This window comes from Ahaetulla prasina, chromosome 8 (genome assembly GCF_028640845.1).
Source record: "Ahaetulla prasina isolate Xishuangbanna chromosome 8, ASM2864084v1, whole genome shotgun sequence".
NCBI classification, from domain to species: domain Eukaryota; kingdom Metazoa; phylum Chordata; class Lepidosauria; order Squamata; family Colubridae; genus Ahaetulla; species Ahaetulla prasina.
In genome coordinates, this window is record NC_080546.1 from 633,621 (window position 1) to 771,610 (window position 137,990).

At 53.4% G+C, this 137,990-nt stretch overlaps 4 protein-coding genes and 1 long non-coding RNA gene across 18 annotated transcripts in view; 3 read left to right on the forward strand and 2 right to left on the reverse strand.

Moving 5' to 3' along the window:
• Window positions 1-15,445: 15,445 nt before the first annotated feature.
• RAB11FIP5 (RAB11 family interacting protein 5) lies at window positions 15,446-44,776 on the forward strand. 3 transcript variants are annotated; one of them, XM_058193833.1, is made up of 7 exons: window positions 24,698-25,153; window positions 26,561-26,768; window positions 26,868-27,307; window positions 27,648-28,266; window positions 33,241-35,337; window positions 41,478-41,664; window positions 43,011-44,776. In XM_058193833.1, exons 1-7 carry the CDS (start codon window positions 24,988-24,990, stop codon window positions 43,209-43,211), a joined length of 3,918 nt encoding a protein of 1,305 aa, XP_058049816.1. In that variant the 5' UTR covers window positions 24,698-24,987; the 3' UTR covers window positions 43,212-44,776. The 3 variants fall into 3 exon arrangements, with proteins under 3 accessions (XP_058049815.1, XP_058049817.1, XP_058049816.1); XM_058193832.1 differs by lacking the exons at window positions 24,698-25,153; window positions 26,561-26,768 and adding an exon at window positions 15,446-15,965; XM_058193834.1 differs by lacking the exons at window positions 24,698-25,153; window positions 26,561-26,768; window positions 41,478-41,664; window positions 43,011-44,776 and adding exons at window positions 15,446-15,965; window positions 35,752-41,471.
• A 2,730-nt stretch (window positions 44,777-47,506) lies between these two features.
• On the forward strand, window positions 47,507-92,597 carry SFXN5 (sideroflexin 5). Of its 10 annotated transcripts, none has more exons than XM_058193862.1 (14): window positions 47,507-47,641; window positions 51,975-52,043; window positions 62,553-62,630; window positions 64,958-64,984; window positions 65,666-65,720; window positions 66,510-66,535; window positions 69,292-69,345; window positions 70,320-70,376; window positions 71,382-71,447; window positions 72,674-72,764; window positions 73,450-73,565; window positions 75,012-75,097; window positions 79,090-79,207; window positions 92,458-92,597. In XM_058193862.1, exons 1-14 carry the CDS (start codon window positions 47,585-47,587, stop codon window positions 92,533-92,535), a joined length of 978 nt encoding a protein of 325 aa, XP_058049845.1. In that variant the 5' UTR covers window positions 47,507-47,584; the 3' UTR covers window positions 92,536-92,597. The 10 variants fall into 10 exon arrangements, with proteins under 10 accessions (XP_058049845.1, XP_058049852.1, XP_058049851.1 ...); XM_058193861.1 differs by lacking the exon at window positions 47,507-47,641 and adding an exon at window positions 48,975-50,082; XM_058193866.1 differs by lacking the exon at window positions 47,507-47,641 and adding an exon at window positions 48,975-49,994.
• Window positions 92,598-95,494: 2,897 nt separating this feature from the next.
• EMX1 (empty spiracles homeobox 1) lies at window positions 95,495-113,086 on the reverse strand. Of its 2 annotated transcripts, XM_058193870.1 has the most exons (3): window positions 112,696-113,086; window positions 109,099-109,283; window positions 95,495-100,247 (listed from the first exon to the last, which is right to left on the reverse strand). In XM_058193870.1, exons 1-3 carry the CDS (start codon window positions 113,084-113,086, stop codon window positions 100,080-100,082), a joined length of 744 nt encoding a protein of 247 aa, XP_058049853.1. In that variant the 3' UTR covers window positions 95,495-100,079. The 2 variants fall into 2 exon arrangements, with proteins under 2 accessions (XP_058049853.1, XP_058049854.1); XM_058193871.1 differs by lacking the exon at window positions 109,099-109,283.
• A 569-nt stretch (window positions 113,087-113,655) lies between these two features.
• LOC131203539 (uncharacterized) lies at window positions 113,656-119,792 on the forward strand. 2 transcript variants are annotated; one of them, XR_009156411.1, is made up of 3 exons: window positions 113,656-114,221; window positions 117,553-117,697; window positions 119,691-119,792. It is a non-coding gene; the product is annotated as an uncharacterized LOC131203539 (long non-coding RNA). The 2 variants fall into 2 exon arrangements; XR_009156412.1 differs by lacking the exon at window positions 119,691-119,792 and adding an exon at window positions 117,929-118,089.
• Window positions 119,793-135,732: 15,940 nt separating this feature from the next.
• The window catches only part of SPR (sepiapterin reductase), a 2,722-nt gene continuing 464 nt past the window's right edge, over window positions 135,733-137,990 (reverse strand). Inside the window, exons 1-3 of the mRNA XM_058193872.1 lie at window positions 137,803-137,990; window positions 136,236-136,526; window positions 135,733-136,144 (exon numbers count right to left, since the gene is read on the reverse strand). The exon at window positions 137,803-137,990 is cut by the window's right edge and continues 464 nt beyond it. Of these exons, the coding sequence (XP_058049855.1) occupies window positions 135,954-136,144; window positions 136,236-136,526; window positions 137,803-137,990 (670 nt within the window). The 3' untranslated portion in view covers window positions 135,733-135,953. The remainder of the gene's footprint in view (window positions 136,145-136,235; window positions 136,527-137,802) is intronic.

A 137,990-nucleotide genomic window follows, 5' to 3' on the forward strand; every position in this document is an offset into this window, starting at 1 on the left:
GCCGCAGGAGAAGTTCTGCTCTTGGTCTGAGCGGCTTCTTCAGGACCCTCTTTGGGGCTTGTGCTGTGTGGTGGGTTTGTCCTGGGGGCTGCAGGGGCTCCTGGAAGCCCCCCTCCCCAGTCTGGGAACTGGCAGGGAAGGCCTTTCCAGAGGTTGGGCCAGGAGGGGGCAGCCGCAGCCTCTCGGGGGCTTAGTGTGGGTGGGAGACTCCTGCAGTCCCAGAGCTGGGAGGGGTGGCTTAAAGAGGACTCTGCCTTGTGTGTGGCTGGGGAAGGGAATGGGGGTGGGCGGGCGGGGGGGGGATGGCGGAACTGGCCCAGCAAGGAACCTCTCCCTCTCCCCCTCCCTTCTAGCTAATTGTGGGCTCCCAAGTGGAACGGACCCGCTGCTCTGTGCCTGGCAGGCGCAGGAAAAGGCAACAGGGAACATTAGGCCAAAACGGCCCCTGGCTGCGTGGCAGAGATGGGGCAGATAGGGCAGGCTTCTGGGGCTGAGCAGAGGAAATGAGCCCTGCCTGCCTTATCTGCCTCCCATCAGAGCCCGGCACCATTTTCCATGGAGCAGAGATCCACAGATAAGGGGGTGGGGGGCAGAATGTACCTGGCCATATCAGCCAGAGGGGGCCCTTTGCTGAGCGGGGTGGGTGGGGGTGGGTGGGTGGAATGCCGGGATGGCTAAGGCTGGTTTCTCAGTGACCTTGTCACGTGGCCTCCTCTCCAGGACTGAAGTTCTGGGGGGGGGGGGCGCTGTTCACATTCCTTATTGGGCCTTTCTCAGGTGCTGCCAATGGGCGTTGGACATATCCAGGGATGGTGGCTCAGAAATGGAATGGGATCTTGGAGACCCCTGGAAGCTGTGCCAGCAGCACCCCTCCCCCCATAGGGCACCTACCTGAGAAAGGAGCGGGTGGCATGCAGGGTCTCTGGGCCAGGCCAGGCCAGGCTGGTGCCGCAGGAGGAACCACAGAAGGGCAATCCTGGGCCTCTGCCCTCTCTTGCGGGGCTTCATCCTGCCCTGGCATGCCTGCAAAGAAGGGGAGGGGCAGGCCAGGCAGAGCCAGCGGGCTGAAGGAATGGCCCATCCCGGCTCCTCTGGCCCAGACGGACACAGGGCCTCATCTCCTTTCGACCTCCCATACCTGGATGTTTCCTTCCCTTCCGATGGTTTGTGGCCAGAGCCAAGCAGGTCCCCCCCCTTCTGGCCTCTCTGGGTTTTGGCAGGACAGGGAAACTTTTGGGGTCTCTCTGGAAAGGGTCCTACAGGGATGCCAAGGAAGAGCGCTTCTCGTGGGGTGGCCTTTTGAGGCTTCACACCTGCAGTAACTCCTGATTGGCCTCTGCAGCCACGGGGGGGGGGGACACGGGCAAACCCCCCCCACCCGTTGTCCCTTGCCATGGAGTCCCCAGTGAGGATGGTATCAACCTTCCAGAAAACCCCTCCTGCAGAAAGGAGAATGGTGGCAGCGTATGGAAGCCTTCGGCCTAGTATGGCTTCCAAAGCTGACAGATGGAACCAGCAGTTGAGGTCTGAGGAAGATCCAAGTGGCTTTAGCAGTTATTATAAGAAAAGACCCTGGAAATGGGGGGCCATTATGGCTCCTGGACACCTTCCTTCCCGGTTTCTTTTAGGTCCCCATAGGCTGAGTGGAGCAGGCTGGCTCTGAGACCAGGAACCAAAATGACCTCTAAAAATAGAACAATATCTGTGTCGTGTCCCACTCCTCCGCTGACGGCCGGGTCAGGGAAATCCGAATCAGGCTTGCCTCGCAGCTCTGCCGAAAGTCCTAGCAAAGTCCTCAGAGCAGGCAGGAGACCAGTAAGTGACTTCAGCAAGATAAGTTCGACTTTTGCCTGACTCAGAGACTGCCAGAAAGCAGATCCTTTATATAGGCCATGGGGTGTGGCTCCATGACTCAGCACTCATTAAGGCCTGCCCCTCCCTTCCCTCTGTTGCCTCCGCCTCTCCAATCTTCTGATGCGAGGATTACTCCAATCAGCTGTTGGGAATAAACCCTCCTCAGGCTCACATGCTGTGGAGGAGGGGGAGGGGTCTAGCTGCTCCGTTTGCCTGGGCATGGAGTCAGGGCTGGGGCCGGGAGGCATACATTCCTCCGTGTTCGGGAGCAGGTAAGAAGGCCCCGGCTGCTCTGAGGGCGGGCAAGACACAACAATCTGAACCATTTAAAATAAAAACGCCTGGAAAGAAGAATGCAGATTAATAACTGCTCAGTGACTGCAATTACCAGTAGCTTTATTTGAGTGGCTCTTAACTGGAAGAGAGCCTCTGCATTCATCAGTCAAGCCATGAAGAGGCTGGCTGGGTGGGTGGGGGTATTCTTAACCAGAGGTTAACAAGGGGCAGGGAGGAGGGTTCTCTGTGCCCCCCAGTCCTTTTCTCTTCCCTCTCTGAGAGCCCTGAACTGGGTAGCGGGTACCCAAACGACCTGCAGCCGAGTGGGGTGGAGTGGGGCAGGGGGACACATTTGGGCTAGCAGAGCCTCCCCACCACAGAAGGACTCTGAAGCAGAGTCAGCCTCAGGCGTGGAAGAGCCATTGAACAGCTGCCTTCATTCCTGCCAAGAGCAAGCAGTCTCCAGATCTTCTGTGCCCTGGGCTCAGCAGCAGTGGGGGCTGCAACTAAGCCCCCCAGCTTTCCCCTCCTCTGGGGATGTGGCCCCCACCCCAGACACACACACACACACAGGCAGCTTGAATTGGAAGGGGGAGGTCTCTCCCTTCCCATGGTCTACCACTAGGGGGCCCTGGCGCTCCTTGCTTGGAGAAGCGGGAGCCTGGCTGGGGAAACGAGGCAGCTGTCTGCAGGGCAGAGACGCAGCATCTCTGAATCTTCCTCGCGGGGCGGGGGGGGGCTCTCCTGTGGCTCTGGCAGACGGCCCTGCGTCCCTTTCCCTCAGACTGGACTTCTGGGGTTGGAAGAGGACATGAGCTCATTCAGTCCAGTTCTGGCTCAGAGAAGGATCCTGAAGGAATCTGATTTAGGATCAGGCAAAAGACAGAAATGTCTAGCAAGCCACAGTTGACTAAACCTGGACTGGGCCCGTGTCCGGCCACCCACCCGTCTTCCCTCAAGCAGCCTCCCATGGAAACTGTCACTGAAGGCAGGGCGAAATCATGGCGATATCCATAATTCTACCCTTGTAATCTGATATTGTGTGAAGGCACAAGGTGTGCAGTGTCCTTCCACCCCAGTGCCAGCCTAATGGCTGAGCGCCCTCATGGCACGACCTTGGCAGCCCTTCTGCAGACCGCAGTGGTGGGCACCAACAAGCAGCTGTCCGGGGTAAGCGGGCAGCTGCTTGAACCCTTGGCTGCCTCTGGTCCTTCAAATGCCAGTTGGCCTGGGGTTGTAGGTGGGTTGTGAGTGGGCCTCTGGAAGGCCTGGCCTGACAATCTCCAGGGAACGGATGCTCAGACGTCCTTCCCTGGAAAGAGGTCCCCTCCCCCTCCCGGCTGGGGTTTGTGCCACTGTTTGGGCTGCAGGCAGATTGCAAGCAATCGGGTGAGCAGAAGGCTAACGAAGCCCTTGTCCCCCTCATCATGGGTGGTTCCAGGTCAGCACATTCCACCGAGAAGGGGCAGAAGCCCCTTAATGCGGGTCCCCCCACCCCACTGCCCTTTGGTGAGAAATCAGGGGTCCCCCACCACTGGGCGCCCTGGGAGCAGCCTGGCTTACTTCATGCACTGGCTCTCCTGTGCTAGCCTCCAGGGCAGCCCCCAATCTGCCAGCAGGACTGCAAGGAGGGTGGGCATAATACCCTCCTTTTTCTGGACAACAAACTGGCGGAGCGAATGGAGATCTGGCTCTTTTCCAGGGCAAAGATTCTGCTGCCCCTGAGGACCGTGGGCACCCTGGGTGCTTCAGGAGCCCCTTGGCAGGCGAGCCTGAGAAGCTGCCCTGGCACCAGGGAGGGGCAAGGCAGGGCCCATCCTAGTCCTGCCCCTGGACCAAGATGTAGGGGTTAGGAGAAAAAACGGTCCTGAAAGCATCACACAAGCTTCTTCAGGCATGTTCAAAGGAAGAGAAAGGCTGACCTGCACCACCCACATCCTGGGTTCATTTTCCTCCAATAAGGAAACAGGGGCCACAAAGGTAACTTACACCCAGGACTGCAGAATCCTAAAAAGCAGCTCTTGGGACTGCAAGTAACTCGCTGGGACAGACCCAGCAGGCCCCTCAGCTTGGGATGGTGAAACCTTCCTCAAGCCAAGAGAAAAGGACAGACAAGGCTGGACTTCCTTTGTCCTTTGGTGACTCCTTGGCGACTTCTTCTTTCGTGGTCAGTTTTACACTCCTTTGCAGGGGGTCCAACCTTGGCAACTTTAAGCCTGATGGACGTCAACTCCCAGAATTCCCCAGCCAGCTTGCCCAGCTGCTCCCAAGGAGATGGGCAGCCAGCTCCATCACCTACGGAGATTCTCCATCCGCCAGGCAAGTGGACAGTTGGCTTACTTTATTGTCATTGCACATACTACAACAAAATTAAATGCCATCTTCAGTGTACATTATAACTATAAAAATAAAAACACATACATCCTTTACATTCTATATAATTGAAATTGAAAACCCGGTATTGCACTACGCTGTAGAATTCAATATGGTTATTGCTCTGGGATAGCTGTTTTTCAGCCTATTTGTCCTTGCATTTAATTATTCTGTACCGTCTGCCAGATGGTGATAGTTCCAAAAAAAAAAAAAAAAGGTGCCCAGGATGAGATAGATCTTTAAGAATGTTTTGAACTTTCTTAAGGCAGCAGGAGCTATCAAGCTCTTCCAAAGAGGGGAGAGGGCAACCAACGATCCTCTGGGCAATGAGGTCGATCCTCTGGAGCGTTGTCCTATCTGCCCCTGTGCAATTGGCAAACCAGACACGGATGTAGTAAGTTAAAATACTCTCTGTGGTGCAGTGGTAGAAGGCCACCAGCAGTTTTTCATTCAGTTGTTGTTTCCTGAGAAGTCTCAGGTAGTATAATCTCTGCTGGGCCCTTTTGACCAGGGCTGCAATGTGGAAGAAGCCCCAGCTCAGGTCCTTTTATGGTAACACTCAGAAACTTAAAACTGGGAGTGGTAGACCTCCCCAGGGGCTTTGTTTTTTATTAAACAGAGCCCTGAGGGTCGAGTCCCACAAATCATCCTGCCATAAGCTCCGACTTCAGTGCGCTCCTGCAAAAGCAGGAAAAGAAGAAAGTGTCCATCTCTGCTAATTGTCTTATCTTTATGGATCTCTATAAGCAGACGGAATGAGCACGAGTGAACAACTATTGGATTGCAAGTATTTTTGATTTCCTGACTTCTACCCTTTTAAAAAGAGAAACTTTTTTTTTCTTTGTTTCAACTGACTCTTTAAGATGGCGCCTGAAAGGGAGTGAAAGTAAAGAATGGAATTTTAAACAGCCTGTGTAACTAAGAAGATAAGAAACGTTATCTGTGGATTCTAATGAAGTGAAGTGAGCTCTCCTATACTTAAAGGGGAAAAGAGAAGTTTCTAGACTTATATTTTGTGACTCTTAAAAACTGAAATGGCTACTAAACCACCTAAGACTGGGGGTAGAAGGGGTTCTGAACCAGCTTTAGAAGATTTGATTAAAGAGCAAGGGAAAGTGTTTGAAGAAAGGTTTAAGGAGATTATGGATAATAATGAGAAAATAAGAGAAGAAATAAAAGAGAATAATAAAAAAATAAGAGAAGATATTTTGATGGCTTTTCAAGGTTTGGCAAAAAGACTGGAGGTGGTGGAGGAGGAGGTGCAAGAAATTGCTCAGTCAAATCAGCAAATAGAAAATAGAATGGGGGGAATGCAAATCAAATTGGACAAAATAAAGATCAAGTGGTGGTGATGCAGTATAGAATGATGGAAGGAGCTCTGAGAATTAGGGGCTTGAATGAGGAGAAAGGGGAAGATTTAAAAATTTTTTTATCAGAAGCTCTGGCTGAACTTATTGAACTTGATCCACAAGAGGTTGCTTATCAAATTGACAAAATTTATAGAGTTAATTCCTGGATTGCTAGGCAGAAGAAACTTCCTAGAGACATTGTGGTTTATTTTTTGAAAAGAACAGTGAGGAATCAAATTTTGCAAGTTGCTTTTCAGAAAAACTTGAAAATAGGAGAACAGGAGCTGAAGGTTTTGAAAGAGATTCCTCCCAAGATGTTAAGGGATAGAAAGGACTTTACATTTTTTACACAAGAACTTAAGAAATACCAGATTCAATTTAGATGGGAGGTTCCAGTTGGTTTGACAATGTATTATCAAGGAAGGAGATATCGTATTGATACAGTGCTTAAGGCCAAAGATTTTCTTTCTACCGTGCTGAAACTTGAAGTAGAAATAATAGAAAAAAGAATTCAAGAGACTCAAATGGGTGTGGAAGCTGAGGTGATTCCAGTGATGTTACCATCTGAGGAACAACCACAAGAACAAAGACTGACGAGGGGAGCCCTTAAGCGTAAAGAAAAGGAGCAACAAACTCAAAGTAAAGTTCAGGATTCTGCTACAGAAGCGGTGGGAGGAGCACGGCCGAAGATACGGGAGGACGATCTTCAGCTGATCGCTCAAAAGCTTCAGCAGGCCAGTAATGGCAAATAAAATCTTTTTTTTTTTTTCGTGGACTTCGATGGTCTTTTTTTTTTTTTATTCAAAAAGTTTTACAAAATTTTTTCCCCCTTTCCCCCCCTCCTCTCCCCTCCCTTCACAACCCCCCTCCCCCCCCCGACTTCCCAGAACGGGCACAAGGTATAGTTAAAAATAAAACAAACATATGCTAAAAAAATTTCATCCCAACTTAATTATACCCCTACAATCAATTCCTAACTTCCCCCAAAAACAATCAAGAATAATACATCATAATCATTCAAAAACACTCTGATAACTCTTAGTCTGATATCTACGTTGAATATAGTCAATCCATTTTTTCCATTCCTTTAAGTATCTTTCTTGCGTATTGTCTTTCAAAAAGGCTGATATCTTCGCCATCTCAGCCAAATTGGCAACTTTCAATATCCACTCTTCTATTGTAGATACTTCTTTTTTCTTCCAGTATTGTCCTATTAGTAATCTTGCTGCTGTTATTAGGTTTAAAATCAAATAAAATCTTGAATTGGAATGTCAATGGTTTGAATTCAGCTCAGAAGAGAAGAAAAATATTTCATTATTTGAAACAATTTAGAAATGATGTAATTTGCTTACAAGAAACGCATATTAAACTATCAGATCAAAAGTACTTAATAAACTCAAAGTTAGGTAAACATTTTGTTGCTTCAGCTTTGGAGAAAAAACATGGCATAGTGGTTTATTTGAGAAAAGATATACCAGCCAAGTTAATAGAGGCAGATATTCACGGAAGATATATTGCTATTGAACTTACAATAGAAACAAAAAGGACCCTCTTGTTTGGTATATATGCACCCAATCAGCAACAAGAAAATTTTTATAGAATGTTGTATGATAAGTTGATTCTATGGAATTATAAATTGTGTATTATATTGGGAGATTGGAATGGAGTAATAGATACACGAAAGGACAAGAGAATTTTTTCTAAGAAGATACCTGCACATGCAAAACTGCCTAAATCCTTTTTCGACATGATAGAAGATTTCGAGTTGAGAGATGTATGGAGACTGCGGAATTTGGAGGAAAGAGACTATACTTTTTTCTCTGATAGGCATCAATCCTTCTCACGTATTGATTTTATTTTAATTTCTAATTATTTGCTTTTTAGGGTGAAGAAAACTAAGATATTTCCAAGATGTTTGTCTGATCATAGACCTGTTTGGATGGAATTGCAATATGGAAAAGAAGGTAGAAGAACTTGGAGATTAAATGAAAATTTGTTTAGATATCAGGATAATGTAATTCAATGTAAAAAGCAGATGAAAGAATTTTTTGATTATAATTTGAATAACGAAACATCGATAGAAATGATTTGGGACGCTAGTAAAGCTTTTATGAGAGGTGTATTAATATATATTAATAATAGACAGAGAAATAAGCAACAAAGACAGCGTAGGTATCTAGAAGAGGAAATTTACAAGAAACAACAATTATTAATACATAACCCGCATGATCAAAAACTTAAAGATGCAATAAAGTTATTACAGAATCAATTTAATATGATAATGGCTGATCAGGTGGCAACAAATATACAATATGCCAAACATAATACTTTTTGTAATGCAAATAGACCTGGTAGGTGGTTAGCATACACCTTAAGGAAAAGACAAAAACAACGTACTATAGAAAAAATAGAATATAAAGGCAAAGAGAGATCAACAGGATAAAATTAAAAAAGCTTTTTTAGAATATTATACAAATTTATATCTTAAAGATAATATATTGAACAGGGATATTGATAACTATTTGAAGGAATATAAGGTTAAAAATTTAACTTTAGAACAAACGGATGAACTGAATCAGCCTATAACCTCTGAAGAAATTATTTTGGTAATTAAACAATTAAAAATGGGGAAAACTCCTGGTACGGATGGGCTCACAGTTAGTTATTATAGGAATTTACAGGATGAGATGTTAGGTCCACTTAAGGAATTATTTAATCAGATACAATTAGGAGGGGGAATTCCCCCCTCATGGAGAACCTCTTTTATTTCATTGATACCAAAAGAGGAACAGGATTGTTCTAAACCTGGGAATTATAGGCCAATCTCACTTTTAAATAATGATTATAAGATTTTTGTTAAAATAATAGCTAATAGATTAATGTTGATTTTGCAGCGAAGAATTCATAATGATCAATCTGGATTTATAAAAGGGAGACAGATGAGGAATAATGTTAGGCAGATTGTTAATTTACTGGAGTATTTAGAAAAGAAAATTTTTTTCCAGCAGCATTTATCTTTCTTGATGCAGAGAAAGCTTTTGATCGATTGCATTGGGATTTTTTATTTAAATTAATAGAAAAGATGCAATTTGGAGATGGTTTTACAAGAATAATTAGGGCAATTTATGGAGAGCAAACAGCACAGATTATAATCAATGGTAGCTTAACAGAAACTTTTATGATTGCGAAAGGAACAAGACAGGGATGTCCTTTATCACCATTATTGTTTATTTTAACTCTAGAACCATTATTGGATAAAATACGAGAAGTAAAGGAGATAGAGGGAATTAGAGTTAGGCAACATGAATATAAACTAAGAGCTTTTGCAGATGACCTGGTGATTACTTTAACAAACCCTATAAATTCTAGTAAATCTTTGTTGGAAATAATTGATCAATATGGGAAGGTTTCAGGGTTTAAGGTAAATCAGAAAAAGACAAAAGTGATAATAAAAATATGGCCAGACAACAGAAAGAAAAACTAGAGGAAATAACAGGATTTGAAATTGTAAAGAAGGTTAAATACTTAGGGTTTATATTACATCGTCAAATGTGAAATTGTATAAGAATAACTATGAGGTTTTATGGCAAAAGTTCAGAAGGAGTTGATTGTTTGGAAAAATTGCAATTATCTTTGCTGGGAGAATTGCTGCTATTAAAATGAATGTTTTACCTAGATTTTTATTCCTCTTTCAGATGATACCAATAATTAAGAAAGATAAGAATCTTGAGGAATGGCAGAAGGGAATTAACAAATTTATATGGGAAGGTAAAAAAGCTAGGGTTAAAATGAAAATAATTCAAGATTCTCGGGAAAGGGGAGGTTTAAAAATGCCCAATTTTAAATTATACTATGAAGCAGCTGCTCTCTCTGCAATAAGTGATTGGTTTAATTTAACGGAGGAGAGAATTTTGAATATAGAAGGTTATGACTTGCTATATGGATGGCATGCATATTTAATTTATGACAAAAAAGTGGATAAGGCCTTTAAAAATCATGTGCTAAGAACTGCTCTTCATGTGTTTGGAAAAATACTCTTATAAACTAAATTATAAGGTTCCTATATGGGCAAGTCCTAGACATACAATAGAGAATATAAATATAGAACAGAATCAGGAAATGATTACATATAAAGATCTTTTGTATACTGAAAGAGGTAATTTGCAATTAAAATCTCTGCAAGTATTAAAGAGGAAGGGAAAAATTATACTTGGTTTCAATATGAGCAACTACGTGCTAGATGGAAGGAAGATCAGAAAATTGGTATAGAGCAGAACGAGGGAAATTTGGTAAAGCAAATTAGAAATCAGTCTCAGGAGCATATAAAGAGATTGTATAATGTGTTACTTGAAATAGATTCTGAAAGGGACTTGGTAAAGGACTGTATGATAAAGTGGGCACAAAATTTTCAGGAGCCAATATTATTGGAAACTTGGGAAAAATTTGGGTTAGAAATGTTAAATTCATCCAGGCACAGAATTTGAGGGAAAATTTTTATAAAATGTTTTATAGATGGCATTTAGATCCTAAAAAATTATCGTGTATGTATCCAGATATGCAAGCAAAATGTTGGAGATGTAATTGTGATGACGCTACATATTTTCACATTTGGTGGACTTGTAAGGATATAAAGGCCTTTTGGATAAAAATTTGGTGGATCTTACAAAATGTTTTGAAAAAGAAGATAAAGTTCCTGCCGCAATTTTTTTTGTTGGGAATTATTACGGATTGTACAGTAATTGAGACTAAATTGATTTTAAATCTAATAACAGCAGCAAGATTACTAATAGGACAATACTGGAAGAAAAAAGAAGTACCTACAATAGAAGAATGGATATTGAAGGTTGCCAATTTGGCTGAGATGGCGAAGATATCAGCCTTTTTGAAAGACAATACGCAAGAAAGATACTTAAAGGAATGGAAAAAATGGATTGACTATATTCAACGTAGATATCAGACTAAGAGTTATCAGACTGTTTTTGAATGATTATGATGTATTATTTTTGATTGTTTTCGGGGGAAGTTAGGAATTGATGATTGTAGGGGTATAATTAAGTTGGGATGAAAATTTTTTAGCATATGTTTGTTTTATTTTTAACTATACCTTGTGTTCGTTCGGGGAAGTCGGGGGGGGGAGGGGGGGAAGGGGAAAAAATTTTTTGTAAAACTTTTTGAATAAAAAAAAAAAAAAGAAACTTAAATCTGGCCACTTGCTCCACTCGGTCTCCATTGATAAGCAAGAGCTGGATGTCTGATCTATTCCACTATAACAACCTTGGTCTTATTGGCGTTAAGGACCAAATTATTGTCTCCAACTACGGAAGTAACCGTTCTACCTCATCTCGATAGGCAGACTCATCCCACCCACCCCAGTTCAGTCCCACCACTGTTATATCATCTGCAAATTTAACAATAGTATTACTAGCGTGAGTCGAAATGGCAGTCATGCACATAAAGAGTATAGAGTAAGGGACTCAACATGAAACCCTGTGGTGTACCAGTGTTAAGAATAAGGGCTGAAGAGATATGATTACCTAATCTGATCCTCTGAGAGCGGCCAGACAGGAAATCCATAATCCATAGGCAGATTGAATAAGAAAGCCCAAGATCCGTAAGTTTAGACACAAGTCTATGTGAAAGTATTGTGTTAAATGCAGAGCTAAAATCTACAAAAAGCATCCTCACATACCCTCCCCCTCCCCCACTATTCCAAATGAGTCAGAGCAGTGTGAAGAGTGATGGCTGTAGCATCCTCTGTAGATCTATTTCTTCTGAATGCAAATGGGTGTTTATCAAATGTGTGTGGAAGACCAGGAATGATGTGCCGGCAGACCAATTTCTCAAAGCACTTCAGGATGATAGGAGTGAGTGCCACCGGTCTGTAATCGTTGAGATTATTGATAGGGAACTTCTTTGGCGGAAGCCTTCAAAAAAGATGGAACAGTGGATTAGGATAGTAGACTTTCTTGGCTTTTGGAGAACTGAAGAAGCTTCTTAGATGAGAAGTGAAACATTTTCAAGGGAAAAAACCCAAGAAAGTCCAGTTGTCTTTCGAAAAGCATCTTTGGGGTGTCAGCTCAATCGACACCCACTTTTCAAAAGCAGACCGCTCGCATCTGGACCGCACTTGCCTCTTGTCAGCTGCAAAGCACTTCTATGTGCTCATCGTGAATCTCCAAAAACTCTTCCTTCTTGACGACAAGAGACCGATGGCTCGCCAGACTTGCTGATTTTAATAAAATAACAGTTGGATAATCCAATTGTTGGAGTGTTTTTAGTTGAATTTTTAATATCCCATTACCATCACATTCCCTACGGTGCTCCACCAGGCAATTGTGAAGACGGAGCAGGATTTAATCTTGAGAGTAATAGAAATATAAGGATTACTTGCAAGGAATTTAAATCTGCAGGGCCAGATGACCCACCCATGAGGGTTCTCGAGGAATTAATGGGTGGTCTGGCCAAATTGGTATGCGTTGTCCTGTGCTCTGTAAACACAGGAAAACTGAGAAAAGCTGAATTCTTTCAACTGCAGTGGTGGAGAAAATTATTAATAATTCTTTGGGCCTAACTAATAATTCAGTGTCAACCTTGAGCCCTGTCAGGATCGAACTCCAGGCTGTGGACAGAGTTTGCCTGCAATCCAGCACTGTAACCACTGTGCCACCAGGGTTCCTTCATCTCTTATTCCACTGAGAGCCACCTTTCCATGTTCAAAGATTGGCCAGAGCTACAGCAGCGGACAGATGACCAGAAGGTTCCCAAAGGACATTGGGGAAACCTTGGTCGGCTCCGGGAGACACCTTGGTTGGACCATTTCCCCCAGTTCTCCACTCTGGAGCTTCAGAGCCATCTCAAACCGATCATGACTGCTCACAAAGCTACCCAGGAAAGTCCTCCTTTTTCAAAGCTGTCTGCCTGGGGCCAGATGTGAAGAGGGGCAGGGCAATGGCCAGAGTGGCAGACCCGACATTTTTAGCTACTTGAGAAGCAGCTTAGGACATTGCGGTCACACCACTGAGTGATCCGTCTAGCTCAGAAAGGAAGATGATTGTTCAGCTGGTGGTCAGTCCAGAGCAATGTTGCTCAACCTTGAGTAGATTTCAACTTCCAGAATTCCCAGATGACCTGTTGGCCAAGGAATTCTGGGAGTTGAAGTCCACACATCTTTTAAGTTGCCAAGGTTGAGAAATATTGGTTTCTTAGAGCATCTTTGCAGTATTTTTTTTTTTTGCATTTATATCCCGCCCTTCTCCGAAGACTCAGGGCGGCTTACACTATTGCAAGCAATAGTCTTCATCCATTTGTATATTATATACAAAGTCAACTTATTGCCCCCAACAATCTGGGTCCTCATTTTACCTACCTTATAAAGGATGGAAGGCTGAGCCAACCTTGGGCCTGGTGGGGCTTGAACCTGCAGTAATTGCGGGCAGCTGCTGTTAATAACAGACTGTTGCTGAGCTTCTGGTCCATGAGTGGCAGTTCCTCCGGACTGTGGCCGTATCACCTCCTCACCTGCAGCTACAACCAAAAGCAACTTCCCTCTCCTCTTTTAGCTCTGTCAATGTAATGCATGCTCTGTCAGTGCTTTGACCCAGGACTAAACCCTGGATAATGAATGTCTGGCTAGGCATGAAATAGCAGAATTGCATTGGAGGCCCACCATTACTGTCACTAAGGTTTCCTTGGCTGGATTGCAACCTGAAAGAAATGGAGACCCCAAATGTTTCCCTTCCTTTCCCAGCAAAGGCTGGTTGCAGCCTCTCCTGCACTTGCAATAATCTAGATGACCATTAGATGGCAGCAAAGACAAAGAGCAAAGAAAAATTTGCCCCCATAATCTGCCAGCCTTGCAAGGTAGTCCAAATGCAAAGCACATTCAGGAATATTAGCGCTGTATTTATTATTATTATTATTATTTTTTAATTGAAAGAGTTTTAAAAAACAAAAACATTTTTCCCCCTTTTTTCCCCCTCCCTCCCAAAAAAACAACAACAAAAAAAAACCCTTCTCCCCCCCCCCGCCTTCCCGGGTCAATCACAAGGTATTGTTATACATAAACCAAGCATAGAATAAAATTTTCCCTTCCAATCCAAATAACCACATCCAAAGCTTTTCATCTCCCAACCCCCTCCCTATTACATAAAATAACTTTCTAATTATTCAAAGGCAATCTGATATTTCTTAATCTGATATCTGTTTTGTAGATAATCAATCCGTTTTTTCCATTCAATTAAATATTTTTCCTGCGTATTGTCTTTTAAAAACGCTGAGATTTTAGCCATCTCAGCCAAATTAATGACTTTCAGTATCCATTCTTCTATTGTAGGTACCTCTTCTTTCTTCCAGTATTGTCCAATCAACAGTCTTGCTGCTGTTATTTATTGTAAAGCTATGTTAATAGAATCTTGCAAGTGAAGGTACATGGCTCCACCCCCTTCACCCTTATGGTCCAAGACACTCGGGAGGATTCCCTTCTGAGACATTTGCCATTCCTTCTGTGGGCTCAGGTGCCTCTGATCTGACCACGGCCTAGTCGGCGGCTCTTCCTCCTGTTTCCCAACAGAAGGGTACCATTCCCACATACCATTACAAACAGATCTGATTCTTCTGGTCTCGCTAGTCCCTTATTTAAGTTATTTAAGTCCTTTGCTGAAGACCCGGTTGTCCTTCCAGGTCTTGGGGGAGGGGTCAGTGACTTTTGCGGTTTGCTTTGACTTTTTGTACTTTGCTTTTCTGGTCTCTTGTATTTTTCTTTTAGTAAGCTGGGTTTTAGTTGTAAGCTAACCTGAGACACAGGGGAGTCCAGTGGTCTATAAAATTCAGTTTTCCCACTTGGATAAATACTCGGCCCTTCCAGGGTCCCTAACCCCAGGGCCTCCCTGGACCTGACCCTCTTCTCCTGCTCAGCACGTGCTCTGCTCTGCGCATGCTCGCGCTCTAGACCCCCCCCCCTTGTTCTGGAGTGCCGAGCCTGCCGCTTCCCCCCCCCCCGGGGCTGGTCCTGCAGTTACCCCAAGGCCCCCTCCCCGGTGGGAGCTGTCCGAAAGCGGGGGGGGGACCCTGGTTAACCCGGGCTTCGCGGCCTCTGCGGGGCCCCTCCAGGCTTCCACCAGCGGGGCGCCCCCGAGTTGGCGGTGGGCAGCTGCTCCGTTTCTGGCAGAGCTCTCGGCTGACGGCCGATGCGCGGGGCCGGGGTGGTAGAAGCCGGCTGGGACGCTGGGAGCGGAGTGCCCGACGGGGCGGCCGGAGGAGGGCCGGGCCGAGGGGCGGCCGCGGGCGCTGCAAAGTCTCGGAGCGCGGAGGGGGAGCAGCCGGGGCTGCCCGAGGGGCGCGACAGGCTCCCTCCGCACTGGAGCCGAGCACCCGGCGGGCCAGGCTGGGCTCTCCCTAGCGGGGCCTCCCCGGCAACCGTCCGGCCCAGCCTCCCCCGAAGTTGGGGTGCGCAAAGCGGCCCGGAGGCTCCTGGCGTCCGGGAAGCGCTGCGCGGGACGCCCCCCCGGCCGGCCGGCCGGCCGGACGCGGGGCGGAGCCAGCTGGCAAGGGCGGGGTCCTCGCGCGGGGGCGCTGGGCCGGGCGGGGCGGGGCCAGCCGACTGCAGCTGCAGCACCGCCGCGCCTGCCTGCCGCTCCTCCGCCCGCTTCGCTCGCCGCCGCCCGCGGGAGCCGGAGAAACTTTGCCGCAGGAGCTTCCCCCCCCCACCCCCGCCGGGATGAGCCTGCCTTGGGCGGACGAGGGGCCTCCGGCGGCGCCGCCGCCGTCCTGGCTGCCCAGCCACGTGCAGGTGACGGTGGGGCAGGCGCGGGGGCTGCGGGCCAAGGGGGGCCCGGGCGACGCCGCCTTCGTGGCGCTGCAGCTGGGCCGGCAGAAGCACCGCACCGCCGTGGCCGCGCAGAAGGGCGGCTGTCCGCGCTGGGCCGAGCAGTGCGCGCTGGAGCTGCCCCCGCCGCCGCCGCCCGGCCCGCGCCCGGCCCCGCCGCCGGAGCCCGACCCGCAGCTGCTGCAGCTGGTGGTCTGGCAACGAGCGCTGGTGGGCCCGGACCGCTTCCTGGGCCGCGCCGCCCTCCCGCTGGCCGCGCTGCTGCAGGACGGCCGCTCCCACCCAGACCGGTGAGTGCGCGCGGGGCTCCGGGGCTCGTACAGAGCGCGGCTCCCCCTTCATTCTGGCGCTGCGCTCCCGAAACGCCGAGTCACTCCCGGGACGCGGGCGGGGTAAACGACCGACCGACGCAGGGCGGGGGTGCTGGGCGGGGGAAGAAAAGCATTGAGCGGGGGCACCCCTGATCTTCCTGCTTCCCGAGCCCCCCCCCCAGAGGCACTTTGTCCATTCTGTGCAGGAGGGCAGAGAAGGCCTCTCTCGACCCCTGGGGGGGCACTGCTGGATTTCTGGTCTGGACATTTGGGGGGGGTGGAGGTGCAGAAGGCAAACCAGCCCCCCCCCAACAACAACCAGGGCAACCTTGACCCCAAGTCCATTTTCCCAGATGTTGGGCACACCTGAGGCAACACTTGCAGGTTGTCTTGTCCCATCTGGTGGGCTTCCCACTCAGGCCTGTCCCATGGCCGCTGGTGCCCCAAGAGGCCCAGGGGCAGCTGGTTTGCAAAGGAGACCCCTCTCTGTGGGGCCTGTGATCTCCTGCATTGGAGGCAGGGACTGCTGGTGGCACTGGGGCCAGTGTGCTTGGGGGTCCCTTAGCAGAATCTTTGGCTAGCCCCATTGTGGAATGGGGAATCGGAGGGCCTGGCGCTCTGAGGGATGGTGCCCTTCTGTGGCGGGTGACTAGCACTGTCTGCCCTGAGAGAGTGTGTGCTCATGTAGGTCTGTGGGGGCCCTGGAGCAGCCAGGTTCCCCGGCTGGCTGGCTGGCTTGGCCTCCCCCTTAACCCTGGCTCCTGGCAGGTTTCAGGCGGGAGGTGGTGGTGGTTAGAAACTGGTGTGGCTGTAAAGGACCAGGGCTGCTGCATGGCTGCCTGGTCTCCTCAGCCTTCTGGGCGGTCATTGCAGGAGCCGCTCCCAGATCCTTCTGCAACTCCCCCCCTCCCCCGGCAGAGATGGTGGTGAGTGGATTCTGTCCCATCCGGTCCATTTGGTGAAGCTGCACAGATTGTTCCTCACTTCCCCCTTCCTGGTGACCCCAGACAGGCTGGACTTCAACTCCCATAGTCCCCAGGCAGCATCGCCCAAGTTGGAATCCAAGGGCGGTTGTGGAAAGATGACTTTCAGCAGCCGGTACTAAAACCCACCTAGCTTGGCGGTTGGTTCTGTCACATAAGTCCGGTTTCCATTACACTCGGCAGGTGTCCAGTTGGGGCCTCTTGGGAGGGGGCTTTGCAGCTTGGGATGCCAGTGTGGGAGAGCCGTCTTGTGGGGTGCCTCCTCCCGGCCAGATTCCAGGGGAGGGGTCGGGGAATTGACCAGTCCCTGCTGGAGGGCACTGGGCGCTCTCTGGGAGAACCTGCCTTTCCGTCCATGCCCAGCAGCATTGTTGATCTGACCTTGCTGAAGGCCCCTGTTGTTACAGCCAGAGAGCCCACCAGCTGCACCCAGGGTGTGTCGTGTGCTGACTTTGGCCCAGGTTGTGTTTTTGTTCTGTGTTTTTGAATAGCTAAACTGTTTGGTCACTTGTTGCCTTCAATATTTCACATTGAGTGGAAAGGAAGTGCAATATTGGCCAGAAGGGAACCGTGTGCGGGCCTGCAGGGAGGGCTGAGTGGGTGGCTGGGCTGCTGCTGCTGCTGCTGGCACTGCCAGGGCATTCTTCCTGCCTGGGTGCAGAGCATCAATTAGGGTGACACCCTGACTTGTCCCATAGGAAACTCCCTGGCCCCCCTCTCCTTCGTCTTCTTGGGTGCTCCCTGGCCCAGAAGCTCCTTCTGCTCCCTGCTTCAGGGCAGGCTAGTTTCATCACAGGCAATTGCTCCAAATGCTACACAATTGTGTGAACTCGGGGCTGTTCGCTTGAGATAAGGCTGACTGTTTGTTCTCCGGCTACCTCTGGGCCTCCCCTGGCAAAGTCCGTCTGTGGTCATGACCACCTCCACAATAGGCCTGTGCCTGCAGGAGCGGCAGAAGCAGCACCTCCTGCTTGCCTGTGTGCTCCCCTCTGGTCCTGCATTTTCAGGCATTGTGAGATGAATCTACCAGAAATTGCATTGGAAGAAGGACGGGGTTGTTTCTCCGGGATAATAAGAAAATAATTTCAAGGAGCTAAATTTAGCTTAGCACTAGGACTAACCTCCGAAGAGGAGTGTTGGGGTGGAAGAAGCCATTTCTGCAACCTCTTACAAAGTCTCCAAAAAAAATAGGGCAGATCCCAAAAAAAAACGGATGCTCCTTGCTGCCGGTTGGTGCATCTCACCTGATGGACCTCTGGACATCGCAATTCACTGGCATCAAGACTGAAATGAAAGGGGGCTGCGAGGGGAGGGGCTCGGTGCCAAGAGGAAGGAGGGCAAGCAATGGGCCTGGGCAAGGAAAGGCTCCTCCTGTAGAAAGTGTGGGCTTCAGCCATGGAGTCACGAAACAGGCAGAGAAGACTTGGTCCCGATGGAAGCAAACGTGGCTCTTGACGCTGGGCGTTCTTCCCTTGTATTTCGGGACCTGAAGAGCCTTGCTGGAAGCGAGAGTATCTGTAGCTCAGAGCTGGAATGAAGGGCTCAGCCAAGCTCAGCATCCAGGACCCTCCCAAACTTCAGAGCTTTTGGAATCCTGATGGTGACCCGCCCTTTGAGCAGAATGTGCCACCGGAATCCAGAGAAGCCACACGCTCCTTTCGGGGTGTGGAAGGAGGCCATCTGACAGCCAGGGTTCCTTCCTCTGGTCGCTTTCAGGGCCGGCGTTGCTTCCGAGCGAGATGGTGCAATTTCCCCTTCTCTCACCAGCTGCTGCCCAGCGCGGGACTGAGCCCGGTGCAAAGGGCTGTGGGTAGTTGCAAGTCTGCATGAGCTGCGGGTGGAAGGTTTCCTGGCTGTGTTGAAATCTTAACACTAATTATGGCTCTTGGCTGGCTCAGGAATGGCCACTGTCCACAATGCAGAAGAGCCTCTGCCTTCAGCGGACAACAGCCTTCCCTTCCATTAGTTGGGAGTGTTGGAAATCCCATGTCACCTTTTCGGGAGAACCCTGGAAAAATAAAAGTAAGGTTCTCAGAGTGGCCTAAGCCAGAATTCCTGTATAGCTGCCGTACTGCCTGGGAATGCCAGGAATTGGTCTGAAACCAGAATAGGAGAGCTCTTTAATTATAGGGATAACCTGGGCAGCAAAGATAAAAATGCAGAACAATTTACAAGCCACCGTGACATCTCCTTCACATCCTAAAAGCCACAGCCTTCCAGAATGTCCAGGGGAGTCAAAGCTAATAGAGTGGAGGCTGTTCCCCAGGGTAGGTGCCATGACAGAAGGCAACACAACGTCCTGGGTCTCTCCAGGCCCCACTGCTTCACCTAGAGCAGCGGTTCTCAACCTTTATAGTGCTGTGACCCCTTTAATACAATTCCCCACGATGTGGCGACCCCAACCATAAAATTATTTTCATTTTGAATTTATCGCGCCTGAAGCCGTCTTGGCTAGCGATCTGAACTGCTTGTGATTGCCTTGAGGACGGAGGCATTAAAGCGGAGACTCCTCCCCTATTAAGTTTATGGCGCCTGAAGCCAGATTAGGCTCGCGATTGGGAGTGATTGCAGCTGGCTTGAGAGGGAGACATCAGAGCAAAGATTTCTCTCTTTTTTAATTCATCGCGCCTGAAGCCGAATTCGGCTAGTGATTTGAAGAGCCTGCAGCTGGCTTGTGGAGTCAACCATTGGAGCGCAATTCTTCGACTCGCAAGTATACTTCCCATATTTCCGATGGTCTTAGGCGACCCCTGGCAAATCGTCATTTGACCCCCAATGGGGTCCCAACCCACAGGTTGAGAACCGCTGACCTAGAGGATATCTGGGGCAGCCTGCCCTGCCGGATCTGGAATGCAGCCCTCGTTGGCTTACAAGTCCAAACATCAAGGTCCTTTCTTTGCACTTTATGGCTGAGCAGAGCCTGAAGGATGAAAAGCTGGAGGTCTTAGGCCTTTTCCCTCTCCCTGAAGCCTTCAGGCCCGCCCCCCTTGTCTTGGTGGTGCCCACTACCCTCCTTCGCTTCCCATAACCTGGCAGCATTGCAATCTGCCTTGATTCCTTTTGAGTGGCTCTGGCAATCTGTGAGAGTGAAGGACACCCTCTGTCTGCTTTTGGGGTGAGCCAGGTGAGGAAACAGGTGCTGCCCCCGATTCCAGGAATGCATGTTTATTGTTGTGGAGAATCTTGAAAGTCTCTCTCTCCCTCCCTCCTTCCTTCCTCCATTCCTTCATCAGGGTGATCTCCACACCCAGCAGAGGAAATGGCAGTTTTGTGCAGCCACTGTGTAAAATATTTTGGACTTAAAGCTGAGAACCATTGGGGTTTAGTGACTTCATACGGAAAGGTGGCCATAAGCTGCCCAGGTGATTGAGTGATTCACTATCAAAACATTCAGCATCTCAAAATTCATGCATTTCCTGAAAAACACACCCGTTGTTCTTAGGACTCAGAGTTGGAAAGGACCTAAGAGGTCATCAAGCGTCACCTCTTGCGTCCAGCAGCATTCACTACGCCAACCCTGCTTGTTGGCTGTCCAGCCTCTGCAGGATAACTTTCAGTAAAGGAGAAGAAGCCATGCCAGGCATTAATTGGGTTTCTCTTCCTGACCAGGAGTTCTTCCTTAGGTGTCTTCCTTCCTTCCTTCCTTCCTTCCTTCCTTCCTTCCTTCCTTCCTTCCTTCCTTCCTTCCTTCCTTCCTGTGACTTCAGGTCTTCCCCTCTGGAGTGAGGGAGAATTCTGTATGTCCAAACTCTCTACAATGTCACGGCCCTTTGGGTGTCTGAAGACAGCTCTCAGCCTCTTCCCCCCCCTCCTGCAAATTCTCTTCATCCCCCCCTCTAAATTGAACACCTACCTATCAGTTGCCTTCTCCACGCCTTGGTGGGTGTGGGCCCCTGGATGAAAGGAGGGTTGTGTCATCACGATGATCTGCAGCCTTCTACTCCCCAAGTTGGTTGGATTGTGGCTTCTGAGGATGCCGGTTGGGGAAGGATGGCCTTGGTTTGGGCTGGGGGAGAGGACAGGAGGAGAACCCTAATCAGTGGGAGCCAGGCTTCCCAATAGGCCTGCAATTATGCATGGACTTTCTGTGCAAGCAAGAGGGGCAGGAATGTCAAGGGGTCGGCCTGTTTTCCAAAGCACCTGAAGGCAGGAGAAGCAGCAGCGGATGGAAACTCATCAAGGAGAGGAGCAACCTGGAACTAAGGAGGAATTTCCTGACAGAATAATTAAACAGTGGAACGGATTGCCTCCAGAATTTCTGGGTGCTCCAACACTGGAGACTTTCAAGAAGAGACTGGACAGCCTTTTGTCTGAAATGTTACAGGGTTTCCTGCTTGAGCAGGGGGTTGGACTAGATAGAAGATCTCTAAGGTCCCTTCCAACTCTGTCTTGTCTGCTCTCGTGCTGGCCTCGCTGCCATAGGGCCTGGTGAAACAGCCTGTGAGTTAATGCCCTTTTAACTTTAAAAGTGAGCTATTGTTTGATTAGGAACAATCCCTGTGGCAGATGAGCACAGCTGGTTTATAGATGTGCTTTGCTTTCAAGAAACTGAGTGTAAACATTCACCTAGTTGTGTTCCTTTCATAAGAATCACTCTCCTCTGATTATCAGACTTTATGCCCTAATCCTGGGGCACTTATTTTCCTTCCTCCGTTTTTTGCCTTTTGTCCCATTTCCTATTTCCAAGGAATTGCTCCAGAGGTAGATCCACCCGGTTTCTCTGGTTTTGCCCTTCTTTGATTTTAATGTGGTAAGATGCCCAGAGTTACTGTGTGGCAAGGTGGGTGGCTAATAAAAATTACAAATAAATAAACAAATTGTCTGGAAGATCACTTGATCTGCTCAAGGGGCCTTCCTCAGCATTGCTAGCAGATGGGTGGTGGTGGAAATATTTCAGGCACCCCACACCCCACTGGAAACTGTCCTGAGCGGATCTGTTTCTGGGGAAAGATTGAGACCTGAGGAGTTTTATTCATTATTTATCTAATTTATATAGCCAGCTATGTCACAAAGAGCTATTTTGGGCAGAGAGCTAAAATAGTGAGCAGATATATAAAATTATCATAAATTATAACACAAACATAAACTAAAAAAAACAGAGCCAGCAAACAATAGGTGAAGGGGTGCTCATAATTTTATTGCTCAGTTTGTCTCCTGCCCCCTTCCCTGAAAGGGGCATCTCTGGCGGGTGGCAGGCGGAAAAGAGACCCGGCTGCAGCCAGGACTGGCCCCCATTTGGCTTTTCCAGCCGTCCATCCTTCAGAAAAGCTCTACTGAAGGGGGAGGGGTTTTATATGTTGTGGCTCGAGACTTTGGAACCATCAGTCACAATGATGTGGTCAGAGTCTGGAAGGCCATTTGGGGTGGGGGGCAGCCTGGTTGCCCTTTGGACCTCCTGCCATCTTTCTGCTGAGAGAGCGCAGCCATCACTGTAGAGGTTGGGGCCTAACTCCAGAGCTTGGCTGCCAGGGCTGGGTGGCACACAAGCCACGCATCAAATGTGTCTCAGAGGCCTCCGCTCTGGGGAAGCAGTTGCTGGTGACTGAAGTGGCTGAAGGAATCCGCTGGCTGAGTGGAAGATCTGGAGTGGGACCACCTGCGGGAAGTCATAGGAGGTGCTTCTTTCTGCTGGCGCTCTTGCGGGCTCTGCTGCTAACTCGGGACGGGAGGCTGTTTCCTCTGAAGGTGCAGGGATCATGGCCAGGAGACCATGGGCTCACGGGAACTGCCCAAGGAGCAGGTGGGAAACAGAACCGGGGGGATTTCAACCTGCAGATCTTGCCAGAAGCAAGATCCCCACCAGCCATCAGCATCCAGATGAGCAGAGATTAACTCCAAGATCAACATCAGGCCAACAGTCAAGTAAGCAATAATCCAATCAAAGAACTGCCAAACCATCGGAGAGCAAGTAGCCCAACCAAAGAACCTCTGAGACCTCCCTCAGCAACACTCAGAGCAACCCCAACTCCTTACTAGCACTGATGATGTTACCTAGTTGGGTCATGAAATATCTGCAAGAAACAACCAAACTCGGAGAGCACAAGGACCCTTCACCCTGACCTTTGTTAGTGTTAGAGTAGACTACTGCCATGCATTTTGTATGGGGCTTCCTTCGAAGAGTTCCTGTTGCTTCAGCAGCCCCTCCTGTGGTGGGGGGAACCGCCGCACACACACAACACTGGTGATGCCAGCTGGGTTTTTGGGAAGGTTCTGAGCTGCTCATTTTGCCCTAAAAGATAGAAACTCCTGCATGGCTTGGCACTCGGTGCCCTCCCTTTACCCATCCCTCCTAAATACAGCCCCCCTCCCCCTCCTGTTCTGGGCAGAGCCCCCAAACTGGTGCTTTTCATTCAGGGCCCTTTCCCCAGAAAAGCACTTGGGGGCTTTCTCGTCTGATGTTTGGGAAATAAAGCAGCACTTTCAGAATTGCTTTGTGGAGTTTTTAGTCTTTCACGGGGACTCCAAGGAATGTATTTATAGACTTGGGTTTTGCTGCTGTTTTGCTGAAATTTGTGTTTTATTTATTGACTTTGGTTTTAATAGGAATATTGTAAGTCACTGGGAGACAAATTGGACCATGGCAGTCAGTACATACTGGGAATGGGGGCAGGGTGCTGGTTTATTCTGTGGCAGCTGAGGAGTAACAAAGAAGAGGGCTAGCTCAAACTAAACCTTGGGGCAGGGAGGGAGGGAGTGTCTGGGAACCCCAGAATAACTCATGTCCAGATTTTGTGATGCAGAGGTGTTGCCCTCTGAGAATAGAACGGTTGGCTTTTGCTTGCTTTAATGCATATGGCAACAATTGTGTGCCCGGCTGGTAGCCCACTGGCAAGAAGAAAAAAGTCTGAGCTGGGAGGGAACCCTCTGCTGCCACTTCTCCTGGGCGCCTCTGGGCAAAGCCTCCAAGGCAGGCAGCCCACTTGGGATGCCAGGGAGAAGAGTAGCAACCAGAAGGAGGGAAGGTTGGAACCTCAGAGGGAAGGGGGTCTTTCCTGTTGCTGGGGCAGGGCTCCCCACTGCTGCTTTGCTCATCTGCCGGCACTCATCCGCTTTGCACAGTAGCCTATTGGGGAAGTGATTTGCAGACCTGTGAAAAGCTGTGGGGAGGGTTGTGGGCCCTCGGCAGCCTCGGCCGGAGCATCTTCAGCTGAGCCCCTTCTGGACTGTCGGGGGTGAGTGGGTTTGCTTTTCAGCGGCTGAGCCAGCAGGCCCATTCCTGAAAGGAATGGAGCACAGAAGCTGGAGATGGCAGACAGATTCTTTGCCAGGTAGGGAGGGCCGTTGGAGACCCTGATCTGTGGGCGCCCTTGACTTGTCCCCTTTTTCCCGGGCCCTTTGCACAGGGCGAGCAGAGTCCCAAAGCCGGCTGCCTGTCCTAGTGAAGTCGGCCAGCCAGGTGTTCTAGCAAATAGAGGAGCAGCGAAATCCGTGCCATTGCGGCTCTCCCTGGGCTTCGGAGAAAGGCCTCTCCGGAGTGTTTCCAACCAACCCCAGGCTGGATTGCTGTGGATCGGTTTCCTCCTTCGCTGTGGGCCGGGTATTTTGGAAAGAGTGCGATGATGCTGACGGGCCTCCACTGAGTCATGTGCTCCAAAGTGCTTCCCCGAAGCTTCTCCAAATAAACATTTCTCTGGAAATGGGCTGGCAGGGAAGAGCTGAGGAAACGGATAGGCGGCCTGCAGGCTGCCTGGGAGGAAAAGCTCCTTGGCCTTGGAGCCGGGAAAGGGATGGGGCCTCCCTCCCTCCCTCCCTTCTCGGCCTGCAGTCTCTCAGCTCAACCTTTTAGAGAACTTCTCCCATCTCTGCTGCCTCAGAAAACATGAGGCAGAAGAGCAAGCAACGATTTATGCAAATATAAAAGTCTACGGAAGCAAATTTCAAGGGCGACCTACCTGGGGCTGCTGCCCTTGAAGAGCATCCGGGAGCTTCAGCTCGGTGGTGGTTCACGGCGCCTGTTTTCAACGCGTGGGACACTCCGCCAGCGGCATTGGTTCCGAGTCTGCTTCCAGCTGGTGGTCATGATTTGTGACTGGATTCTCTGCCCGGTCCTTTCTGCCCATGGTACCCGGTCTGGCAGGATGGGCACGCTCGGGTCCCGTCAGCCAGGGATTGCTGGTTGCTGGGCCTGGGAGACGGGCCTTTTCTGCCCTAGCGCCCGTCCTCTGGCATGGCCTCCTCCTGGAGGTTAGGATGGCCCCAACCCTCCTGCTGGCCTTTCGTAATGCCCTGGGCCTGGGGCACTGAATGTGGGGAGGGAGGGGCCTGGCTCCTGCCTGGGGGAGTGACTGCTTTGCATTTTGGTTCTTGTAGTTATGATCGTAATGGCGTTTACTCTTCTCATGTGACGGTTCACCAGGTCGAGATGGGCGACTATATAAATTGACCAAATCAAACCCCCCCCCCCCAAAGTGGGCTCAGCTTCCTTGGGGCTGAGTAGCAGAGTCAGGATTCCCTCCCTCGGTTCCTGGAAGCCCCAATACATCGGGGGGGGGGGTGTGGGGGGAGATCGAGGGCGGCTGCCGTTGTGCCCTGCTTTGTTTGAAGGGTGGGGTCAAGATCTCATTAAGGACCAGGTGGGCCGTTCCAGCTCTGCCTTCTGTGGTTCTGTGAGCTTCTCTGCCAACCTTCTTGCCCGGCGAAGGCTGGGCTGGCACTTTGCATGAGGAAGAAGAGCAGAGGGGGAGGCCGAGTTTGCCTCCTTCGCCAGGGTAGCCTGGCTGCCCCCTTACACCCTGCCTTTGCTAACCTGGGGGTGTGGGGGGGTCACTTAGGGACTAGTATATATTTTCTCTTGTGGAAAGAATGGCTTGCTCAGCAATTTTTCTGGCTTGGATTCTGGGAGCTGAAGTCCATGGGTTACAAAGGGGCCATGGCCCCCATAGGGTGTAGGGAGAAAGGAGACATCCAGGAACCATTACAGCCACTCAGCCCTGGGCAGGAATCTGGGCACAGTAGAGACCCTCCCTAGTTTGGGGGCTGTGAAGGGGAGGGGGAGAAGAAATGGACTTTCAGACTTCAGCCTTACAAGCTGCTTTATTGTAAGATTATATTTACAGGGTCTTACAAGCCTGAAAGTCCATTTCTCTCCCCCTCCCCAGTCCTCTTTACCGCTGGAGAAACAGGGGAGGGTCTTTCCTGATCCTCTGGTCCTTCCCATCTTCCTGCTGTTGCCCATATGGCCATTCTGGGATACGATTGCATCCAGTTCGTTGGCATCTGTTTCACTGGCACAGAGGGGCCATTTTATGACAATTGGCATGCGGGCAAAGTTGGGACCCAGCAGGGTCTCTGCGGTCTCATAGGGGAAGGTGCAAGGGTGGGGGGCACAGAGCTTAGCTAGAGCGGACCCTTTGCACATTGTCATTGGGGGGAGCGTGGTAGGTTGCAGCCAGGCAGGTGCGGTCATCCAGGTGTGTGGATGAGGCAGCTGCTGGCTTTTCTTGGTGGAAAGGGGGAAGACCCCGCTCTGGAGGGAGCTCTGCTGAGACGGGGCAGAGGCTTTCCAGGGCAGCTCAGAAGGAATTGGCCTGGCTGTTTACAGGGTTTTTTGTTTTTGTTTTGTTTACATTTATACCCCGCCCTTCTCCGAAGACTCAGGGCGGCTTACAATGTGGGGTGGGGTGTGCCGGAGCGGAGCAGAGGACCCTCCATGCGAATCCTGCTCAGGGCAAGTGCCAAGAAGAGGAGCCTGGGAGAGGGTGGCAGAGAGCAGGGCATCTCTAGGCACTCCCCAACCTGGTGCCCCGGAATTGCAGCTTCCAGATATTCCTGCCAAGGGACTGGACAGCACTGGAGCCAGGTGGCTGCTTTGGGGAAGGGTAGCTGGGAGTGGGGTGTCGTGAGGACGTCGGGGGGGAGTGTCTCTGGGTTGATGCCTCCCTCCCTCCTGTCCCCCCAGGTGGTACAAGCTCCACTCCAAGCCGGGCAAGAAGGAGAAGGAGCGAGGTGAGATCCAGCTGAGCCTGCAGTTCATGCGCCACAGCCTGACGGCAAGCATGTTTGACCTGTCGGTCAAGGAGAAGCCGCGCTCGCCCTTCCGGCGGCTGAGGGACAAGATGAAGGGGAAGCACAGCTACGACCTGGACTCCTCCTCCGCCATCGTGCCCAGCAGCAGCGGGGCCCTGGATGACAACTTCCGCTCGGGGGCCCCCAAGGACAAGGTCCGGGCGGGCTTCTTCTTCAAGGGCCAGCTGCGCCGCTCCTCCCTCACTCGTTCCAGCACCTCCCTGGGATCCGCCAGCACCCTCTCCTCCGCCAGCAGCCTGGGAGCCCTGGGCAGCGCCGAGGGGGGGGCACCTTCGCCCAGCCGGCACAGCAGCATCTCAACTGACCCTGCCGGTAAGTAAGGACAGCCAGGGATGGGACTATGCCTGGTGACCTTAGGAAAGACCCCCCCAAGCCCTAGGATTCTAGGATGACCCCCCCCCAGGCCTCCTGGGCCCCTCCCCGCAGATGCTGCTGCTCCTTTTGCTCCCCTGAGTCAGAAAACTGAGTTCCTGCTCTTGTTCCCCCCCCTCCAGGGAAGAAACAAATGGCTGCCCAATTGCAGCAGCCTCTGGCAGGTGGCCCCCTCTGGGTCTCAGGGGAAGAGGGGGCTTTGCCTCTAGGGGCTTTTTGGGAGGCCTGGGCATAACTCCTTCCTTCCTTCCCCCCTTCCCTTCCCTGGCCTCCCTCCCAGGAAGAGACTGTCTGCCCTCCCCCCAGCTGACCCACAAGAGGGCCTTCAGCGATGAGGTGAGCCAGATCAACCTGCTGCCAGAAGCCGTGCAGGGCCTGAAGACCTCAAAGGACCCCTCCTCCGGCTCCTCGCTCTGCATCAACGGGAGCCACATTTACTGCGAGGAGCCCACCCCCAAGCCCTCTTTCCTCTCGCTGGCCCCCTTTCCTGTCGCCCAGATCGATCCCAGCAAGCAGGAGAGGGGCTCGGGGGCCGGACTGCCTGCTGTTGAACCGGACCTGCCGCCCTGGCCTGCCAGCGGTTCCCAGAAAGGACCCCCGAAAGACCTCCCCCGGTTCATCCCCTCGCCCCCCATTTTGGCGGCGCAGGAAGAAGACAAGCTCTCTGTGAAGACCATCGCTCTGAACAAGCAGCGAGCCCGAGCCAGAAGGGAGGAGGGCCTGCAGGCCAAGAGCAAACCCGTTCCCATGGCCGCCCCCGTGGCTTTCCCCCCGGAGGATGAGAGGGACCATCACGGGAGCCTCGGGGGCCACGGCCAGAGCCCCGAGGTGCCTTGGAGTTGCAGTGGCAGCAGCCGAATCAGTCTGAGGGACCCCGGAGAGCCGGTTCGAAAGCCCAGGTGAGCCTCAGTCTGTGGGACTGAGCCAATGGGATGTGGGGGGGGTTGACTGTTTGCCCAAGAAAAGGCCACGGTGCCAGGGAGGGCTGGGTGGGAGCATGGGAGTTTAAAGTGGCGCTTCTGGGCTCCAGAGTCCCTGCTCTTGGGCCATTGGGACAGCCAGCCCTGTTGCTCAGCCTTTGCACCTGGGGTAGAGGCTGGCGCACCTGGGGTGGCTGTCTGAGTTTGGAGGGGGGGTTCCCAACCTTCCCAGTGCCGGGGCTGTCATGGAAATGCCCGATTGGCATAAATCCAGCTGCTGGGCAGGATGGGAGCTGCAGAAAGGAAGGCCAAGGTGGGAGATGAACCAGGGCGGCACCTGGAGCAACGCTGCGAAGCTGCTTCCGCGGCCCCTGTCCGAGGGGGAGCTGGACCCACGAGGACATTGCCTCAGCCCAGCCTGAATTGGGCTGTCTGTGCTTGGCCAGTTCCTGATTGTAACAGGGTCTGCTCTGTCATTAGGGCAGCTGGACATTTGAGTCAGGGGCTCTTTAGAATTTGAACAAGGAGCTGTAAAAGTGGGGAGATCTGTGCTGTCTGAAAGGAAATGCTGGAAGAAGGAGGGAGGGTGTTTTCCTGGGATCCAACCTGCTGAGCACTGGGGGGGGGGCATGTGGGGGGGGGAAGGGGACACAGATGAAAAGCACCTGAAGTCCATTTTTTGCTGCACCAGTCAGGCTCACGAGGAACAGAACAGAGCCCCAGTTCAGCAGTCCCTCTGGATTGTCCCCTGCACAGCTGTAATGGCTTTCAAGTAGGAAACACAGCACCGCTGGGGTTCCCCTCCTCCCTCGCCTGCTTCCTGGCCCCCCATGTACTCTCCAGGAGCCCCCTCTGCCATGAAAAATCCATTTTGTGGCAGCACCGAAAGACCATTTCCACCTCTCTCTCTCTGAAAATGGCGGCCACTGAAATTGGACTGTGGTAATTTCCGGGGCCCTCAGGAGCCCCTGGAGCGGCTCCCAAATGTCACTTTGGGAAAACATGATTAAAATGGTGGAATTGGCGTCTCAGCGTCTAAGCAGCCTCTGTAGCTCTGGGCCCCTCTTTGGGGTTTTGCAGGGTCTGATCTGGGGCTTCCTTGGAGTGTTACTCGGGGCAGTGAAAGGGCCCCTGAGCAGCTTTGGGGGAGGGGAGGGCCCACCTCCCAGAGGGGTCCCTCCTTCCAACACCATCCTTGCTGCGTTGCATAGATTGTGGTGGAGGCTAACAACAATCCACTGGAAATGGTTCCCACAGCTTGAGCAAGGACACCAGTATCATGTCAACGTGATACTGGACGGTGATGACCCCAAGCGCTGGTCAGGCGGCCCCCAAGAAGCTCCTGGAGAAAAGCTGAGGTCCAGTGGGTTAGGAGGAGCAGCAGCAACTTTGGGGCTTCCAAGGTGCCTGGGTTGAGGTGGGGACGTTTCCCAGTTACTGAAGTGCCCAGAGGCAAAAGGACGAAACGCATCTAAGGACGAGATGGAAGAGGGAGGGGGATGATGGCGGGAGGGGTCCAGAACAGACATGGTCAGACCAGAGGCTGATGTTCTGGGAATCTGGTATGGGCGACATCATATTACAGCTGAAGAACAACCAATCCTCCCGTGCGGTCAAGAAAAGAAGACGAAACGGAGTAGCCATCATTAAAAAATGGGGTTAAAGCAATGACCTCGATTCAGAGCCCATCCTACCGTACAGGTAGTCCTTGAGCTACAACTGTATTGGAGCCTCCCCATTATGGCCATAAGTTGTGAGGGTCATAAAACAGGTCACTCACGTGTCTGACCTGATTTTACAAATTTTTTTGCAGTGGTCATTAAGCAAACACCATGGTCATTAAGTGAACCAGTTGTTCACTGTGATCTGTTTTTGCTGAAAATGCCGTAAAACGCAGTCAGGTGGCCATGGGACAATGCAGATAGTCGTAAATGCGGATCAGTTTCTGAGTGCCCCAAATTTGGTCATGTGACCACAGGGGTGGGACCTTTGGAGCTGGGTTCACATTGGCATCCCCAGTGTGATCTTTTCTAACTTTGAATGGTTGCCTGGTTCCTGTGTAGATCCGAGTCTCTAGATTGAACCACCAAAGTGGAAGGGAGTAAACGGGTCTGAGCAATTTTCATCAAATAGGAGACTGGAGCACTACAGTTGGAAGTGAACAAACATCTGGAATAAGAAGATGATGACTTGGCTTCCGGGCTCCAAAAGGAGGAGAGAAAAAGAATCCAGCTTGACAGCAGGCCCAGCCTCAGAGCCTCCCCAGGACACCCTCCCTGGAGACGGTGCAGGGAAGGTCAGAAGTTCTGCCCGGCCAGCAGAAAGCAGGAGATGCAAACTACAGGAAGCCAAAAGATCAGGCCCACGAGGTGTGACCTCAGCCGTATTCCGTATCATCACGCGATAGAGCTAAAAATAGATGTAATGGGTTAGACTTGATGAGTAACTGGAATGATGTCATGGAGCAAAAATACTCTAAAATGCTGCTAAGCAAATAAGGTGGAAAGTCGGTCGGCCGACAGGTTAAAAAACAGAAGCTGAAGGAAGCAAAAGAGACCGAGAGGAAAAATTGCCAGGCTAAACTCTGTGCTACACAGACAGGAAGAAGAAGGCAGGAATTGCAGCTCCATAAGAACCTCAAGGACAAGATTTTTATTTAGGAAGATCTCAGAAGTCAAGAGAACCTTTTCTGCAAAGATGGACGTGGTGAAAGACCAGACAGAAGCAGGAGGGGAAGACCTTGGGCCATAAGAACTTTGTATGTGTGTGTGTGGCGGGGGAAGGGTGGAATCCCAAATTAAAGATGTGTATGAAGATTTATTTATTTATTAAATGTCTTTGCCGCCTGTCTCACTAATTCAGCAACAGGTTTATCCGCTGAATTGTAGCCAGAGTCACCTTAAGTGGGTTTAGAAAATATTTCTTAAAAATTCCGCTGCAGCCATTGTTGAAACATCAGCTGGGCTGTTTTTAAATCTCTTTGCAAGGTGATGCAGTTGAAATTCTGCTTGCAGTTTGGAATCAGGTATCGAAATGCGGCAATGGCCCAGAAAGATGCCACCTGCGTTTTCCTTCATGTGCTCACAGTTGCTCCAGATGTGCCTTTGGAGGAGACAAACCAGCCCCCCCTCCCCACTTACTCACTTTATCCATCTCTGGGGGGAGGGGGGAGTACTAGAAAAAGGAAAAGGGTCCCATGGTTCTGTGATTACACAAAGCCTTTTAACTGTAGATCACAACTAATGGGTAGTTGTTAAAAAGGGTGCATTAGAGGGTAGCTCAAACAGCGTGCCCATTGAAGAACGTTTATTATGGCCAGAAAAGCAGCCATTTGCTTGAAAGATGGCACAAGTAAACAGCTCAGAATTGTGGGAGGATTAAGGCCAAGACTGTAGGAGAAGGACTGGCAGAGCCAGGGGGAGGAGTGAAAAGGGGAACCAGCCTAGAATTGGTACGTAGCCACAAATGAAATAACTCCAACCTCCCTTAAATTGACCCTTATCTGACTCCAAGCGGGTGCTGCTGACCATTGCTGGAGAAGATTCCTGTGGCCAGGCTTTTAGCACATAACTCGGTTAAATTGGACCGTCCTGTGTAGACCAGGTTTCTTGCGCCTGACCAGGATCAAGATAGGCTGATTTCCGCAGCTTCCTGTTCCTCTGGCTCTTTATGGAAGAGTCCAAAGTGAGTTTGTGGAGAAGCTGAAGCATTCACAAGGTGTGAGATGGGGCATCCCAGGGCATCCAGCCTTCATCTCAGGCTGTTTTAGTGGAGAAGGAGGCCCGGACTGCCCTACCCTGGCTCCAGGAACAAGGAAAGGGCCAAGGTCGGGCTTTGACCTGAACCCTCTGGCTTCTTGGGCAGCTGGGCAGCTGAGGGCAAAGGGCCGGCTGCTGTCCGGGCACCAGATGCTGTTGAAGGGAGGGAGAAATCTGCTCATCTGGCAGAAGGGCCGGTCCAAGGCCCCAGGGGATGGGGGGATGGGGGCGGGAGGGTTCTTCGCTGTCAGAGGGGCTCATTCCCTGGAAGGGCAGAAAGTCTCTGCAAGGGGCTGGCACTGTCCAGGTGACTTTTCCGACTTCCTGGGCTTGTCGGAATGACTTTGGCAGAGCCCAATTCCCCAAACCTGTATTAGGAATAAAATAAAAACTTGAAACTGTAAAATGAAAACTGGAGGACGGGGGAGGGAACGGGACGAGGGGAGGAGTCGGGCTTCAAGGGAGAGTAGAGGCAACCTCCTGAATCCCCACATAGCCCCCCATCCCCAATAAAGAGGGCAGCATTATTACTTTTGAGAGAGGAAAAGAAGGACTCTCTGGAGGGGGGAGGGAATTCAAAGCCATCCTGGGGGAGAGGGGGAGTCCCAGGGGAGTGGGCAAGGTCAAAGAGGCTGGGGGCAAGTCCCCAATGGAAAGACCGTTGGGGGGCAGTCTGGGAGGGGCTCCGACAACTGTGCCCTTGGAGTAGGCCAAACCCTAGGGGTTGTGTGGGGCTGGAATGTGGGGTGGCCCAGCCTGCCCCCCTCAACCGTGAAGGGAGGGCCCGCTTCTTTTCCATCTCTGCTGCTTTGTGCTACTTTTAAATTATCCATTTTTGTGGCTTCTGCAAAGACTGGTTGGTTGCTGTGGTTCCATGAAGGCACCAGTGTGTGTGTGTGTGTGTGTGTGTGTGTGTGTGTGTGTGTGTGTGTGTGTGGCTGTTGGTGGACCTGTATCATTTGTGGCACTGAATTGGGACCAGTGCAAGGGGTCAGAGTCACCTGGGGTGACTTCCAGGGTCACCTGGGAAGCTGCCTCTGCTCAGCCCCCCAAGCAGCCCCTTTTCCTTTCTGCCCCTCTTGGAGGGCCCCTCTTACAAGACCCCCCAGGCCCTGCCCCAGACCAAACTTTCCTTGAGGACTAGCTCCTCGTCGACCAGATACTAAACTTGCTTCCCTGCTCGCTTTCTCCCTAGTTCCCAGCCTGGCCTGCCTGCAACTCCAGAGCTCGCCAAGGACCCCGGGGTGGTCTCTGAGGATCAGGGCCTCCCTCCCTCCATCCAGGCCGGAGAAACGCAGCCCGAGCCCCGAGCCCCACCTGCCAGCCACCTTCAGCCATCGCTGCCCGCTGCTGCCGCCGCCGCTGCTCCTGCACACCCACCCGTGGAAGGGGACGATGGCTTTGACGCCTTTGCTGCCAGCCGCCTCCAGCCAGCAGCTCCGGAGCCCGAACCCCCTCCCACCACGGAGCCCCCAGGGGGGGCGGCTGGTCTCCTCCCACAGCAGGAGGAAGGGCCCCCCAGCCCTGGCAGGGTCTGGCAGGAGAGTCCGGACTGGCCGAGCTTCGCCTTTGGGGACAGAGGCCGGGCCTGGAGTGGGTCTGGGGGGGTCCTGCTAGCGAGTGGGACATTTGGGGAGGGAGCGAACTCTGTCCCCAGTACAAGCAGCCTCCGAGAGGAGCAGGCCCAGAATGTGGGGCAGCCGGGTTCCTCCGTACCTGTTGCCCCAGATGTGCCCGAAGAAGCGCTCAGCTGGACACCAGAGAGCTGCCCACGTAAGCGGACCATCCCTTCCTTAGCCGACCCCTCCTCGGAGCAGCTGGACTGGGGCCGAGAGCAGCAGACATTGCCCCAAAGCCAGCCGGCCCCCCAAGCTGAAAGCAGCAAGCCCTCTTGGCTTCCGTGGGACCCTGAGAGGGAAGAGGACGTGGGTGTCGAGGAGGCCACTCCGACCAGCGGAGGCCCTGCCCAGGAGGAGCAAAGGGTGCCAGCAGAGACTGAGGTGCCGAGGGGGGCAGGGACCCCTCCTCCAAAGCCGGCAAGGAGGATCCCCCCTCTCCAGCTCACCGAAGAAGCCAATGGGGCTGGTTGGGGCACGCTGGAGAGCACGTGGCCTAGGGGGGCAGACCCAGAGCCTCCTCAGCACCTCCTTCCTTTGGGGGCAGCTGATTCCCCTCCAGCGGCTGCCGTCTCTTTGGTGCCAGCAGTGATAATTGGGGCAGGCGTCTCTGGGCCCCCCAAGGGCCTCCCACTGGCCGCTGCAGAGGACGAGGCTGTGCAAGATGACAAGCCGGGGGGCCAGGAGGAGTCTTCAGGGGCAACCATCTTGGCAACAAACGATGGGCCCAGTGCGGAGGCCCTGCCATTCTCCACCTGCCCTTCCCAGCTGTCCTTGGGCGGATTAGGCCTCTCAGGGGTCCCCGAGAGTCCCAGGCAGGATGGGGAGACTGGCTTTGCCCCCTGGGGGCTTGAGGGTGCCTGGCCGACAGGGCTGCCCGGCTCGGCCTCGTTATGGAGCTCAGAGAAATTCCCCCGGCCCCCTGAGGCCTCCCAGGGCCCCCCTGAGCCACGGGTGGAGCCCAGCCCATCTCTGCTGTTCTGGACTGCCTTGGAAGAGCACCGGGGGCTGCTTGAAGGGGGCACCAGCTTGGAAAGCCCATGTGGCCTAGGACAGAACGATGTGGCCGCTGGGCTGGCCCCCTTGCACCCAGGGCATGAGCTGGAGCTCCCGTCAGGAGGGCCCAATGACCAAGCGATGGACTTCCGGAAGGCTTCTTTCTGGCAGGAGGGCAGTGGGGAGCCAAAGAGCAAGCAGGATGATCCCGCGCTGACCCCAGGCAACCCTTTCGCCCCCTGGCCTGCCCCCTCTCCACAGAAGAACCCCTTTGTGGACCTGCCTGCTGCAGAGGTGCCCTGGGCCCAGGCTGCCGTCCTTCCGGTCCCCCCCACTGTTGATGCCCACAGCCTGGGAGAGTTTCCTGTAGCCACCGGCCCTCGCAGGCAACTCCGTTCTCACAGCTTCTCAGTGGAGCTCCTGGCAGCCCCCAGCTGGCCTTGCCCCCAGCCCTTGGCCTTCTCCACCCCTTCCTTCCAGCCAAACGCAAGCCCCACTGACTGCCACCTCCCTTCTGCCCTGGGGCCCCCGGCCACTAGTGCAGGGGCTGCAGCAGACAGCCAGACCAGCCCTCCCGCATTCCCCTTGCTCTCTCCCCCCAGCACAGATGCCTCGGCCCTTTTGGTCCTGCCCATGGAGAGGCTGCCGGCTCAAGATGCCCCACGCCAGCAGACAGCCAGGTGAGCAGCGGGGGTGGGGGGCAGGTGTGTGTGTGTGTCCGGGTGTCTGTGCCTTTGTGTGCAACTTTGCAAGAGAGTGCCGTTGCCTCCCATCTCTCTGCTTGGCCCCCCTGCCAATTCCTTTGGCTCAGCCAGGCTGCTCTCTATGTTGGGGTCCCTCTGGGGGGGGGTGTTTCTGGCCTCCCCTTTTCTAGCTTGAGTTGGCTTCCTGGGTCCCAGCTGAACTCGGCCATCTTCCTCTCTGGCGGGCGAGGGGGCTTTCATGTGCCAAAGCCAGTTCTCTCCCTCCCTCCGCCCCCGATAGTAAATGCCACCACTTCTCGGAGGTCAGGCAGGGGAGAGGTGGGAAATCTTGGGGTCCCTGTCTCCTTAAAGGCTTGTGAGGGGAGCTGAAATAACCAGCATTTTTGGCAGGAATGGTGCCTGAGGCCAGGACAGCTGTGGGCCTGGAGTGCCAGCTGAAGTGGCCCCTTGTTGTGTCCCACTCCTCCGCTGACGACCGGGTCAGGGAAATCCGAATCAGGCTTGCCTCTGCAGCTCTGCCCAAAGTCCTAGCAAAGTCCTCAGGGCAGGCAGGAGACCAGAAAGTGACTTCAGCAAGATAAGTTCGACTTTGCCTGACTCAGAGACTGCCAGAAAGCAGATCCTTTATATAGGCCATGGGGTGTGGCTCCATGACTCAGCACTTATCCAGGCCTGCCCTTCCCTTCCTTCTGTTGCCTCCGCCTAGCCAGTCTTCTGATGCGAGGATCACTCCAATCGGCAGCTGTTGGAAATAAACTTTCCTCAGGCTCACATGCTGTGGAGGAGGGGGAGGGGTCTAGCTGCTCCGTTTGCCTGGGCATGGAGCCAGGGCTGGGGCCGGGGGGGTGCTCCTTCCTCTGCAGCCTGCTTGGGCATGGAGCCAGGGCTGGGGCCGGGAGATGCCCCCTCCTCAGCCTGTCTGGGCATGGAGCCAGGGCTGGGGCCGGGAGGACCTTCTTCAGCATTCGGAAGCAGATAAGCAGACCCCGGCTGCGGTGAGAGCGGGCAAGACACAACACCCCTGCAGCATTTGGCTTGAGGCAGGAGCCCCCACTGAACAGGGCCTCCCCCTTCCAGGAGGCCTGCAGTGCTCCGAATTCTCAGCCCGGGAGGCTAGCTGCTCTGCAGACTGGGGATCCTGGGGATTGTAGTCCCAGTGCCTTCAGAGGGTGACCTGGGTGCAGCTGTATTGTTCTAGTGGCTGAAGGGCTTTTGAGTGGGTGCAGAGTGTTTCCCCTGCCCCCGGCACAGCCTCTGTGGCCGCAAACGCCTCCCAGCCAGGCAAAGGGAGGGGACTTGGCGTTCTCACATCCATCCCGGGTTGTGAGAGCAGCTGCTACTATTCTTAACAGAATAACAGGGTTGGAAGGGACCTTGGAGGTCTTCAACCTCCTACTCAAGCAGGAGACCCTATACCATTTGAGGCAAATGGCTGTCCAGTCTCCTCTTAAAAGCTTCCAGTGATGGAGCAACCACAACTTCTGGAGGAAAGTCGTTCCACTGGTTCATTGTTCTCACCGTCAGGAAATTCCTCCTTGGTTCTAGTCTGGATTTCTCCTGGATTAGTTTTGCACAGTGTGTCCAAGGGAGTCTTTAGTTGGGGCCGGAGTGCCCTGCTCCCTCTGGAGGGATGGCAGCAGTTCCCTTGGGATGCTAGGTGGTGACAGCTCCTGGGCCTGGAGCCCACTGTCCTGCTTCCCAGTAGCTGCGGTTCAAAGCCTCTTCCCTGCACGGCCGTAAAGTGTGGGGGGCTAGGAATTCAGGCCCCTCCTCCTGGTGGTGGTGGTTAGCCTTAAATTCTTGCATGCGTCCTGCCTAAGTCACTTTCCCTAACGCTTGACCAGTGACTCTGGGTGGCTGGGAGGACTTAAAATACCCAACACAGGAAAAAGAAAGACAATAATATGGACGGAAGCTAGACAGGATCCTGCTCCCAGCTCTTCTTTAAGGGTAGCCAGTGGGGAAGCAGTAAAGCTGTGGAGGTCAAAGGTGAGAAAGAAAAAGGAGAGTGTGGCGGGTCCAGTCTGGGAGGAGAGGAGAGGCAGGCGAAGGAGGGAGGGAAGGTGGGCAGCTAGCTGGGCAGGTGGAAGAGGTCTCCTTCTTGGCCAGTTCACTTGGGTCCTCCTGGCAGGCATTCCATCGCTCTCGGGCGCCCACCACCTGACCTCTGACCCCTTCTCTTCCTGGAGGCCAGATTCAGGCCACTGACCTTTGCAGGCATTGGGGCTCAAAGGGCCCATTCCTCAGTTTCACCCTTGGTTAGAGCCAACCTTCCTCCCAAAGTTGCTCTGAAACTGCTCCTCCAGGGGTGAACGTGGGGTGGAGCCTTTCTGTGCCCCCTTAAGAACTTGGCTGGGTGTCCAGGGTCAGAAAGCCCTCAAAGAGGTTCCATCTGACCAATGTCTGTGGAGATTCTCAATCCTTCAGGACACGGTTGTCCCAAAGGTGCTTTTTTCAAAAGGAAACTGGACTTCCTTGGGTTTTTCTTTGAAAACATTTTGCTTCTCATCCAGGAAGCTTCTTCGTTCTTCGCACAACAGTACAGGGGAACTGTACTGAAGCACTGAAATGAAAGCATTTGCAGCTGAGCAAAATATCCTGACTTCTCCAGCTTCTGCTGGAGGGCAACTCTTGAGGCTGAGTTGGCGCAGGTCTTCTAGGCTGCTATGGACAGTTCGGCATATCTCTGCCAAGGTGGATAGTCTTGAGGGCCTGATGAAGCTACCTATCTAGACCCGTTCCAGTCCGGCTTCCGGTCCAGATATAGTACGGAGACGGCTTTGGTCGCGTTGGTGGATGACCTCTGGAGGGCCAGGGATAGGGGTTGTTCCTCTGCCCTGGTCCTATTAGATCTCTCAGCGGCTTTTGATACCATCGACCATGGTATCCTGCCGCACCGGTTGGAGAGTTTGGGAGTGGGAGGCACCGTTTATCGGTGGTTCTCCTCCTATCTCTCTGACCGGACGCAGACGGTGTTGACAGGGGGGCAGAGATCGACTGCGAGGCGCTTTACTTGTGGGGTGCCTCAGGGGTCGATTCTCTCGCCTCTCCTGTTCAACATCTATATGAAGCCGTTGGGCGAGGTCATCAGTGATTTTGGGGTGAGTTACCAGCTGTACGCTGACGATACGCAGCTGTACTTTTTCACCCTGGGCCACCCCAACGAAGCTGTCGAAGTGCTATCCCGATGCCTGGAAGCCATACGGGTCTGGATGGGGAGAAACAGACTCAAGCTCAATCCCTCCAAGATGGAGTGGCTGTGGATGCCGGCGCCCCGGTATAGTCAGCTGCAGAACCAGAAAGGGTGCGCAACTTGGGCGTTCTCCTGGATGGACGGCTGTCGTTTGAAGACCATTTGGTGGCCGTCTCCAGGAGAGCTTTTTACCAGGTCCGCCTGGTTCGCCAGTTGCGCCCCTTCCTTGACCGGGATGTCTTATGCACGGTCACTCACGCTCTTGTCACTTCTCGTCTGGATTATTGCAATGCTCTCTACATGGGGCTACCCCTGAAGTGCACTCGGAGGCTTCAGTTAGTTCAGAATGCAGCTGCGCGGGTGATGGAGGGAGCCACACGTTGCTCCCGTGTAACACCGCTCCTGCGCAGTCTGCACTGGCTAACTGTGGTCTTTCGGGTGCGCTTCAAGGTGTTGGTTACCACCTTTAAAGCGCTCCATGGCTTAGCGCCCGGGTACTTACGGGACCGCCTGCTGTTACCTTATGCCTCCCACCGACCCGTACGCTCACACAGGGTCTTCTCAGGGTGCCGTCCGCCAAGCAATGTCGGCTGGCGGCCCCCAGGGGAAGGGCCTTCTCTGTTGGAGCACCTACCCTCTGGAACGAACTTCCCCCTGGTTTGCGTCAATTACCTGACCTTCGGACCTTTCGCCGTGAATTGAAAACGCACTTGTTTATCCAAGCGGGACTGGCTTAATTTTTTAAACTTTTGAATTTTAATAATTTTAATTGGGGTATTTTATGAATTTTATGGGTCAAATTTGACGGTTTTAAATTTTCGGCCATTTATAGAATATGTTATTTTAATTTTTGTTTTAATTTGTATATTGTACTGTTTTTTAATCTGGCTGTACACCGCCCTGAGTCCTTCGGGAGAAGGGCGATATAAAAATCTAAATAATAAATAAATAAATAAATAAAATTTTTGATTGGAGCTACCAAATACGCTGTTGCAAAAATTTTGATGATCACCAGATGGCAGCAGAGAGATTTAGGCATCCCTTTGCACACCTGGATATTTGCAGTTGGGACCTTGCTCTTTTTTCCTCTTTAAAACAATATAGTTTTCCTAATATAAATAAAAAGAAAAATAGCAATCTCAAAATCTTAAAAAACCCACAAAGTTTAAAACAAAAATGGATTGGAAAAAAGATTTGTTGAAATAGATATAAAATAAGCTCAGTTCTATAGAAAGCTAGTTTTAAGAAATGTATAAGAAATGAACGGATTTCTTCTATCCAGGATTTTAAATCAAGTGTGATAGAATGTTTTCATGGGAAAAAAACTGTTTTAGCTGCAGTCCTAGCATACTAAACCCTGAATTCTTCATGTTTAATAGATTTTGAGAATATCATTCAATCCTTCCACCTTTAATCTTGAGTATCAAACCAAAATCACAATGCTACAAACTAAAACCTCATTCTTCATTCCAGTCAGTGTCACTCCTAAAATATTACACCTGCAATTTGTAAAGATTTCACACTGTCCTTCCTACATATCTGCTGGAGTGTTCCATATAAATGAGAAATAAAATCATTTAATGGTGTTAATTGCACCTTAAGACCATAAGATACTAATTCAACATTTAAAAATCTCTGCCATTTAAACAGGATAGTCCAATTCTCGGTCAAGTTATTGCAGACTTGCCATATACAGCTGAATAGATTCTTAAGTTTTACTTATAAATTAACTGGTGATTCGTGAACCTCCAAAATCATTTCCCACCAACATCGATATTTTAAGCGTTCCAAATGCTGATTTCAGCCCAAGTTGTAAAGTCAAAAGATGTTTTAAATTAATATCCATGTTCTAAGTATAATTTCTGAACAGTTTTCAAAACATTCTTGGATTTGTGCTGTAATTAATGTGTTAATCTTTTAAGATGACCCTAGACTGTTTTGAGATTTGCTGCAACGGATTTAGCACACCTGTCTGGAGGGAGCTAAAAATTCCTTCTCTGTTTAGAATTACCTCCACAAAGAGGTTGCGCAACTGCCAGCAGGTGGCGCTGGTGCTGCACAAAAACCTCTCTGCCTGCATTAAATGGGGATGGGGGGCTCATCTGTGGGCTGCCAAGTCAGAAATTGTAGGAATGATTGCGCAACCCTGGAACTCTCCGCCTAAAGAGGAGGCTCTCGGATGCCCTTTTCAGTTGCCCACTTGGGCACTCCCCGGAGCCCCGTTGGGGCTGGGCTGACGTGGGCCAGGGAGGATGCTCTGGGGTCTGGCTCAGCTCCTCAGGGGCTGCAACGTGTGCCCAGGAGTCAGGCCGAGATTGATGGGGCCTGCAGGGTATGAGGATTGGGAGTTCACCCCACCCTCCAAACAGACAGCCATTTAATAGGTATGGCGCTTCTGGAGGGGGCTGAGGAATTCCAAGAATGCCCTTTGTTTTCTTTAAGAGAAAAGTAACAGGGCATTCTGGGAAATTTACTTTGGTGGTCAGAGATGAAGGAGGAAGGTTGAGGAAGAAAGGAGATTCCCAGCCCTCCTCATTTGCTTGCTTGAGGTGGAGGATTGAGACTGCAGAGGGGGAGTTGGCCTGAGGAACGACAGTGAAGGAGGGAGCCCGTTCCAAGGGGGGGGGGCAGGCCAGAGGCAGAAGGAGGAAGGTGCAAGAGAGACACTTCCTATAGTCTCCCAGAGTATATTCATTAGGGTGAGAGAAGGATAGGTTTAGTCTGGCAAGATTCTGTCTACATAGCTTGAGCAAATAAAGAAGTGGCCTTTGGCTGGGCTTTTGTTCTTGGGCCTGGCACTTGGAGCTTTCCATGGCTTCCAGGCCCTGGCGGGGGTTTCTCTGCAGCTTTGAGCAGGGTCAGCGTTTCTCTCTCAGCCCTCCATCCAAGAGAGGAGCCTAATGATGCCTCTGGTTTCTTGCAGTCCGCACCCAGTCAAGCCCATGAGAAGCACGCCTGCCCCAGAGTCCCCACACAAGGAGAAGGCCCGCCAGGCGTCCAGTCTGAGCCCTGGCCAGAACACTGACCAGGAGCAGCTCACCCCCAAGTCCGCCATCAGTGGGAGCTTTGCAGCCTCAGTGGTGCAGTTGGAGAAGACAGAGTCCAAACAGGTGAGGAGGTGGCTGAGCCGCCGAGGACAGACGTGCTCCTGAATGGCAGGAGTGTGTCGTCTTTGCTGAACCTTTGGAGTGTCAGTTGTCAGTTGTTCTCCTACCCGTTATGCCCAGGCTAGAAGGGGGCCATCCTGCACCCGCTCTGGGTTTGTTGGCCAGGTGCAGCTGCTCATTATTCAAACTCTGGGCTCTGATTCCCACCCCACTGCCTCATTGCCAGGAGGCCTGGCCTGGTTTCCTGCTGCAGATTTTCAGTGGCCCCCAGAATCTTTTGAGCTCCTGGGTCAGCCCTGGGCTCGGCTCCCTTGGCACCTTTCACAAGGTCTGCAAGCTTCTCGGGGGCATCTCTGCCTGGTCTCTGGGCTTTGGCAAAGCCCTGAGGTTCTGGGCCCCGGACATGACGGAAATGCTGTGCAGGGAGAGGGTGGAGTCAGGAGGGTCAAAGGAGGACTGCCCTTGAGTGGCAGCCAGGAAGAGGAAGGTCCGTCTCCCTGCCCAGCAGCCTTCTGGGGTGGGAATTCTGGGGGACAAAGACAAGTCCAAACTGGGAGGGGAGCTCTATCAGGCAACCAGATTATTCACAAATGAATAATCAAGGCCGTTAACCTTATTGTCTACTGCCTACGTTACAAGAATCAGGCTGCTTTCCTCCTCCTGGGAAGGTTCAGATGAGGCTCCTTGATCTTGGAGGTCAAGCTTCTGTCTCAGCTTGGTCAGCCACAGTTGTGTCAGATGCCGTGAGAAGAAACAAGCCAACTTGGTTTTCTTTTCCACCCGTGACTTCGTTTATTGGGTCTGCTACAAACCGGGTCTCAGTAATAGTCGAGGTCTTTCTGTATAAAGTCAGCGCTGAGAGCTTCTGCCTCTCAGCCCCTTTTAAACATCCCACGCTGCTCATGCCCCGCTCCATGGCTGAACTGCTCCATTGGTTGGACGCCCAGCCACTCTCTCCCTCCTCGTCTGACAGCCTCACGTCATCTGCCAAATCCCAGAACTAAAGCAGCTCTTCATGATGTCCAGCCCTCATCTCCCTCTATCCCAGTGTGATGATCTCCTTCCCATATGCAGATCCCTGCATCCCTCAAACAAGTCCTCGATAATTCATCCCTTTGGATTTTTAATTAGGGGCTGCTCCCATGATCCACATCCCAGTAGCGTCATGTGTTGAGCTGGAGCTGGGCTTGACATTCTGCCTCTCGCGGCTGCGCAAGGACTCCAAACTAGGCCCTCGCTTGACACCTCCTCCCAGCCCATTGGGCAGTTTCCCAGCAAGCTCACCCTCTGGCCCCAAGAGGCTCTGCTCTTCAGCCCCCATCTGTCTCCCCCCCATTGTGTCTCTGCAGAGCCCCCCCACCAAGTACCACCACCTGACACGGGAAGAGCTGCTCCAACTTCTGCTGCGACGGGAGGCCGAGCTGGGCAAGAAGGAGGAGCAGGTGCGGGAGCTGGAGGGCTACATCGACCGGCTGCTGGTGCGCATCATGGAGAAGTCGCCCACCCTGCTGCAGATCCCTCTCGAGGGGGGGGCCAAGGCCACCCAGTAGCCCCCTACCAGGAATCTATCGCCCCTCCCTTCCTGCCTGGGTTTGGTCTGCCGAATGTTCCCCTCCTTTGGTGCAGACAGCACCCCTACCCCAGGATACCCTGCTCCCGCAGCCCCAGCCCGGGATCTCTAGACCTCCAAATGTCTTGTCATTACAGAGTCTTCTTGGCACAGTGGGGTGTGCCCCAGGCTGCGGGGTGGTCCTGCAAACTTCCTGGCCGGTTCTTTTGCATACTTTGTCACCTCTACCACGCTGCAGATAGGCAGTCTTTGCCGCCCTCTTATGCCCCCCCTTCCCCGTGGCTGAAATGGGAGGTTTGCATTGGGGGCAGTCGAAGGGAAAGGCACTGGTGGCTGACCCAAGAAAAGCCGCCTGACTGGACAGAGCTCATGGGACCTATGCTTTGCCTTGTTCCATGAGGACTAGTGTCTTCCTCTGATTTGTTCAGTGTTCTTCAAGGTGGTGCCAGCACGCAGCACCTCAGAACCAGCCTGATCTTTCCGTGCCATCTCAGAGTGGGGAATGCTCTGCTTGCCACAGAGAAGTACCAAGGGCTGGCTGTGCATGCCAAAACCATTCTCCTCTGCCCTGTTTCTCCATCTTCTACTTGGCCTAGAACGTCACACGAATGAAAGGAGGGGCGCATCTGCCTGAAGTAGTAGTAAGACAAGATGTGCCTTTTTGACACCCACCCCCAAACTAAACCTGGCCTCCATGTAAGGATGGGCACTCCCTCGCCTTATTTACTGACCCCAGGAAACTCACAGCAAGTAAGGCAGGCACAGAGGAATGCCTTAGCTCCTGGGGGGGCAGCCCCCGTCCCCCTTGGCTGCCTAGAAGCTTTGTGCCATGGGCCTTCCTGGTAGCTTAACTCTTCTGGAAAACCTGCCTGTGAGCCGCCTGGCTCCCTTGCCAAGAAGGCCTGTGGGGGGCACTACTGAAGGCCTGAACCAAGGCAACCCCACACCCACAACATGAGGGAAATCAAATGAAAGGGAGCCTCCTGCCCCCCCTCCCCGCCTTGGAAAATGGCTGGGCAAGGAGGCTCCCCAGATTTTTGTTCATCCTGTTTCTGCCAAATGTTTTTACTGTTTGCCCCTTAAGCACGGGGGGGGAGGGGGGGAGAAGGCACATGACAAAGAGAGGGCAGCAGAATAAGCTTTCAGGGAGAGGGGGCTGGTGGTCCTTGGCTGTGATGGGGGGACTTGTGCCTGTCCCCTTTGAGCTTGCAGTGAGAGGCCCCTGTGACTGCCATCTCTTTAGCGGCCCAAACGTTCCCCACCCTCCTGGCCCGTCTTGGGAGACCTGGGCTGGATATTGCCTGCCTTTGCTTTGGAGAAGCTCCCAGTGTGGTTCCCCTCCCATCTGGCAGTAGCCACAACGCCTCCCCGAGTCCCCCCCCCCCGAACCTTTTTCTCCATTGCAGGCTCTGCCTTGTCCTGCGTGGCCTCTGGAAGGATGGAAGGTCTTGTGTTAAGTGCTGTTGATGATGTTTGTTTCATAAAAGTTTTGACTCTTTTCTGTTTTAAGCACTTTAAAGACAAAATAAAAATGGTTGAATTGTTGCTTAGACCGTTCTCCTTCGTGTTTCCCAATAGTCCTTTTCACACGACTCCTGGCTATTTCACAACCCACCATTGCAAGATCCCCAGATTTCCACTGTTTCTCCACCAGAGGGAGTGGGGAGGTGCCCAGCTGAGGTGGGGGTGGGGGTGGGGGAGATGCCCTTTTAAGGTAGCAGCAGGACGGCTGGGGTCTGGCTGTGCACTGCCCCATCACAAAGAGCTTCCCCTGGCCAGCCCAGTCTTGGGGGCTGCACAGAGCAGGCTCTTTCCCCTAACTGGTGTGGAGGGGGGAATCTCCCCTTGTGCAGACTGCCCACCCCTGCAGAAGAGACGGGTGGGGCCAAGCTTGGAGGGCAGAGCCAGGCAGGGTAGGGGGAGCTTCTCTCATGGTGGGCTGCCTGGTCCCCCTGCTGCCCCCTTGGCTTTGCTGGTGGAATGGGATTTTCCTTCAGGGGTTCAGCAGCCCCCTCCTCAAAGGTCTGCCAGAGAAGTGATACAGAATGCATGAAGGCAGTACATGTTTATGCTAGAAATAGGAAATTGAAGGAACATTGTATCATGCTTGGTGGCCTTGTAAAAACACTTTAAAAAATACTGGATGATACATAGCTTGAATTCAGAATATTGATACAAAATGTCAACCTTAAATTGAAACTGGGAATGCTAGGATTGATGGACACATAGTTAGAAAAGAGTCATTGAAGATTATCTCAATATATCGTTGCCCTGGAGATTATATGCAGAGATGTGAAGATTTGGCACTGCCCTCCAGGAAGGGACGGCTGGTGAAATTGGGCAGATCTCCCTGAGATGGATAAACGGGCTTCTTTGATTAGAGAAGAAGCGTTATTTACGTTTACAGACTTTTTGTGTAAAAATGAAAAAAGGGACATGATTTAGAGTTTAGAGGCTTAGGATAAATTATAGAACAAGAGCAATAAGTAACTTTGTTGTTCTTAGTTGCAGTCGTGTCCGACCCATCGTGACCCCATGGACAACGTTCCTCCAGGCCTTCCTGTCCTCTACCATCCTCTGGAGTCCATTTAAACTCATGCCTATTGCTTCAGTGACTCCATCCAGCCACCTCGTTCTCTGTCATCCCTTTCTTCTTTTGCCTTCAATCTTTCCCAGCATTAGGCTCTTCTCCAGTGAGTCCTTCCTTCTCATCAGGTGGCCAAAGTATTTGAGTTTCCTCTTCAGGATCTGGCCTTCTAAAGAGCAGTCAGGGTTGATCTCCTCTAGGACTGACTTGTTTGATCGCCTTATTTATTTATTTATTTATTTATTTATTTATTTATTTATTTATTTATTTATTTATTTATTTATTGTTTAAATTTCTATACCGCCCTTCTCCCAAAGGACTCAGGGCGGTTTACAGCCAAAGTAAAACAATTAATACAAAAATTAAAACCAGTTTTAAAAGAAAAATTTAAAATTGGCTGAACACTTAAAACCAATAAAAACCCCATTATTAAAACCCCATTAGGCCAGTCCTGCGCGATAGAACAGAAATGTTTTCAGCTTGCGTCGAAAGGTCCGAAGATCAGGGAGTTGGCGGATACCTGGTGGTAGCTCGTTCCAGAGGGTTGGTGCCCCCACAGAGAAGGCCCTCCCCCTGGGTGTCGCCAGCCGACATTGTCTGGCGGACGGCAACCTGAGGAGACCCTCCCTATGGGAGCGCACTGGTCGATGGGAGGTCGCCGGTAGCAGCAGGCGGTCCCGTAAGTAACCAGGTCCTATGCCATGGAGCGCTTTAAAGGTGGTAACTAACACCTTGAATTGCACCCGAAAGACCACCGGAAGCCAGTGCAGCCTGCGCAGGAGAGGTGTTACATGGGAGCAACAAGTCGCTCCCTCTATCACCCGCGCAGCCGCATTCTGAACCAGTTGGAGCCTTCGGGTGCTCTTCAAGGGGAGCCCCATGTAGAGAGCGTTGCAGTAGTCCAGACGGGAAGTGACGAGGGCGTGAGTGACTGTGCATAGGGAATCCCGGTGTAAGAAGAGACGCAACTGGCGTATCAGGCGGACCTGATAAAAAGCTCCTCTGGCGACGGCCGTCATATGCTCTTCCAAAGACAGCCGTGCATCCAGAAGGACGCCCAGATTGCGGACCCTCTCTGTGGGGGCCAATGACTCGTCCCCCACAGACAGCGATGGCCTCAGCCGATTATACCGGGACGCCTTGGCAGTCCAAGGGACTACCAGGAGGGACTTTAGAGAGGTTAAATGTGATATGAAGATTATCAGAACCCACTTTATTATTATTTTTAAAGCTTTTCTTTTCATGCACTTTTTGCTTTTTCTTCCTTACTTTATATTAATATTAGTCTTTAGGTTCTTTAAATTTTTTAATACAAGTTAGACGCACACACTCGGAGAGCAGGACTTCAATTCCCAGGATCCCCTGCCGGTTGATCTATTGCAGGGGTGGGGAATTAGGACGCCTTTATGACTTGTGGAGTCTGGCTCAGGAATAGGAAGCCCGCAGTTCCCACCTCTGAGCTCTCGGAAGGGTGTTCCAGTCCTGGCGCCCGCGGGGCTCCTCCTTGGGGAAGGCTGCGGACAGTCCGCGCTGCCCCGCCCCGCCCAGCGGAGAACTACGCTTCCCAACTCTCCCTGTCGCGGAGGGGGCGGGGCCGCGCCCTTCCGGCCACAGAACGGTCCTTGCGCCGCCAGAGGAAACTACGCGCCCCAGCAGGCTCCGCGGGAGCTGCGGTGCGCCTCAGCCAATCGGGGGCGGGCCAGGCTGCAAGAGGCGGGGTCAGGCTGCAAGGAGCACTTCGCACGCGAAAGTGGCGCCGAGCGGGGATGGCGGAGAGCGCGGGGTACCCGGCCTTCCAGCTGGGGAAGCCCCGCTTCGAGCAGGTGGGCTGCGGGGCTGCGCGCGCTGGTATCTGGGAGGGGGCGCCTGCCGGGTGAGCGCTCGGCCGGCTCCGCTGCCGGGGAAGAGCGACTCCCGCCCCCCCCCCGCCGCCAGGCCGCCCGCTGATTGGGCGCTGCCGCTGTCGCTTGCCTTCTGGAATTCCCGCCCTTTTCTGAATGCCAGGAGAGCCTCTGATTGGCAGTTTCTTTCCCCCAGGGGCGGGGCTAGATGCGGGAAGGAGGCGGGGGGGGGCCCGTCTCTAGGAGGGGGCAGGGCGGCCGGTGCCACCTGTGGGAGCTGCCCCCCTTTAGCCCAGCAGGGCAACGGCGAAGGGCGCTGACCCCGAGGGAGGAGGGGGCGGGGGGGCATCGCCAAGCGGGGCTCCCTCCGTAAGGCTGCCCGAGGACGGCAGAGCGGCCGGGCTTCCCTCCCGGCCCTTTGCATGGAGGAAGTTGCCCTCCCCCGAGGACCCCCCCCCTTCTCTCTCGAGCTCGGAGCCCCCGGAGGACCCCTGGCGGGGGGGGCGCCCTCCTCCTCCCTCTGCCCCCTGCCTGACAAAGGGCCTGCCTGGCAGTGCCAGCCTTTCATGAGCGAAGGTGCCCTGCTGCTTTGGGGGGGTCCCCCTGATCTGCCATTGGGGAATGCCCCCTTTCTGAGAGGCAGAACAAATGGCTTTCTTTGCCCTCTGCTCTGGGCCACCTGCGTTAGTTGGCAGCAGGTCCTCTTCATTGGAAGGGATGCCTCTTGTCCTACTTCTGGCCCACCCCAAAAAGTACACAGGTTTATTTGCCAGTGGTTGTAGTCAAAGTTCAGCTTCTACGAATATCACTAAAACTTGGACTTTGCTCGAAAGTGCAGAATTGCCTTTTGTCTTCAACCTGCCCAGGTGATAAGGGAGAAAACCTTACCTGGGTGTTTCCTCCAGACCTTGAACCCTCTGAAGGGTCTGGGGCAGCCTGTGCTTCTTCCTCAAGGCTGTTTTGCTCCTTTGCTGAAGAGGGGCTGGTCCCTTTGGAGGGGCGCGTGCACCCTTCGAGGGTCTTGCTGGGTTGACTCGCCCTCACCAAGTGAGCAAACAGGAAGAACAGGCAGAGTTTGGCCAGGGAGTCAAACAGAAGACTTCCCCATTTTCATCCCATCTTTCAGCCAGCCTCTTGCCCTTGGCGGGGGGGGGGAGCAGCTTTGGGGAGCCTGCCGCCTGAGTGAACAGAGTTAGAGGGTGAATGGAAGTTTGGGGAGGGGAAGAGCAGGAAGGCTGCAGGTACCCAGAGAAGCAGGGAACAGCCTGTGACCTGCTGCAATGGAGTTTGTGTCTTTGGGGGGGGGGGCTTGAGAAGGGAGGCAGGCACACCCCCTCTCTTCCCAGGCAGAGAGAACATGTTGCGGATTGCTGCTTTAAATTTCAAGAGAGTGGATCCCAACCAGTGGAGGACAAAGCAGGAAGGATTCCATGGATGAAGGTCCTTAGGGGGAAAAATAGTTGGGGAGAATTGGGAAACCTGAAAAACGAAATAATTAAAACCTAAACCCAATCAATTCCAAAGAGAAATGAAACAGGAGACCTTCCCAATGAGGCCACCATGGTTGCACCAAAAGCTTCCCAATGAGGCCACCATGGTTGCACCAAAAGGACTGAGAAAAGGGACAAGTTTAACCAATGGAAAGGGGCACATAGAGAAAGCAGAACATCAGCAAATAACTTGAGTCTGCACAGATGGAGTCAGGAAGGCAAAAGGTCAGCATGAGCGATGAACAAGAAAGAAGGTTCTCTGGGCATGTGTGGAACAACGGAGCCGATGGTCAACCGGTCCCCAGGCTGTGGACTCTGCTAGGCTGTGGAAGGAAGCAGCGAGTGTGACCTTAGGAGCATCTTCTGAAGTCTTGGACAGTGCTGGGGCTCCACAGGAAACGCCAGAAGAATTGTATTGTAGAAGACACGTGGACCACAAGGACTGGAGAAACTCGAGAGGAAGAAGAGGCACATGGTGATGACGGAGGATTCCTTGCTAAAAGGACCCAAGGAGGCTGTGCGCAGTCCTTGTTTGATGTCATGGGAAATGTAGCCTTCCAGGGGCCCATACAGACCATGTATCACACTGAGCTTACCTAAACTCACTTGCAAGGTTCCTTCTGGTCATCTCCAGGCAAATGACCCATCCAGAAGAACAGTTCCAAGCACCTCTGGAGACTGAATTGGTAGTCAAAAGCTCAGATGCCTCAGCTTAGCACACTGTGTAAGAAACACACAGGGAAGACTGGAGGTCCTACTCCAAGGGCTAAAGAGGAAGGAAGGTTGGCATCCCTGACATTTCATTGCCACAAAGGCTACAATTAATTCCAGGATGAATGAGATGGGTATGTTGCACTTTACATACAGAAAAACATGCACACTCGCCCAAAAATTCAGGAATGGACCGTCCAAACCCTGTTTAAAATATTTTGGGTAAGAAAAAGAGGAAGGAAGAAGTAAAGTGACAGTGGGAATTCATTTTGGGGTCCCAAAGTAGGCAAGGAAGTAGCCTGCTATTACTGGTCGGCCTCAGAGAGGCCTGAGAGGGAGATAATGGAGGCTTTCGATTCCCCGGGAAACTGCTGAGAGTCGGAAGCCCAGAAGATTGCATCGTCTCTTGCTGATAGTGAAGTTCGTTCTCTGAGGATCCACGGTCTGGGTCCACGGAGCTGGTTCTGAGACAGTCTGCTGGCATGGCAGGCGTGGCACAGGCGAGGGGAGCCGGGCCAGCTGTCTGGTTTGCTTAACTAACGAGAGCGGCTGCTTTGTTTTCTGCTGTGTCTCTGCCCAGAACTAATTTATTTTATGAAAAGATTTGCTTAATTAGTTTTGTTCTTTTGTAAGTGAGCCAAGCCATGTGAGAGGGAGAAGCTGGAGGTGTTCTGCACCAATTAAATTTTTTTTTCAGTGCTGATTAACGGAGTTTTTCTTCAAACTCTTTGGGCTTGGGCATGGCGTGGGAGGGAGGAATTCCTCTGCGCTAGCTTCGTGAGGAGTGGCTGTGAATGGCTGCTTTGAAGTGCCCGTGGGATGGGATGGGCACCTGCCTGGGTTTGGGGGTGCAAGGTTGCTCTTCTAGAAAGGGCCTGGCATGGAGCACTTCCAGGTCGGGGGTCTCGGGGTGGGCTGAGGTCCCTGTAGGGAGACTGGTGGAAGGGCTCCATCCACAGCGCCCCTGAGCAAGGCTTCCAGAAGGTCAGGGTTGTGCAATGCACACCAGTGGGAAGGGGGTGTGACCTCTGTTGGCATTGCAGGTGTGGATTGAGATGACCCTCCGGAGCAGCTGATGCACCAGGGAGACATAAAGTGACTGGGTGCCCCTGAGGAAGGCCGAAGGCCGTGGGTGCCTTGTAATGAGGGCCTCTTGTGTGGGGCTGCCTGGTGCGCTCCTGCCTCGGACTCCACCCACAAAAAGGGCTGATTTCCATAGCTTGAGTAGCATTTCTGCTGGCAGAGGCTCCTATAGAAAGGGGGGAACCCTGCCTGGCAGAGGTCTGCCCCCTCCCCCCGAGTGGATCAGCCTTTGCCAGTCGGAAGCTCCCCTCATGATGGCCGGTTCCTGCTCAAGGAGGCATAGAGGGGGCAGCTCTATGGCCAGGAACCCCGGGGCCCCTCGCCTGCTGCTGTGCCATTGGTGGAGGTGGGGGCTTCTTGGGGTCTCCATCGAAGGGCCACCATTGCTCAGGCTGCCTCTGAAGAGGAGGGGAAGATCTGGTGTGCTGGGTGGAGGGCAATCCTGCTTTCCTTCTGAAGCCCCAACCTCAACCCCTGCGGTGCTGTGCCTAGCAGTGCCCTGTTTTCTTGACTGAGGCCACTGCTGTTTACAATGTTCTGGGGGTTCAGACTCAAAAGTGGGGGCTTGAAGTCCCCCAATATCCTGGTTTTGAGCGGTAGGAACGTCCCCAGAGTGGCCTCTGAGCTGAACTCTGCGTCTAACAAAAAGGAATATTGGGGAGCCACATCCCCCCATGCTGAGGGCCCAGAGGGGTCACCCCAGATATCCCGGGAGCCCCAGATCAGGAGTAACATGGGGGGATGAAGCTTGGCTCTGAATGGCACCTGCTGTTATAGCCCCAGCACTGAGGAGGGGGCCTGGGAGCCCCAGACCTTTTGGCATGAAAAGTTGCCCGGGGCTTTGGTAGGCTGGGCTCTTCCATGGGGGCCACAGGCGCTTTGGAGAAGAGGCAGGAGGGCTGCCAGCGGTCTCTGGGTCAGAGGGAGGGAGGCAGGCAGGCTGCTTGGCCGGCGGGGTGGGGAATGGAGGAAGAAAGGCCTTGCGGCTGGGTGGCTCTCTGGTCCTGATGCTGGTGCTTCTGTCTCCACAGGGCTCGTTTTATGGCAGATTGAGACACTTCCTGGACATCATTGACCCCCGCACACTCTTCGTCACAAAGGTAAGGCCTCTGCCCCTCCTCTCACCTGAAACTATTTCCTTCCTGGACGACGCTTCCTTGGCGTTTTTCTTTGCAAAAAGTCCTGCTCTGATCATGGATCCAGTTTAATGCTCAGGCTGGGAGCTGGTTGCCTTCCTGGGCTGGCTGAGCTGCTCTCCGTGTGGATCCTGGCAGAATCTGAAGGGCGGCGAGTGGCCTTTTCTGCCTTGGGATTCTCTGTCTGGACTTGCTCACCACTCCCCTTCGTGCTCTCACTTCCCAGCCCTCCGTCATCCGGTTTCCTTGCAAGGTTCTGGGGCCCCGTTCCTAGCAACCGACCAGGGCTGGGGCTGGGGAGCTGAGCTTTCCCCCCAGAATAGCTGGGGCTGCTCTGACTGGGCATGGGGGCTCCCATCCCTTCCCTGGGGGAAGGCCCCTTTGTCTCCTCCCTTCCCAGAATGCTCCCTTTTAAGGGGCTGGGACTAAGAGACCCCGTGGCTGAGGTTCTCCTGCCCTCCCCTCCATTCTCTCCCTCCTTGCTGCTTTGCTACTGCCTCAGGTGCAGTGGGGCACCCCTCCTGCCCTCAAAGAACAGCAGCATTCCCCCCCCCCACTCCCTTCTCAAATCCATTATGTGCTGCCCATTATTTGCTGGTGGCAAATAAATTTAATAAATAATAATAATTAAATTAGTTTTCACTTTGAATTAACCCTCTCGTGTCTAAGACAGCAGCAGCCGGGAGCTACAGCCAATGTTCTCCAAGGAAGGCAGCCTAGATCACCAACTTAGTCTTACCTGCTCCTGTGGGCAGGAGAAGGTGGCAGTTTTCCCTTGGACAAGCATGTCCCAAGGGACTGGCTGAAGGGGTCCCCCCACCTGAATGACCAGCCCCTTGATGGGTTTCTCTCTGCCTGCTGCTTTGTGCCAGCCTTGGCCCTTGCTGGGGGGAGGGGGGGCTCATTCAAAAAGGGCTCTGGGACTTGAAGGTCCCAGCAAAGGAATGACGGCTTCAGGAGGAGCCTGGGGGTGGGCCGTGTGGCCTTGTCCATGTGCATCTCCCATCCTCTCCAGTGTCCTGGGATTCCTGGGGCATCTCCCTAGAGGAAGTTGCTGCAGGCCCCTTGGTGAGAGGGTGGGGGGACTGATGGGAATTCCTTTTGCAGGACAGGAATTCTGCTGCTCACTATGCAATTAGCACTTAGGAATATCCATATTGTTAAATAGTTTGATGCATTTTCTCTGGTTTGGCATGAAAAGGATTAGGAACTAGGAATCATGAAATCTCTCTGTGTATATGTGTGATGGCTCCAAAATAATTAGCTACATCTACATTTTGCGCAAGGATTAAATGTCTAATCATGTTAACCTAGTAATATATGCATAAGTATATTTGGACCTGATTACTATCATACTTTAAGGAGGGCAAGCAGTTAATTGTCCCCCAAAGCACACTTAATTTCTGTCCTCCATTATCAGTTCCTTTTCTGCACTTATTTATCTCTATTAATTTCTTACACCTCACAGTCCCTGATGAAAAGTGTGACATACTTGGAGACCAGTCAGAGATCCCATTCCACCCCCCCACCAATGTTTTTTTTTAAGTGTGTGTTTGTGTGCAAGAGGGATGGAAAAAAAGAATTAAGGACACAAAATGGGAGGGCGGAGCAGGTGAGTAGTTGGGGAGGGTTGTTTTATATATATATATATATATATATATATATATAGGTCTTTGGTTGTTCGGGTTTTCTCCCGTGTAAAATTGGAAGTGTCTTGGCGACGTTTCGACGAAGTCTCATTCGTCATCTTCAGGCTTCAGCTTCGTGCTTCTGGGAGAGAATATATATATGGTGTGTGTGTGTGAGATTCATACAAGAGGGAGAGAGCGTTGCTGGAGTCACAACTCTCCAGCTGAAGGCAGTATCGTGTCACCATAGAAGACAACCAGACCCACCAGGGATTAAGCCCCAACAAGATCCTCCCACAGCCCTGGTGCCCCTCATCTCTCCAGCCCCCGCAGCTGCCCCACACATCCCAATTGGCCATTCGGGGCCTGTTTGGTACCTCTCGGGTATACACCTCCATGTGGTTGCCATTCTTTGGAGCCTCATGCTGGCCAAGGCAGGTGAATTCAGCCTGAAAAGTGTCCTTTGAGGAATTACCAACGAAAACTAATTATCACTACTCGGGACTGAAACATCAAGACCAACCAGGCAATGCTGTGTCACGCACACGAGGAAAGACCTAAAAAGACAGTTACCATTGTAGAGTTTGGGAGGTGCCCCTTTGCTTGATGTTTTTCAACCTCTGCACTATTAAGATGTGTGGACGTCAGCTCCCCAGAGGATGCCCCAGAGTTGACAATCGACCCATTTTAAAGTTGCCAAAGTTGAAAAACACTGCTCCAGAGTAGAAAAGGCACAGGCCTCCCCAGCTGTTTGCTGTCTGCTTTGGAAATAACAATTCTGGTTAGTTGATTTGTTTAGAGCCCAAAACCAGTCATAAAATTCCATCAAGTACAGAGATTGTGTGTGAACATATAGGCCAGTGTTGGAGCCCTTGGGCCCTTTATGACTTGTGGACTTCAACTCCTAGAATTGCTGAGCCAGCCATGAAACGGCCCAGGTTTCCCTAACCCTGATCTAGACAGAATTCAAAGACCATAATGGAAGGAATGGATGAAATGACTGTAAGTCTTAATCCTGATAAGAATTTGGCAACCTTCTTGGAGGCATCTAGAAATTGGTCACTGAAGAAAAGAACAGTAACACCTTGAGTGTAAGAAAAGATTAATTTTTTGACAATTGGGCATTTTAGCAACTCTACATGTGATCCAGAGTTACTCTCCATATCAAAGGGAAGTTGGAATTCTGCAAGGAAAGGCACAATCCCATATCCTAATGGGAGCCCATAATTTTGGCCAAGGGAAAAAAAGCCCTCTCTTGTCAAACACATCAAACATTAAAAAAAAATATTGAGGATAGTCCCAATAATTGGTATAGGACCTGCAGTATAGCGGACATGGGAAATTTGCACATGTTTTATTAAGGCTGAGGGTGGATATTGCGAGAACAGAAAAGCCAAACCAAGATTAATTTCTCCCTGGGGGAGAAACGCCCCCAGTTAACAAGGTCCAGTGCAGCAAGGAAGATCCCACAAGGGATCTGTTTGGCCAGAGGCCGGAGTGTCTGATAAGCCTCAGGAGGAAACACCGGTTGAATCCAGGTCTTTGAGAGCTCCCAGAGTTGCGTCTTTTGGGGATGTTAATTGGGTGGCTTTGAAGCCTGTGGAGAAGCAAGATTGAACACCAGGCAGTATCAAACCAGAAGTTTCCATGGTTTTAGTGCACCTTGGACCTGGTTGTTACGGTGTGGCCTCACACATTTCATAATTGCCAGGAATGCTCCAAGTTCTTAGATTAAGCTCCCTCACTTGGTTAGTCCAGCAGGCAGAAAGTTGAAAACAGGCCCTTAAGTACCTAAAAGATTGGATCCGTCCATCTCCCACCGTTCTTTTTTTTTTTTTTTTTTTCAAAAAGTTTTACAAAATTTTCTTATAACTAGCCGGAGCTCTGAAACACTTTCTTGAGAATACTAAAAACTCAGGGCCATTAATTTCAAGGTGCTCCATAGGGCAACACTTCTCAAACCTGGATAATTGTGTAAATGTCTTTTGTTTACTTGTGTAATGACACACAATTCCATTACCCAATTACAACAGGGACATTTAAATTGACTTTAAATTTAAATTGAAGAGGGGATCCACTTATTCTCCAAAGCACCTGAGGGCAGGACAAGAAGCAACAAATGGAAACCAATCAAGGAGAGAAGCAACCCGGAACTAAGGATAAATTTCCTGACAGTGAGAACAATTAACCAGTGGAACGACTTGCCACCAGAAGTTGTGGGTGCTCCATCACTGGAGGCATTTGATAAGAGATCAGACAGCTATTTATCTAGGGTCTCCTGCTTGAGCAGGGGGCTGGACTAGAACAGCGGTCGCCAACGTGGTCCGTGGACTACTGGTGGTCTGCGAGGAAATTTTGATGGTCCGCAGAAAAATTATTTGCACTAAATCAGGGGTCCTCTAACTACGGCCCCTGGACCAGATACGTTTAATGAACGTTTGTGTTGCTGCAGAGAGCCTCCCCCTTCGGGGTCTTTTTGTGAGGGTCGGAGGGTGGGAGAAATTCCGACTTAGGGTCTGCTTCAGCGTCCTAGTGTGGGGCTTTCAGTGAAGGTTGGAGGGAAGCGCCGCTGGTGGCGAAGAGCCGGAGGGCCTCGTTCCAGTGGGACTGCATCATGGCCTGGAACTGGCTGACCATCTCAGCCCGCTGAGCCTCCAGGCGCTGGTACCTGGCCTTGCACTCCTGCAGGTCCCTCTGCTTGGAAAGCCTATGCTCCTAGTCCTCAGTGAGGTGCTTCTGTTGAGCCTCCTTCTCAGTTAGACCCAATTTGAACTGAGCTGTTTTTCCAACTCTTTCTCCTGGGGGCTGCTTAGCTCCAACAACTGCTTCCTGTTGGGGCCCTAAGGAGCCCTGGTGGGGAGGCGAGGAGTGGCTGGCAGGGGAGGGGCAAGAAGAGGCCGTGATGACATCGAGTTGAACACGCCCACCCAGTCATATGACCACCTAGCCATGCCCACCCAGCCAGTCATTAGGCAGATCATATTGGTGGTCTGCGGGAGTGGTCCCTGAGGTCTAAAAGGTTGGACTAGAAGACCTCCAAGATCCCCCTCCAACTCTGTTATTTAAATTTAAATTGACTAAGGGGTCAACCAATTCTCCAGTGTACCTGAAGGCAGGTCAACAATCAATGGATGGAAATGTGCTAGCTGTGGGGGATTCTGGGAGTTTAAGTTCACTGGAGAGTTCTTCTCCAGTTCTGGAGAGTTCTTCTCCAGTTCTGGAGAGTTCAAAGGGTATAGCGCGCCCCCACCCTCCAGTTGCACTCAATCCAAACTATAACGTAGAAATCTAGCATATAGTTTACTAAATATAGATAAAAGACAAATTGGCAGGTAATTGGCAGGTTCACGCTTGTCATCCTTTTCAATACAGTGGAAAAGTAATAGAGTTACGCCAGCCTTTTGGGAGATAGAAATAATTGTTTAGAGTAGTAAAAAGGGGAAATGAAGGAGGACCCACCGTACAGGATTTGATTTTGGAATTTCTGGAAAGGGTAGCGGTAGTTTTATTCTTTCCTGTTTCTCCATTGAACTGTTAATATTTGCATTTCCGAGGGTGAAGGCAGCAACTGTTCAGAAAAGGGGTGCACTGTTAACAGGTGTGCAGGTCCACAGTTGGAGCAGGTGAGATCCAGTCTCTGCACACCAGGCAGAAAATGTGTCCAGGGAGAGCTTGGCTTTCTCCCTTCCTCCACTGAAAAGAAAAAGAGAGAGAGAGAGGGAGAATGAATGAGTTTTTGAGTGTTGGGAAAAGAGTGGCTGCGTCTAATCCTCGTTTTACGATCACAATGGAAGGAGTGGATGAAATGACTGTAAGTCTTAATCCTGATAAGAATTTGGCAACCTTCTTGGAGGCATCTAGAAATTGGTCACTGAAAAAGAGAACAGTGACATCTTGAGTGGAAGAAAAGATTAATTAAGAAAAGAGCCCATTTCGTTTTGCTAAACAAAACAGTTGTTTAAGGGAGTTTGGCCTCATTTTAACACTTTGCTTGCTACAGTTGTTACGTGAATCACTCCAGTTGTTCATTACTAACATGGTTAAGTGACTCTGGCTTTCCCACTGACTTTGCTTGTCAGAAGGTCACAAAAGAAAATCATAAAAGGGCTGTGGTGGTGCAGGGGTTAGAGTGTGGGATGGCAGGCAAACTGCCCGCAGCTAGGAGTTCAATCCTGATTTGCCTCAAGGTTGAGTCAGCCTCCCTTCCTCTCTCCCCCCTTCCCTCCCTCCCTCCTTCCTTCCTTCCCTACCGCCTTCCTTCCTTTTACAATCCCTTTACGACCTCTGGACTTGAACTCCCAGAATTGTTTTGCCACTGTTGTTAAGCGAATCACACAGTTGCTAAGTGAACCCATTGACTTTACTTGCCTGAAGCCGGCTGGAAAGATCACAGATGGTGACTGTGGGACGCTGCAATCATGGCAAATACATGCCAGGCACCCAAAATTAGATCATGTGATGGTGGGGACCGTTGTAAGTGTGAGGACTGAGTCATCTTTTTCTGTCCCAATGTCACTTTGGACACTCGCTAAGCCAGTGGTTTAAGTCAAGGACTCCCCGTCGGTAACCCGAGTCTAGCGGCCCTTCAGGCTGGCAGAGCAGAGGGGAAGCATCTGTGCGCAGGGCGCAGTTAATTCCCACCCGCATCCTGGTGGGAAGTGCCTGTGATTCAGGTATGATTCATGCCAGCAGCCGGACCAGGGTGGCAGATGGGCAAGAAAGCCAGGATTGAGCCGCTGGGTTGTTTGCAGGCTGGGCTGAAAACCTCAGGCGGAGTTGGAAGGTTTCTGTGTTTGAAGTCCTGTTTACAATGGCAAAGTGGGGATCACGAGTCAATCCATCTCTCAGCCTGGCCCACCTCACAGGGTTGTTGTAGTATGGAAAATAGGAGGAAAAAGGAATGCAGGTAGTCTCACAATTGAGCCTCAAATGTCTATTGCTAAGTGAGAGAAGTGAGTTTTGCCCCATTTTATGACCTTGGTTGCCTTGGATGTTAAGTGACTCTGGCTTATCCATTGACTTTGCTTGTCAGAAGGTCGCAAAAGGGGATCTTGGGATGCTGCAACCGTCATAAATGTGAGTCAGTTGCCAAGTGTCTGAATTTTGATCACATGACCACAGGGGAGGCTGCAAGGGTCACACGTGTGAAAAACAATCATAAGTCACTTTTTCAGTGCTGTTGTAACTTCAAACGGTCACTAAATGCACTGCTATAAATCGACTACCTGCTGCCCTGAGTTATTTATAAAAACAATAGAAGGCGGGATAAAAAGTCTTTTTCAAGAAAGGAAGATCCGTAGCACTGCATTGCTCACCGGGGTGGGGGGGGTTGTCCTCCTGAGCTGCTTGGGCCTCTGCCTTCTTCCCAAGCAAAAGGTGGGGGGTGCCTGATTGTCAACCAATCAATCAATCAGCTGGGAGGGACTTTGGAGGTCTTCTAGTCCACCCCCCTGCTCAAGCAGGAGTCCCTATACCTTCCTGGTGCATATAGGAAGGCGCCACCGGGTCTCTCTTAATCCAAAGCTGCGCTTACACATTGGACGCAATCCAGGTATGCACCTCACCCTGTTCCCCCCATGTGGGACCCCCCTGTGAGCATCCAGGAAGCCCCAAACGGACCTTCTCCAAGTCCTTCGAGAGTGATTAATCTCTGGAGGAGAAAATGGCAGGTTTCCCCCTCCCCCGAAATTAACATTAGGGGAGAAGCCTGGAAATGCTGCTACTAAGGGGCTGCCCTTGCAAAGGCCCTGGTGGCCTTGAGGGTCGTCTTGGACAGAAGCTGTCGCGTAGATGTTTTGAGGGAATAGCGGCTGCTCCTTCCGGCCAGACTCTTCGGGCAAAGCTTTCTCACTATCCAGACAGTGGACCCTTAAACCTTTTATGATTTTGGACATTTTAACGATTTCTTTCATTGTGGACATTAAATTTCGGTCTTGCAAAAAGAATGGCATGTAGCTGATGCCAAAGCAACAGCAACAAAGAGGCAGGATAAATACCCTGATATCTTGGATAAGGTGGTGGCCCCCTCCCCCCCGTTCCCTCTCAGGCTTTGATCCCCACGGATCTCTCTCGCCAGACCCCCTTCTGGAGCTGAGCTCCTGCGCCTGTGCGGAGAGGATCTGCCTCCTTCTTCCTGGCAGGTGTCAGACTTCGATGCTTAAAATTAGGCTCTTAATTGCTTATAATGAAACGGTGTGGGACCATCTGAAAGATTCGGCAGGTTTTTTTGCGAAGCTAAATTAGTCCATGTGACATTTGCTGCTAACGCACAGCAGGGGATTGGGGAGTTCGGGGAAACTAGCAGGCTGCCGGGGGTTGGGGGGTGTTGTACCCTTTCCCTCCCCCCAAGAGGGAAGTGGCCAGAGTAGCTGGTAGAGTATTGAAAGGGCTTCTTCCCTCTACGACGGCCTTCAAGCTGCCTCCAGCCGGTTGGTGGTTCTGGGCTTTGGGTGGCTATTATTGTAGGTGGTACAGGTAGTCCTCGACTTACAACTGTGATGGAGCCTGGCCGTTGTAAAGTGGGTCAGCATATGACTGATCCTTTTGGGGCAGTCACAAACACTTGTTCGCTTTGGGGTGTTCTTGCCAGGACCCAGATGTGAATGCGGTTTTTGGCAACAACATTCAGGGGAGTGTGGAATGCTGCAAACAGCTGCTGATCTCATCCCAAAATGCCATCACAGGATGGTGGGGAGGGGAGAGCAGTCAGACCTTCAGAACCAGGCGCTAAGTCCCTTTGGGGGGGGGGTCTCTTGTGCAACATCAAATGATCACTAAGCGACTGTTGTAAGTAGAGATGTTTGTGTGTTGTGTAATGTATGTGTCCACTTCTGAGAGCGGGCAACAGAAGTTCATTTTTAATGGGTGCCAGTGCGCCCCCAGGAAACAAATGACAGTAAAGGTGATCTTATCTATCTAATCTTATAGATTGGGGCAGCAATATTGGGTTGCCGCAAAGGAAGAAGGCAGTGGAGTGAAGGGTTAGGGCCGGGGAGGGGGCTTTCCTGTTCACTTCTGCTTGGGCCAGGTCCCAGGTTGGGGGGGGGGGGCCTTCACCTCCTGGCCGTGGGAGCCTCCCGCCTGCATCCAGGCCCACCTTGCTCAGCTTTGCACTCCTGCGTCTTCCCTCAGGGCAAGCTTCTCTCTCAGCCCCCGAAAAAGAGGCGCAGAGGTGCCCAAAGTCTTTCATGCAAGCCTGGGCCATTTTGTGCTGCTGGGGGCTGGGGGGCTTGGTCCTGTGCTGCCAGCTGGGCCCTGCCAAGGTTGTTATAGTAACCAGGAGAGGACAAGAGGGTCCATTGATGCATTTTCTGGGTCTTCATTCAGAAAAGCGGAGGGAAGCACGGAGATGGGCTGCAAAGAAGGCCTGGAGTTGGACAATTTGGGTGTCCAAAAACATGCTAATGAGGAGGAGGAGAGAGTCCCCCCCCTCCCCCGAATGCTAAGCAGAGCTTGGCTGCCTTTTCACAGGAAAATGGGTCACTTTCTTGGCTGCTTGGTTACCATTCACTGGCCTGGCTCTGGAGGCTCAAACCAGCAGGCTCTGGGAGACCTTGGCTCTCCTCCTCTAGGCCTTGGATGCCCCCTCCCCTCCCGCCTCTAGGGCTGTTCTCGGCCTGCCCCATTGAGAGTAGTTGTACCGGGGGATGATTTGGGTCCCTGGCTGCAATTAGGGTACCTGACTCTTTGGGGAAAAGTCCAGCTTACGAGATGAACTTGGTCATTTGTCCAGTGTCTGCCATTGGGTGCTGCCCTTCTCTGGATCTGGCAAATTTCTTCACTGTCCCCACACTGTCCCCCATTGCACTGCCTTTGTACCAAAAAAAGGAGAATCTTTGTAGCTCATGGTTGAAATGAGGGGCCCTGGGTGGTTTTCTTGCAGATGTTTCATGACCCAACTAGGGAATGCCATCAGTGCTAGAAGGGAGTGGAGATTGGGAGGAGAAGAACTGTGGGATCCTTGGTGCTTTCTGAGCTGGGTTGCTGTCTTGCAGCCCTTTCATGACCCAATTAGGTCACATCATCAGTGCTAGAAGGGGGTAGTGTTCACTCTGATGATGTTAGCTAGTTGGGTCACGAAACATCTGCAAGAAAACCACCCAGCTCAGAGAGCACCAAAGACCCGTCAAGAAAAGGGTGGCGGGTGGAGAAGTGGGGGGGTGGGGGCACACACAGCACTGGACTCCTACTCAGAGGGAAAAGAAGGTCTTGGAATGGGGGCTTCCAAGGGTCTACCTGAATCTTGGAGGCTGACTGACATACATTCCTTAGTGGCTTGCAGGGTTGAAACGAAGGGACTTGGAAAAGCTTTAGAGCAGGGGTGTCAAAGTCGCGATGACAGGTTGTTGACACCCCTGCTTTAGAGCAATTGCCACCTTGCAAGTGATGGTAGGACATGCCACGGGTGAGTTGCCGGCCATATTGATTTATTGAGTAAATAAATGAATACATGAAGTCTCCCACGGGGGCTTCTGTCTCATTTGGGAGGAACCTTCTGAATTATCAGTCCGGGCGAGGAAGAAGCCAAGTGCCCCCATCTGCTTCCCTCCCCATCGGCTGCCCCCTCATGGACTCCTCGGCCTCTCTGGGGCCGTCCTCCCTTCTCTCAAGACAGACCCCCTTGCTTGAAAGGGGAGTTCAGACAAGGCCTTGCCAACTGCTTCGATCCTCACTAGCGGTTCCTTGGTGCCCCTGTTCTCGGGGGTCCCAAGCACAGCCCCGGCTCCCCTCTCTTGGCCCCCTCCTCCCCCCCGGGGGAGGACATTGCCCAGAAGTGGGAGGCCCAGCTGGGCTCTGGCCCTTTTCCTTTCCTCAACGGTGTGGGTGATGCTTGCTGTCTTTTCAGAGTCGCCTCAAGGAAGCCATGCAGTTGCTGGAAGACTACAAACTCGGCTCGCTGCCCCCGGGAACCACCAACAAAGAGGTGATCGGAGGGAAGGAATCCCCACCGTCTCCTGAAGGAGAGACCTGGGCCCAGTGTGGGGACAACCAGAGGTTAGGTAGTCAGATGCTGATGCGGAGGCCAGGTGTGTGCCAGGTGTGCCCTTCCTGCCCGTGTATCAGTAGTTCCTGCCTTGTTGGCACAAAGGGCCCTCGAGCATCTCTTCTCAAGAATGGCGGAGTTTGAATAGAATAGAATAGAATTTTTTTTATTGGCCAAGTGTGATTGGACACACAAGGAATTTGTCTTGGTCCATACGCTTTCAGTGTACATAAAAGAAAAGATACCTTCATCAAGGTACAACATTTACAATACAATTGATGGTCAATATATCAATATAAATCATAAGGATTGCCAGCAACAAAGTTACAGTCATACAGTCATAAGTGGAAAGAGATTGGTGATGGGAACGATGAGAAGATTAATAGTAGTGCAGATTCAGTAAATAGTTTGACAGTGTTGAGGGAATTAATTGTTTAGCAGAGTGATGGCCTTGGGGGGGGGGAACTGTTTTTCTGCCCTCCCCACTGTCTGTTTCCTGGCCAAACTAGGATAGTCATTCTCTCTCTCTCTCTCTCTCACACACACCCTTTTCACCACAGCCTTAATTAGCATTAGAAAAGAGCCTTTTCTCACCTGCCGATGCTCCCTGCAGTCCACACAATTGTGTGAGAGCCCCCCCCCCCACTTTGGGATCTGCTCCATTTAGTGACCAGGCAGCAGCTGAATCATTCTGAGCTTCCTTCCTTCCCTGTATTCCAACTTCCTTCCAGGATGCTGTGAGGACTAATTAATTAACAGGGGTAAAGTGTTATTTAAGTGTTCTGAATTTTTATTACTTTGTCCCTTGCAGAATTCTTCTGCTGTTGCTTTTGCTGTTTTACACCTGTGTAAATCCCCTGGCTCTGGCTCGGCTCCTGCGGGGGCTCGGCTGGGTGAGATCAGGAGAAGATTGAGCCTCTGATTTGCACAGCTGGAGGACAGCAAGGCGCCTGGCCAGTTTTCCCACCCTGGCTATTCGAGCCCCGATGTCTCACGTCCAATCATTTGGAACTGGCTGGGCTGGCTCGGGTGCTAAAAAGTGTTTTGGAGGCCAATTTAAGCACCGAAAGCAAACCAAGCAGAACCCAGCAGGGTGTGCTCTGAAGAGGAGGAAAAGGCTGATGGGAAAGAGGAGACGCTTGTGTGTGTGTGTGTGTGTGTGTGTGTGTGTGAGTCATCCAGGCGGTCCCTCCTGCTAGCCATCTCTTGCCCAAAGGATGAAGGACGGGCAAGCAGCTTCTCAGCCTTGGCCAGCCTGGTGTCTCCGGGCTGTAGGGCGTCAAGGGCCATAATGGCTGGGATGATGAATTGGTCCATCACATCAGGAGGGCACCAGGTTAGGGAAGGCTTGTCAAGCAGCTGAATACGGTATGAAATGAATTGCAGTTCCATTAAATTTTGTAGATGTGCTCAAAAATAATCCCCTAAAATATTAAAGACTCGGTTTGTGTGTGGGAACCATGAGAGAAGAGTTCCCTGGGCAGCTGAGAGGGCTGCCTCTTCCCTTCTTTACCTGACCACAAAAGAGCTTCTTCAGATCCTTGGCGAGATTCTCATACGGAAATCCTGATTGCGTTTGGCTTCTCTGTGATACCATTTTCCTTCTTTTATTCAACAATTTTCCTGGCTAAGGCACCCCAAACCTATTTCTGTGTGGCAAAAAGGGAGCTGACCTGACTTGAGAAGGAGTCTTCTCCAGATGCCGACTGAGATGTCTTCACGTCTCAGCCACAGAAGTGTCCAGATGTCCAGAAAGAGATGCTGAGACCTCTCAGATTTTGGAAGCTGCCTAGAGGCCCTTGGCTGTTGACAGGGCAGGACCCGAGAGGGATGTCAAAAACCGTCTCTTTGAATTCAGTGGCCCTTCTAGGACGGGACTGGAGAGGCCCAGCCAACTGTTTTCCTGAGGGCCCGTTGGCTGTGTCTTCTGCCTTGATTGGCCTAGGAGAGGAAGAAGCCCTTCCTTGCCCCAAGAGGGAAGGGCAAAGTTGCCCCCACCCCATCTTACCAGCTGCAGCACCCACGGCACCCACTACAAGCATCTCAGGTTGTGGGGCAGGGTTAGTCAATCCCTGCCCCCTCCCCTGCCGTGGGTTTTGGGATGAGGTGGGTGCCCCCCAGAGCTGTTCCTTTCCTCCAGTGAATTTGATCTGCCCTCCTCCTTGGCATCCCCCCCTCAAAGCTGCCTTTTGGGTAAGGGTCTCCCTTGTAGCCTTTGGCCTGCGTATTTGAACCAGCCACCTTAACCGTGTCTTTTGCTTTTCCAGCTTTGGAGAGCACAGAAAATAAAACAGGTAATTTGCTCAGAGTCCCTCCTGAGTGATGGAGGATGCTTCTCCTGGTGCCACCCTTGGCCCTGACGGGGAAGGCAGGGCTCCCTTGTGACGGCCGGGGCCTCTCGGTCCGGGGCTTAGTGGGAGAAAGCCTTTCCTGCCAGGGAGCCTTTGTCTTCCATTTGCCATCGCTTCTCCAGAGCGCAAGGCCTTCGGGGCCCAGCCATTCCAGAGCCTGGGTTGGGAAGAGAGCTTAGATTCCTCTGCATTCCCATAAGGATAAGGCAGGTTGTTCTTCCTCCACCTCCACCCCAATTAGCTTGACCTCAGCCTGGGTGGCTGGGTGTGTGTGATTTGATATCTCCCCCCACCCCCATGTGCCAAGAAACCAATTTTTTGGGTCATGGAATAGGCGAAGGGCCTCAGAAACAGTGGGGAGGTGCTGCCTAGTGAGGGATCGGATGAGAGGGGAAGCAGCCACACCTGAGAAAAGGGTGGAAAAAGAAACTTAGAAATGAGCTGCCTGAACTTCTCAGGCTGTAAAAGAGACAGTGGGAGGTTTGTACCTTCACATTTGCAAGACTAGCCTTACAATGAACTAGAATGAGCTCATCTGGGGGTGTTTCCTGCCTGGTCTGCTTGGGAGGGTGGGGGTTTCCAGGGAAGCTGCCTCCAATTCCATTGCGTCTCCTCCTTTTCTAGGCCATCATCCACCCGGACACGAACGAGACCATTTTCATGCCTTTCCGAATGTCAGGTATGGCCCCGTGGAGGTTTGCTGGATTTCGGGCTCTCACCTTCTCCAAACCTGGGTGCTTTTCTCTGCGGTCAGTGCTGGTTCAGCCCCTCAGTGGCCCCTCTCTAGGTCAGCGGGAGAAATTCTTCTCTTCCTCACTTTTGGTGGAAAGCCCAATCCCAGAAGTCGAGGGCCCCTCCACCTTCCTCGCCTCCATCCTGCTGTAAATGACCAAGCAGGTAAGGAGGGTGAGGATGACGAGGTCGCCATCTGCCCAGGGTGCTTGAGGTTAGCCTCCTGGCCTGAGTGGGGCTGGACTCGATGGCCGCAGGAGTCGCACTCAACCCTAGGATTCTCATCCCCTTCAGGTGACCTCGATTGGCCAATGAGCTTCATGAGCCCACATGACCTTCCTCAATTTGGGGGTCCTGTGCCTGTAAATTCACACTCTGCCCTTGTGTCAAACCCTGTTGCTCTGTGGCTTCTCTCATGGGAGAAAGTAAAGGCAGCGTAGACTCACTAAGGGAATAGCTATAGGAGCCTTGCTTCCATCACCCAACAGGTTCTAGATGTATTCCGCTAGAATATATCCCAGAATTCCTCCTGTGGTTGGGCATTCTGGAGGTTTTGGTTTACCCCCATTTGGGAATCCTGGCTGCAAAACTCTGGCCGGCCATTAGATGGCCCTGGTGGAACTTCTCTGTGCTGCCCTCCAGTGTTCACCTGAGTTCTTGCAGCCCCCATCCAGCAACTCTTCTTCCAGGTGGGGAAGCGTCTGGGTCTCAAACGATGCTTTTCTTTTTTCCTTAGGTTACATTCCTTTTGGCACGCCTATTGTAAGTGTGAAAGCCTTGCACCTTCATTCTGCGTAGCAAGAAATGCCTTTCTTAGCCTTGACTTCCGGTTCTCTGGTTCAGTCAGGACGTTATTCTCGGGCTCCTTATGTACCAAGAAGCCCCCCCCCCCCCGGGAGGCCCTTGTCTGCTTGCCGCTGCATTACTAGGCTGCCTGGGGGCCCCAGATGGCCCCGGGGGCTGATTGGGCACATCAAAGACCCCTCTCCTCTTTGGGGCCCGGCTGAAGTGGGCGGGCTGCCCTCTGCCTCCCTCCAGCATCGCTGCTACTGGTGGGTGAAGGACCAGGAAACGGAGGCAGCGTCTGGGGCAGGGAGGGACGAGGAGACCTGCGGTCAGAGAAGCGGCATTGAGCAACATTTGGCTGCCATTTTGTGGGGTTCTGGTGGGGAGGCCTTTGCTTGGGGCAGCCCTGCAGCAGCTCCAGCCCCTCGCCTTGTCTCGCCTCCTTCCAGGGGAAGCACTGGCCCCGTTGCCACCCTTCTCCTCCTGGGAGGCGGCCCCTCCCTCCGTCTCTCTGGGGAGCGTTCTGGCCCCATTGCCAGAGACCATATGGGCCTTGCAGTAATGATCTCTTGAAGGAAGGCATGGCAGGGTTCCCAGCACAAAGAGGGGAAAGGTGTCCTTATTTATGTTTAACATTTGGGTGGTAATCTGTAATTAACTTTGCAAAAAGTTAAACACAAATTTGAGTTAGCGATCAGGTTGACACCAGAATCGGCCCAAATCCAGACCTGTCAGAGGAGCTGAGAGCTGTCAGCGGAGCTCCATTTTGCAAGCTGTAAATGATAAACTGGAACCCCTTGTCATAAAGCAAAAAAAAATGATTTTCAAATGTTACATTTTAATTTTAACATTTATGCCAATTGATCTGTGAAATGTAGTGACATAATTGGCAGCTCTCTCAATCCCCGTCTGAGTTTTCAACTGAGCATACTGGGAAGGAAGGAAGGAAGGAAGGAGGGGGTGTTTTGAAGATGGATGGAGGCTAGGAACTCCCTCCCTCCCTTCCTCCTCCTTTTGTATTCTTTCTTTCTTTCTTTCCTCCCTCCCTCCCTCCTTCTCATTCTTTTTTGTATTTTCCTTTCCTTCCTTCTTCCTCATCTTCTTCCTCCTCCTCCTTCCTTCCTCTTCCTCCTTCCTTTTCCACCTCCTCCTTTCTTTCTCCTTCCTCCTTTGTCCTTCTTTCCTTCCTCCTCCTCCTTCTTTCTTTCTCCTTCCTCCTTTGTCCTTCCTTCCTTCCTCCTCCTTCTTCCTCCTGCTTCCTTCCTTCTTCCTCATCTTCTTCCTCCTCCTCCTCCTCCTTCCTCTTCCTCCTCATTCTCCCCCCCTCCTACTTCCCTCTCTGGGGGTCCAGTTGAAGCAAGTCTGAACTTGGTGCTAAGACCATCAGGTGACCTCCCCACTCAGAAGCCTCCTGGGTTTTGGCCTTCAAGGGCAGCACTGGTAGATTCTCCATTCACGGCTGGCGAGGGGGAGGGCAGAGGGGATGCACAGATGTGTGGTCCACACAAGGTGTCAGCAAGGCAGAAAGCCCCGCTGGTTGAAATTCTCATCCATAGTGCAGGAGGCCATCTGAAGCAAAGCAGGTTGTGCTGGCCAGGACCTGGGTCTTTGTCTCCGGTGGGATCCATGAATGGGGGGCGGAGGAGGCTTGGAATGGCTGTCCCCAGAATCCTTTCTGCCTCTTATGCGCAGCTCCATGGAGAATCCATTTCTGGGGTTTCGCTCGTTGTTGTCTTCCTCTCCGCCAGGAACAAGCAAGGAAGCCGTAGGTTTTTGGCAGACCCCGGCCCAGATGGTGGAATGGCGCTCAGCGTGCCTCTTGCAGGCAGCCCCTCACCCATGTGTCTCCCCCTCCCCCTATCTGGGGGGATCTGCAGCTCACTCATTTCTAGCCATTCTGTGCCCCAGGATCCACCTGCCCCTCAAGAGAAAGAATTGGGGCGGGGGTCTACAACCTTGGCAGTGTTAAACCTGGCCGACTTCAACTCCCAGAATTCCCCAGCCAGCTTTTAGTCTGAGTTAAAGTTGCCAAGGTTGGCAACCCCTGATCTAGGGTACAAACAGTCCTTGGCTTACGGCCGCAGTCGGGACAGGAATTTCCATTGTTAAGCAAGGCAGTTCAGCCATGTCTGATTTTATGACCTTTTTGCCCTGGTTGTTAAGCGAATCAGTGCAGTTGCTAGGCGAATCACACGACCCTGGCCACCCCGTTGATTCTGCCTGATAAAGTCACTAGTGGCAATCGTCTGACCCCGGGACACTGTGGTCTTTGTTCATAAGTGCTGGTTGCGACGGTTGTAAGCGTGAGGACCACTTGTGAATAATTCTCAGAGCAACTTTAGCTCTGAGTGGTCGCTAAATGGATCGTTATGAACCAAGGGTTACTTTGCAGATAGACGCAGGTTTGCAGGCTGAAGCCTCAGGGTGCTGCCAGCTTATCCTGGAGGGAGCTGAGCCTCCCCTCCCTGCCAGCCTGCTGGCCCCCAAAAAAGCATCATCCCTGCCTCGGAGTCTGGGAAGAACCGCCAGCAGGGGGGCCAGGGAGCATGTGGGTCCAGGGGAGGGGCTCTGCCCGGGGAACCCCTTTTCTTTGGGCTGGATGGGTGCTGAAACAGCTCCTCCCTTTCTGCAGGTGGCAGGCATGCCCAGGGTGAGGCTTCTCACTTGCCGATGCTTGCCCACCTCAGCCTGCCTGGCATTTGCACCTTCCTTGTTTTTGAAATCTCTCGTAGGTTGTGGGTCTTCTGCTGCCAAACCAGACCCTGGCCTCCACCATCTTCTGGCAGGTAAGTGCGCCCATCATCGCTTGCGGGAGAAGCCTCTGCCAGCTGCATGTTTCAAGCAGTGATCTCCTCCTCAGGCCTTCCTTCCTTCCTTCCTTCCTTCCTTCCTTCCTTCCTTCCTTCCTTCCTTCCTTCCTTCCTTCCTTCCTTCCTCCATCCATCCATCCATCCATCCAACTTTTGTGCCACCCATCTCACTCTGCAAAGCGACTTGTGGGCAGCTGTCATCATTCATAAATGGTTGCTGCCCTTCTGGGCCCGTCTTCTTGGTTTCTCTGGGAGAGCCAGGGTCCCTTCTCCCCCCCTTTTCTATCTCTTCCCTCCATCGTCCTATATCCATTTCCTTCCCTCTCCTGCCCTCTGGATTCTCATCAGTTTTGCAGCCGCCGCCACCACCACCCTCCAGCTAGAGCACACCAGGCCTTCCTGAACCAGGGGTCCAAAGGGAGGGGGCTGCTGCGGATGCTCCCCAGTCCTCCAGCTGCCAAGGCCGGGTTGGGCCAGACTGAGGGACCCCCAGCTGTCTGCGGAGATGGTCCCTGGGCTGTTCCGATGAGACACCCAGACCAAAGCCGGTCTCTGTTCCCCAGACAGGGCTGGGCCCAGGTGTTTGTTCTCCTCCTAAAAAGTGAGTGGTTTCCCTCGTTGTGGTTGTGAGGATGTGCCAGAAAGGTCTGGCCGTGTCTGGAGGGCCTGCAGAAAAAGAAACCAAGAAGATGACAGGTTCTGCATTGTCAGCAGCTTGGAAGGGCAGAAACTGAAAGGACCGTGTGTGTGTGTGTGTGTGTGTGTGCGCATGCACCTGCAGGTTGAGTGGCCAGGGCGAGAGTGGTGAGCTATTGGGCCTGTGGTGCATTGGGGGAGGGGGGCTCTTGTCTCGTAACCGTAACCCTCCTCCTCTTTCTCGCACAGCGGTTCTGCCACTGGACTGGCCGCCTCCTGCGTGTGCTGACCTCTCTCTTCTCCCTTCTCCTTAGTGGTTGAACCAGAGCCACAACGCCTGTGTCAACTATGCAAACCGGAATGCAACCAAGGTGAGGGGGAGGGGGGGAGTGCCTCCCCAAGGGAGCACAGGGGGCCTCCAGATCCTCCTCCTGGGGTGCAGGGAGAGCTCCAGTGGCTGGGACTGGTCAGCACATCACGCCCTGGCCAGAGGTCCGGATGCCAGGACTCGGCTAGGCCTTCACATCAGGCCCCTCTGCCATCCTTTGGGGCTGGGCACAGCATCTGCCTGTCTCTCGGGAAGGTCAGAACCAGGGGTGAAATCCAGCAGGTTCTGAAGGTTCTGGAGAACCAGTAGTGGACATTTTGAGCAGTTCAGAGAACCGGCACCACCTCTGGCTGGCCCCAGAGTGGGGTGGGAATGGGGATTTTGCTGTATCCTTCCCTTGCCACGCCCACCAAGCCACGCCCCCAGAACCGGTAGTAAAAAAAAATTGGATTTCACCACTAGTCAGAACCTCCTGCCACACTGCCAGCTCTGCAGCCCTGAAGGGACCACCCTGCTCCTCCTCCAAGGCGCCCAGCATCCAGCTGCTGGAGCCCAGGCATAGGCTTCTGGTGGTAGCCAGCCTTCCCTGCCCCACCCAGGCCTCCTGACTGGCTGAGTCTCCGGCCCCAGAGCAGCCAGCTGCATGGCCAGAGGATTTAGGGTGGGGGCCTTACTGCCCAGAGGCCTCCAAGAGGGGCTGCAAAGAGCTGTCCACAAAGAGCAAAAAACCCCCCCCCCCATATCTTGGTTTCCTGCTTGTGATCTCAGGGGCTGCCTTCTATTAATCAGAATAGAACTGGAAGGGACCTTGGAGGTCTTCTAGTCCAACCCCCCGCTCAAGCAGGAGACCTTATATTATTTCAAATAGGTGGCTGTCCAGTCTTTTCCTAAAAATCTCCAGTGTTGGAGCACCCACAACTTCTGGTGGCAAGCTGTTCCACTGGTTAATTGTCCTCATTGTTAGGAAGCTTCTCCTTAATTCTAGGTTGCTTCTCTCCTTGATTAATTTCTCACCATTCTTTCTTGTCCTCTTCCGCCTCCTTCCCAGCCGTCTCCGACCTCCAAGTTCATACAGGGCTATCTGGGGGCCGTGGTCAGTGCTGTCTCCATCGCGGTGAGTGGCCCTTTAAGGCTTCTTTTTTCCCCCTGTTGGGTGGGGGCGGGGGGGTGAGTGAGAAGCAGCAAGATTTCTCCTCCCCCCAATGTCTGTGGACTGAGGATCCCCACAGGGCTGGAGTGACATGAGGGGGTTCGGATACCCAGGATCTGTGGGGAGGGAGCGCTTTGCTGATCTTGTGTAGCCCCATAGAGGTGGAGGTGGCCTCAAGACAGTCCCTCCCATCTCCAGAGTTTCATCCAATGAGCAGGTTCCGTTTTGGACATGGGGTGGGAGCAAAGCTGGCTCGGGAATTCTGGGAGTCGAAGTCCAAAGGTCATAAAGTTGGCATCATTGCCTACCCCTGCAGTAAACTGACCAGCGAGATACTGCCAAGGAGCCTGCAGAGCTCCACCCACACTGACCCTTCTGTGCCAGGGTCCTGGCCCCTTGGTCCAGCTCTCCCACCCGCTTCTCATTTTCTCTCCTCCCGCCGGTCACCTGCCCTGCCCCGCCTCTCAGCAACACCATTTCTCTGGTGAAGGTGCCCTGCGGCTTTCCTCCGTCCTTCTGCCCACCTTGATAATTGTCTGCCAGGAGCTGCTCAGATGCGTTGATAGTCTGCGAATCCCCCACCAGCATCTGCCGTGGAGCAGAGGGACCCCCACCGGCCTGGCTCCGCTGACCACTTAGCACCCGAGAGAACCGTGCTTTTGGCCTTGAGGAGGAGGTCTCGGCTGGGCTGCTCTCTGGATGAAGCCATCAACCTTCTCCTTGGGAAAGGAAGTGGATGATGGGTTTTGCCTCTGATCTTGCGGGGTGTGTGTGTGTGTGTAGAATTGAAGGTTCCTAGTCTTGGTTTGCTTGACTGCTGCCCCACATCATCTGACAGGCCAAGGGGGCTTCCTTGCGAAGAGCAGATGCCACCTGGAGGGTAGGTGTGTTGTGATTCCCTTTGCCACACTTTTGTGAGTGTTGGTTTGGAGACGTTGTCTCCTGTTTAAAGATGATGCGGTGATGCACACCTGAATCTCGGGACAGCCATTTACTCTTCAGGGTTTGGGGGGTTTCGGCGAGCCCCCACTTTTGCTCTCACCACCTGCCACCTGCAGATTTCCAGGAAGGGTTTTTCCTCAGCTGATGAGCATTTAACAGAGGGAATTGGGGGGAAGAATCCCTCCCTTGGACGCCCAGCAAGTGAGGGGCTCAGCCCCCTGACCTCCCTTGGCTTGCTTCCCCCGCAGGTGGGCCTTAACGTTCTCATCCAGAGAGCCAACCAGTTCACGCCGGCCACCCGGCTCCTGATCCAGAGATTTGTGCCATTCCCTGCCGTAGGTGAGACCCTCTGCCCGCTCCCGCAGGCTGGTGCCGCTGGGGTCCCTGGTGCCAGGCGTCAGCCAGGCTGGAGGTATTGCGGTCTTGGGGGGCGGGGCGATGTCTGGCATAGCAGGATCAGGCATTCCCCTGACTCACTGGGGGCTGCTGTACCCCCGAGACCCCTGCCCTGGGCTCTGCAAGGAGCACTTCCCTCATTTTGTGGCCCAGGCCCCCAAGGCTTCCAGACTCACCCTGCAGGGTGTGAGGGGCAGGGATGGAGCCAGCCCCTCCCCCACATGGCTGTGCCCAGAGCTTTTCCTGGCTGCTTCCTCTCTCCTGCTTTGGGAACAGCCTCGGCTTGCCCTGGGGGGTGGGGGGTGGGGAGAGAAGGGTGGGCTGGGGATGCCCAAGATGCTGTGGGGGAGACAGGAAGCCTGAGAAGCTGAGGGCATCTGGTGGTTTGGGGGAAGGGGGTGTGTGACTCCCTCAGAGACTTTGGGGGTGTAGCCAAGCTGTGACCCTCTTCCCCCTCCAGTAAATGCAGTTTCAGCCAGGTCCAGGTCCAGGGGGATCAGAGTTCCAATTCTGATACCGCCACCCTTCTGTGGGATTGGGAGCAGTGCAGCAGGGGGCTTTCCCCTGTCCCAGGAGTGGTGGGCTCTCCTTCCAGCATGGCTTTTCAGCTGTTCCTCCCCCCCCACAGCGAGTGCCAACATTTGCAACGTGGTCCTGATGAGGCACACGGAACTGGAGGAAGGGATCGATGTCCTGGACGAGGAAGGGAATGTGGTTGGATCGTCCCGGATCGCAGCCAGACACGTATGTGCCTCCTTTGGCCAGGGCCGGGAGGAGGGGGTTGGGGGTCCCCCCAGGGTCAGGCACAGAGTGGGCGTGCAGAGGCCAGGTTTCTTGGGCCTGTCTTTGCTGCCCTCCCCCCTTCGCCCCTCCCCTCTGGGAATTTCTCCTGCTGGCAGAGCAGGGCCTGCACCAGGAGGGGACATTCCTCTGCTGGTCAAGCATTTGGGGGGGGGCACCCGGGGTGCCCTAAGCCCTGCCAGCAGAGGGGTGGGAAAGGTCCTGGCGCTTCTGGGGCCCATGAGAGCAGGAAGCCTTTTCCCTCCTTCTACAGTTGCCCCCTGAGAGGGAAGGGTCCCGTGGCCGATTGTGGGGTAGCAAGGAGGGTTTCTAAGTTCCCTGCCTGGAATTAATTAGCGATCGCCAGCCGTGTCTGTGGGAAGATGCTCCAGATGTTTCCTGACTCCCACCCACACCTGCCTGCTCCTTCCCCCTCCCCCCCGCCTCCAGTTCAGCCCTGCCATCTGCAGTCACCCTGGGCTTTCTGCTTCTGAGTAGCTCTTTGCCAAGATAACCTACACAAAGCCCCACTCAACGTATTGTGTCTCTGATAGGCACGATTGTGTCACTGTTGTGTTTCACACTGTCCCAAAGAGAACACCTGTTCAGCTGGCAGAGCCCCTTTGGGCCGGAGACCACCAGCCTCTGAGAAGTTAGAGCCTCCGGGGCCCCCGCAGCCCCCTCCGTCAAAACAGTTTTATACTGCTTTTTATTCTGGACCACCACCACTCGCACCCCGGCCCAGAAGATCAGAGCTTTGCTCTGCTGCAGCCACACTTTGCACCCGGGGGGCTGCCCTCTGAGCTGCTGCCTCCTCCAAGACGTGAAGGGCACTTTCCAAAGAGCAGGGGTGGGGGGTGTAGGTGCAGGAGACCCGAATCCCTTCACAGTCTGGGCGAGGCTGAGCCTCGGCAAACCCACAAGAGCAGGCAGATGATCCACAGGCCCAGGTTCCGTGGCAGCCCAGAATCCCCTCCCATGGCAGCCCAGAAGGGTTCTGGGCTGGGCTGCTCAGACGGTGGGCGGGCACTTGGAGGGCACTTTTGCAAACTGCAGGGCTGGCATCAAGAGCAATGTGGGGGGGTCAGAGGATGGGCTCGGCCTTCTTCCCAGGAGCCAAGGAGGTGCCCAGCAAGACGTGTCCGAGGCACCAGGGTGGGCACAGCTGAGGAAGGGCCCATTTGCAGAAGCACAGGGTCCTCGGGATGCTCCACCTTGTGTCCTCCAGATTCTTCCTTCGGCTGCAACCTGCCAGGGCCCTTCAGAGGGTGGACCTGGCAGCTTCCGGCCCCCGTGGGGTGAGAGTGACCCCGCCGGGCTCTTCCCTGTCTCCCCACTCGCAGCCCCCCTGTTCCCGGCAGGTGAGGGCAGGCGACGAATCTGACGCAACCGCCCACCGTGTCTCCTCAGGCCCTGCTGGAGACGGCGCTCACCAGAGTGGTCCTGCCCATGCCTATCCTGGTTCTGCCTCCCATCATCATGTCTCTCCTGGAGAAGTAAGTGGGGCGCAGATGGCGCTGGGGAGGGGGGGCTCCCCACAGGGCTGCAAGAGACCCCCCAGGATGACAGAAGGGTGTTTTGGGTGTATTCGCCAAACGCTTGTTCTATGAATGCAAAGGAACGTGCTATTCCAGCCCCTTCCAGCCACTCAGGCTTCCGTCTCATTCCATCCTCCTGGGTGTCGGTCAGAGCTTCCACTTTTAGGATGTCTCCATAATTGAAGAGAAGCTCCTTCGTTTCGGTGTATTTTTATTAAATTTAGAAGCTACTCAATCCTGGGCAGCTGGCTTATAATTAAAGCAGAACCATAAAACCCACGGGATGAAAGAACCAGGCATGTCTGAGAAATGTACAATATAGCAAAAACAATAGAAGAGAACATTTCTAGCTCAGGGTTGAACTGTGGGGTCCTTTGGTGCATCCTGAGCTTCGTTGTTTTGAAGACATTTCATTACCTTACTAGGTAACATCAGCAGTGTGTGTGAGTGTGGGGTTTGCTCCCTGTTTATATACATATATAGGGGTTTGCCTTGCCGGTATTGGTGGGGATGTGGTTTTCCCCCCTGCTGTGGGGACTCCACATTCTCCTCTCGGCTCCCTGGGGAAGCCGCCAGCCGGGCGCAGCAGCACCTATTTTAAGCTCCCTGCTTGGGGGAGGGGGGAGGGGGGAGGGAGCGTGTGGGGGGGGTGTCTGCAGATGCGAAATGCCGCTGTTGGTGCTGCTCATGTTGGCTTAGGTTTCCAGGAAAAGAGAGTGGGGTGCTCCCCTCCCCTCCCCCGCTGCCTGATTCTTGAGGGGCGCTACCTGGCACCACGGCCTTTGGCCTCCTGCAGGCAAAGGATGATGGGTGGTGGGGGAGAACGGGGGAGGGAGGAGTTTCTGTGAAGCAGAGGATCTGCACTTGAGACTGTGGTCCTGAGGCTGCAGCTTGTGTGAACCCCGGGGAGCCCCAGAAGCAACCTCAGCTGGATTGAGTCCTCGGAGGACGGTGGCTTCAGCGGCTGAGAAGACACCCCCCTCTTGTAGGTAGCTTTGGGGGTTCATGGGGTCCCTCGTTTCAAGGGCCTTGAAAGTTTTGTATCCTTTGAGCATGGAGGGCCCTGTGGTTGGGGAGGGCACCTCCCTTGTCAGATCAGGACGTGGGGGGAGTGAGGCGGCCTGTCCTGGGTCAGGGGCTCAGCAGTCAGAGTGGGGGAACAACCACAAGGGTCCCTTTGCTACCCCAGAAACGCCTGCCTTTCCCCAGCCCAACAAGGAGAATCTTGGTAGCTCAGGGTTGAACTGGGGGCTCCTGGATGCTTTCTGAGCTGGGTGGTTTTCTTGCAGATGTTTCATGAGCCAAGCTAGCACTGATGATGCTCCCTAGTTTGAGTCATGAAACATCTGCAAGAAAACCACCCAGTTCAGTTAGCACCAAGGGCCCCACAGATGACCTCCTCCTCCTTTCTAGCACTGATGGTGTTACCTAGTTTGGGTCATGAAACGCCTGCAAGAAAACCACCCGGCTCAGGGCCCCTCATTTCCCCATTTTGTGGCTCTAAGCGGAGACATTGATGGCAGACGTGTTGACTATAAACACAGCCCTTCCTGCCCCACCCGGAATCTGCCAGCTTTGGAGCGTGCCCTGAGCCCCTGCCATCGCCCGCTCAGCGCCTCCGTCTCCTCCGAGGCACATGCCGGTCTGGAGCACCAAACCTGAGAACGGCTGGGCGTCCCGAGAGCAACTTCCATATGGAAGGCATTGCAGGCCCTCCGAAAATGCCGGCGACAGCTGCCACATTATGCAGAACATGAACCGCTAATCAGCCATGTGCCGAAACTTGAAGGAAGGTGCGCATTCAAGCTCGGTGACACGCCGTGTCTGCAGCACAGATGCACCGTCTGCACCACCGTTCTCTCCGGGTCCCTTCGGGGGTGGAGGCCTTGGCTTGCCCATCCCCCCCTTGGGCTGTTGGAAGGGGCTTCCTGCCTCCCTGAGGCCCTGTCCACAAGAGGAGGGGGCTCCGTGGAGGGACCAGCCTCGGAGGCCCTTGCTGTGAAGAAGGGCTCTGTCTCCCCTGGCAAGGGAGCAGAGGCCACTCGGGTGGCAACAAGGAGACCCCCACTTCCTCTGTGTCTGTTCCTGCTCGCTGCCAGGCAGGAGGGAGAGGCTGGGCTTGCCCCCTTCTTTGCAGGCTCCCAAGTATCAAGGGCCCCTTTCTAAAGCTTTCTGGGAAGCCAGCTGTTCTCCTTTTCATCAAACCAAGCCTCCAAGGCAGGGGTCTCCAAGCTTGGCCACTTTAAGACTTGTGGACTTCAACTCCCAGAATTCCGGCTGGCTGGGGAATTCTGGGAGTTGAAGTCAACAAGTCTCCCAAGTTTGGAGACCCCTGCTCTAAAGCCGGTTGCAGGGTCTGCGTGGTGTGGGCTGACAAGCGTGGATCACCCCTAGCCAGGATGGGCTGCAGGGCAGCCAGAGGGCTGGCCTTGATCCTGGAAGTCCTCCTCCCATCCAGACCCCAGCAGAGAAGGACTCTTCGCCTCTACAGTGGGAAAGCAGCCGTTCCCACATGCAACCGACACTGGAATGAAGGCTTACGGGGATCCTTCTCTGTACTCTGCACAGTGGCTTCCTGTATTTGCTGGTAGCTGGAGCACCTCAACCTGGGCTCCACTGTCAGCTGGATTCCAGCCAGGGAATTCCCCCTTGGGGTTCTCACAGCCTCCCTCCAAAGCTGGCTGGCTCTTTAGCCTGCGCCTGCCTGGCAGAGAAAGCAGGGGGAGTTGGGGGCCAGAGGCCCCGGGTGGGCAGGGCTTGCCCTGACTGGTGTGCGGGATCAGGGTGGCACCCTCGCAGGCAGCCATCGGGCCTCGCTGTGATTTTTAAGAGGTCTGAAGGCTGAGCCTCCCTCTCGCTTAATTGTGAGTCATTTAGCCTGAACTTTGCAAATGCTGAGATCTGAGTCCCAATTAAGACATTGCACTTCATGTGATAATTAAGGCTTTTGCTTTAAATCGAGCCATAACGCCTCCTAATTAGGAGGCCGTAGCCATTGTGATTTGAATTGGTCTGAGTTTAAAACACCCAGGGTGGAAGTCACACCTGGGAGCCTCACCAGCCAACGCTCTAAATTGGTCCCGTTCCCCGTAGAAATGGGGAGGAGCCCAGCGGCTGCAATTAAGTGGCCGCAGACCCCAAAAGGAAAGGGGGCGGCCTGGGGAAGAGGGGCCAGGCGGGGTCCACTCGGGCTCCAGTGGCTGCAAGGGTGCTGGGTGGGATTTCAAGGGACACCAGCCACTTTCATCGGGAACACGGAGAGAGTAGATGGGCTCCCCTGAGGTAAAAGCCCAGTTGCCCATGGGGGGAGCGGCGACCGCCTGTGTCCTCCTGCCCTGCCTCTGGTTTGTTTGGGGCCCTTGGCAAGGCCAGCGTCTGCCTGACTGGGAGGGGATGAACCCCTTGCCAAAGCTCTCAGAATGGAGGAGGGAGGTGAACAGGTCGCCCAGTTGGGGTGGGCAGCAGCGCTTCAGAAGAGCCTGCTGTCCTCAGTGCTGCCCCCACCCTCCGGGCGCAAAGAGGGCAATTGTCAAGGCCCCTTCAGAGCCAGGGTGGGGTGGGGGGTCGCTGAGGGCCCTCTGTCCATCCCCTCTGAAAGGAGTCCAGTGGGGCAGCCATCACCACATCCCTCCTGCAGCTCTGCTGGGCGCAAAGGAAAGAAGTCTTCCTGTATCAGCCGGAATCTCATCCAGCTCCCTGGTTCGGCCCTCGTGGTCCTTGCGGGAGAGGCAGGCAGGCAATGACAGGAGACCAGGGCGTCCTGGGTGACGAGGGCCAGACCCTCACCCAAAAGACGTTCCCTTCTGCGGAAGGCCTCTGACTCCCCTCCCACACAGGCCCCTTGGGGGCTACATCGCCGGGTCTTCTCCCCAAAGAGGGCTGCGAGTGGGGCAGAGGAGGGGGTCCCTGTGGGTTGCTCTGTCTGACGATGACACCCGTCTGTCTTCCAGGACGGCTTTTCTGCGCTCCCGACCTCGGATGCTTCTCCCGGTCCAAAGCCTGGTGTGCCTTGCTGCCTTTGGCCTCGCCCTGCCCTTGGCCATCAGCCTCTTCCCCCAGATGTCACAGGTCAGTGACACCGGTCCCCGGGGGGGGGGGGCAAGGGGAGACTCTTGTGGAAGGGTCCCAGGGCACCACTGAGCGCCCTCTCGGTTGACAGAGTGGCAGGTGTGGATGTCCTGAACCCACCTGTTCCAGAGCCCCAGCTTAGAGCACCCGTGGGCAGGGGGCTCACTCACCTGCAGTTCCTTCCCACTGCCTCTCAGAGGGCACCAAGGGCTGCTCCCCCCGGGACCCTCCCAGCGCCCCAGAGTGAGACCTCTGTGGCTCGGGGCAGAGATGCTGCTTGCAGTCTTTGGGGTGGGAGGACAGAGAGTGCGTGGCACCCCAGAAAGTTGTTCTCGCTGCTGCCTCCCTCCGCACCTGACCCCACATTTCAAGGCCAAGCAAAGAGTCCCAGGCTCTGAGGCATTTACAATCTTTTGCTGCTATTGTCCCAACGTGGCAGGTGTGGCCCTTGCTTGCAAGTGGCTCTCTGTTTGTGGGGCACCCATTTAACTTTATGGGGTGCTGGATTTTATTGCAAATAGCTGCACTTTCCTATCAACCCACTGCAGGAAGAGTTTAACCAAGATAAGCAGTGAATAAGTAATGGGAGACCAGGGGTGCCGCCTGCAGATTTGAGAAATACGTAAATGGTGGTTTTAATTACTGGATTGGTGACGGGAATTGCATTCGAAGGTCCTGGTTTGGGCAACAGTTTGACAGGAAAAGCCTTTTCCTCCTTTGTGTTTCAGGATCAGGGAAGGGCAGCATCAGAGGAGTGCCGCCCCCCCGTCCGTCTGTCCCCCGCCCCTCTGCTGGCTTTGCAATGGGCCACCTGGAGCCCCTGAAGCCCTTTCATGAAAAGCGGGGTGGGGTGGGGGTGGGATTGGCCGCCCCATTTTAATTAGAGCACCACTTTAATTGGTCAAAGGACTTTAATGGGTTACCCAGAAAAGCCGAGGGGAGCCCTCTGAAGGGGCAAGAGCTGCTCTCAGGCGAGCACAGAAAGTCCGCCTCCGCTTGCTCTGCCCGTGGAAGAAGGTGGCTGGGGGAGAGGAGTGGAAACCCTGCCCCGTGCCAGCCCAAAGCTTGAGGCTGGAACCCCAAGAGAGGGGCCCTTCTGGGCAGGAAACATTTGGGCTCCTGAAGCGGAGATGGAGGGGGGCTGCTTGCCAGGGAGTCCCATTTGCAGGACCCCCAAGGCCCTTTCCTGGGGCTCCTGAGACAAGGGCTCGGGGGGCCAGTGGGGTGGAGGCTGAGCCTGCCTGCGTGGGAAGGCAACTGGCACGCCTGAGACCCTCCAGGTGCCCAGCAGGAGGGCCAGCAAAGTTAAGGGGGCCCTCCAGGTGGATCTACGGCAACTCCCCACAGCCACCCCGCCAAGGGACAAAAGATACACTAATATGGAAGAAATAGAGGAACAGAATCATCAAAGAAAGGATATGGCCGCGGGGACAAAATGAAATGTGAATGAAAATAATGAAAATAATTTTCAACTCTTTTAAATAATTGAATTGTGCCTCAGCGAGTTGCCCTCTGGCGAGTTGGTCATGATGAGTTGGCCGTGGCGCTTTGTCCCATTTCGCCTCCTAGTTGGCTCTGATTTCCCAGAATGTTCTGGAGGGGCCCCGATACTAGAGGAGAAAACATGGGGCTCCTGTGTTGGCCTTGCAAAGGAGGCCCCGTTTTCCTCCGCCTGGTGCCCCTTGTCAACCCCCCTGCCCTGCCTGCCTCACCGTCCCTTTCAGCCTTGCCTTCTGCCCGCCTCCAGGGAGCAATTCTAGGAACTGATTGATTGATTTAAATTCTTCGGCTCCCACCCCCATCCAAAAGGATTCTGACTTCAGATGCTGAGAGTATCAGAGGGAACTGGGGGGGGGGGGTGGCAGAGCAAGGCAGAGATGCTGAAAGAGGCAAGGCCACGCAAGTGAGCCCAGCACTTAGTTCCTCAATAGGGCCAGCCAGATGGTGGGGGAGGGGAGGAATGGAAAGCACAGCATTTACAGGGGGCAACTCCTCGCCCCCCAGGGCCTGAGAGATGAATTTGAAACCCTCCAAGCCAGCAGCCATTGCCAGATCTGGAACCTTGAACCGCCCAGGTTAGCAGCAGTGCCCTGCGCGATGCCCGTTTCACATTGCAAACCCTTGCCAGTGGGAAGGGGGCTTGGCTGGCCCTGCTGCATGCTTGCAACAAGGAAGAAACTCCTCCTCTTCCTCCTGGTACTCCTCTCTACAGGCATCCACAGGTGCCCCTCATTGCCCCAAACATTTCAGCCTGTCCTTGGGAGGCAGCTGCCTTGCCCAGCCCTTGCCCAGCACAGGTTGGGAGCAACTGTCCCTCTGCAACCGGACGGACCACCACAAACCACCCCTCCACCGATTGAAGAGCAGCTGAAGGGCTGCCCCGGGCCCGGGCATCCTTCTGGCTCTGCCACCGGGGGAGCGGCCCTCCTTCGCCAATCTGTCTGAGCCTCCCTCTGCTGGCAGCGCCATGAGAGAAGCAAGAGGTTAATGAGCCAACGCGCCCGCCGTGGAGTTGCGGCAGCAGCCGCACAATGACAGTGAGCAGCAATTACTAATTAGATGCAGTTTAACAGGAGGGGGGAGTGACATCTCCTCTTCGCCAACTGTCAATAATTAGCAGATCTGGTGAGGCTGAAATGTGTCCACAGTTAAAAGGCGGCTCCTGCCTGGGAAACAAGGAAGAGGAGGAGGAGGAGGAGGGGAGGGGAGAGGAGGAGGTGTTGGTGGGAGGGGCCACAGGGAGGCTGGGGCGGGACCAGCCTCGTCCACTGGGACTGAGCTGGGCCAGCCTCAGGGCAGGGGGAGGGTCTTCTGGTCCTGCTGGGGGTTGGCGCAGGGCTTTTCCGGGACAGCACGAAGGCGGGATCCAGTGCAGCATCAGGGAAGGATCTCAGCACTTCGGGTGGCAGGAATTGAATTCCACAAGAACAAAGGATTGGTGTTCACTTAAGCAAGTCAGTTGTTCAACCTCTAGTCTGGCTTGTGGTCATTGTGTGAAGCCCTTGGTAAGTCTGGTCATGATCCCTTCAGGATTTTAGCCCAGCCCCAGACCGCTGCCCGAAAGGCCCCACTTTGGCCCCAGATTTGGAACTGGCATGGAAACAGCAGGAGCTCCTTCTGAACCCATCCTGGGCAGGAAAGACCCCTGGGTACGGGACGGTTCTTGTACTCCATGCCCTGCCAGAGCCTCTCAGCCACTCTGGGCCAAGAAGGAAGGGAGGAAGGAAATGCTTCTGAGTCCAGGTGTGCCAGTCAGTCAGAGGCTTCCTGTGCTCTCTCCCTCCTGGCAGCTTCCTTGTTGGCCTTGCTGGGCCACATCAATCCACCACTCTTCACGGAGGGCAACCCAGCCCCAGAGCCTGGCTGGGGGGCTGGGTTCCTCGGGTGGGCTTCCCTGGATGGTGTGGAAGGGCCCATCGGGTGCCTTGCAGTTTCCTCCTCTCTCGTGTCGTGGAGATCTCGGATAGTCCCAAAGGTGCTTTTTCAAAAGGACTCTAGACTTTCTTGGTTTTTCCTTGAAGGCATTTCACTTCTCATCCAAGAAGCTTCTTCAGTTCTTGAATGAGAATCGAAACGTCTTCAAGGAAAAAACAAGGAGGTCCAGTTGCCTTTTGAAAAAGCACCTTTGGGACAACTGTGACCCGGATGACGGAGAGTCTCCCTAGACAGATCTCAGGAAGGTTGCCTGGCAAATTTCTCTCACTGCCACCTGGATGGACTTTGCTGGAAAGAGGGAGAGACTCCTCCGTGTTTCTTTCTCCCTTGGGCTCTTTTGAGGCCCCTGCTGGGCTGAACCCACCCAAAAATGCCCGAAAGGCCTTCCTTCCCCTGTAAGAGGAAGAGATCCGAGCAATGGCAGCCCAGCGCAGTGTTCTCCGTTTGCCCCCCTCTGGCTTTCCTCCTGCTCACGCAGCCCTCCGTGGGAATTCATTTGCAGCTCTCTCAGTTCAGTCCATCCAAAGGCTTCGCTCTTCCTTCCTCCAGCCCTGTGAGGTCCCCATTGCTTCTCCAGATCTTCCTGACCCTTGTGGGGTGGGGGAGAGATTGCAGGAACAACTGGACCTGCTGGGGGTGGATGCCTGTCATTCAGAGATGAGCTGCCAATGTGCCTGAAGATCCAAGAGCCGTCCTTCTGCTCTTGGATCTGTTGCATTCCCAGCCTACCCCCAGCCCCCAAAAGGCCTTCCTGCTTCCCCTCAGCCAAGGCAGCGAAATGATTCTCTTCATCCCAGGCTTCCCAGGCCCAGGAGTTGCCATGCAGGGTTCTGACTGTCAGCCAGAGTGAAAGAAGGAAGGAGGAAGCAAAGATTCCCAGAAAGCAGGAAAGTGAAGATCTGGTTCTTTCTCCAGAAGCCTTTTTTAGCCTCTCCAAGGTTGCTGGATCCCAGGCAGTGGTGAAATCTAAAAATTTTCACTACCTGTTCTGTGGGCGCAGCTTGGTGGGTGTGGCTTGGTGGTCATGTGACCGGGTGGGCATGGCCAACTTGACATCACTCACTGTTAGAGCCAGGAGCTGCACATTCTGCCCTTCTGAACCCCCAATGCTTTAAGTCCCTCCGCCATCTGACATGACTGCCCAAGCAAACCTCGGAGCCTTCTCTTGCTTGCTCTCCACTCCAGAGAGCCGCAGATCCTCCGTACAAACCACCCGCCCCATTTCTGCAAAGGCAGAGCCCCCCTCCCACCCTGCAAGGTGATCCAAAGAGGGGAGGGGGATGCTGCAGAAAAGGCCGCCTTCCATCCATGCCAGCTCTGCGGGGCTTGAGGCTGCAAAGCAGCCCATTGGATTCCCACCTGGCCACCTGCGTGCTCTCTGACTGCTGGCGCCACTCTGGGAACTTGGCCCGCGGACTGCGCCACTCCGGGGGAAGGAGGTTTAGCCGCCGTGGTGCTTTCCAAGTCAAAGAAGTGGAGCAAGAGGGGTGGAAGCCGGCAGTGGCCAGCGAGGCAGCAGCCCCCCGCGTGGGGAGAGGGTCAGGACCAGGACCAGCCGTGCCACCGCAGAGCCTGTGGCACTTTCCCTTCGGCCTGGGCAGTGGCGCTTACCCAGGCGGGACAGTGCAGGTAGCCCTTCATCTTGCCAAAGAGCATGTTGCCATATTTGTAGTTGCGCAGCTGGCCAGAGAAGAACATGGTGCAGGCAGAGAGGCTGATGCAGCCCCTGCTGACGCCGCCCTGGCTGAGCGATCGCTGCACCTCCGCAGCAACACGCATGCCGGGGCCGCCTTCACCGCCTCCGTGCTCTGCACGTGGAAGGGGCTGCCGTTGCCACTCTCACCGCCCTCCCTCAGCACCTGGCTGCAGATGTCCACCTGCCCAAAGCAACCCTGCTGCCATTCCCTTTCGTTTCATGGCGGGTGCTCCAGGAGGGCAGGCGGGCCGCAGATGTCCTGGGGCTGCTGCACATGTGCATGTCCTTCCCTCCCACTCCGCTTCTTCGCCGCCAGGAAGCGGCGCCCCAGCTAAGCCTCCTTCCCCCAGTGCGCTGGACTCTGCGGGCTGAGTTCCCAGAGTGGCTTTGGTGGTCAAAGAGAGGAGGCAGGTGGCCAGGTGGGAATCCAGTGGGCTGCTTCAGAGCCCCAAGCCCCATGGAGCTGGCACGGGTGGAAGGTGGCCTTTTCTGCAACATCCCGCTCCCGTCTTTGGATTGCCTTGCAAGGGGGGGGGGCTCTGCCTTTGCAGGGGCGGAGTGAGCAACCGGGGGACTGGTTTGGGGGCGTGGCTAGCCAGCGGTCGCTACCAGTTTGGTGATCCAGGCCACATGTCCACTACCGGTTCACCCGAACCGGTAGCATTTCACCCCTGATCTCCTGGCCTGTACTCTGTTGGAGATCATTAAAGGTGCTGAGATGCCTCCTTAGCTGACCTCAACTGAGGCCCTGAGCATTGTGGAGGCCCACTGCTCATTCTCTCCACAGTGGCTTCATGCAGATACTGGATCCAGACCGCAAGATCTTGATTATTGTCTCCCTGCTGAATGTGACAAAGAAGTCTGGCCATGCCTGACCAGAGATGGACCAAGGTCTCTCTGGGTGAACTTTGGGGCACTAAAAGGTGTTTTCACCCTAGAGGTTCTGGAACAGAACTTCTGGATCAAGTGGTGAGCAAGAATCTGGTGAATTTTTCACCATTTATCCAAAATGATGATGTCTGGCCTGAAAAGAAGAGAGAGAAAGATGATGAACGTGGTGATGAGATGACTAGAATTCTTGTAAAAACAACCCACAATGAAGTCAAACGTTTCATCAGATGGAAAGAGGTGCAGCCCCACTTTTTCTCTTACGCCCTAAAATGTCAGCGAATGCTTCTTGCAGCTAATGCTCTGGCCTTAGGAGCTGCCTTGGGGAGCTTTGCAAGATAGCAGCTCCCCCAAATGTTCATCCAGAAGAAGAAACTCCACAAAGGAGCCCTGGTTGGCTTAGCTGGCCTTCCTTTTTACACCCCTGGACCTGCATCCTCTGCAGCCACAGGAACCACAAAGCCGTGCATTCCCTTGGGGCACCCGTGGCGAGCCCTGGTTTTCTGAGGACCATCTGGAAAACCTTAATGGTCCGCTGAGTCCAGTGTTTGAGGGGCTGCCCCAGAGAGGGCGGGGGGGGGGGTGGCAGGATATCCTCCAAAGCTCCTGAAGGCCAGGCAAGGAATCATGGGTGGAAACTCATCAAAGAGAAAAGCAACCTGGAATTGAGGAGAAACTTCCTAACGGTGAGGACAATTAACCAGTGGAACAGAAGTTGCCTCCAGAAGTTGTGGGTTCTCCATCACTGGAGGCTTTTAAGAAGAGACTGGGCAGCCACCTGTCTGGAATGGTAAAGGGTCTCCTGCTTCAGCCGGGGTTGGACTAGAAGACCTCCAAGGTCCCTTCCGACTCTATTCTGATTGATTGATTGATTGATTGATTGAATCCAAATCTGCCCTACAAGAGCCTAGGAAGGGCCCAGTATTCAAAGAAAAGAAAGAAAAGCTTCTATCAAGTAGTTAAACATTAATATGGAACCAAATCTTCTTAAAAGGTTTGTTCTCTTAAGCATTGCCCTTGGTATCCCGAAGGGCCGAGCCTCACCTCTGCAGAACTTGAAGGCCTGGCGTCCAGGGAAGATGGTCCTCTGCTGGACAGAGCCAAGGTCCTTGCTGGACTGGCTTTTCTCTTGGGAAATGCTCTTTGCCCTTTGGCCGCCTGGTGGCTTTGGTCCTGCTCCCTGGAACCAGAAGGAGCATCTTCTTCCGCTCCAGATGAGCCTGAAGAGACCTTTTCTTTCCCTGAATTTCTCCAAGCTCTGCTTTCTCACCCCTTTCAACTGTTTTTGCCCCACCTCACTGGGCTTAGGACCCTTCCCTTGGAGCCTTTTGATTGTCAGCATCTTAAAACTGGGGAGCAAGACTGGGCCCGATGCCGCAGATGTCATCCCCCCCCACCCAGCAAATCCTCCTGTCCCTCCAATTCTCTAGCTCTGTTGTGCAAACAGAGCATTCTTGCCCCCCATGGGGGGGGGATCAGGACAAGAGGTTCAAAGGCACCTTTTCACACCTGGCACCTGCAGGCTGCTCGGACGCTCAGCTGCCAATTCAAAAGGAGAGGAAAAGTCTCCCGATTCCTCTTGCAAAGAGAAAGTGGAGACTCTGAAAGCTGCTCAGGAGCATCACTCATCCCTTGGACATTCCCTGCTTTAAAATGTCAAACAGGAGAAGATGATCAAAGGCCAGGCCGGAAGAGGCAAGGCCCCGCTCGGTGCCCTGGGGCAGAGAGTTGCCCTTTTGGGATCTCGCAAGCGGGCACCTCTGCCACGGGCCTCCTTTGCCATGGAGACTAAAAGGCCAGGTGTGGGGGAGGAGGAGCAGATCGAGACCTTCGGAGGCCAAAGGTTCCTCAGGAAAATGCAGGCGAGACACCCCGGCCTTGGGCGGCTCTGCAGGCTGGGTGGGGTGGAACGAGGCAAAGCCTTGGAGGTCTCCAGGGCCGGAAAACAAAGGCAGGCCAGGTGTGGGCCTCTCTCTGTGCCTCCAAAGGAGCCCTCTTGACGGTATTAAGGCAGCTCCTCCGGGGTCTGAGCCCCCTCTGCTCCTCAGGGGCTCGGAGAAGACCAACAGCTCCTCCCCTGCTTGGAGGGTGGACAAGTCCCAGACGCGATGGGATGGTTGGGCTGGATTCAGAATGCTGGACTTGATTGGCTTTGGGTCGAACCTAAACTCTTGTGCTCCTGAAATGTTCGGTCTCTTTGGCTGAGGTGTTCCCAGCTGGGACAGAGACCCCGGGGCTGCCCCATGGAAGACGGGGCACGATTGTTCAGAGCTGCTCCAGGAAGTTAGACAAGAAACAAGCAGTTTAAATTACAAGGAAGGAGATTCTGCTGAGAGATTAATAAGCTCTCCTTCAGCAGAGGACTTGAAACACGGGGCCTTTTGCTCAGTCTAGATGCTCTTCAAGGCCTGAACCGAAAAATTCTTCCAAGGATCAGAGAAAAGTCTGAGCTGCTCCACCAGACAACCACAAAGAGCAGAAAGAAGGGCAGGATTCAACCCGAGACCGATAGGAAGTACGCTTGGGAAATCCCTATTCACTCCCAGGGTTTCAACCTTCAGGGTGCTGCAGGAATCAGCAGCTGGACTTGGAGGAGCCCCGCAGAGGGGCAGACAAGGGCAGGAAGGCATGGGAGACCCTCCCCTTCCACAGAGGATTTGGGGAACTGCAGAGAGCAGGGCCTGGAACACTTGTGGAGCAGATTGGGGTGCAGCTACTACTACTACTAATAATAATAATAATTATTATTATTATTATATAAAATAACTCTGCAATTCCCTTAAAAATAATGTGATGCTTGCCAGAAATCTGTGTAGATTTGTCAAGAACTACACTTCTTTCCCCTTTTGGATTAAAGACACATTTGGAATGTACTTAAGAGTCAGTGCCTAGATGACTGGAGACCTCCATAGACATTCAGCATTTGTGAACCTGTAGGAATTTTCAATATTTCTGCATAAACATAAGCTAAAATATTATCTGTTTTCCATATAAGTCCTCAAACTAGATAAGAAGAACTTAATTAAACACAGGAGTCAAAAACGGAAATCAGTGAACAAGTATATTATTTTTGGATCATTTCTTTAATGGGGTACTCGTCATCCAATTTGCATGGAGAACAGATCAGGTTTTATGCAGAAATATTGAGAGCTCAAATTCAGAAATTCTTAAGCACCACTGGGCTTACTGTTACATCTTCAGGTTCAAACATGCCATAATTAAGATTGCATTAATTATACAATTTATTGTTTATAGGCAATGCAGAGGCCCACTTAAGTTGATGCCTATTTTTCAGGTTTTAAAAACAGATAGGAATTGTGTTTCTGTAGTGCTTCTTTCCAGAATGGATAACCAGTATTGCCAGCACATCCTTCTCTCATTTTTTGATTGACTGAATGGGTTCTTAATCAATTGTGGAAATGCTGTGTGCATAATATGGTTCCAACAGAGCAGTTCCCGCAGCCCCTTGTGGCCATGCCAGCCCATTTGGGGCTGGATGGCATGAAGGCTGCTCCAAGAATTCTCCCCAAATCCTGCTTCTCAGTCATTCCTTATGGTAGGAGTGACTGTTGGGTGGAAAAGCTAAAGGTGCGGTTCTTACTTTTCTTATGACATCAGTGAGGAGTGGGAAGCAGGCTTCTCCAATTCAGACCAATAGCTTTTAGAAACAAAAAAACCCCTCAGAATGTTCTCAAGAGATCAAAACATCCGGCTCCAAATTAGTGGCTACTAATTGTTGTGCAAAGATCTTCGTCTTACGAAGCAGAAGTGAAACACCGAGTATTGAACGGAGGATTTAATTGTGTAAAAAGTTTTAGAGCTGATTCTACACTGAATGTAAGTCAGTGGCAAGAATAGGCCGGGCCATTTTGCATTGGTTTCCTATATTGCTCTAGGGTTGTGGAGGGCCCCCTTTTAGGAAGGATGTAGAGAAACTGGAAGGGTGAACAAGATCTGGAGAACATCCTACACACAGAGAGACAGCCTTGGAAATGACCGGGTGGCACAGGACTCGTCAAAGGAAGCCAGAGTCTCCTCAGCCCACTTTCGGAGGGTAGGACCTGCCAACCTTCCTCACGCGAAGACCCGTTCACCAGGGGAATCGGCGACCCAGAGAGTAGTGGGCTGCCCTGCAAGCAGCGGCCGGGCAGCCATCTCTCTGCCTATCTGCGGTACGAGCCAACGTCCATTGGTGCCCGGCCCAGCTGCTGCCTGGTCTCAGCCTCGCCGGCCCCTTGGAAGTGAACAGGGCAAGGTAGTGCCACGCTGGAGATGGCCTCCGTGGCTTTGCCAAGAGGAAGCTGGGCTTGGCGAGTCCAACGAAGGGGCTCAGCGGGCCTACGCCTTCCAGCGGCTGGCACGGTGGCTCTCCTCCACGTCAGCCAGTCCCACCCTTCCCTCGCAGGATGCGCCGCGTCCCCCTTTCCGCGTTCTGCTTTGTGTTTAAATAAGAAAAGAAATGGTGAAGTTGCTAATAATGGCTCTAAGAGAAAATATGCTACATCTGCTATGGATAGCAGTACAAAATTAGCTACTCACACCTCTGACACCCAAGATGTCTTCACTTAAAATACCCGTCGGCTTCCTTTACATAACTTGGTGATGATATTTAAAAGAAATACAATTTTGCAATTACTACTTCTTTCTGGTGTATATCATTTTCTTTTTATGTTTATATATTTCTGCTTCATTAGTGCAGACTGAAGGGTGATTAGATCCCTTCAAACATTTTACAGAGGTTAAACGTTGATTAAGATTTAATTATTACTGTAAATAGCTTGGAATGACATATGGTGCAAAAACCTGACATATGTGCATTTGAATAAATGAAGTGCTATTTCCCAGGATGCACCAGGAACTGTTTAACAGCTTTGGTGAAGGGTTATGTTGCACCTCATGTTAAGATTTCTTGGATGTTATATTTTGTTGGGTTTCTGCAGCTGAAAGCTAAGAACAGTTTTTCCAGTTTTTAAAAACATTGAATATTTTAAATACCTAAATTGTTTTGCACAAATTTTTGCTAATTTGTTTAACTAGGTTAAACATTTTCAAAAGCTTTTAGGTTTTCCATGTAGGTTCCTAGCATTGTTGTGTCAGCTTTGGCACTGCTACCCGTAGATACCATTTTAAAGATATAAAAGAGTAATTCTGAAGGAGCCCAGCGAGTGTCCTGCTTCGGATGGGTGAGCCTCCGAAGGAAAGATCTGGGTCCTTCTGCCCCTTCCAGGGTGCGGAGAGGGTGGGCTTCAGGCCCTTGTACCCCTTGTGCGACTCCAGAGCCTGCGGGACCAAAACAAGATTTCAGTATTTATTTTATTTACTTCTTCAACTTACATAGCCACTCATCTTGCAGCAATCATAAAAGCAACCCATATCCAAAGCCAACAGAACCAACAGACTGGCAGGGGAGGGCACCACTGGGACCCCTCCCAGAGATGAGTTCCCTCAACCCTGGCGGGGGGCGCTATGTCTTCAGAGTCCTAGAAAAGCCGGGGGGGGGGGGCTGGAGGGGATGAAAAAAGGCATTCCGCTTCTTTGAGTCTTGCGAACCCTTTTTCATCCTTTAAAAATCCTCTGCCTTGGAGCTGACTAAAAGGGGGCACAGTTGCTGCCTGCGATGGGGCGTTTGGGGGTGCCTGGAAGGCCTTTGAAAGCAAGGAAGGACATGCCGAGGGACGCAAAAACCCCTTGGTATGGGGAGCGGAGGGACAGCGCCTGCCTTTGCTCTGCTTGGAGGTGGCTTGCAGGGAACGTCCAGTGTGGGATGTTGTGGCACTGACAACATACATGCTGTGGCACCGAGAGCATACATACATGTGAGAAGGAAGGGCAGGGATGGGATCTGTCAGGGTAAAGGAGCTGAACATGTTTAGAGTGGGGCTGGCCCCGGAGCGGGACGATGGGGCCCTCCGTTCCAGGAGAAGGGATGGGCTTCCTTGGACCCTGCCTCTCCCAGAGCCCCCAAAGAAAGGGGGGCAGAGGGAGCCCAGTCTGGATACAGCAGCAGAGCCTTTGGGGCCCAGTTGTGGCTTGTAGGCCGGGAGGGGCCGGTCTCACCCACAGTCGAACCTCCCTATTCCTCCCCCCTCGCCCTCCTTCGTTTTCAGCCTCCAAACTCCATTTCCTCTGAGCTCAGCATCGCAGCTGTGCTGTTGTGATTCTTCCAGATGATTCTTCCCACTTTCTGTTTCCCACCTGTCCCTCCAAGAGACAGTCAGCCAAAGGCAGCTGCTGAAATTGGGGTGTGTGTGTGTGTGTGTGTGTGTGTGTGTGTGTGTGTGTGTGCTGAACTGGTGATCCCTCACGCCTGGCAAGATTGTGTGTGTGTGTGACCTTAGCAGGCCACTGATGGGGCAGGCTTCCAGGGCTTGGGCCACAATGAAAATCCATGGGGGCTCCTGCAGAACTCTGTGTGTACTAACAGACTCTATCTCATGTCACTGGTATACAACTGGTCTAACTTGGGGGGAGATGACAGTAATGAATTAAAATGTATATCACTCAGACCGCTCGGATAGAGCCATAAAGCACTGCAAAGCGATATATAAGTCTAAGTGCTTTTGCTGTTGCTAATTAGGGCAGCTTTCCTCCTTCCTGGTGTGACACGAATGGGTGGGTTGCTCGGCCTCTGCTTATGCTGGCAGAGGATGATTGGTAGCTTTGCTGCTGTAGTGCGTCTGCTCCCACAATGATTCTTGCCCCTCTTCTCCCTGGGGAAGGAGGCTCCAGAGCCACCCCCACCAGGAGATGCTGGGGCTGCTTGCTGGGTCCCAAAGCATCCTGTGACGATGCGAATGCCCCACATATAACAAAACCCCCAACAGGCCCAGAGCCTAGCAAGAGCTGGCAGAATTACGGTGAGCTTTCAAGAGGGGGCCAGATAGGCTCCTCTGAGCCTTCGGAAGCCGCCTGTCCTCCTGGGAAGGAACATCTGTTCAAAAGAGGAACCTGTTTGGTTTTGACAATGAGGACGGAGCCTCTGCTCAGGTCAAAAGGCGCCTGGTTGTCTTCAGGGCTCTTGGGCCTCAGATGCTCCAAGCAACCTCTCAAAACCAACCGGTGTGAACAGAGGAGATTCAGGTGGGCTGGGCTGGTACCCTCCTTGTACCAGCCCAGCCCTCCTGAATCTCTGCCAGGGGCTGCTGGCAGGGACGGCCACTCTTGTGCCCCATGCCGGAGCCTGCTTGCTCATCTTCTCACCCGGTTTTCCTGCCTTCCTTCTTCTTGGCAGATCGAGGCCGCCCGCTTGGAGCCGGAAATCGCCCAGGCCACCGCCAGCCTGACCGTCACCTACAACAAAGGGCTGTAAGCGGAAGCCAGCCCAGCCCTGGGCACCCAAGACGGCGCAGCAGCGGCACGGAGTGGCGTGAAGGGAGGAGGGGGCGGGTGGGGAGGGGGCGGAATACAATAGGAAGGAGAAGACGACAAAGCTGCAGCTTGTAACATCTTCCCTCCGTCAAGAATGGAGTGTAAATTAGCACTTTCCGAGACCCGGTATCTCACGTTGGTCGAAAAGATTAATATTTAAAATTCTCAATTAGCGACAGTAACAGCACAAAGAGAAAGGGGGGGAGGAAGGAACTGGGGGGCTGGTGGAAAGCCTGGCTTCCTCTGGCTCTGCTGAGCTCCAGGGCTGGGCTGGCAAGCCCCCTCCCACCAGATGTGTGGGGATGCAGCTTTCGGGGTCCCCAGGCTCCCATGGCCATGCAGGGAGCTGCAGTCCCAGACAATTTGGAGAGGGAATCAGCTGCAGAACATGGGGAGAGGGACCGCTCCCCTTTTCAGGCTGAAATAGGAGGCCTTTCAGTCCCTGAGCTGTGTGGACATGAGGGGGGCCTTCTCCAGCTTAGCCGGAGCTGTGGGGAGTCACTTTAATTTTAAGCCCTTCTCACCCCCTTTTTCCTGTGCCCAGCCGCCTCCTGCAGCCCTCGGGCAGGACATGGAACGTGTGAGCTCTTGGAGGGGCTGCTGGAGTCGCCCTTCTTTCTGTGCTGGGCCACCTGGATTTTTTGGCTTGTGGACTCCCACAGTGGAGAGGGACCCTCCCTGCAGTGGCCCTTTCCACGGGCCTTCAAACCGAAGGCAGAGGAGGATCTCTTTATGGGGCCAACCATGGGACTGAGGGCCAGGCAGGGCTCTTCCCTTCCCCCTCCCATAGGAGGTTGGGAAGGCAGCCATACTGGGAGCCAGAATGTGGGGTAGCAGCAATCAGAGGTTGGGGTGCTGAAAGAGGCTGGTTCTACCCATGACCTGCTTACCCCCCCACCCCTAAAATACTTGTTCCGGTCCCCCCTGACAGGCCCCGGTCCCTCCCCCCCAGCCCTGCGTATCATGGCTCCTGCAGGGGCTCAGCAGGCAGTGCTGGTTGCAGCCTTGGGAGCCCTTCAAGGAGGGGGTTTCTCTGATTGACCCCTTGGGGGGGGAGGCTGACCTTTGCCTGCTCCTTAAATTTTCAGAGGACTGACCAGCACTTCCTGCCTTCCTGGGACTTTTCGACTGTGGGATGGATGTGGCACTTGGTGTCTGAGGCCAACTGCCAAAGCTGGTTGGTTGGTTGATTAGGAAAGAAAGAAAAGAAGGAAGGAAAAGAGAAAAAAAGCTTTCGCAGCCAAGGGCCACAGGAAGTGCCAGTTCCACTCACACAGCATGCTTAATCAGACGGCTGAGCTGGGTGAGTTTCTCTGCAGCATTCATTACCCTTAGCCTCCCTCCCTCCCTCCCTTTCAGTTGCTGCTGTTGTTTTGGGTGTTGTGTTGTGGAAACTCAGGTAATGAGATTAAATTTCAGGTCAGTATATTGGGCCAACCCTGAACATGTGAACGCAGCCCTTGTGCCTTGAGGGGGGCTGGGATGGTGCCTGCGGCCAGAGCAAACCTTGCTGGTGGAAGTGGCAGGGCCAATGGGCTCCCAGCTCTCCCTGGACCCCTGCCCGGTTAGTCCCCTAAGTCTGGGGCTGGGCGGAATTGGGTTTTGTCTTCCCGAAGTATTTGGGGCAGTGGGGCGAAGCCAAGCCTCTTCAGTCCAGACTTGTCGGTGGGGAAAGTGCCGCAAAGGGCAGCTCCTCTGAAGCCCCCCCCCCCCGGGGGAACCAGGGCGCTGAGACCCTGCGCCTCAATCTCCGGCTGGGGCTGAAGCAGGAAATGCGCCTCTCCATTGGGCGGGGGTTTTGGGGCAGCCTCCCACCCTTTGCCCAAGGACATGTTTTGGTCGTGAAATCCAAGCCCGTCGGAGGCTTTCGCTCAGCCAGCGGGAGGGGCTCCACCTTGATCCAAGCGGATTGCTTAAACAAACACCCCCGCAAGGATTCCAGGGATGCTTTTAGCCCAGCACAGCCGAAGCGCCACTCGCTCCAAAGCCGCTGCCCCCTCCCCCCCTTTTCCCGGGAAGAGGCCCGGAGGGCGCCTGGTGGGGTGTTTGCGCCCTGGTGCTCTTCCCCCCCCCTCCGGCTGAGGTGCTTCTGTCCCGCGCAGCCCCCGCAACCCGCCGGCCTGGTGGCGAATTAATTGTGCCGCCGCTCCGAAAGCACAAAAGGAGCCGCGGCGGCCTTCGCGGTCCTGCCTTCCCGTAATTGGGACGCGGAGGAGAGGCAGGCTGGCTGATGCTCACCTCGGCAGCTAATCATAATGAGAGGATCCTCTCTTGTAGCTTTTAATTAGGAACTGAGTAGTTAATTGATTTGTTGGGTATGTTAATTAAGGAATAATGAGGGCTGCAATGAAGCAGAACGAGGGAGCCGAGACTGCTCCCACCCGCGGCAAAGGAGGGTGGAGCCGGCGAGGGTCGCGGCCCTCCAAGAGCCTCCAGGATCTGGCTCTCGGCTTCTCTATCGGGAGAAGCGGGGGCCAGGGGATCTGCCCTTACTTGCGGGGGGGGGAGAGGATCTCCACGTGTCCCCCTCCCTCAGAGCTGCAACACCTGGCCTCCAGGTCTTCAACTGCCAGTCAATCCCCTGGCAAAGAGGCTGGACCTAGAGAGCAGCTGGAGGGAGCCCGGTGCAGGAGGTGTGGGGCCAGCAGCTGGGGCTGGTTTGCCACAGAATTGCCCTGCCATATAGTCTGTTGGTGTGGAAGAATCCACCCAGCCACAGATCTAAGCAATTCACCTCCCACTTGGACAGATCCTACACGCCTCCCTCCTGACTTCTGTGGGGAGAGAGGTCCCATCCAGGTTAAACCAGAGATCTTCAGTGGGTCTCCAGGGAGTCATGTGTGCTGGGGTGTGTGTCTGCATGTGTCAAAACTTACTTAAGGCTGTGTTGCCACTTAGCCCAGACAGAGGCTGGGGGCAGTTCTGCTTGTGCAGTTTAAGAACTAGAATACAGGAATTAAAATGTAATTAGTGTTATTTTCATATCTTGCAACTCTAACCCCAGTGAAATCATTAGTCTAATTTCTGTGGGGTCACACAAATGCATTTACTGTTGGGGGGAGGCTGTGCTTTTGAGCAGCTGAGCAGTTGTTCAGCCCCTGAAGGACGTTGCCAAGCTTTGTATTGTGAAAGCCCTCCGGGTGGGCAGCAGAGCTGCTGAGGGCAGGCTCTGTCCTGGCTGGGCACGGCCAAGGGCCCAGCTGTCTTTGCAGGGAACCACAAGGGGTCTGCCCCGCGCCTCCCCAGCAGCCCTCGGCATCCGCACTGATCTCAATGCACCTTATGGCTCTCCTGAGCCCCAGAGTGGTCACTCAGTGGCGATGGAGGGGGGTCGCCATCGTTTGTCTTCCAACGACCTCACTCTCTGAGCACAGATACCTCTGCCTGGGTGAGCCGACTGCAAAATGCTCAGAGGCCTTTTTTAACTTCCTCAGTAGATTTATTGATCGTGACACTTTATGTAACACTTCTAAACTCTAGAATAAAAGCACACCTAAAACTGCTCACCTGCATCTGTGGCTTGGTATTTTATAGGACACCTTTATTATATTTTATTTATTTATTAAATGCCCACCTCGTTATCTAGAGGGAGCTGTGTTCCTGAGATCTCTCCTGCCAATGAAGGATGTTTGTAGAACATGTGTAGGTTGGATAATGAAACACCTGCCAAAAAACAGCCAAGCTCAGAGAGCATCAAGGAGCCCATAGTCGTTTCCTTCTCCTCCTCCTCCTTTGCACAACCCCACCCCTCCCTTCTAGCCCTGATGGTGTTACCTAGTTTGCATCATGAAACATCTGCAAGGGAACAAGGTCAGAGGGCACCTCAGATCTCTCCTGGATCAGCCCAAGGTGCGCCTGATCTAGTCCTGTCCCTCCTGTCAGCTCTTCTTGGGAAGCCACCAGCAGGGCGGAAGATGGCAGAGGGACTCCTGCCATCGCCTTGGCCAAGAACGTGCGATAAAAGCCGCCAGAGAAGCTAGTCTTCTTGAGATGGTCCTTCTGGTGGCAGCATCCTTCAGGATCTCCTTCCTGCCTTGGCCTCCAAAGTCAACTTATTGCAGTGCTGCTGACCACTCTGTCTTCTTTGCCAGGTGTTGGCCCAGCCACGTCCCAAGGCCACTCCTGTCCAACAGGAGGAGCAACACCCAGCTGAGAACTTGATTTGCCCCCTTCTCTAACCTGGTGCCCATTTAAGGAAAAAAGTTGAGGTGCCCCAAATACCCACCTCTGGTCACACTGGCAAATTTTGCTGAAGTGGCACATCAGGATTTATTTACTATGTGAGCTAGTGGGCTTTTCTGCCGCTTCTATCAAGGAAATGTACAAGCAGCTCACAACAAATGCCAATCAAGCTCACAGTCAAGAAAGGAATGTAGAAAAACACCAGCACACAATTTCAGTGCAATAATAATAGCAAATCAATACGCAAGGGGCGAAATGCCTCCATCTTCAATTCTCCCACCCCAAATGCAACCACTTCTGTGCAGGACTTCTGAAAGACAGCAGCCAGCAGCCTCACCTTAAACTGCAGAGATGGCTTCTCCCACCGGGGCTGAATTCAGGAGTCCCCTCCTACTGTCCTTGGCAGGAAGTGGGGCTCCTGTGTGCCTTGGGTAGCTGGCCAGATGCTACCGAGTTGAATCTGGTTCTGAACCATCATCCATACCTTTATTGCACCCAGAAACAAGCTGGCCCTGCTGTCATATGACAATCTGGGATGTCCTGTTAGCACCTGGGCAGCTACCTGTTATTCCAGCCGAAGGTTCTCAGTGGTCTTCAAGGGTAGTACAGTATAAAACAAATTGCAGTAGTCTAGTCATTGCACAAGGGCATGAGTCTTGTTCTGAGGAACACGCTGCTCCAGACCCTTTGGGAGAGCTGAAGGAGCAGAGCTAATGTCCTCTTCTGGAATTGCTTGCCTTCTCTATTGGCTCCTCCATCTTTTCCACCTAGGTGCTTACAGCTTCCATTAAATCGGGGACCAAGATGTACAGCCGGCTGACATCTACTTGCTGATATTGTAACTCAGAGGTCAAGTAAGGCCTCCTAGTGGTTTCCTATAGGTGCTAAATAAGGTGGAGGAAAAGGTTAAGTCGAGCACCCCGTGTTGATGTGCCCCAGCCTTTGGAAGAAACCACTCAGGAGGAATTTGCACCACCACAGAATGGAGGCTCTAGTTCTCACCCTCATAGGTGGTCCAGAAGAAGGGTATTCTCAGCCATTGGGAGAACCACCTGGACAGGTATGGTCGCAATCCCTTATCTAAGTCCTGATTAAGTAAAGGTAAAAGAGGGGGTCAACCTATTCTCCAAAGCCCCTGAAGGCAGGACAAGAAACAAAGGATGGAAATTAGTCAAAGAGAGAAGCCATCTAGAACTAAGGATGAATTTTCTGGCAGTGAAGACAATTAACCAGTGGAACAGCTTGCCACCAGAACTTGTGGGTGCTTCATCACTGGAAGCTTTTTAAGAAGAGACTGGACAGCCTCTTGTCTGAAATGGTATAGGGTCATCTTCTTGACTACAGAGTTGGACTAGAAGACCTCCAAGGTCCCTTCCAACTTTGGTTATTCTGCAATTGATTAGAGTGACAACAGGATTTCTGTCCCGTGTCCTGAATGCATCCTGAATGGAAAGAGCCCAGCTCTGGTTCTTCCAGATGCTTTGTAACTGCTGCCCTAAAGAGAAAAGTTGGACCATGGATGGTAGTTGCCTGGCACCTTGAATCCCAGGTTGCTTAGAGGAGAAGCCATATGGAAGCCTCTTCAGACCTCCAGCAACAAGGCTGATCTCTCAGCTCAGATGAAACCAGCTAACACAGGCAGCCCCCAGGGGAGGTAGCAGCCCCCATCTCACCCCGCTCCCCAAGGACGACAGGCCCAAGCTCTTCCTGGTTAACCTTACCAGATGCCATCTGGGCCCCAGGAGGCTCCAGCATCTTCCCTCTCACCCCCCCCATCTGGTTTCCACATCTGGGAGTTGACTGCCTCACAAGGAGTAACCCTCTTCACCCCCCCCCTTGTCCTGCTCCCACAGATCCATCTCGAGGATGTCAGAGAGACCGCCCTCTTTCTTTGTTCTAATGGGGGGGGGCTCAGAGGGAGGCACCGTCCCCCTTTCTCTGCAGGCCCCCTTCCCGGCTGCATCTCCAGGTGGGCAGAAGCCAAACACCCAAAAGCTGCTGATGGGGGGGGCAGGTCCCGAGAGGCACCTGCAGGGAGGTCTGTGCTGCTCCCACCGAAGTCCAAACTCTTCCTCCCTTTGCAGAACGGGGGGGGGGGCAGTTCCTCCTTCCCTGGGTGCCTCACAGAGTGAGGCTGGGCAGGGCGCAGGAGGGTCTCGGTGGAGGGCTCCTGGACCAACCAACACCTCTGCAGGGCGAGCCGGCTGGGTCTCTGCTGCAGAACCTCCTGCCCGCCGAGCAAGAAGCAGCATTGTTCAGGGGCCTCACATGGTGCTGCTCCCCCCAGCCTCCTTCAAGCGGGGGGGGGCTTCCCTGAAGGGACAGAGGTCACCTGATTGTTGGGGTGGGGGGAAACTGCACCATGCTAGTCCCAACAAATGCCGGCAGGAGGGCAGCTCCTGCCTAAAGGATTTTTGCTGATCCAAACTTTAGGATCTGATGGGCACACCAGGAACTGGAGAACAAGGCAGCTGCCTGTGGTTTGGCTTGTCCATTCCACCACCCCCGGCCCCCCAGCATGCCCCTCCCTGCAGAACCTGGCGGGGGCTTCTGGTCACAGGAGCCACGGCCACAACTGGAACACAACCCTCTGAATCAGGAAGACAATGCACTGGCCTGGGCCTGAAGGACACCCTCACTCCCATCGGAATCCAGCAGCTTTCCTGGCCCTCTGTGTCTAAAGGTTTGGGCGGCTGTCCAGAATGGAGCCAAATGCCATAGAGATGACCAGGTCCGGTAAAGGGGCCCTTCTGCCGGTGAGCCGGCTACAACCAGGCCTTGCACTTCCAACCCAGGTTATTTTTATTCACGGCACAGCAACACACACTACAGCTGCTTACTATCTATGGCATAGAATATGTACACAGGCCCAGCAAATGCAGACACACAAAATAATAAATTAAAATAAAAATGCATTCTTTTTTGTTGATTAAAAAATTATCCCACCAAAGTGCAACAAAGACGAGAGGATGGAGTATGGTGGAGGGCTCGGTGGATGGATGGATCTGTTCACGTGGCTCGCCAAGGGCTTCCCTTCGTCCCTGATGGCCCTGCCCTCCGCATCGGCTGGGCTGGGCATGATCCACGGTTCCCCAGTCTGCCCTGTGGCAGCAAGGCAGCAGGCAAGATCTCAGGAGAAAAGGGATTTCCTAGATCATCCTTAGGTTCCCCCTCCCCGATTCCCGAGGAGGGGGGCACCCCTGGTGGAGGGGAGAGCAGCTGGATCTCCGTTGGGTCCTTGCTTTCCCACACAGTCCTTCTCCTCAGTCCTGCTCCCCAGCGGCTGCCTCCTCCCGCCTCTCGCTAGTCGTTGGACGTGACATCAATGTCCTCCATGTTGGACTGCTTGGTGGCGATCCGCCATCGGTTGATGTGGTGGGATCCCTTTTTCTTTTGATCCGATTCGGGACCTTCTTCCTCCAGTTTCTGCCTTTTGTATTTGGTCCTTCTGTTTTGAAACCAGACCTTCACCTGGACGAGAGAGAGAGAGAGAGTAGAAAAGGGAAGGTAAAAAGTTAAGGCCCTCTTGGAAACCAGACTGGAGCAGCTGCAAACCGGGAGAAGCATTTTCTGATGTCCTGATTGCGCAAACGCTCATGTGCTCACGGTCTCCGAACTGAAGCGCCAGAGATCTGGTACTTATTCATTGATGTAAGCATATTCATCCTTCACCCCTCTCTCCAAGAGGATCAAAGTGACACCTTGAAAAGAGGCCCCTAAAACCAGCCAAAAGGACCAGAACAAAAGCACAGCCGGCCGCTCTGCTTTTGCCACCAGGGAGCCTTCCTCTCCTGGGGGAGCGAGGGCCGCCAGGGCCATGTTGGGAAGCCTCCAGTTCAGAGGGAGAACAGCCTCAAAACAAGGGGCTGCCTGCCAGGAGGGGAAGGGACGAGAGCCACAGCCTCCAAAATGTCACATCTATCAATAGAAGAGAATTTGTGTTGCCATTTATATAAGTGTAGAATATATGTACGTGTGTCTTTGTGCATACACACATATACATGAATACATGCATGTACATACACAACGAATTTTGTTGCCCTCCTCATTTCATAGCCTCTAACGTCAAGATGGATTCATCCAAGTTTGGGACTTGACAGGGAAGTGAAAGAAAAAAGGCCCTATCAGAACGCTGGTAAGAAGAGCAACAGCCCACTCTGTTCATGTGCTGTGGATCAGAGTGCAAATACAAATGCACATGGTCCCCCACTGTCATTTATGTAGCAAAGAGGAAGTTGTGGAGACTGGCAAAGTTCACGAGAGACCAAGAATGGATTCCTGAAGGATGGAAATGCCTGTTGGAGCAGCAATAGGAGACTTCACATGCCACCCATACTCTGGGGATGGAAATTAAATTGACTTGGCATTAAAAGAAAAAGTCTCATGAATAACGGAGATATTTCAATAGGAAAACATACCTGTACGTCACACAAAGGAAGACAGTGGTAACAAAGTGAATTTTATCTAAATGTTGTCCAGAATCTGGTACAATTTTGGCCAGTTTGAAAAACTGCCCACCAGGAAAGGCATGAAGGATTCCCGAGAAACTGGCTGACATGTAAGAACAGGCGTGGTTTTGAAAACGTTTGGATCTGGGACTAAGACAACAGATCAGACCCATCCCCACACCAGATTTTACTGGTGTGCCTCAGCAGCTGCATCAGAAAACTCCGAGGAGCGTCTTCAGAAACACGACAAAAGGACACGAAGTCTGGGAATCCAAATGTAAACAGGCATCAAGCAAAGAAGGAACTGTGGAAAGACATGACTTTTGTAGGGCCATGGCAATTCTGCATCATCCTATTCTTACTCAACGGGTCTCTCTTAGGCATCCCATCTGGAATGGCTGCGGAGACCCTCAAGGTCCCTTTCCAGCCATGGAGTTTCCTGGCTGCCATTTTGAAATCCCTGGGGGGAGTCTTGCATAAATCTGCCCCAAAGAGCCATTTTGATCCCCAATTTATGAAGTTCTTGCAAGTTTGTTGGTAGGGAGAAGTAATCAAGAGCCCCACCCAGAGGCTCCTGGTGGCTCCAATTGTTCTAGGAAGCTCTGCTAGCTGATGCGCGAACACACACACACACACACACACACACACACACACAGAATTCTCTTTTCTGCCCAACTCTAAAGGTATGAGAGCTGCTGCAGGAGGACTTACGGCCAGCCGTCTTGCTCAGGAACACACCTGATTTTTGTGGCAGCTGCTTGATTCTTCCTACAGGTGTACTCCAAAGAATGCAGAGGACCTGTGAGGGGGGGGTCACTCTAATCTGACTCTCTCCCTGTGGAAAATCTTGCCCTGGAAGTTTGGCCTGGCCCCTTCCAGACGTCCTTTTTGCAGGCCTGTGCCAGTCACACGTGGAAGTGTCTTTGGTGCCCTCAGGTGGCCAAACACACCAAGAGAACCAGAGACACCTCTTGCCTGCATGCTGGGCTTCAGTTTCAACATTGGCACAGCCAGAAGGGCTGTCCAGGGCCTCCCCTTGCCGCAGGCAGGTGTGATGGGCATGGAAGTGCCTGAGGCCTTTAATGCAGAGAAGATGTGGGAGAAAGACAGGTGTCTCCCCACCCAAAGGCCAGAATGGGGGCAAACTGAATGAAACGTCATCCTAGTCAAACTGAAAGTTTCCTTCTCAGGGTGGACTCTTCCTTTGGGAGGACTCTGGCCCTGAGGGCCCCTCTTACGGATGCTTCAGAAGAGACAGATTCTCAGAGGGGCTGCAGTCAGAGACGCCTAAGAAAACATTGATAGACACTATTAAACATCTCACTATTTTTAAAAGACAAGGGATTTTGCAGGACAGGAATCCTGCTTCAATTTCCATTTCAAATCCCAAGTTTATTTTCAAGGGATCCTCCAGTAATCAAGGGGCTGTGGTGCCCATACAGTCCACACACATGAAAAAGAGGCAGAATTTCGGCCACACAATTGCAGCGTATCTGGATGTTTGACATACACTCCCGTGGGTGATCTCGCTCCTAGCCCAAGGTCACTCATTCCAGCCGGATGCACTGATCGGTTTCCCCCCCAGCAGGCGTTTCTGGAGCCTATTCTGGAGTTTAAATAACAACCAACATCAATACATTGCAAAAATATGGAACACTATATCAACAGCAATGAATGTACCAAACTGAATGGCAATTAAAGCTTTGCACATAAAAATTCTACTCCGATTATTTTTGTTCTGAGAGATAATTTAAATGCTGCTACAATACATACTTTTATTGTATGTTTTCTTTAATGAACTCGGAATTCTCACTGGAGGCACAAATGATCAGACTCCAGTGACCTTCCTCCGGACACATTCGACCAAGGCCAGGCTCACTCTGGAGAAGGCTGCAGAGAGGATGACCGGCAGCAAAGGGGCTGGACTCAGTTTGAGTGGTGATGGGGGAGGGGGGCGCCCTTGGGAGACCTCAGGATGAGCCTTGGGCAGATCACCCTGGAGGATGCGGTTGCTAGGAGTCAGTTGTGACAATGGCAGATAATACAGGTAGTCCTTGACTTGTGACCAAAATTGAGCTCACAATTTTTAAGCAAGATTCAGTGAGTTTTACCCCATTTTACAGCCTTTTTTGCACAGTTGTAAAGTGAATCACTTCAGTTGTTATTAGTAGCACAGTTGTTAAGTGAATCAGATTTCCCCGTCGACTTTGCTTGTCAGAAGGTCGCCAAAGGGGATCACGTGACTGTGGGACACATCAATGGTCATAAATATGAATCAGTTGCCAAGCGTCCAAATTTTGACCATGTGATCATGGGAATGCTGCAACAGTCGTAAGTGTGAAAAATGGTCATGAGTCACTTTTTTTTCAGTGCCACTGTCAGAACAGTCACTAAATGGACTGTTGTAAATGGAGGACTAAATCTACATCATTTTATTCCGTTGTCTATTATTTAATCCCCAGCGGAGTTTCTTCACTCCTTTGAATTGTTTTGGGAGGAGGAGGAGGAGGAGGAGGATGCCAATGAAACAAGGGACCCTCCTGGTCTGCTCCAGAAATTATTGGATAAACCACAGTGAGTCAACCTGTGCGGGGGGGGGGGGGGAGGATGCTGGGAATGGTAGCCTGTGACAGCCCCGGAGAAATCAGTTTCCCTCCCCAGCTCAGAGCAGTCTACCCAGAAGCCAGGCATGTCCAAAGCACCAGCCACAAAGCTCCCTGTGGCAGAGGGCTAAAGGACAAATTGGGAAGAATTGCACTTTTTTTGCGAAGAAAAGGGTAAAAGTGAAGAAGGATTTTTCTTTTGAGGGCTCCTTGGTGCTTTCTGAGCTTGCTTGTTTTCTTGCAGACATTTCATGATCCTAACTGGGTAACATCATCGTAGCAGAAAACAAGCAAGCTCAGAGAGCACCAAGGAGCCCTCATTTCAACCTTGAGCTACAAACATTCTCCTTTATAGATTTTCTTTTCCTGGCATCGGTCAAAAGGTTGTTTTCTATTTGTTTTCACCATAAATGACCTCTGGTTTTAAATGGTTATACTCTGTTCCTAAGTACCCATTAAATTACCTTTAAAAAAACCTACAGAATTGCCAGTTTCTGTTCTCACATTTTACTTTCCTTAATGGTCACCAGCAAAGCGGCGCTGGGTGTTCCGGGCTGCTGCACGGCTCTTCCTCCCGTGAGGGAGGACCGAAGGGAAGACTGCCTGCAGCGCCTCTCATTTTTCCTTCAGTAATAAGGGAACGTTTCTCCCTGAGGGAGGCAGGGAAGGAGGAAATAGGAGGATTTTCTGGTACAGTTCCTTTAAAAGGTCTCCAAACCAGCGTGATCATTCCCCCCTCCCCCACCCGCCCCATGAATAGAAAGCACACGGCTCTCAACCCCAAATGAAAGAAGGTTCTGACGTGGCTGTTGTACTTCACCGTATTCCTTGGGCCATCCAAGGACACTTCCCTGCCCCAGGAACTCAGCACAGAGGCAACACCTCTCTCTCCCCCCTCTTCCCTCTCTCTCAGACAGTGAGATTTCCTGGATTGGGTCCTTCGGTCCTGGGCTCAGTTTATCTTTGAACATGCAAATTCATTGTTATCGCAGTCATCGTAATTCTTCTTGCACATTTCTTTGATTAAAAAAAATTATATAAATTTTGTGCATAAAGCAATAAAAGAAACAGGAAGTCCAACAAAAGTCTATTCTTATAAAAAACAAATATTGCCTTTGTGTCGTCCCAGAATGCTTTGAGTCTGTCTGCACAGGAATACACACCGGCACACAGGCAGGTGGGTGTCTTGAGATCAAAAATAAGCAATCCAGAGCTGAGGATCGCATCGACTTCAACAATCCTCTTTTGAGTGACCCCAAAATGTGCTCCCCCACAACCCTGTGAATGAAATGGGAAGGAAAATCTGTGATCCAGTTTCCAACCAATTTCTGAGAGGGAGCAGATAAGTAAAATTGAGCCTTAGTGCAACTAAACGGACAGGAGGAGACGGTAAAAATCGAGCCCCAGAAAGCTTGATTGCTCCCCCCAGGGCGTTGTGTATGTGCAACATACAACGCTCTGCAGCCCTTGGACCTGAGAAGTACCGATGGAGTCTAAGCCTTCCCCCCCAAAAAACATCTGCCAATCTTGGCCTCTTGGCCTCGCCGGAAAGTAAATGCTCAGCTCTGTGAACCAAGATGATAATTGAGGAATATCCTGCATTTTACAATATACAATATACAAATAGAATGAGACTATTGCCTTATACACTGTAAGCCGCCCTGAGTCTTCGGAGAAGGGCGGGGTATAAATGTAAACAAAACAAAAAAATTTTTTTTAAAAGCGAGCGAGAAATGCCTAAACGAGCAGAGAGTGTTGCATCCTTTGATTTCCTGGGGATCTTTCCCCGGTGTTGCCCCCCCACCCCAGACCACGAGGCTCGTGTTCTTCCCAGGCCTCAGAAAGGGTCGCTTCCTGCAGAGGAAAAGCTCAAAGACCTTTCAATGGGGGCCGTTTGTTTTGAAACCCAACTCTTACGACTTACACCATTTGCCAAAAACACACCTGCTTATCCAGCCGCGCTTACCGCCAGGGGGACGCGGATCACCTTACACTCCCCCCGCCCCCGTGGAGCCACCGCCGGATTCTCAACCAGGCGCACCTTTGGGGAGAATTTCTGCTCTTCTCGGCTACTCTCCGGCCAGCTTTTACACAGCGAGGCAGTTTATTCGGCTCCGGACAAAGGAGCCCTTTCCGCCGGTCGCTGCCTCAAGCGAAACCCCTCGGCGGGACCCCAGAAATGTCCGCTCACCCTGGGCCCCTCTGACAGGCTGCTGAAGCCCCCCTCCCCCCAAGTCTTCTGAGGAGACCAAGGCCGGTTCCTTTGACTGGGGGCAAAGGGAGATCTCCCTAAATCTGGGCAAAAGAAGAGTTGGGCGGAGGGGTCGCGGGGAGCCCCTGCCCGTCTCGTGAAGACAAAGGGGCAGGAACAGCAGGAAGGCGAGGTGGGTTTTCTTTTCCCAAAGCAGGCGGGGAAGGGAGCCCAGTTTGGCTCCTCTGCACAGCACCGTTTATGATGACATTGATCTGCGGCCTATCTTGTCTCTGGCGACTTCCCGTGTGCGGAAAAGGGTCCCCAAGAGCCATTCGTCGTTCAGCCCCTGCACCGCCTCATCTCACAAGATACCACAAACAACGCCTTTTTCTAAGGGGTTCCCAAACCACTGTAGGCAGTTGCGGACTTGACAAACAGCAATGGCACCCCAGAAACCCTGCCCGCCTCCCAATGATGGCACCTACGGGCATCTGGTGCCAACATTAATTTTCCTCTGCCACAATGTTTGCATTAGGGCGTCGTCACACAAGCGTTGTCATCGCCCCCTCGTGCCACATACATACATGGATCTCCAGGAAACTAACCCTACAGCCGCCTTTCCCATGTAGGCGCTGAATGCACCCGAGTACCCATCATGCGGCTTCATTCCAGGGAAAGCAATATGGCGTATTGAGTGCAGAAAGCGAGTAAGGAAAAGTGAAGACACAGAAAGTTATGCCAAAAAAGAAAAGCAACTACAGCTACATCTAGATTAATACGAAGTCCTCAAATGCCCCTCGGTAGCTTCCTATCCTGGCAAAGCCTCCTCCTCCTTCCAGGGGTCCGATGCTCCGCTCGGATCCCCCGTTTGGTCCTCCGGCCCGTCTCTCCCCCAGATTTCTCTCCTGTCTCCTCTAGAGCGACTCGGCGCCGCTCCGCTCCCAACCTTTCCCCCTCGCCCCTTGCCGGCCTCTGCCTTCCTACCTGTATTTTCCCTTGTTTTCTCTCTGTGACCAAACCCTCTGGAAATCTCTTCGGCCCAGATCACTCGCTTTGCAGTCAAAATAATACTCCATTATTCGGTCCGATCCCTTTTATCTCCCATAGCCAAGTTCCCAGTATTTATTCTGTTTCTGCTTAACCCTTCCTTCCAGATTTTATTGATTTATCATATTTAATAAAAACTGGAGTACCGTTTTCACAACCCTTCACTCCTCCCGCGAACCACCGCGAGGGTTCCACCAGCAACGACGAACGTCCTAAACATTCTGCACCTATTTCCCCCTTTTGGCGAACGTGCCAGCGGGACCCCCGCAGTCCTCGTCTGCCTCCGGCTGCTGTTTTCGCGCAACCCGCTATTGCTCGCTCCGTTTTCCCTGCTAAAAAACCAGCAGCCTTGCCAGGTAGTGAATTGCTGATTCCTCGCTGTACTCACTGCAAGTCCTTCAACAAATTCACCTCATCTGCGTGCAGAAATACGTGCACAATTCGTGTCTCCAACCAAGAGCTTCTTAATTCCACCACAAGAGTTTCGTCTGCATTTATCTGTAATTACATTAAAGAATGACGGGGACACCAAACACCTTCGTCTCGGCACCGAACCCTTCGCGAGCTTCTCCCTTACCCGCGCACACGCACGCTTCCCTTCCCCCGTATCTCACTCAGCAGCAACCTTCAGCTCCGTAGTGGTGCAAAAGAGTTCGCGACGGGAAGCCTGTTTCATTTAGCGTCGAGGTTTTGCCTTAATCCACAAGCTTCGCACAAATTGTGTTTTTCACATTCCTGCATTTCCCAGCGAGCCGCTGAACAACAAATTCGACTATGCGCGGCGTGTTTTTCCCGCTTTCCTCCCTCCTGCGTCTTGGGCAGAATTCTTCCAAACACCCTCCAGGACACATTCCGCCCGTCCCTTGGCTTTTAACCTTCCGTCCTGCTCCCTTTCCCGGTGCGCAGGAAACCCATAATAGCATTCCCCCCCCCCCAATTGTCAGCTAGGGTTGCAGCCGGCCCTCTTTCCAATCACACCATCTAAACCTGCAGCGTTACCGTTTTTCAATGTTCTCACCATATTTATAACTCGTTGTTCTGGGTTTTTCCCACCTTGGACAGTAGCCATACCAGGTTTTTCTTTTTTTGCCATTTTCTGGCATCTCAGCAACAGTCCCGTCCGTGTTTCTAATTATTCCTTTCAAGGTTCCCTCGCTTCAGTTTCATCCCGAACCATTTCGTAGCTTTTATTTTGTTTCTGGAGTCTCCCTGCTGTAGCCTCTTCGCCCAAGCCAATGTTTACATCTACACACACATGAACGCATCCACGCGCGTTGACACACAGCTGTTCTCCACCTCTGTGGGAAACATAACTGGGGATCTATGGGCTCCAACTGGAAATGCTATTCCCTCCAAACCGGGCGCTCCTCCTGCCGTGACTCCGCCAAGGGCTGGGAAAGGCCCCCGAGGGTACATCTGCAAGGACGGCATCAACTTAAAATATCCAAGAGGATGTTTCTAGTTCACACCTTGGTTTTCAGAGAAATGTGCTCAGATCGACACAGTTTTTGTACACTGCTGGTGAGTCCGGCAGGAACCAGAAAAAGTTTGAAGAGGCAGGGTCCCTTCTGAGGCCAGAAGAGTTAAATCAGCCACCCTGCTCTCCACCTGGTCTCACCTAGGAATTCACTAGCGAAATTGACCTTAACGAGTTGGGTTATTTCGAAACCGTACAGGAAAGGGAGGCTTTAGACTGATAAATGATTTAGTCATTCTGGTTCACTGGAGGTTGTGAGGAGTCAAATAGTGAGAGGATAACTTTATCAGGTCCCAGGAAGCAAGCGATTAAGGCTGAACGCTGCATAGAATAACAGCAGTAACAGGAAAAGGGAAGAGGGCTCCGTGGAATGGGGGGACTGAGGCGGCCACTTCCACACGGGAAAAACCGGCGGCGGTCCCCCTCGCAGCTTCAGTCTTTGGAGAAAACGGACCTTCCCGGTGCCCCATTTCTCACCCCTCCTTGGCCGTCGCTGGTGCCACCTCGCACTGAAGGGCCCCGTGTCCCCCCCCCGCACCGCGCCACGGCCCACCTGGGTCTCGGAGAGGCTGAGGCTGCCGGCCAGCTGCTTGCGCTCGGCGCCCACCACGTAGTGATTCTTCTCGAAGGCGCGCTCCAGCCGCAGCAGCTGCGAGGGCGAGAAGGCGGTGCGGATGCGCTTCGGCTTCCGGGCGAAGGGCCCGTGCAAGAGCAGGTTCTCCTGGGACGCCTCGCCGCCTGCGGAGGGAAAGCAGCCTGTCAGAGCCCGCCGCCCAGGATCAACCCCGTCAGACCCTTCGGCGACCCCGGACGAAGCTGCTACAAGGGCGCCCGCGGTCCCCTTTTCGCCTCTTAGGAGCCGGGCGACCCCATTCCAATCACCCAACAGCCGCCACTCCTTGCGGGGCAAGCAAACGCGGGATTCAGGCGGGACGCGGATCCTAGGAGGTTGCTGCCCCCTTCCGAAGGGCCGAAAGAGGGGCAGAAGGCGAGGCAGCAGCCAGGTGTGAGGGTTCCGCGTTTCAGCCCACCCTCTGCCCCTTACTTCCCGTTCGGCGGAGGGGGCAGGCGATGGGAATCCTGGGACGCCCAAAAGCTGGATCTAGATCAGAAACCAGGAGCCCTCCCCTTTGCTGCAATTTCCCGGGACCCGAGGCGGCCACAAAAAGTGAGGTGCGCTTGCTCCGAGCGCTTTTTCCTCAGAGCGTTCGGCTGGTCTTCCCCGAAAGTAGTTCGACAACCAAGTGGAGTGACTGGGAGGCCTACCTTGTCAGGATGTTGTGAAGGAAGTGGCAGGAAGGAGCCAACATTTACACACGGAAAGGGCTGTGGGGGATGTGTGTGTGAAAGGGAGGGTCTATACCAACCCACAGGGGTCCTGAACTAGGCTGAGCTGCGGCTGCCTTTGGCGCGGCCAGGACAAGTCCTTCCCTCTCTTTAGGGCGCGGGAGGAGCCGGGAAAGAGATGGAGGGGCTACCGTTTGAAGGGGTCCCCTTTCCGTGGCCGAGTATTTGCCCACCATCACAGGCCCACTTTGAGGAAGGCAAACAAGGGGGTCACACAAGACGAGTGGCTGGGTCTTGCGTGGGGCCACCCACCCCAAAGTAAGGGAGTGGTTGACTTTAAGCTCCCCCCCCCTGTGCTTGCGCAAGGAGTGGAGGGGAGCGGGTTCCACAAGCCTAGCCTCCGGTTTGGGTTTGCACGTTTCGCTTAAGGACCTTGCAAGGCCTGGAAATGACCGGGTTCAGCGCTGCGAAGTGCCCTTCGGCCCAGACGCCCGTTCCTGCTTTAAGAGCCCGATTTGGAAAGAAGCATCTCTAGCTCTCGGCTCTCCACCGTTTGAAGGCTGGCTTCGGCCTTCCTCCCAACGCGCTTTCTCCACTGAGCACTACCCGAAGAAAAGTCCGGAGGGTGCTGGTAATTGTGGGCGAGCGGCCCCGCGTTGTGCCTTCCGCCGAGAAAGGCCGGCGCTCCAAAAGCCTCTCACCCCGCCCGGGACTTGCAGGAGGCTCTGCTGCAGGACAGTTGGACTTCCCCGGGACCGGCTCTTGGCTGGGGAGGACTCGGCGGGGCGGGTGAGATCCGCCTCCTTCTCCGAGGACCCGCCAAGCAGGCCAGGCGAGAATCGCTTTTTCGGTCCGAAACCGGTGAGCGCAGCAGAGGCCGAGCCCGCGAAGGCTGCCTCCAAGTCTGTTCCGAGCGCCTGGCTTGCTGGAGCGGAGGACGAACCCACAGGAGGCTCTCCAGGAAGTCGAGCGAAGGAGTTTCCTCCAGGAGGGCACTTGGGGTGGGTCGCGCAAACCGGGCAAGGAGGCCGGGCGGGCACAACGGCAACACAAAGGGGAAGGAAAGGGCAGGAAGGCAGAGCCTCCCTTCGTCCCCGCCCGTCACCCCCTCGGCCTGTCTGGCATTTTGGGAGCATCCCTCGGCCCGCCTTTGCCCCTTGCCCGGACCGAGGCGGGGAGAGTTCTCCTGCTCTTCCCTCCTGGCCCACAAAGGGAGGCCTTGAAGGGGAGCTTCTTCCAGGCCGCGGCCGCCGCCGGTTCCCCTGCTAGGCCACGAAGAGGGGGCCGGACGCGGCCGGAGAAGCTTCCCGGCCCTGCGAGCCCCGAACTAGTTTCCAGGCTCCTCCTTTACCCACGGGAGCGTCCCGCGGGCTTTGGGGTCGCCGTGCTACGTTTCCCTGCAACCATTTTACCTGCTTCAGAAAGAGCCCAGCTGCGGCTGGAATGAAGGCCCCGCACCGCCTGTTGTTCGCCGATGCCAACGAGGCTTTCCGGGCGGAAAGTCCGGCGTGCCTGGGCCGGCCTTCCCTGCGGGGCCGTGAAAACCGCTCTTCTCCTGGGTTGTGCCTGCGAAGCCTTCCGAGTCTCCTCTCGGAAGGAAGGAAGGAAGTGCAAGGAAGGCGACCCTCCGCCAGATTTCCTGGCGGATTTCAGGGCCGCCGTTCTTTGAAACGACAGGGCTAGGATGGAGGGGAGCCATCCCGAAGCCGCCAGATCTCTCCTTCAGACCACCGGGAAAATATAACGAGCCCCTGTTCAGAAAAAGGCTTCCTGGAATCTCAAACCTTCTTAGAAGGAAAGCGGCCTTTCTCCACGACCATCAACGACCCATCTGCACTCGCCGGAGGTCCCTTTCCCCGCCCTCCAGGGGGTCGGAATCCGGCGGATCGAAAGAATTGGCTGGGATTCCTCAGCGCCCATTTGAAATCTTCTCCATACTTAAAATGTTTTTCTCTACCGCCTCATCTCCCAAGGCAGCACAGCCCCCAACCGAGGGCGGGGAAGGGCCAGACAATTCTCCGCCGCTAAGTGTATTTGAACGGATCTCCACGGATTTTGCTCGGGTCCACATCTCTCCCTTGCGGGGCGCCGAAGCAGGCGGTGGCTCCCTCTCCTTAGCCGGTGCTGTTCTTCCCCGCCGGAGCAGGGATTGCGGGGCTCCGCAAGGAGGCGGCGGGGAGGGCCTTCCCCGCCGCTGGGCGCCCCCTTCGACGGCCGCGGCCTCACCGAGCCCCCCTGCACCTCTCTCTCCTAAACAATCTCAGAGGAAGAGATGCCTGAACAGCGAGCGGGCCTTCTCAGGTCGAAGGAGGGCAAAGCGAGCCATTGGCGGGATGGCAGGACTGAGTCCAGTTGCCCCCTGAACCCGCGGCTGCTCCTGGGGTTGGGATGGATTTCGGAAGAGGGTTAAAGGGCGCCATCGCTGCCGGCCAGGGGCGCCTTGTGGGGGTCTGGATCGCAACGCCTCTCCCGCAGGCACCGAGAGCCGTGCCGGTCGTCACAGGCCCGTAAGGGAGAGAGGTGGCTGCGCCAAGCCATCTCCAAGGCCGCGGTTGCCTTGATGGGATCAGAAATACGGCCCAGCCTTTACCAAAGGCTTGCTGGGCGCCCTGACTGGGTGGGAAAAGGCGCTGCCTCTGGCCAGCGGGAACTTCTCCCGGTGCCTGGCCGCCCCCGGATCGCGATTCGCTTCCCCTACAGGACGGGCGGGCTCGGTTGCCACCTGGCACAGATTTGACCCATCACGAACTCCAGGCCGGGCGATTACGGCCACGCCAGGCGCTGCTCGGAAGCGCCAAGGCGGGCGCCGAAGGGCCCAGACCGCGTGCCCTCTGCTCCCCGGAGGCTGACGTGCTTGGCTTACCTTGGAAACGGTGCCCGAAGAAACGGTTCCGCAGCACCCACGGGTAGAAGTTGAGCGGGTCGCGCGGCTGCGGCCCGAAGAACGGGTGCGGCGAGGGGGGCAGGTGCGAGGAGCCCAGCTGCGACGGGTGGACTGCCAGGGCAGGCGGGTGGCTTACGGCCTCCGGGAAGAGCAGCTCCGGGCCGCCATAGAGCGAACGCCCGGCGGCGGCCGAGCCCTGGAAGCCGTGGGCGAAGGCCTCGACGGCGGCGCTGGCAGGGTATCCGAGGGCGGCGGCGGCAGCGGCAGCGACGGGACGTAGAGAATCCTCTGCCAGCGGGTGGCTATTGTCCTTGCCCACCAGGGACTCGATCGTGAAGCAGCGCTTGGCCGCCGCCGCGGGCTGGAACATGGCTCGGGGCCGGGCGAGGGCGGCGCTCAGGCAGACCTGGGCGCGGGAACACCAGGGAGCCACGTCGGACTTGGCGCGCAACCGGCCCGAACCGGCAGCAGATCCGGGCGCGCTGGACCGGGCAGGGCGCGGCGGCGGCGGCGGCGGCGGCGCCAGGCGGCTCTGGGGAGGTGGCAGCCGCACTCCCACCCGTGGTTCACCCGCGCGCCCGCCTCCCACCCCATCCACCCGGTGCACAGTGGGCGCGCTCCTTGGCTAGTCGTCCAGATAAGCCGGGTACCTGCGGCGCGCCCCTCTGATTGGCCAGGTTCACCTGCCCCGGGGTTGGGGAGGGCACGTGAGAAAGGCGGAGGGAGGGAAGCGAAGGGGAGGAGGCAGCGGGGTCGCCGCCAAAAGGCGGACTGGAGCCCCCCGGAGGCTGCGCTGAGCTCCGGATCCGCCCCCGCTGCCCCGCCCTCTCGCTTGCCAGAAGGAAGGCAGGCGGCGAGAGCGAGCGCGCGAGTCAGAGGGAGGGATCGGCTGCCCGCCTGGGCTCTTCGCAGCCTGTCCCCCCGGCCCAGGCTGGCAGAGGGCAGGCCCAGTCGCCGCCTATCCAGGAGAACGGCAGGTCCCGAAGCCGAAATCCCCTGGGCGGCTCCCCTTGAGGTTACCAGGACGGCTTCTCGAAGCCCCGACGGAGCCACCACACCCACGTGGGCTTTCGCGCAGTTTCTCGAAGGGTTGGAGCAGCCGTGTGGGTCGCCAGCCAAGTGGAAGCCAGTTTCGCATCGGGGCTGCGGGAGAGAACAGCCGCCTCGATCCCGCTCCGAAGATCTGAGACCCTCCAATCCCAGACAGCGCCTCGCGGGACTATAGTCCGCGGCTTCTTTCCACACACGAAGGCCCGTTCGGCCCCTCTAGTCAGGTCCGCTGCGGCGGCCAGGCTCCCTGGAGATGGTCGAGGGTTCCTCTCGGCCAGGCTGCCTGAGGACCGGCTCGCTTCCCGGAATCCCCCCCCTCCCCGCCCTTCGTTGCTGCTGCCGGTCGGGCTGAGGGGCGGCTGGAGCTCTCTTGCTGGTCTGGGGGGGCGGGAAGGAGAGCACCGTCCCCGTGATCAGAGCGCTGGAAGGACTTCGGGGCGGAGGCTAGCTGGCTGGTAAGTAGCCCGGCCGTGCTCCCGGGGAGGCTCCCGTCGTGGCCTTTGTCAGTTCCTTCCCACCACCCGTGGAGCCTGTAAGGGCCCGATTTTTGTCTGCTCAGCTCCTTCCTGGCTTCCCGAGGGTGGTGGGAGGAAGCTGCGCGTTGTGACCGGGGCGAAGGACCTCCGTTCCGCAAAACATGGAGCCGCGTTCCCACGAGCTGCTCCCGCCGCCAGGATTGAGGGTGAGTTCCACTGCGCCTGTCGAGGCCGCTCTGGCTGTGCCGGTTATGTGGACGGACCGAAGGGGCATTTTGCTCGGCAGTCGCTGCGCCTGGAGGATTTTTTTTCTGCGAGGCCTTGGCGTTCCTTTCCGACGGTCCGTTTCGCGGAGAGGTCGCTTTCTCCGCTGAGGTCGGGGCTTGCTTTCTCGGGCAGCGAAGCCACGAGCGCCCTTTGCCTTGCTCCGGCCCGGGTAATGGAGGAGAAGCCCAACCGGAAGGTCCGATCCGGAATCGGTTTCTTCTGCGGAGGCGGCTCTGGCCGCCTCCTAAGGCGCTAGCAAGAGACTCAGAGGCGGCTGGTCCGGTTTTCCGGGCGGCCGGGACTAAGTTGGGGTCTCCAGGGCAGAAAGATTTGGGGAGACAAAGGGGTCCGGACGGAAACGGCTTCTGGCGTTCCGGCTAACAGCGGGTCGTAACCCCTCTTGCCTGCCGGACGCTCTTTCCTTCTTCCAGAGGCCGAGGGCCGGCGGCTTAGCGGGAAAGAGGCTGCCGGCTTCTCCGAGGCGTCCCGGTGAAACCGACTGACCCGAATGAAAGATATTTCATGCCGAGCCGCCGCCTGAGAGGTCCTGGAAGCAAAACAACGCAAAGCCAGCCTGGGACGCCGTGTGGTCCCAACCCTGGAAGTTTTCAGCGGTGACTGGGCTGCCCTTTGTCCCTGCGCTGGATGGGTGGGGGCTGGACTAGAAGAGCTCCGAGGTCTCCTCCCATCCAACAAATCGAAGGTTCTTTAATAGAAATAGGGCTCAGAAACACATATAGGAGATCTAATGCAATATGACTGTCTTTTCAGGATGTCGGTATTTTTCATAGGAACCGTTTCCGCGCTAACGCCGCTCTCTTCGTGCGCAGTGAGCCCGGAATCGATGCCACGAGCGCCGCGTCTCTCGCTCTGCTCCCTTGGCCGGAGGCGCCGTTTTCTCTTCCAAACTAACTCCATTTCCGTGGGCATTCCGTGCTTGGAGCCATTCGCTGGCAGGAGTGGCTCTAGAGCCGGGACGGGTTAGGCGACACACCGAGAGGCCGTTCCAGAGGCCTCTCGGGCGACCGAGCCGCCCTTCGACCTTAAACAGTTTCCGAAGAGCTCCGGTCCCGGCGGGCCAAGGGGCTCCCGTCATGGCCGGCAGGGGAGCAAACGAAGGCGCCTCTGCGCTCGGCAATGGCCCTCCACCTTCCACCGCCGCTCCGAGCAAAGGGAAAGCCGGAGCGGCGCCGTCAAGCGGCCCAGCGAAATTAAGGTCCGCGATCGCCGAGACTCAACAAGAAACCGGCAGCCCTGCAACCGCTCCCCTCCCCTCCCGGGCGGTCCTCCCCGCAAACTTCCCGCTCCCTTCCGCGCCTGGGAAGCGGCCTGAGTCGGGCGGATGGAGCTGACGGGACTTTGCCCTCCGGCCGCCCGTGGCAGCCCCGGCCCCACGCAGCCTCCTTCGCTCTCGGCCTTCGGGGTCCCCCGGCTCTTCAGCTGCCGCTCCCTCCCCCCCGCACGCGTCCGAAGCAAGGCGGGAGGAGGAGAGCGCCGGCTCATGCGGCCAGCGGGCCGAGCACTGGTCTCCCTCGCCATGGCGGAGGTGGAGGCCGCTGGGCCGGCAGGGCGCTCCTGTCGCCGGGGGCCCAAAGCGTTGGGGATTCCAATCTGAAGGCCCTTCCAATCCTTCATGCCCTTGAACCCCCGGGGTGTGTGTGTGAGGATGTGTGATTGGTGACCTTTGCTTCAGAGCCGCCCCTGGGGGCCTGGCTGAGACGTCTACCCGAAGAGGCTTCCTAGCAGCTGGCAGGATCGGAAGAGTGATCTGGCCAGCCAATGGAATCCCGCCCCCCAGGACCTTTATGATCCCCAACTCCACCTGACTTAGGAGCCAAGTGCGGTCCGGGTCTGGTGGGGTTGCGGTCGTCGCCCTGACGGAGGCCGAAGGCTGAAATCTCACCGGTGAATCCAATCCCGCGCCCAGGACGCCCTTCCTGGCTAAGAGAAACGGCTGGCAACGGGCCGGGGGCCCACTAAGACCCCCTGATTCTCCCGGGCAGAGGGGAACCGCCCTCCCGTCACCTCCGGATGTTGCGATGGATGCCAGTCAGCGCTTTCGCCCACGGCTGATCCGATTAGGGAAAGCGGCGATTGCACTTTGGATCATCCGCCTCGCCCCTTCCTCAATCGGCGGCCTCAAAGCTGCCCAGGCTCGGACGCTCTTCTGGCGTAACTGGAGCGGGATCCAATTTACTGGCGGGGCTGGGTGGGAAAAGACAACCAACATGTGAATTTCCCCAGGCTGGATAGGCAGGTGAAGTCCTGCTTTTCCTAAAGAAAATGTCACTCTGATCCAAGGGCTCCTTGGTTCTTTGGGCCAGGAATGTCTTTGGATTGGAGTACTTCCCTCTGCCTCCCCCCCCCCACTTCCCAGGAGGAAATGAGCCCCTTTGCAGGCGCTGCCGTTTAAGCCTTGGGAGTGGAGATTTTTGCCAGAAGGGTTGAGAGAGCAGCAGGCCAGGGAGGAAGTGAGAGAGTTTACTACAAGGGGCCTCTCCCCCCTCCCCCTCCCTATCTCTCTTCTTTCGCTTCTCTTTTCCTCCCCTCCCCTTGTCTCTTCTCCCCACTCCTCTCCCTATCTCTTTCTTCTTCCTCTTCTCTTCTTTTCCTCCCCTCCCCTCCTCCTCTTCTCTTCCCCCCTCCTCTCCCCCCTCCCTATCTCTTTCTTCTTCCTCTTCTCTCTTTCCTCCCTCCCTCCCTCCCTTTCTCTTCCTCCCTCCTCTCCTCCCCTCCCTATGTCTCTCTCGTCTTCCTTTTCTCTTCTGTTCTCTTTTCCTCCCCTCCCCTCCTCTCCCCTCCTCTTCTCTTCTCCCCTACCTCTCTTCTCCCCTCCCCTCCCTTTCTCTTCCTCCCCTCCCTCCTCTCCTCTTTTCTCTCCCTCTCTCTCTCACACACACCAACCAGACCTCCCCTTCCCCCACCACATGAGAGAAAGGCGTCTTTGATTAGACCAGAGATGATTCCTGGGGGCCACAGGTTCAGGATCTGCCCCACTTGCCAATTCCTGAAGGTAACTGACAAAAGCTTTGAAATTTGGCAGCAATTCAAGGAGCTGAAGCAAGAAAGAGGCTCTGGCCTGGCCCTGAGCTGTGGAAGACTCCCCATCCGCTTGGCTGCTTTGGAGAAGGCACCAATCGAGAACATGAGCAGATCAGTGCATAAATTCACCTAATTTAAAATTCAAGGTACCTCTTCAATATTACTTAAAGTCTCCTATCATTTTGAAAGCTTCTTTTTTTTAAAAACTTGAGATTTTAACTCTGGGAATCAGCCTGGAATTCCTGAATGTATAAAATTCCCTTTAAATGCATGCTAAAAAGTCATTAAAAAAATCTATATAAATATAATTTACAGATGATGCCAAACCTCTTAAATGCCTTCTATAAATCAAATTAATTTTTGTTGATGGTTGACAGATTTGTTCTACCAAAACACTGGAAAAATATAAAGGCCAAAGTCTTTCTTTGAATTGGTGGCATTTGAAAGTGTGGAACCAGCACTGGATGAATAATACAACAGCAAAAAGGGTTAATTAAAGCTGCTTTATTTATATTTAGCTTCCATTTTTAGTAATATCAATGAAGTAATTTCTGATAACCTCCATCTATTTTTAATGGAAATAATTGAATGTACATGTTTAAAATCCTCAATTTCACTTTTAAGTTTTGAAATGTACTAAACACACATACAGTAAAACGTATGTTTTAAAAAACTTTGTATAATTTTTTGATTTTATAAACTTTTTCCATGTTAAACATTATTTTATCATTGTATCCTCCATCCATCCATCCAATTCATTTTCTGGGTTCACACAACATGGTAAATCCTAAACCAGATTAATAAAACATGTCTACCTAGATTCTCTCTCCAACCCAAATCTGGCTTCAGGTGCCTACGAAGTGCATCCTGGCCTCATCCAGACTGGGGGTGTGTGTGTCCTCAGCTGCTCCCAAAGGTCCGAGAGTCCATCTGAATGAGGCTTTTCTTGGCTGAGGGAGGGTGCAGCTCAAAGAGAATCAATGGAGCTTTCCATCACCCCCTCCCTGTGGGGGGCGGATACTCTATCCCCACTTTTCTAATCAAGCGAGTGCTCAGGGAATTGAAAAAGCATTCTCTCCCCCCAAAAGTAATTAAACATGAAGAATGTTTAAAGAGTGGACAATTCAGGGGCTAGCAAAGGAAATGTATCTTTTTGGCACAATGTCCCAGGATGGCTTCCACCAAGATGGGGCTTTTCTTGCCCCCAACATCCTTAGAAGAGCCCCAGAAACCCCAGCCAGTCCATGCATCCAGAGCCCCAAATGACCATCAGTCTCTCCTTGGGAGGGGACCCTCTGTTGAGAGTGTTTCTGAAGGGCCTGCATGGATGTGGTGGCCACCCAACAGCCCTTCCGGGTTTGGGGGAAAAACGGGAGGGCCAGAAACACCAAAACATGCTCAGCAGCAAAACCCAAACAAAACTAGGCAGAAAAAGTGCAACTGCAGGAAGGGGAAACTGAAGCAGTGTCGTGGATGGGAGACCACGAGGATGCAACTTAGAACCAAGGAGAAATTTCCTGACAGTGAGAACAATCGATAAGCGGAACAACTTGCCTGCAGAAGTTGTGAATGCTCCCACATTGGAAATTTTTAAGAAAATGTTGGATAACCATTTGTCTGAAATGGTGTAGGGTTTCCTGCCTGGGCAGGGGGTTGGACTAGAAGGCCTCCAAGGTTCCTCTCTTATTATTAATAACTCTCTTATTATTATTATTATTTTATTTACACAAAATGACAGTATACACAGCAAGCAAGATAATTATGCTCGATTTCGTATCACAGATCACTAGTCGAACACTTCCCAAGCGTTTAGGACTGTGTGATGTATCGGCGAATTATGTGAGCAGATCCCAGTAAGGTGGCCTTTGGCAGCTGACCAATGGTGATCTTGTCAGTGCCAATTGCTTTTAAGTGATGCTTAAAAGATGATGATGATGATGATGATGGTTATAATAATAAACCCCAGGCTGTGGATTAATAGAAAAGTAGAGTGCTGGCAGAGTATCATCACAAAAACCAAAATGGTGGCCTAAGAGGTGTCATCAAAGCCCATTTTTATGCCTGCCCCTGCTAAAGGGGGGGGGCGAGCTTTCCACCCTTACAGCCCCCATCTTGACTTTTTTGACCCACCCTTTGCAGACACCCCTGGAGGAGGTGAAACCAGAAGGGCTTCCATCCCTGTGCTGATGACGTCATCAAGAGGTCAGCTGAGCTCCAGGAGGATGGACTTGGGGGGAGAGGAGGAGGCGGCGGCCCTGAGGATAATAAAGCCCAAGCAACTTTCAGTCTGTGAGTGAATGAGAAAGAGAGAGAGAGAGACAGACAGAGGCACACAGAGAGAGGCAAGCATAGAAGTCTCTATGTGTGCAACATGGGATTGGTGGTGGATTTCTGCTGAGCTCCCCACGGCTTCTGAGAGAGGAAGGCCCATCAATCAAGGCCATATGCCGCCGCCGCTGCCGCCTAATTTCCTCTCTTGCAATTTGCGCGGCGCTCGGCGTCGCAGCCGTCGCGGAGATGGCAGCCACCCAGCCCTGATTAGGCTCAACAGATTTCTGCTCCTTATATTTAGACTCTCCATATTGCTTCCAGGAAAGTGCGCATTTGGAAGGCAGAGACGCCCGAGGGCCATATCCTGCCACCAGGCTCGTCAGGTAGGCAGGCGGCTCCCCGCCGGGAAGGCCTCGCAGCCGGCGCTTCTGGGGCTGGGCGGGGCCCGACCGAGCCTGGCTCTGCCCTCCCCCCTCACCCGGCGTGGAGGGCGGGAAAGGGGCGCGGGCCATTGGCCTCCGCAGCCCCGCAGGAGGGGGCCCGCTTTCGTCCTCCCTCCCCCGGGGGCTTCCAGGCGAACTGGCCTTGCCCGCCGATGCTGCCCATCCCCCCCTCCAGCCGCTCTCCGGGCTCCCTCCAAAAAACAGCTGGCAACGAGGCTGGCTGGGTCCGCCGGGGAAACCCTCCGTCCCTCTCCCGCTTCTCGCCTGGCCCGAATCGCGGCTGGGCCAGCGCTACCATGTGCGCCGAGGCCAGAAAGACCAGCCGCTAACGGGCGCTATGGGAATCCGGTCGGTGAGCGGGAGATGGAGGCGACTGGATCCTCGGGGTCGCCTTTGCCCCCAGGTGGGCGCTCTCGGAGTACACGGAGCCTGCTCCAAAATTTCGGGCTCTGGCAGAAAAGGGGCTCCTGGGGCGGGAACGGGCAAGAGGAAGGATGGGCGGCCCTCCTTCGCTTCGCTTGGAAGAGCTGAGGAGTTAATCATTCCCCTGCCTTTGGCTGGAGGGGAGGAGGAGAACGGGGCAGCAGGGGTCGAGTGGGATATGCGTGGGGAGGTCGTCTTCCGTGGAGTGAGAGGCACGCTGGTTGGAAAGGGTCCCGAGGGCGGCAGGTGGCGCCGATACTGTGGCAAGACCAGCTGGGGGCTTGTGCTGGGCCCGGAGGGAGGCAAGGCAGGAACTGGGCTGCGGAGGGGGGCTCCGTTGCTGAGACGCGGCATGGGCAGCTCTTCCGTCGGCAGCGGCTACATTCCTCCCACTCGCGCAGCACCCAAACGTTGAGTCGGCCAGCGGGCGGGGTTTGGTAGGGCCCGGCTGGAGTGGGGTGTGTGTGTGAAGCGCCGGGGCCACGCCTTGCCAGCTCAGGATGTGGGAAGGAGCAGGGCGGCCGAGAGGGCGGCGACCAGCTTTGGTGGAGCGAAGCAGCGCCGGCCCTGAAGGGCCTGGCCTGGGTGGGAGAACCCCGCTTCAATCCCACGGAAAGCACCCCCGCCGCCCGCTCCCTCCGCTGGGTCTCCGGCTCTTTTCTCCCCAAACTCGTAATTAATCGCTCAAGGCAAAAATAATGAATGTTAATTAGCCATCTGTACAAAGGCTAATTAAAATCTACCATGCTGGGGATTCGAACGTCCTGCAAGCGGGCGACTGAGTGGAGGCGAGCCCAGCCGAGGAGGGAGGTAGGCGCAGAAACTCGCTGAAAGGATGGCGGAATGGCGAGCGCCAGGGGCGTGGGCCGGGATCCGGCTGGCTCCTGGCTTTGCCGCTTTCTTCCTTGGGGCGGGAAGCTCCAAACCAGCCTCGAACCCCCGCCGCATCCCCTCCCCTCCCCTGCAAGGCCTTGGCCGCGTCTCGCTGTCGAGCTCGACTTATGCTCGGCTTCCAAGTTAGCTGGGAGTTTGAAGGCTGCCCCACCCTTCCCCCAGGGAAGATCTTTGTAGGGAGGACGGAGGGGGGACCCCCGGGTCTCTGCTATCGCCTCTAGGCTTTCGCCCCAGAGAATCCCTGGCGGAGTTGTGGCTCCAGCGACGTCCCTTTGCAAAAGGCGGCCATAAAGAGGCGCCTAAATGCACGGATTGAGTGACCGCCCCGCAGAACAGGAAAGAGGCAGGAGCGGCTGAAACGGACAAGGCTTTCTGTCGTATTTGCGGGACAGGAGACTCCACCGAACAATCCTCCTCAGGTCGCTTTCCGAGGGGATGAAGCCCCTTCCTCCTAAAGTTGACCAGAAATATCACCGCTGGTTTCCGGATTTTATAATGGGGGAAGCCAGAGGGGCGTCACCCTCTCCCCAGGCGGAACAGAAATGGTCGGTCAACCGAATCATTCCTGGGACGGAATCGCGAATGGGACCCTTGCGGTCCAATTAAGGCAACCCGGAAGCTCAGTCCCCCCTCCCTGCCTCCCAGGTGCGTGTCCGGCCCTGCAGGCTTAGACCGTTTGCCACTTGCGGGATTGACGCTGCCCCACTAGGCTAGCACAGGGGGTGGAAGTCCGTTCCGTTCCGTTCCTCCACCACCCATCCATCCATTCATCTATCTAAATTCTATTCCAGCGGCCCCGTGCCTCTCGCCGCCTTCAATACTTTCTGCCCTGGCTGCTCAACCGACGCCCAGCTCCTCGCCCTAATCTCCGCTCTTTCCCACCCCCCCCCCGACTGGCCGCCGGCCGAAGTGCGGCTGGGCTCAAGCGGAGCGATTACCTCGGAGCCTAACAGGCCCGGGAGAGCCTTACCCGACGGGGAGGCCAGGAGAGTTCGCCCCACCCGTGGGGCCCCGCAAAGAGCCCGAGGCTTCTTTGGAGCTCGGGGGGCGTCCAAGGCAAATTCCCCGAACTGGGTTTTGCCCCGTTTTCTGGGTGCCCTTTTGGGTAATTCCGCGTCTGCCCTTCCCTTGCCCGGCCCATCGACCCAAGGGAGGGAAGCTTCCAGTCCTCCAGTCCTCGAGCAGCCCCCAAAGGGCCGAGGTTCCAGGGGGCCGGAGGCGCGCCCAAGCCGGGCTTTGATGAGGCCTGTGTCTGGCTTGGGGTATCTAGGAGACGCGTTTCCATGGGAACTAGTGGCTTCACTTCATCCTCTGAATAGGACAGAGGTGCCCCCCCCCCGTCCCCGTTCCCGAAGCTGGGCGTCTGGAAAGAAAAAGAAGGGGAAGCGGAGGCCGGCCGGGCTGGGGAACTGGCCGCTTCATGACTTCTGTATCCGCCTTTCTCCGGGCGCTCAAGGCAAGCTCCGTCTCACGGTTCCCGAGGCCATCCTGCAGAGCGCCGGCGGCCCCCGACGATCCGCCGGCCGAAGGTGGCCCTGCCCCGGCGCTTGGAAGGCCTTCGGGGTCTTTGCGGCTGGCTGGGGAAGCGCCGGCTCAGCCAGGTGTCCCGGAAGAGCCACCGGGAAACGGGCGGAGAGCCTTGGCTGGCGGGGCGAAGGCGGAGAAGCCGCGTCCGAAGGGCGCGCAACAGAGGAGCCTCGGAGCCGCGAGCCAGCGCTTCCCAGGAGAGTAGGCCGTGTGGACGGCCAGAGCAGCCACGCGAGGCTTCGTAGGAGGGGAGGCGAGGACACCACCGGCCGATGGGAGCGCCGGAGAAGAGGCTGAGTCTGGACAGGGGGGCTCCCACTCCTCGGGGTCTCCGGTTCTTCTGCGCTCCGAAGAGGGTCCAGCGCCCTCCAAGCTTGCAGGTCGAGTGGGCAGACAGACCGAGATTGCTGTGAGGGCAGCCGTGGGGAGGACGGCTGCAGGAAGGAAGGAGGCGAAGCAGCTGGAGGCACAAAGGGAATGAATGGGAAGCCCTGTTCATCCCTGACTGAGCTATTGGAGTTTTCTTGGGAAAGGGTCGGTGCTGCAAGACAAACCACGAAGAAACAGACTTTCTCCAAAAGAAAGAAAAGAGGATTCAGACATTGGATGCTTTTTTCACAGTGAGGTCGCACTTCTGATCTATTTTTATTTTGTAATTACTATCTGCTTATGTGTGATCTCCAAGCTAAAGAAGCAGCAAAGCTGCATAAGGAATGGCTGAGATCGCATAGAGACCCCACAGTGGCTGGGTGGGATTTTCATACCTTGCAAGGTTCAAAGGTGACAAGCGCCTCACCTGCACGCAGCTCCTCTCTCATCAACCTCTCTGGCCCCCCCTCCCCTCCCTGCTCAGCCCTATTTAACTCCCACCCCAGTCGGGTCCCTCCCTGCATCTGAGGATCCTAGCTGTAGCAGATGAAATTGGGCCCTTTAATAAAATTTGTTTATTGGAAAAGGCCTGTCAGACTCCTCCTGATTTGGGGACCTCTCACAAACATTTCTCTGCAGGTGGTCCTTGACTAATGACCACAATTGTCGCTGGAGTCTCTGTTGCTGAGCAAGACGGTTGTTAAGTGAGTTGCACATTTAGCACCTTTTTTGCTGTGGTTGTTAAGTGAACCACTGCTGTCATTAAGTGAATCACATAGTATTTAAATGAATCTGTCTTTGCTTGTCTCTGCTTGTCAGAATCTGGCTAGGAAGATCACAAATAGTCACGTGACCCCGGGATGCTGCAATTCCCATGGATACCAGGCGCTCAAATGTTGATTATGTTACCACAGGGACCTTGCAATGCTCGCAAGTGTGAGAATTGGTCGTAAAGTCCCTTTTTCAGCACTGTCATAACTTGAAATGGTTGCTAAGTAAGTGGCCATAAGTCAAGGACTATGTACAATCTCTGTCATAAAACAAAGCAGCCAGTCTGGCACTGGATGGCTGCTGAGAGTTTTCAGGTTGCTAGCAGACTGAACACTCTTAATGGGTTCCTTCTTTCCACCTGTCTGTCCTTTTGTGTTTTCAAACAGACCCACAATGCCACACTGACCTTTCAGACTAGAGACTTTGTCTGAAACCAAAGCGGAGAAATTCATCAGATATAAACTCTTGCTCTGAGGTGCGCCAGAGGATTGGGGGTAGAGTTAGTTCAGCACAGTTTATGCAAAAAATGTATATCTCAAACTCTTGGCACATTTGGAAGCTGACTAGGAGCCTGTAGCACAGTGTGGCTGCTGGAAAAACAATCATGATGTCCAGGTGGACTGAATCTGAAGCAGGGGTGAAATACTCCCAGTTTGGACCGGATCACCCGATCCGGTAGCAATGGCGGCAGGTGGTTTGGAGAACCAGTAAAAAAATGCTTTTAAAAGGTTCTGGAGGTCAGAACCCTTTAAAAGTTTTTTTTCCTCTGCCGATCCCAGCTGAGTTGCCTGATCATCACAGGCTTTTAAAAGCATTTTTTCTACAACCACTTCAGCCGAAGAAGTTGTAAAAAAATGCTTTTAAAAGGTTCTGGAGGTCAGAACCCTTTAAAAGCTTTTTTTCCTCTGGTGATCCCAGCTGAGTTGCCTGATCATCACAGGCTTTTAAAGGCATTTTTTAACAACCTCTTCCGCCAAAGAGGTTGTAGAAAAAATGCTTTTGAAAGTAAAAAAATAAAAATAAAAATGGCCATGTCCACCCAGTCACATTAATTCCCCCCACCAAGCCACGCCCACAGAACTGGTAGTAACAAATTTTACATTTCACCCCTGATCTGAAGTGCCGTGTCCAGATCCGGGCAGTGTTGTTACAAAAGAGGAGGAATTGAGGGGCCCTTGGTGCTCTCTGAGCTGGGTGATTTTCTTGCAGGCATTTCATTACCCAACTAGGGGACATCATCTGTGCTAGAGGAGGAATTTCCTGATAGTGAGAACAATTAATCAGGGGAACCGCCTCCCCCTGGAGTTGTGGGTACTTCATCACTGGAGATTTTCAAGAAAAGCCTGGACAGCTATCTGCCTGGGATAGTTGCCTTGGGCAGCGGGTAGGACTAGAAGACCTCCAAGGTCCCTTCCAGCCCCAGGATTCTACAAAACAGGAGACCCTGGATTGTATTTGGTCTGGAGACCCATGAAAAGTGGTTGGCAGAATGGTTGCTGGGTAGGTTCAGCCTGGAAAAAGGAGGCCAAGAGGAGACCAAATACTCAGTTCGTCAGACAAAGGATGAAGCTCCCAAGGACAGGAATACAACCACCAAGGGGGCAGCAGGGGGGAGACTTTAAGGGGCCCTGAGGGGCAGTGGATTTTGATTGCAGTCCCTGTGAACTGAGGGAGGAGCCTTGCCAAGGCAGCTTATGGGCACAAGCAGGCTTGGACTTCTACTCTGCAGAGTGGAGCCAATGAATGGGAGGGGCTGCAAAGGACAGGTAGGCACCCACCCACCCCCAAAAAAGCCAGGTCCCGAGTCAGGCCAAAAATTGTTGCTTTCCCAGAAGATGAGCTCACCAGCTGAACTTCTTTTGAACTCACCTGGGCTTCTCTGCAGGTCTTGGCAGGAGAGTTCCAGGAACAGCCTCTGGATTCCAGACAGGGCCAGCTAAGGGTTGTGGAGCACACTGCCCCCCAGTGGTGGAGAGCGGTAAAACCTGTGCTTCACCAGCCTGACTAAACTTGTTTTCACACAGCCTGAAGTACAAGCAGTTTCTCCCCCTCTGAGCGGTCAGGAGGAACAAGGACTCCTTGATCTCTCTGTCTCTCTCTTTCTGTCTGTCTGTCTGTCTCTCTCTGTGTAAGAGGGAGGGGGCCCTCCAGCCATCAGCTGCTCTGTCCTGGGTTCTCATTAACAGGCCCTGGAAGAGGGAAAAGTCCAAGCAGAGTTGCTTACAAGGCTGGTCAAACCACTGACCCTTCTCCCCCCTCCCCAATTCTCCCCCTTAGACTCCCAGACTGGCAGTTCTCTCGCTCCTTCGCCTGGTTGCCCTGGGAGGAGCCCGGGTCAAGTAGAGGCAGGCGGGGGAGGGGGGATGCGGGGGGGGGGATTCTGATGGAATGTTATGTCCACCCTTGAACTCCTTTGGCAGCTGCCCATCCTTTTATTCCCAACATACAGGCAATCCCCGACTTACGAGCCATTGGATCAGTGACCATTTGAAGTTACAACAACACTGAAAAGAGTTGATTTATGACCACAGACCCTGTGGCTGAGCAGCTTCTTTGAGGGAGGGGACAGAGTGAGGCCCCTCCGGATAGTGGCTCAGGAGAGGAAAAAGACCACCTTCAAGAGCATGGAGGGGGCCCTGGGTGCTGGTGGCCCCACTTGCTTTCGGCTGCTCTCCTCATCCCTCCAAGAGTTGCGGAAATGAGAAACTAGCTGCCCTTTCCCACCCGATGGGAGACCCCCCTGCCCATGGGGAGCCACGGAGGGGGAATGCAAAGAAATGCCCTTCCCTAGGGATTGGGCACAAGGAGAGGAACCCAGGAGCCTGTCTGGCCTTGCCACGGCTTAATTAATAACAGAATATATATATTTTAATGGAAGCCTCTATTAACCCTCGTTGAGGCGCCTCAACCATTAAAAGGTGCCTGGGAACAGGACAGCTTTAGAGGCATCCAGGGCCCTCTGGCTCTGGAGCCGGTTAATCAGTGACCTCTCCCTGTTCTAGGCCGGCCCACGCAGGAGCCAAGCCACCCGTAGCTGCCATGGGGAAGGTAGGGTTGTGTGTGTGTGTGTGTGTGTGTAGTGTTCCCTCCCATCATCTCTTTTCTCCTGCAGCCCCCCTCCCTCCTGGCCGGCTGACCAGGACTCTGTTCCTCAGGCTGCTTCAAGGGTGGACCAGAAGGTGGGTTCATCCAGAGAACGGGCAAGGCTGAATGGGGAGGGGGTTTGGTGGTGGCCAGAATTAAAAGGGGCCGGGATAGCTCAGGCAGTAGAGAAGCCTGTTATTAGAACACAGAGCCTGCAATTACTGCAGGTTCAAGCCCAGCCCAAGGTTGACTCAGCCTTCCACCCTTTATAAGGTAGGTAAAATGAGGACCCAGATTGTTGGGGGGGGCAATAAGTTGACTTTGTAAAAAAAAAAAAATACAAATAGAATGAGACTGTTGCCTTATACATTGTAAGCCGCCCTGAGTCTTCGGAGAAGGGCAGGATATAAATGTAAACAAACAAAAAAAAAAAAGCGGGGGAAGAAAGGCAGGAAGACCTCCATTGCCCAAGAAAAGCAACCCAGATGGTGGGGCAGGGCTGGAGTGGGGTGGAGGATAGGAAAACTGCCCCACAGTCCGAAGAGGACGGGGGAGGGCTGCTCACAGCCGCTGTGGAACAAGACAAGGAGAAACAAGGACAGCCTTGAGTTGGCCTTCCTGCCTTCAGGAATGGGACAGACCAGATGGCCGTCTGTGGCGGTGGTGGATTCCTGACCTGGGTGGGCTTGAGTAGAGATCATCCAAGACCATCATTTAACTTTTTTAGATACTTTTGGCCTGGATGACTGAGGCTTCATTTACATATTGCTTTTTTCCTTGATCAGTTTCCATCCATTGCTTCTTATCCTGCCTTCAGGGGCTTTGGAGAAGAGGTTGAGCGCCCCCCCCCACTCGTCTTCTTTGGAGCAGCCCCTCAAATACTGGAAGACTGCAATCACGTCCCCCTAGAGGAGTCCTGCTTTTCTCTAGACTGGCCAAACTCAAATTCTGCAACCCTTCTTCGTATATTTTAGTCTCCAGGCCTTTAATCATCTTGGCTGATCTTCTTGGCACTCTTGCTACAGTCTCAATATCTTTTTTACATCGTGGTGACTTTGGGCCAGCCTGTCCAACCCACCTCCAAGGGTTGTTGTGGGGAAAAGTGGAGGCAGAATTAGATTTGTTTGCTTTGAGTTCATACACACAGATACACACACAAGGTGGGATGGAAATCTTAATAATCATAATCGTAAAGCAAGCAGGATCTGATGTCCACCTGTGGAAAACTTTGCTTCAGTGAATTCCAGCGCTTTCCTTCTCAAGCCCTGAGGAAAAAGGCAGATGCTCCCCAGGGCTGCCCCGCCAGCCCCTCCCAGAGCCGCTGTTTGGTGGTCTTCTAGGGCCCCCTGCCGGCCACCCACAGGAAACAGGCCTTCTGTCAGCGACACCATTGGGAGGGGTCCTAGGCCAAGGGCGATGGTCAGCCCTGGGGAGGCTGCCCTCTGGACCTGCACCGGCAGACATGAGCCTTTTGGTGGGTTTTGCCCTGGGAGGGTTAGAGGCTTTTCATGACTGCTCTTGGGTCGCTCCTATTCTGCATATGCGAGTGGTGAGTGGGGTGGGGGCAGCCAGAGCTGCAGAGGGAGGGGGGAGCTTACAACTTATTTCTTCCTTTCTCCAACACCCTTTCCCCAGCTGAGCGGCACCTGCTCTCCCCTCGCCCCAAAACATTGCTGGGTTTCTTCCTCTCTTGCCCACTGGGACTGGCTGCTGTTCTTTATCCAGCCAGAAGGGGGAGCCTAGATCCCCCACACAAAGCACCTCATCATTGGAGCCAAGTTTGGGCTTCAGGCTGAGCAAATCAGATGCTTTAAAGGAGGGGAGAGAAAGCTGAGTGAGGAAGGGGCTGGGGGAGGGGGTGGGTTCCCAAGCCAAGAGAAGGGCTGAAGAGCAGGGGGTTGGACTAGAAGACCTCTGAGGTCCCTTCCAACTCCAGCTGAAAGGAACCCGGGTTGTGTGAAGGCAGGCAAGGAAGCTGGCTGGGTCTTGAAAGGAGGAGGCTGCTTCTCCCAGGGTGGGGGAGGGGGCTTAGCGCCAGAGGGAGGAGGCAGGGATGGCACAACTCCCAAAGAGCAGGACCACCCAGGACCCTCCGCTAGGTGTGTAGGTTCTGCACTCACAGGATGTTTCCGTATCGTCCTGCCAGGGGGCAGCCCCACTGCAAGGCTGGCAAGTCCTCCAGCCTGCTGGGATCCACAGGCTTTGCCCACCACCCCTCCCCTCGTCTGACCTTCTGACCACCCTCTGAGAGACACAGCAGGGCCTTTGGGGAGGGGGCTTCCAGCACTGTCCAGTTGCTGCCCAAAAGCCTATGGGCACTTTGATCCCACCCTTCAGGCCAAGCCAATTCTCCAGCCCAGGAGGAAATCCCAGCCTCCCTTAGGGAGGAAGGGTCTCAGGCTCATTCCTTACTCTTTGGTTGAAGATGGATTCCTTCAGCTTCTTTGACCCTACCTAGCCCAAGTAGGTTTCCTGAAGAAACTTCAAGTTTTCAACATCTTTGAGGACAATCAAAATAAAGCTGGAAGGGACCTTAGAAGTCTTCTGGTCCAACCCCTTGCTCAAGCAGGAGGCCCTAGACAATTTGAGAGAAATGGCTGTCTAGTCTCTCCTTCAAAACCTCCAGTGACGAAGCGCCCACAACTTCTGAAGGCCTTTCCGCTCTCCTCACGGTGAGGAAATTCCTCCTTAGTTTCAGGTTGCTTCTCTTCTTGATTTGTTTCCCTCATTTCTTCTCCTGCCTTCAAGTGCTTTGGAGAAGTGTGACTCTGTCCAATTGTTTGTTACAATTTTTCTTCCCACAGTTGATAAGTGAATCACTGAAGTTGTTAAATTTCTCTATATAGAAAAGCGAAAACCATTCACGCCACAAAAGCTCCAGGAAAAGCTCCAGGCCCAGACAAGATAACTCCTTCTTGCTTAAAAGTCTGTGCTGACCAATTGGCCCCCATCTTCACCCATATTTTCAATAAATCACTAGAGATGTGCTATGTTCCTTCTTGCTTCAAACGCTCTACCATCATCCCAGTGCCGAAGAAGCCCACCATCAAGGAACTGAATGACTACAGACCAGTTGCTCTAACATCTGTAGTCATGAAAACCTTTGAAAGGCTAGTGCTTTCCTACCTGAAAACCATCACGAATCCGCTCTTAGACCCCTTGCAATTTGCATACCGAGCAAATAGATCAACAGATGATGCTGTTAATATGGCTCTGCACTACATCCTACAACATCTTGAGTCTCCAAAGACCTATGCAAGGGTCCTTTTTGTAGACTTTAGTTCAGCATTCAATACCATCATTCCAGACATTCTTCTAACTAAGCTAAACCAGCTACAGGTACCGGAACAGACTTGTAAGTGGATCACAAGCTTCCTAACAAACAGGAAGCAGCAGGTGAAGCTAAGCAAGATCACATCAAATACCTGTACAATTAGCACAGGGGCGCCCCAAAGCTGTGTGCTCTCCCACTTCTCTTCTCTCTGTATACCAATGACTGCATCTCCAATGATCCATCTGTTAAGCTACTGAAGTTCGCAGATGACACAACAGTGATTGGTCTCATTCGCGACAATGACAATCCGCATATAGACGAGAGGTCGAACGACTAGCCTTGTGGTGCAACCAAAACAATCTGGAACTGAACACACTCAAAAGCGTAGAAATGGTGGTAGACTTTAGGAGAAACCCTTCCATACTTCCACCTCTCACAATACTTGACAACACAGTATCAACAGTAGAAACCTTCAAATTTCTGGGTTCTATCATATCGCAAGACCTCAAATGGACAGCTAACATCAAAAACATCATTAAAAAAGGACAACAAAGAATGTTCTTTCTGCGCCAACTCAGTAAGCTCAAACTGCCCAAGGAGCTGCTGATCCAATTCTACAGAGGAATTATTGAGTCTGTCATTTGCACCTCTATAACTGTCTGGTTCGGTTCTGCAACCCAACAAGAAAAACACAGACTTCAGAGGATAATTAGAACTGCAGAAAAAATAATTGCTACCAAGTTGCCTTCCATTGAGGACCTGTATACTGCACGAATCAAGAAGAGGGCCGTGAAAATATTTGCAGATCCCTCGCATCCTGGACATAAACTGTTTCAACTCCTACCCTCAAAACGACGCTATAGAGCACTGCACACCAGAACAACTAGACACAAGAACAGTTTTTTCCAAAGGCCATCACTCTGCTAAACAAATAATTCCCTCAACACTGTCAGACTATTTACTGAATCTGCACTACTATTAATCGTTTCATAGTTCCCATCACCAATCTCTTTCCACTTATGACTGTATGACTATAACTTGTTGCTGGCAATCCTTATGATTTATATTGATATATTGATCATCAATTGTGTTGTAAATGTTGTACCTTGATGAACGTATCTTTTCTTTTATGTACACTGAGAGAATATGCACCAAGACAAATTCCTTGTGTGTCCAATCACACTTGGCCAATAAAATTCTATTCTATTCTATTCTATTCTAAAATCTCCGGAACTGTAATGCCTACAAACTTGAAATTTGAAAAAGGATTTTTTTAAATGACCATCAGACCATTAGTATTATCTATATTATTATTAACACGCTCTGATGCTAAGGAGTTCTCCCCCTCCCCACCTGAAAAGAAATCTGTTCCAAATGCAAAACACAAGCAGAGGAGAGGAGTTTCAGTTTCAGTTTTACTTTCACAGCAGCAAGAAGGGGAGAGGATAGGGGAGGCTTCTGTGGGGCAAGGCTGAAGGAGAGAAGGGGAGAGGATAGGAGAGGTTTCTGTGGGGCGAGGCGGATCGTAACTCCTCATTAATTTTCAAACTGTAAGTGTCGATTTATCAAGCCCGATCACATAGTTTTGTAGTGGAGCATGGGTATTCCTCTAGTTAGTGCTATGATTGTTAAGTGAACCAGGCCTCCCCATTCACTCTGCTTGTCAGAAGGCTGCAAAAGGAGATCCCATGATTCTGGGTCACTGCAGCTGTCAGTCAGTTGTCAAGTCTCTGAATTATGATCACGTGACCATGGGCACGCTGCAATGGTCATAAATGTGACAAAGGGTCATAAATCACTTTTTTCAGTGCCGTTGTAACTTTGAACTGTCACTAAATGAACTGTTGTAAGTTGTGGACCATCTGCAGAGCATCAAATTGACATAGCCGGTATTGCAGGTGTTTTATTATTAAGCTGCTATAATTTGAGCTTTAAATGACATATGTAGACATACGAGTATCATTTCTGATATTTGAAATAGAAGCCAATGTGCTGTTTACCTTTGGCCCTCCTTCAGAAAGGGCTCAGGACGGGGCTGGCTTCATTGTTTTCCTTGTTGCTGGCGTTTAGAGGGGTTTGTATATGTGTGTTTCCAGTTAAACTTTGCAGAAATAATTTATCTAACCTTCAGAAAAGGGGGGGGGGAAGGGCAGGTTGTGACTTTAAATGTGTTTTCTTCTTCTTGCATTAAGTGATTTTAAAACGCAACAAAAATAAAAGTTTTCAGAAATGCTAAGAGTAGGGTTCTTTCCTTCAAAAACATCAGTTTTCGATTCAACAATCAAAGTTCAGGGTTACGTGTGATCAATGCAATCAAATGGAAGGCTATATAAATGATTAACTTTAGGGATCAGGCAACATCTGATCATGTTAGTTACCACCTTTAAAGCGCTCCATGGCATAGGACCGGGTTACTTACGGGACCGCCTGCTGCTACCGGCGATCTCCCATCAACCAGTGCGCTCCCATAGGGAGGTTCTCCTTGGGGTGCCGTCGGCCAGTCAATGTCGGCTGGCAACACCCAGGGGGAGGGCCTTCTCTGTGGGGGCACCAACCCTCTGGAACACGCTACCACCAGGTATCCGTCAACTCCCTGATCTTCGGACCTTTCGACGCGAGCTGAAAACATTTCTGTTTTACCGTGCACGACTGGCCTAGTGGGGTTTTAATAAGGGGTTTTATTTGTTTTAAGTTCTTCAATCAACTCTAAATTTTCCTTTGTATTAATTGATTTTACTTTGACTGTAAACCGCCCTGAGTCCTTTGGGAGAAGGGCGGTATAGAAATCGAAACAACAATAATAATAAATAATAATATCTGAAAGAGTTTGTGAGTTTGACTGTTTACTTGGATGGTTTCATTAATTGAAGCTGTTGGTAAGCTCCCACTGTGAGTTAAACACACTTTTAACTCTTAACATTATATCCTTAATGTTATACCATGTTTCCCCAAAAATAAGACCCTGTCTTATATTTTTTTGAACCCTGAAATAAGTGCTTGGCCTTATTACCATGCGCTCAAAAGCTCGACTGGGCTTATCAGGGGGTGTCTTATTTGTGGGGGAAACAGGGTAGCTTGACGTGACAATGATGCTATCTTGACGTTGTATCTGGAACATGTATCCATCGTGTCCTGTGACTAAGTAGGACAGATTTATTTATTTTATTTATTTATTTTATTAAATTTTTATACCGCCCTTCTCCCGAAGGACTCAGGGCGGTGTACAGCCAGATGGGTGGAATCTAACCACCAGATTGCAAGGACACAAGCAAGCGATCTGACTTGGAGACCCAAACTCATTGGTAGCTTCACATTGCAATGAACAAGGACATGCATTCAATTTCACAGCTACTAAGATTGTTGGCCGAGCAGGTACAAAAACAGCCAGGGAAGTGACTGAAGCCTGGGAAAGGAGCCTCTCGCCAGTCAACAGCTGATTCGCCACCAGCTTATCAGATATTTCGGAGGCAGGGGGCTTGGCAGCACCAGTAAGTGACACCTAATGACTTAATAACTGGCTATCTACACCCCAATCAACCAATAAAAAAGCAACGCCCAACCAGGCACCCTATAAATGCAACACATAGGATAGCCCAGAGGACACACTCTGTTAACAGAGACCAGTTCCCTGGGGAGGGGCTCCAGCATTGAGTCTGGAAGCTCAGGAGACAAAACCTCTGTGGTCCCGGTGACCGACCCAGATTGGATCCTGCAACATTATCCTGAGACACACATAGATTGGCCTTCATTCTGTCCTGTCAAGCCCAAAGAAAGTCTGGAATGGAATAGGATCTCCTGCCACAGGCAGGGGTTTAGACTAGAGGACCTCCAAGGCCCCTTCCAACCCTATTATTCTTCCTCCAGGGGCCTGCAAAGAGGCCCCAAAAAGAAATGGCCGGAGGGGGCTGAAGGAAGGTGCGTGTCAGCTTTGGAAGCCATATTAGGCCGGAAGCTTCCATGCTGCCACCTTCTCATGTGTGGGAAAGTAGGAGGGGGGGGGTTTAGTGGAGGGGTTGTCTGTAGACATAATAGCATTCTTCCTGTCGGTCAAAGTCAGGCCGATCCTGCATCTGGAGAAGGAGTGGCTGGAGTGTTGTCTTGAGATAGGACGGATGGTGATTGGAGCATGTGATCGACTGAAGAGTGAGGGGATGGTGTGGGTTTTTTTTGATTTACTGAGGAAATCAAATCCTCAGATTTGGGTTTTCCCAGATGTGCCAGTTTACTTATTCTAGTAAATAGAACTCTGAAAAATGCTTGCGTCAGAGTTTTTACTTGGAGTTGGGGGGGTTTCTGGAACGCTGACAGCGCGTGGCCCACAGCCGGCTCCATTCTCCAACAAGGTCTCCCCCAACTCACAGCAGACAGAGCGTAAAGGTCCGTGAGAGGACTTAGCCAAGGAACCCCTTTGAGCTCCTGGTCACCTGGGGGCTTGGACCCTCCTGCTTGGGCGTGCAGACCCGTGTGGAGCTTTAAAAGCCACCCTGAAGATGAAACAAGGATCTATGCAGAGGATGGAGTAACTACCTATGGAGATTCTCAGTCATCCAGGTCATGGTTGTCCCAAAGAGTTTTGTTCAAGAGGCAACTGGGCTTCGGCTCAGAGCTGAAGAAGCTTCTTGGATGAGAAGCAAAACGTCTTCACAGAAAAACAAGGAAGTCCAGTTGCCTCTTGAAAAAGCACCTTTGGAACAATATAGAATAACAGAGTTGGAAGGGACCTTGGAGGTCTTCTAGTCCAACCCCCCGCCTGAGCAGGAAACCCTACCTACCATATACCATTCCAGACAAACGACTGTCCAGTCTCTTCTTGAAGACCTCCAGTCTTCCTGTTCCTCAAGGTGGTTCTGTTAGGGCACCAAAGATTGCAGCTGCTCGGTCAGCACAACCAGGGCAGAGGCTCCGCTCAATGCCACCAAGCCCATTGTCCAGCAGGGAGATGCAGGGCAGGACCTCTCCTGAGTCACCAGAGACCTCTCCTCAGCTCTTCCTTCCTGGGGAACCAACTGTCTCAGGCTGGTCCCTGGCAAACCTTAATGCCAAGCTGGTCACTCGTGGCTCCCTCCCCATTTAGCCTCACCTTCCACCCTGGGAAGAGCAACAATTTCCGCACGTAACACAAAGATAGCTTAGTGTAATTTTTGGCTTTTTTTTGGCACAGTTACAGTTCAGAATTTTGCAAAATGCTTCTACAACCACCTCAGATACAAAACTTCCCAGCACCCATTATTTACTGCAGCATGCATGAAAAAAAGAACCGAGAGAGAATAATTTCTGCTCTTTTAAGAAAAGAAGCCGTGTCTCTGAGAAGGACCCTCCAACGGAAGCAGGAGCCCGGAGAGTTGCTCAGGTGTCATAGAAGTCCACGTGGGCACCGGATTCAAAGGTGTTGGCCGCCAGGAGGTCCAGCAACTTGCGGGCGGAGACGTCGCAGTCGATCAGCTCCCCGGATTCCTTCATGCGAAGGAAGGCCTGCCTCAGCTCCGGGTCTGCCGAGAGGGTGCGGGCCTCTTCCTGCATGGAGGTGTCCAGGGGACCTGCCAAGGAGGAAGGCGGGGCAGAAAAGGGCCACCAATCACGGGGATTCCTGGCAGAGCCAGAGGGTCCGTGGGCCCCCCCGGGACTCACCTGGGGCGTAGTTCAGCACCCGCACGTCCGGCTCTTCGGCTGCTAAGACTTGGAACATCATGTCCCGAGCCGCCTTCCCCGTGCAGTAGAGGGTCCAGCTCTTGAAGGGCTTCAGGGCGCAGAGGGAGGAGATGTTGACCACCAGGCGGCTGAAGCCCGGCTGGGCAGGAAAGGCCTTCAGGATGGAGGCGGTCAGGCAGAGGGCAGAAGTCACGTTGAGGTTTAGGTAGTTGTTGACGTCGCTGGGCTCGGAGAAGTCCGAGAAGGTCTTGGAGACGTCACCCAGAGATGCTAGAAGGGAAAGGGGCCCTGCTCACCTCCAGGGGAGACCCAGGCCCAGAAGGACAGGGGAGGGTGGGAAGCAGGGAGACCCCGTCCCCCCCCAAGGCTTCCTCCTCCCGATGTCTGTAGCACTTGAGGCTGTGAGGCTGCCAATTCCTCTTGGATGCTAGGCAGCTTCTGGCCAATCAAGCGCAAATGAAAATGCTGCCCACAGAACATAGCAGGACCAACCTCAGCAGAGGGCCCGATTCTGACTCTGGGCCTTTGCTGTGATGAAACCTTTGGAGCTGTTTCACTGACTCCCCTTCAATTAATGCTTCCAATACTTGCTGAGCCAAACCAGGCCCATAAGAGGCGGGGGAGGGGAACACCTCACCTTCCCCCAGAGATGAGTGGCACCCAAACACTCACGGCCAGCCCAGCTGTAGCCAAACCCCTCCGAATGAAGGTTGTCACATGCTCAGGCTCATCCTCAGCCAGGACATCTGGAGCCAGCTCCACTCCAAGGACGGGCATGGGAAGCCGGGGAGCAGGCAGCGCCTACCTAAGTATAGAGCTGGGAGGCGGGGAGAACCCCTGCAGTGCCCCCCCTTACCTCGGTGGGGAAAGCGGTGGCCTAGAAACCAGGAGATGGGGAGTTCTAGTCCTGCCTTAGGCATGAAAGCCAGCTAGGTGACCCTGGGTCAGTCCTTCTTTCTCAGCCCCCCAGAGGGTTGGGGGGGGGGAAAGTGAGGAGAAAAAAATTGTCTCCCCCCTTGAGGGGGGGAGACCAAGCACTTCTCCCAAGAGCCCTCCCCCCTTTTCAGGAATTCAGCTTTAGCAGGCCTTTGCTGGGCCAGAAGAGGAGGGGGCTTCCCTTCCTCCCTACTGCCTCGGCCCCCACCTCTCCTGGGGCAGATGCTGCCCCTTGCACCCCTTCCTCTCCACCCTGAAAGCTGTCTGCCCCCCCCACACCCTCCAGCCCCAGTGAGCCAAAACCTCCCCCGCCCCGCCCCGCCCCGCCCCCACCAGCCTCCTCTGCCTGGGTCTCTGTGCTGCTGAGACCAGGGGCTCCCCCCCCTCCGGCCCCCCAGAACGGCGGTCTTCCCCCAGGGGCCCCACCGGGCGAGTATTATGGGCTGTCCTGGCTGGCGGGGGAGGGGAGCCTGGGACTGAGTGCTCAAGGATTCTGGCTCGAAGGAAAGTCCCTCCCCCATGCAACCCAATCCTCCCCTTCCCCTTTGGTTCGGGGCCCAAAGTCGAAGCCCCAAACGCCCTGACCCCCCAGGCGCCCGCCCTCCCTCACCGGCGTTGTTGATGAGCAGCAGGCGCTGGGGGTCTCCGGCCCCTCGCAGCGCCCGCCCCGCCTCGGCCACGCGCCGCAGCCCCTGCTCGGAGCCCAGGTCGGCGGGCAGCGCCCGCACCAGCAGCCCCGGCCAGGCGGCCCGCAGCTCGCCCTCCAGCCGGCCCAGCGGCCCCGCCGAGCGCGCCACC

Coding starts and splice junctions, on each gene's coding strand:
- RAB11FIP5 (XM_058193832.1), top strand. CDS start 15,568: ATGAGCCTGCCTTGGGCGGACGAGGGGCCTCCGGCGGCGCCGCCGCCG. Junction 15,966..26,867: donor GGCCGCTCCCACCCAGACCG/GTGAGTGCGCGC, acceptor CTGTCCCCCCAG/GTGGTACAAGCTCCACTCCA. Junction 35,338..41,477: donor CCACGCCAGCAGACAGCCAG/GTGAGCAGCGGG, acceptor GGTTTCTTGCAG/TCCGCACCCAGTCAAGCCCA.
- SFXN5 (XM_058193859.1), top strand. CDS start 64,449: ATGCTGAGACCTCTCAGATTTTGGAAGCTGCCTAGAGGCCCTTGGCTG. Junction 69,346..70,319: donor CCTCCACCATCTTCTGGCAG/GTAAGTGCGCCC, acceptor CCTTCTCCTTAG/TGGTTGAACCAGAGCCACAA. Junction 72,765..73,449: donor TGTGCCATTCCCTGCCGTAG/GTGAGACCCTCT, acceptor CCCCCCCCACAG/CGAGTGCCAACATTTGCAAC.
- EMX1 (XM_058193870.1), bottom strand. CDS start 113,086: ATGTTCCAGCCCGCGGCGGCGGCCAAGCGCTGCTTCACGATCGAGTCC. Junction 109,284..112,695: donor CTTCGGGCACCGTTTCCAAG/GTAAGCCAAGCA, acceptor TTCCCTCCGCAG/GCGGCGAGGCGTCCCAGGAG. Junction 100,248..109,098: donor TCAGCCTCTCCGAGACCCAG/GTGGGCCGTGGC, acceptor TCTCTCGTCCAG/GTGAAGGTCTGGTTTCAAAA.